The 116,424-nt window shown below is 40.7% G+C and overlaps 3 protein-coding genes across 7 annotated transcripts in view; 2 read left to right on the top strand and 1 right to left on the bottom strand.

Moving 5' to 3' along the window:
• Positions 1-938: 938 nt before the first annotated feature.
• cenpx (centromere protein X) lies at positions 939-15,006 on the bottom strand. 2 transcript variants are annotated; one of them, XM_043714993.2, is made up of 5 exons: positions 14,914-15,006; positions 9,083-9,134; positions 8,393-8,446; positions 5,456-5,544; positions 940-1,907 (listed from the first exon to the last, which is right to left on the bottom strand). In XM_043714993.2, the coding sequence occupies exons 1-5, from the start codon at positions 14,947-14,949 to the stop codon at positions 1,893-1,895; spliced, it is 246 nt and encodes an 81-aa protein (XP_043570928.1). In that variant the 5' UTR covers positions 14,950-15,006; the 3' UTR covers positions 940-1,892. The 2 variants fall into 2 exon arrangements, with proteins under 2 accessions (XP_087856840.1, XP_043570928.1); XM_088000714.1 differs by lacking the exons at positions 9,083-9,134; positions 14,914-15,006 and adding an exon at positions 8,643-8,800 and having other exon boundaries at positions 939-1,907.
• A 431-nt stretch (positions 15,007-15,437) lies between these two features.
• pcyt2 (phosphate cytidylyltransferase 2, ethanolamine) lies at positions 15,438-81,273 on the top strand. Of its 2 annotated transcripts, none has more exons than XM_043714991.2 (13): positions 15,438-15,602; positions 45,655-45,743; positions 47,404-47,565; positions 47,765-47,831; positions 48,750-48,834; positions 50,832-50,876; positions 62,412-62,550; positions 63,770-63,852; positions 64,531-64,608; positions 64,743-64,808; positions 70,409-70,474; positions 74,671-74,759; positions 79,760-81,273. In XM_043714991.2, the coding sequence occupies exons 1-13, from the start codon at positions 15,520-15,522 to the stop codon at positions 79,878-79,880; spliced, it is 1,173 nt and encodes a 390-aa protein (XP_043570926.1). In that variant the 5' UTR covers positions 15,438-15,519; the 3' UTR covers positions 79,881-81,273. The 2 variants fall into 2 exon arrangements, with proteins under 2 accessions (XP_043570926.1, XP_087856839.1); XM_088000713.1 differs by lacking the exon at positions 15,438-15,602 and adding an exon at positions 19,412-19,495.
• Positions 81,274-102,699: 21,426 nt separating this feature from the next.
• gnav1 (guanine nucleotide binding protein (G protein) alpha v1) overlaps positions 102,700-116,424 on the top strand; it is a 124,199-nt gene continuing 110,474 nt past the window's right edge. For all 3 annotated transcript variants that reach the window (XM_043714994.2, XM_088000715.1, XM_043714996.2), the window contains exons 1-2: positions 102,700-103,034; positions 107,846-107,937. In XM_043714994.2, coding sequence (XP_043570929.1) covers positions 102,905-103,034; positions 107,846-107,937 — 222 coding nt within the window. In that variant the 5' untranslated portion in view covers positions 102,700-102,904. The remainder of the gene's footprint in view (positions 103,035-107,845; positions 107,938-116,424) is intronic.

Here is a 116,424-nt window from a genome sequence, read left to right on the forward strand (position 1 = left end):
AATTTGTAATTTCTTATGTACTAGGATTAAGGGAAGTGAATTTAATTTTTAAAGTTCATGGTATTTTAGGTGTGGTATAATAGATTAAAATAATTATTCACAATAGGATGAGGTTATAGCTGTAAGCATTAAAAATCAGCTGCTTTTGTTGGAAGGTTTTGATAGCTATGGAGTTACAGCCCAATTAACGACAGAATGAGGTGAGAATAGTGTAATTAGAGGTAAACAGATTATAGCTAATGAAGCCAATACTGAGGCTGCCTTTAAGACCGTAAGTCATAGGAGCAGAAGTAAACCATTTGGCCAATTAAGTCCACACTGCCATTCAATGAGATCTTGGCCGATTTGATAATCTTCAATTATGTTCCTGCCTTTTCCCTTACTGATTAAAAATCGGAGTATTGAATATACTTAACAACCCACCATAGAAAACAATTCCAGATTCACTTGCCTCAAAGAAGAAATCGCTTCCCATCTCAATCTTAATTGGGTGACTCCAAATGGAGATGTTGCCCTCTCGGCCTACACTCTCAAGGGGAAACAACCTCTCCACATCTACCATACCTAGAGGTTCACTAAGAATCTTGTATGTTTATTGGAGCATTAGTCCACATGAGTAATGCTTGAAAGCAGAATACCTAAAAATCAGATGAGTTCATCTTTTTTTTGAGCAAGTGTTTTCCAATTTCCTACCAAAAACACAAATCTCCAGATGGTTCGATGCTAAGCTTCCATCTGGGTGAAGGAAGAACCTAACTACTACAGGGCCATATGGAGATGCAACTGGTTTTCAGCTGTTCTCAGGATTTCATTAATGTATCATTGCAAATGCTAACCAGCCCGAACACAGCCTGTAGCACCTGTTGGTGCTGTTAATGCAGACTCTTGACCTTGTCCTGGCCTGCTGAAGACAAAGTAATCCTTTAGAAAGAGTGGGAAAAAAAAAAGGAACAGTGAAATTAGTCAGTAATTTTTAATTAATATTTATTTATGTTTACAAAATAATGAAAATAGTCAACCACAAAAGCAAACAATTTTAACTGATTTCAAATGAACAATTAAGGGCGTATGTTGTAGAATGAACTTTTGAGGTGACAAAAGCAAGATACGCATCAATGTAAAGATTATTTTGTAGATCAGTTCATATTGACTTCACTGTTTATTTCTCCTTACCATTTTGTTAGGAAATATATTTTCAGCACATCAGTCCAAGTGAATTAATTGAAATAGGTTTTGTCCAGGAGTTTATCTTCTGACAGTTACTCAATATTTATATTTCACTTAGAGTGGCAATGCAAAATATAAAAAAAAGAGATATGTACAACAGCCAAAAATTATTTTTCTAAACTTCTATTTTTCATTTATTTGTACAAGAACACTGTTACAAATGGCATTCACCAGAAATACTAATATTAGAATCATTTTGTCTTTGATATTAATACCTCTCGACTGTAAACTTTGAGCCTTAACCCTTAGTTTCCAAGTAACCATGCTATTGATTTTTTTTAACGTGCATTTATAAATTGATTTTTGTTGATTTGTAATTTCAAAACTTTTAGAAATCCATCAGTGGGAAAGTCACACCATTAGGTCCACTTGGAAATCAAAGTTTAAAAGCTCATCTGCTACAAAGCATATTTTTGCGGGTCTTGTTTTGACTTTACATAAATTAAATTTTGGATTTGACAATTTATGAATGATCAGGAAAATAGGAACAATTACTTGTATTAAATAACAGTACAATATATAATTTAAATTATAAACAACTGTGAGCAAAGACCCATAACTTCTATTACAGGGGACTGATTTCAAAGAACGATGTTATCAATGTGGCGATCGAATGTTGGTGAAATATTATAGATCAGCAGTACCTCATGGAAAAAGTCCAATTCCTAGAAGTCCAAAAGCTGTAAGAACAAGATGAACATTTAAAAAAAAGACAAGCTACAATGAAGGTTCACAAATTTTAGACATCAAAATGAAATGTAATAAATTTCATTTTAACTAAAGATCAAAGTAATTGGTGCCCTACAATTAATGGAACAGATCACTTAAAGATATTGTTGTGAAGATGTGGGTGTATTGTATTTTTAGGAGAGTTAGAAGCTAGAAGAAATATGTGACAGCACAATTGTTCCCAATAAGGTAACAATGTAACACTGGGTCAAAAGCTAGATTAGCTGGGTTGCCTGGAAATGACAAAACATTCAAATTAGGCCAATCAGTTTAAATTATACCCTGAAAAAATACCAAATTCCGATCAAGCTTGAATTGTGTATATTGACAATCTTAAAAGCCCATGACACAATCCAATGCTTTGGGGGTATAATACCAGGGAAAATTGAACAGTTGGGAGGAGAACTGCCAAGCTAGCAGCATGTAATGACTGCCCATCAAATAGCTCTCTTAAAGGTATCTTTATCGATCAGTAACCTATGAAGCAGAATCCGCAAGAAGAAAAGAAGAGAGGAATTCAGAGAAAACTGAATGCTGCCTGGTTTTGAGATAAGAAGTTTTGTTTTGTATATCTTAATCGTGGGTTTTCTTGGACTAGTATTATACAGGGGAAGGTAAAAGGTAGGAGTTGTAAATAATTTTTTGTTAATTATTCTGTTATACTTTAAGAAATAAAGTTGTTAATTTTTACTTTAAATAGTTCTCGACTTCTCGAATTTTCACAGATTACTGCACAGGATAAACCTTTTCTGTGTTGCTGATTTTAAATCAGCAGGAGGGTTTGCCCTGTGTCGTAACAATATATTAGGGAATAAAAAACAGAAGTTGCTAGAAAAGTTCAGCAGGTCTGGAAGAGAAATCAGAATTAACGTTTTGGGTCTGGTGACCCTTCCTCAGAACTCGCAGCATCCAAAGTTCTGTCAGTTTTCACTTAAGGATATCTGTTGCCTTTCATACCCAGCTCTATAAATTGGTGGTCAGGGAACTTTTCTGGAGTCTGCTTTACTCTATTATACAAGTCCTCCATAAAATTTCCACCAAGTTTCTGGTAAAGGAATAACAACATCCTCTAACATCATGGGGCTATTTTCTCATTCAAGAGAGACGACTGGTTGGGGTTGAACTTGGGGTCAGATCAGGAGAGAGGTTGAGAAGGGGGTTGTTCATGGTAACCTCAATCGTGTGGGAATTGAACCCATGTTATAAGCATCAATCTGAGTCACAAACAAGTCATCCAGCCAACCAAGCTAACCGACCCTCTACACCAGCTGAGGTCACCATGACGGGACTCTCCTCAAACGTGCTCCTTACCTGAGCCATGGTAACAATGTTAAACCACTACCGGTCATATTCTCTCTCTCTCTCTCTCTCTCTCTCTCTCTCTCATTGCAGCATCCCTGTGGTTCCCGAGAACTATGGCAACTTTACTGACTTCTTTCAAAAAAAGGTCCTCTACAAGTATACACTTCCCACTTCAGATTAGTATCTGGCACCCTCTGCTGGAACTCTCACTGCTTCTCTCCTCCCTGTGCTGTGGACTGATGTTTACTTACATTAATCTCAACTGAATATTCTGTGCTGCTCAATGATCAAATCTTCTTTAAACTCAATTCATTAGATCCATGTGAGGCAAGGGACACAAACAAATAAATGTCTAGAATATTTACATTTATCATTTTCTAGTTAGATTTTAAGAGTTTAGTTTCAAGAAAAGGATTAGTATAATGTCAGGATTCATAAGCATAAATTCATAAGCTAATGGTATCACTCTGCATTGCAAACCAGCTATTCAGCCAGCTGAGCTAATTTGTTAGTTTCTATCTCTTTATATTAGCTCAGCTGGCTGGATAGCTGGTTTGCAATGCAGAGTGATACCATTAGCACAGGCTCAGTTCACACACTGGCTGAGGTCATCATGAACTGCAGTGATAGGAATGGTGGATGCCGTCAAAATAGTTTAACATTAGGGTTGGAGTTTAAGGAGGGTTTGGTGGATCAGAACAGTAGCCACTGCATTGGATTGTGGCATCATTGGTGAAGAGGAACTGCTGTGCATTAGCAGTTTTGGATGAGCTCAGAGAGCATTGAAAAAGCCAATCCTAGAGCAACAAAAACATGGATGAGTGTTTCAGTAGCATTTGTTCAGACAGGAGTGGAGACCAATGATATTGTAGAGATGCCCCTAATTTGCCATCAACGGACTATTAAATGGAAAAGAGACCCAAGGGGCAACTTTTTCCACACATAGCTCATTCCATACAGATACCACCCTGTCAGGAGAAGTGGTGGTATATGAATAGGAAGGATTTGGAGGGATATGGGCCAGATGCTGGCAGGTGGAACTAGATTGGATTGGGATATCAGATCAGCATGGACGAGTTGGACTGAAGGGTCTGTTTCCGTGCTGTACATCACTTTGACACTCTGATTCTATAAATCACTAAGAATACTGGGATAGAACACAAGGTGCTTTTATCAACTGTCTGGAAGAAGAAATAGCACTTTACCTCTAAGTGTGCTATGACTGTCTCCTGACATATGTAGCTACATCAACATTGTCTTTATATGCCTTCATTATAGCACCTTCTCAAAAAGCCACCACGTTCATTTCCATCAAAACAACATAAATAAGGTAGTAAGCCTCTTATAAGCCCCCATTACATTCAGAACATTCAGAAAATCACTCCTATCATTACAAAATGTTCAATATTTAACCAGACTGCATTTGCACTTCCAAATAATAGAACACAAAATTCAACAGTGGGAATTTTGTTACACAAGAAAGAGTTGGTTACAGCAGCAGAATGCCCTGTCTTCGTTAACATGTTGCCAGTTTGAACTCTTAAATATACAATCATGTCTTAAGAACTGCAGCAACTTGTCATGGTCTATTTAAGGAGGTAATTCAAGTGCCAACGTATTCCTTCAAATGACAGTATAACAGCAGAGTTGTAAATAGATCCTAGTTGTTTGGGTGTTGTTTACTTGTTCCAAGTAAGCAGTAATACACCCAAGTTAAAAGACTTTGAACTCCAACCATGCAAATACTTTGAACTCCCAATTGTGCAAAACTGACGTGCTTTGACAAGAGTAATTTGATTAATTTCATCTGCAAAGTGGTATCTATTGCCGTTTCTCTCCTTTCCCATTTTCTGTTTGTTTTACTACAAGGAAATCATGCTCAAAGGGAAAGATGCTTGCTGTGTGTAGAACAGATTTTGCTGACAATAGTAAGAAGAAATTCCATCATTTCTAATTTAACATTCTTAATTAAGATCCACAGTACATGTTCCTACTCAGACTGTTTAGATTCTCCTATTCAAAACGGTGAACCTACATACAAGCTACTCAATAGATATTGTGGATAAAAATGGTAGGCTGGACAAGCTAACATACAATCACATTCTTGGAAAGGAACTGCCAGCTACACTTTTTTAATTAAATCAATTTTTTTCTTTCTTTACCCTGCCAAGAAAGTTAAGAAATTGTTGTTACATACCAGCTGGGGCAAAATCTTCTCAAAATGGTCAAGGTCTGCTGTCCTAGAATCTTCATTAGATGCCTGTCTGGCAGTTCGTGCTGCTGCCTCTGAATGTGATACAAGTTTCATGTTAAATTGTGTAGTGTGTACATCATGCAAAACAAAAGACTTTGAAACTTTTATGGCAAATGTATCAGCCTATTCCTTCCAGGAAAGCCCTCTATTGTGTTGAGTAACATTTCCAATTACTGCTGACATGAAGAACATCAACATGTTGGCTGCAACACCATCAATCAACAAATGAAATTCATAGAATACCTTTAGCATAGAAAAGCATCAAGGCATTTCACATAAATCAGACTAGCATTGACAAAGTCAAAAGAAATGTGACAATTGACTGATGGTTAAAAATGTAGAATATTGGAAATAGTTTAGGGAAAGGTAATGCTGATATCCCTTAAGTGAGTTGAAAAAAAAGAGAGGTTTGGAGAATAAATTATGGGACCTAAATGAATAAAGGTAAGACAAGCAAAGAAAGTGGAGAATACATGAGGTCGTCATTGGACTGCTGTAGTTCTCAAAAGATTACAAGGCCAGAAACTACACTGAGAGAAATGGCAGATGCCATCAAATAACACTAGCGTGGGAATTTAAGGAAGGTTTGGTGGACCAGAGCAGTAGCTATTGCATTGGACTGTGGTATGATGGGTGAAGAGGACCTGCTGTGCATTAGTAATCTTGGATGAGTTCAGAAGAGCATTGGAAAAGCCAACACTTGAACAATAAAAGCATGGATGAGTGTTTCAGTAATACAAGTACAGAGACAGGAGTGGAGAGTAATGACATTACAAAGATGGAAACAGTGGTGAAGAAGATATGCAGTCAATACTGAACCAAAAGGTCAGGGCTGTGAACAGTATAGTTCCGCCTGAAACAACAGCTTGGTTTTTGCAGCCCACAGCAAAGAAACTGTAGTCAACACTTAACTAAAAAACATTTTGTTGAGATCTTTGCAATCTCAATTGATTGTGGTATCATTTACTGGGGATTCCCACTGTTGAATACCAGTGAGATCATCAAGCAGCCAATTAGGAAATAATGAGTTTTTTTTAAGCAAAGATCAGAATAATGTTTTGGACCCAGAGTCACAACAGAAGTTGAAATAACAGAACAAAAAATTTAAAAGTCTAGTGTGTATAAATCTAATATTTATTAAGAAGGGAACATTTAATGACATGCACATCTCTTTCGGAGGTAAATTGGTTGTTCAGTGGTCATAATTATTTAAATTCCCACTAAAAACCCAGTTACACTTCAATGAACAAGAAACAACTTAATTTTTCAGTTCATGCAGAAATGGTTATTTGACAACAGTGAGGCTGAAACAGCCCATTTCACGGTCTCTACCAATTGCACCATCCTAATGCAAGAGGGAATATGTTTAATTAGTTTGCTCTGTCAGTCTGCTCTGCAAGAGTGCCACTTTAACTGCTACACTAACCTCTCAAAATAGATGAAAAGGGAGTTTCACTTCTCCCTAAACACTGGGGATTAAAATGGGTGAACTTGAATACTTCAGCCCTTAACTTCTATGTTAGAAGTGATTTCCTCTCCCAAGTTGCCTTCATTGGGACTCTCCCTTCTTTCCTGCTTTGCTTTTTATTTTCTGCAATTCTCTTTTCTATTTTCTCTGTTGGAATTGCATTTCTAATCGTGGCTGTTCCAATTTTATCAGTTGCCAGTTTCTGTCTCTACATATTAGCTCAGTTAGCTGGACTCAGTCTGGCGATGCAGAGTGATGCCAACAGCACAGGTTCAGTTCAAACTGGCTGACAGTTCACCATGAATGTCCTGTCTTCTCAACCTTGGTCCTCGCCTGAGGCCTGGTGACCTTCAGATTAAACCACCACCAGCACCCCTAACCCTCTCAAAAAACCCTCTCTCTCTCTCTCTCTCTCGAATGATCGAACAGCACTAAGGTCTTCTGGGACTATGGTGACTTTACTTATATCACTGCTGATTTTTCTGTCCCTGGTTTTCTGGCTTCCAGATGGAACCTCACCTATGTGTGCCTAACTACCCCTTTTAATTCTTCCAAGAACGATGCTTTCAATTTTTTCAAAGTTGTCTTGATCTACAAAAACATTCACAAAGGTAGACATATTATAGACCCAAGAAAACTATTTTTGCATTTTTATTTTTTAAAGAAAGCTTTAGGAACAATTTAACTTTTCTCTACTTCAATTCTTTCATTCACCTGTGGGAACTACCACAATCTCAGAACCCTCCCAATTTTGTTATGACTAGGTTGGGAGGCGGGGGGTAGGGGGAGGGGGAGGGAATGAATTATGTCCTGTCTTTTAAACCCCTCATTAGCCACAAAGATTTTTAATTCCTTTACTATACAGCTAAAAAGTTATACTAATCAGAAAGAAGAACTCAATTATAAGGTTTTGAGTAGAACAGGAATTCTTATTACTTCGCAGCCCCACAAAAAAATAATAAAATGCAACATCAAATATCAACAAGTGCAGGCATAAAGTGTAAAAAGGGGAGAGTGTATTACTAAAAGCAAGGTCAGGTATAGACATCATGAAATGTCTTAAGAATCAGATGGAAGTCTAAAACTGGTAGTCTATTTTTACCACTTTCATAACACAGTGCAATCAAAGTAGGATTTCCCCTCCCCTGCATCCAATCTGTTTAATTGGCTGAACATCTCTCCTGAAATTGTATTCAAATCTTGATGAATTGTTTTTGTTTGTGTTTTACTAATTTGTAACTTATATTAACTGGTGCTAATATGTTCTAGAATGTTCCTCCATTGGAAAGAATGGTCTGTTTAATTAATCCCATCCTCATGTAATGAACACAAAGTCCAGTACATTTGATTATTTTATTGTATTGTATCACACACACACACAATCTATTAGATGACTCATCTTACATGCTTACCTACAACAAATATTTTCAGCATTTCAGACATAATGATGACAGCATCGCTGCTAACTGTAAGTAAATAGAAAATACAACATTTAGTCCTTGATTATGAACCATACAGCCATTTCAAAGCACATTACTATTTCTATCTAGGACCTATATTCACTGCAAATGGTTCATGTCTCTGACAGCAGAACAATTCTTTATCCACATTCTGACATCAAAATTCCAGGAACAGAGAAAATATTGTCCAAAAGCTGCTCACTCCCTATTCTCTCCAATTTCTGTTCAAAACATCTTTTGTTTTCCACAGCCATGGGAGGTCTGAATGAGTTCTCATCCAATGGAATACATTTTGTCAATTTTTTTTTACTGAGAACTGCACTCAAAGGACTTGAGTACAATCTAGCAGTTAATTGTTACAATGTACAACCTGCTCTAGATTTCACCATAAGAGGGAAAGTACATTACATCAAATATACAAGTATTTGTCTCTGGCATATCAACTCAGATTACACACAAACATCCTGTTGGAAGTTAGAACTTGAACTTTTCCCCTACTATGCCACACTGCATTAGTTGGGTGGACTTTAGCACTTTACCATTCATGGAAATCACCCTTTTACTACTTGTTCATTTAACAATCGGAAAAACGAAGTACTTTTATTTGCTATCCCAATTTGATGCATTCAAAAATGAACATACCTTTGGTTTTCTGATCCTTAAAATAGAAGTATAGTAGTTTACTGACCAACTCCTGGAACAGAAAATAATATGTTTTGCTGAGCAATGCTCTTAAGAATATGCGAAGCCAATAAATAAACATACACAATTCAATTTTTCTCCAGCTCAGATGTCTATTTTTCTTAAAAATAGCATTGTTGATGCATGGAAATTCATCACCAGGTGTTCTTTCATATGTTCAGTTGAGTGTGAATCTTAAAGAATGATTGAATGTGAGGATTGATTTATAATGCAAGTCCCACAGCAATGGAAAATAATTACCGTAAGGCTGACCATGACGTTTTGATTGTACTCGTGCAAGTTAACTTAGCAAATAGAACACTTTGAAAAGCTACAAAGTCTTGTTAAAATCAAGCAATCCACAACATGCCATGTAGTCAATCAAACAAAGTGAGCTAGCTGTACTTATAGCTGGCATTATGGAAATACTCAGCTCTTTTAGTCACTGACAAATTTGCAAAAAGTACACTTGTACACTAACTACAGGTAATACCTCAAGCAGCCTATGTATTCATCTTCAGTACTATAAAGCATAGTTTGCTACAAGACATAATGCAAGAAAAACTTCAACATGTTGCATTGCAAATTGACTTTAAAAGGAAGAATCTAATCCAAAGTGGTCATGCAATTCAAATTTTGATCAAAGAGATCATCCTACTACCTTGCTTCAGAACAGCTGGTCTACACATATTTTACTTGGAATTTCTCCCTATCACAAAACCTAAGTAGGGACAATGAATTATAATTAGCAATCTTCTTCAGGATGTCCTTGGGAGCAAATTCTGTAAAAATCATCTATTCTCAAACTCATCCAACTGGGGCTACTACGTATAAAACATGGAAACACCTGGAGTTTTAAAATCAAACATTTAAGTCAGTTACAATCAACCAAACTAATATTCATTCCAAAAAGGAAGCTTTAAGCACAGGAAACACCTTTTGACACTAACATGCTTTAGTACGATCCATATATGCATTTTTAAAAATATTGTAAGTAAAACTGCACATACAAAAGCAAAAAGTGAATTTGCTTATTTTAGAAAACTAAATATTACTTCATTCAAGTAGTGACAGTTCAGTGCTGATTTAGGTTGAGACTTCACAGTACAATGAAATGGATGGAACAGAAAAAGTGGGTGATTTATAAGGACGGAAATACTACAACTGTTTTGTGGACTAATGAAAGGCTACTCCTGCATGTTATTCAACACACACAGCTGCAAAATGATCAATGCAATTGGGATTTCCAAACTTAAGGGAATTTAAGAAGGTGGAATACTGGGACCATAAAAGTTTTGAGAATTTCTCATGAGTAGTCACAACGGACAGTAACTGGTCAGCTTGAGTGGACCTGAAACCTGCCTCCTTGCCCTGCTATGATGGAGATTGTGTTTTGCGCACTAAGTTTGACAATGAACTGAAGAAGAATATCTACATTGAAGTGATGTTGTTCAGTAACGTTTCAGAAGACACATAACTATCATATAGGTAAAAACAATGACTGCAGATGCTGGAAACCAGATTCTAGATTAGAGTGGTGCTGGAAAAGCACAGTAGTTCAGGCAGCATCCGAGGAGCAGTAAAATCGATGTTTTGGGCAAAACCCTTCATCAGGAATACAGTTGCAAGCAAAATGCAAAAGTTGAAAACTTTGGGAATTCAGCGGAGAGGTAGATGTGTGCGCTCCTTTTTACATGTAATACTTGTTGTGATTTATGTTACAGTTAAAAAGAAAATAACTTCATATGCCTGACTTCAACTAAATCAATAATTAGTTAAAATTCTAGATGCTACATACAAGTTGATGATATGCATGAACTAATCAATTCAACAAAACACAGATGGCAGCACAAGTGGTGTGTCACAAATGCAATATGTGGGAGTTTGTGGAGAACATTGATTCATAGATAGCCCCATCAACAATAAGTATCTACATCTTGAGGAAATTTAGCTCAGAGTTGATGAATTAGAGTCTACCCCCTTCCTCACTTTTGGCGGTCTGTATGGCCTTTAGTGGGCTTTGCATATAAATTAATCAATTGGAAAACATGAGTGATTGACTGGTGGTGGTTAATAAATTGAAAACAGACAATTTGATGATGGAGGATAAAAATAAGTAACATGAGTGATTTGGTGGTGTGTAAAAGCATCTCTGGATAAATTAAAAGAAACACTGAATAGGCAAGTTCCTTGTGGCACAGTGCCAACCTCTGAGCCAGGAGACCCAGATTCAGGGAAAAAAAAACTGGAGTCTGAGGCGCAGACATTTTGGGCAGAAGTATAGATCACAGGACATGTTAATCCAGGCAGAAATCATACATTCATAGTTAGGAAGTGTTGCAGTGGTTAACAGTCAGGTCAGGAAGATATGACTGTGAGCCAGGTGGATACGGGGACATCTGGAGATAACCTTTGCTGTTATCCAACATGTATTAGGCTCCTTTTGCTCATATGTTTGATGTGAACATTCTGTGGGTAAACTCTCCATGATTTGTAGAAGTAGGAAGAGTGAAACGAATGAGACAGGAAAAGTATAGGTAGGGGTAGTTGCTGTTCCCTATAGTACCCTGAAGAAACGGATAACGAGGGTTTTAATTAATAAAACAGGACAGAGTAGAAGGTTCAAGGAGAACTTTATAGGAAAAAAGTCAATGCCAAAGAATAACGTCATATTTGGTTCAAGATAAGCAGAGTATGAAAATAAAGGACAAAGTTGAAGCAATAGTACAAGAAAAGCTAATTCAGGAAATAAGTTAAAATCAAAAACATTTTTTCTGAGTGTACAAAACGTACATAACCAGACAGATTTTTTGTACAGTGATAAGTGAGGTTTGTTCTAATAGCCGTTAGAGTAGTTTCATGGTGAACAAGACTGGTACCTGTAGAATTCTCTCCATCCAACCTACAAATTTGTATAAACCTAGGTACAATTAACTGGAGTGCAGCTACACACTAGTCCCAGAATACGAATTACACAGGAGCCACCTCTGATGGTCTACCATTGTTCTTCTAGTTTTAGCTTGCACACTGATGCCCACAAAATCAACTAGCACCGCTCCATTAGTTCTAAGCTTTCTGTACACTGGCAGAAAACCAGCTTTTCACCACCTTTTAATATTTCCAATGCCTTTGTGTCATTTGATTGCTTATCTGACATCAAATTGTGGATTAGCCAAAAAAAGTTCCAAGAGTTAAATATCAGCACCATCGTTTCAGCCTCTCACAAACTCCATTCATCAGCTGCCAATTCCATCCCTGGTTACTACTTCAGGTTGAACCAAGTAATTTTCCAGCACAGCAACCATAAATTTATCTTTCAACTCCATCCATAAACATCGTCAACCACTCCCAAGTTTTATACCTTCATAACATTATCCAATTTTACTATGCACAAATCTCTCTCCACAGATGCTGCCAGACCTGCTGAGTTTCTCCAACACTTTTTTAAAAAATTTCAGACACAGGGTGACCTCCATATCCACAGGTTTACATGGTTTCCTGCGGGTTACTGCAGCCAGAACCAGGGACCAGCAGGCTGCCAGGATGGTAGGCTTCCCATTTAAATGAATGGGTTCGCTCCTATTTGCGGCTTCGGGCTTCTGCAGTAGGCCTTGGAATGTATCCCCCTGTGGGTATGGTGGGACGACTGTATATATTTTTTAATAGCTACGTTGTGGAAACAGGCCATTGGCCCAACACGTCCACACCGATCCTCTGAAGAGTATCCCACCCGATAATTCCCAAAGCTAATGCACTTAACCTACACATCTCTGCACATTATGGGCAATTTGGCATGGCCAATCCACCTAACCTGCACATCTTTGCACTGTGGCAGGACACCCATGCAGTCACAGGGAGAATGTGCTAACTCCACACAGTCGCTCGAGATTGGAATCGAATACAGGTCTGTGGTGCTATGAGGCAGCAGTGCTAACCACTGAGCCATTGTGCCACCCCACCCAGCAGCAAGATTGACGTGTTGGTGGAAACTTCAATGGGCCAAATGGCCTCTACCTGTAGGGAGAAGGAATCTATGATAGCACAAGAACTCGTATTAGAAAGCTGAGGGCAATTTAGTAATCAGACAAATCAGTCCAACCCCCAAAGTAGAACACAAAACTGCGGGTACTGGAGGCATGAAACAAAAATAGCAATTGATGGAGAGGTCTGGCAGCACCTGTGGGAAGAAAACAGAGTTAACTATTCAGGTCCAGTGACTCTTCATCAGAACTCCAACTCATTAGTCCATCAAGCCAAGTCTCTCCAAAGCCTTCCACACCCTGGCCCAGTTCTTTCCTCTTGTATTTAATCACAACAAAAAGAAAATGACATGGCTCTCTAGGTCTCACTTCTGCCAACCAGTAGTGTTCAACTGATTCTCATTTCAGCATTACTACACAAACGACAAACAAAGACCTGAAAAATGAATTTTTGGGTGGTAAAGGCTAGATCAGAGTGGATTTGATTAGATTTAAAAACTATGTGGTTTGATTGTTTGAAGTAAATACAAGGGACACGACAGTGAACATTTTGGGCATAAGCCCTTCATTAGGAAGGTGGGAAGCCCCGTGGGGGCTGAGAGATAAATAGGAGGGGCTGGAACAAAAGGTAGCTAGGAAGGCAATAGGTGGATGCAGATGAGGGGTGATGGTGATAAGTCAGAGTGGTAGATGGAGCGGATAGGTGGGAAAAAAGATGGACAGGTGGGGGGGGGAAAAAGTTCAAGAAGGTGGTACTGAGTTGAAGGATCTGGGATAAGGTGGGGGGAGAAGAATTGAGGAACTGGTGAAATCGACGTTGATGCTGGGTGGTTGAAGGGTCCCGAGACAGATGAGGAGACCACATCAAGAGCAACAGACATATCCAGACATCTTATTTACTGTATCTGTTGATGTGTTCTTCTCTACATTGGAGAGACAGGACGCCAACTTGCGGAACGTTTCATCACTGGGCCTCAAGCACCAAATAACCTCACCGCCCTGTGGCTGACCACTTGAACTCCCTCTCCCATTCCGCCAAGGACATGCAAGACTTGGGCCTCCTCCACTGCCAAATTCTAGCAACTCAATGACTGAGGAAGAATGCCTCATCTTCATCCCTAGGGTACCCTCCAACCACACAGCATCAATGTTGATTTCACCAGTTTCCTCTCCTCCCCTCCCCTCATCACAGACCCAACCTCTCGACACCATCCTCTTGAACTTCCCCCACTGTCCATCCGCTTTCCCACCTATCAGCTCCACCCTCCTCTCTGACCTATCACCATCACCCACCACCTGCATCTACCTATTGCTACCTTCACACCCCCCAAGCCCCACCGCCTCCTCCCATTTATCTCTCAGCCCCCACTCCTGATAAAGGATTTATTAAACATTGATTCTCCTGCTCCTTAGATGCTGCCTGACCTGCTGTGCTTTTCCAGGGCCACACTTGTTGACTGATCTCCAGCATCTGCAGTCCTCACTTTCTCCCTGAAGTGAATACAAACCGTTCAACCTGCACTTGTCTAACCTGAAGTTTCACGACCAGATTTATTGGGGGGGGGGGGGGAAGGAGAGAGAGAGAGAGGTGGGGAATCAGAAACAAAAACAGAAATTGCTGGAAAAAAACTCGACTGGCCTAGCAGCTCTGAGAAAGGGTCACTGGAATCGAAACTCTGAATTCTTTCTGCACTGATGCTGCCAGACCTGCTGGGTTTCTCCAGCAATTTATGCCTTTGCTTCAGATTCATTTGGAATTAGGGCGGCTTGATAAAGGCAGGGCAATTAGCGACACTGCCTCGACGAACTTACTTTCTTGAACTTGGCGCCCTCTGCTCCTCTCTCCATCCTCTAACACTCCTCTCCCAACCTTCCCGCTGTCAGCGACTGATCCCACCTCCTCCCGCTCACCATTGGTCCGCTCCTTTATGACGTCGGCGTCCCTCCGTCATCCCCCACTTTCATTGGACAGTTCCGCCATCAATCAATAGTTCGCCCGACCGTTAAAGGATGGGGAAGGGGGGAAATCACCTGACAACCGGTTTTAAAAAAAGCTGATAGGTGACCGCTACTTGGTAAAATCGTTGAACATTCTGATTTTATTTGAGTGTGAGTGTATATGCACTATCTTAGGTGAGACTAGCATCAAAACCCCTCCTCTTTGTTCAGCCGCTCTCCGCGATCTGCCTTTCAGCGGCTCTGCGCTTGGGACAAGAGGGCTCGCGGTGACGCCTCCCCCCCCCCCTTCCCCGCCCGCTGATTGGCCGAGCGTTGGTGGCGTGAGGCCGCGACCAACGTCACGGAGCACGAGCGGCGGCTTCCAGTAAATTCCGGCGCTCGAGCGGCTTGGCCCTCCTTTGCTGGAGAGTGGTGGCACAGGCGGTGGTGGCAGTAGCGGCAGTAGCAGTAATAGCAGTAATGATTAAAAACGGTGTGGCCTCCAGCGACAACTGCTCCCCGGAGAAGAGGAAGCGGACGGTTCGGGTCTGGTGTGATGGCTGGTGAGTGAAAGCGAGGAGTGCACTTAATTCTCGCTGTCACCCGGCACCTTTCGCTTTTAATTTTATCTTTGGAAGAGCGTGAGGCCTCCACCTTCCCAGCCCTTGTTGTTTAATTCACTCTCCTCTGTTGAGTAGCAAGAAGTCTGTGTATCTTGTTACTTAATTTTGTTTTGGGTGCGGTAACGAGAGGTCTCCTCATTCCCAGCCCTTGTTGTTTAATTGACCTTCTGTCATCTCCGTCAAATGCCATCCTCTCCTGTTCAAGTCTCCCTCGACGCTTTCTCCCCCAAACACACACAGTCGCTTTGGGAAAAAGGGGAAGGAATAAGTTTCTTTCTGTCACCCTTGGAGATTTGATTTCAAGGTTGACTCCAAATGGAGTGTGCACCAACCCTTGTATTGCCGGTATAAGGCAGGACCTGTTAGGGATCTGATCGTTTGTGATGTTTCTGTGGTAACCGAGTCCTGGCTTCCCCTGTGTTTGGATGAATTGCGTTGGCATTCGTTCACTTTCGCTCAGAAATACTATAACCCAGGCACAAACACGCCAAGTATTTGAGGCGAGTGACCGCGGGTCCATTTAAAGGGAAACTAGATACTCAGAGCAGTGAAAGGTGCAGAGGGAAGTGCTGCTGGAGTTAATATAAGTGGTGGTTGGGTTGGGGGGGGAGATAAGCCACAGCATGGAGACAAATGGCCCCAATGACCTGTTTTCATGTCCCAAAACACATACTGACGTGACTTGCTTTGCGGACACTTCTGCCCCCTCTTTTGCCCTTGACCCATGCCTGTGGCTGTGCTAAAAATTAAGCTGTCCCCGAGTCACGGTGACATTTTGGAGAGTTGGTTTTATTTTACAAGGGAGGTGGGTTTGTTTTAGTGTATTGTGTAGACAGCTTAACTGGATGCACAATGATTTGTTGAGGTGGGTGGAGGCAGTGACTGTACAAGGTAACTAATTGTGGGGTTTACCATTCCCAGGATGAGAGAATTTATTATGTGCTTCCCCCCCCCCCCCCCACCATGCCATCCTTATTTTGTCTTTGATCTTCAATTTAGTTCGTGTTTATAATTAGTAAAAACTATTCAGTCAGTGGAATCTTAAGTGAATTCAGACAACCCCAAAACAAAAACAGAAATGGTTGGAATTCTGTTTTTGTTTCTGATTTCCAGCACCTACAGTTCTCTTGATTTTTATTTAGAGATCTCTGTGCTAGCTTATAACAGTAAATTCTGTGAATATCGTCTCATGAATTTAGTTTTATATTTACTGCTTGGTTTTGCTTTTTTTACCCCTCTTGCACCTGTTTTATTCTTAGTTGTTTAGCTCACCCCAGAGTGCATCTTGTTGACATGGGATGTCCGTGAATGTCCAACATATGTACACTTAGTGATTTGCTGCATAGTGAACAGATATAGGAATTCTGATATATTGTTGTATGTACAAGATAGGCATTTAAATCAGTTTGTGTTTTGCCCTTGCCCTGCTGAGATTAGCTTCCACAAACCTAGAACTGTATATTTGAATTTTGTTGTTTGATGTGTTGAGCTGTTGACAGAACTAACATTCTAGTTTGAAATAAGGCATTATTAATTAATGTGTATGGATAAACTGACAATATTATTTCAATTTTAAGTTTAAAACATCCTCAACCAAAAGTCAGTTATCTTAGAGTTTGTTTGAGATGAGCTTCGATAAGTACTAGCTAAATTTCGTGTACACGGTGATGTGGAAATGGTTCAAAATGGGGTCACAACCTCAAAATAGGTCACCTAAGCTAGTCAGGAATGGGCACAGTACCTGTAAATGTCCAGCTAAACTCATAAGTAGAGTTCATCGGAGTTGAAAATTGTGTTGCTGGAAAAGCACATCAGGTCAAGCAGCATCTGAGGACCAGGAGATTCAACGCTTCCAGCAAAAGCCACCACCTCGCATGCTGCCTAACCTATGCTTTTCCAGCACCAGTTTTTTACTCTGATCTCCAGCATCTGCAGTCCTCTTTCTCCGAGAATTAATCAGACCTGATTCATCTTAAGCAAAGAAATATGCAGCCAAACATGTATGCGAGCTAAGCTAGCTAACTGAAACTTGCCCCAATTCAGCAATAAAACAAGAAGCTAAACCATATTCACCCTGTGCTGCAGAGGTTTGAGGTAAATGATCTAATGGTAAGTGCCACATACCCAAAGTTTAATGTGATAAGTCGGTTATGTTACCAAGGCTTGACGATCAATATGTAACTGGTTAATAAGAAGGAACCGATATGTGATTGACGTGGGTTTGTGTATAAAAATACAATTGTAAGTGCAGAAAGCCCGACTGTCCAGATAAGGGCGACTGTTGTCCCTGAAGGGTGAGTCCCTTGCATTGCAAGTAATAAAGGCACTGTGTGTGTATGTGAGAAACGAGAATACTATATCATCTGACTGACTGACTGACTGAACAAAGAGGCCTTGGAGTGCAGGTTCATAGTTCCTTGAAAGTGGAGTCGCAGGTAGAAAGGATAGTGAAAAAAGTGTTTGGCATGCTTTCCTTTATTGATCAGAGCATTGGGTAAAGGAGTTGGGAGGTATTGTTGCGGTTGTACAGGACATTGGTTAGGCCACTTTCGGAATATTGTGTGCAATTCTGGTCTCTCTCCTACTTGAAAGATATTGTGAAACTTGAAAGGGTTCAGAAAAGATTTAAAAGGATATTGCGGGGTAGAAGGATCCCAGCTATAGGGAGAGGCCGAATAAGCTGGGGCTGTTTTCCCTGGAGCGTCAGAGGCTATGGGGTAACCTTTTATACAGGTTTATAAAATCATGAGGCATGGATGGGATAAATAGACAAGGTCTTTTCCTTGGGATAGGGGTGTCAAGAACTAGAGGACATAGATTTGTCATCCCATTCCCCCCTCAGTCGAAGCCAAAATGCTCAGAAACAGTATAGTTTTACCTCCTTCGTCTTTATTCCAGGCCCTGCAGGGAGAGAGAATGATCACCCATGTGCACAGAGACATTAGTTCTCTGTCTCTCTGGAACGGCATTAATAAATTATATAGTCATTATACAGGGAGAAGCATCCAGATAAGACAACATACATTGAGTGGGTGACTGCTACAATCAGTGAGCATCAACAGTAAAGATTAAGCCATCTGCTGTTACACAATGAATGTTCTTAACTTTAACTGGCTTCGCATAATGAATACCTTTCACCTTGTTAACTGACCTTACTGGGTGCTTCCAATATTGTTAAATGGCCCTACATAATGTATGCTTTTCTACGTTGTTAACCCATTACCCTTGTGTCCAGCTCCTTATTGTTAACTGTAAGTTCTTATCTGATCTGAGTCATGCTCAGCTGAGCCTCTTGTTTAACAAAACTCAAAACTTTCCCTGCCTGCTCATACCTTAAACCCGAGAATGTATATAGGGTGAGAGGGAAAAGGTATAAAAGGGACCTAAGAGGCAACATTTTCACGCAGAGGGTGGTGCGTGTGTGGAAAAAGCTGCCAGAGGAAGTGGTGGAGGCTAGTACAATTACAGCATTTAAAAGGCATCTGGATGGGTATATGAATAGGAAGGGTTTAGAGGGATAGGAACCAAATGTTGGCAAATGGAACTAGATTAGGATATCTGATCAGCATGGATGAGTTGGAACGAAGGGTCTGCTTCCATTCTATACGTCTCTGACTGAATGTCTTTTGACTTGACAGTGATACAGATCTCCAGCTTGACATCTGCATGCATCATTGGTTTGCAGGAAACTAGAGGAATTTGATCAAATTGGAAGTAACTGCTTTTTTAATCTGATGCGGTCTCTTTAGTTCATAGAACTCATTTTAGTCATTGCAAGACTAAAGACAAGATACCGTGTCTCATCAAACAGAGAAATTCAGAAAGCATTCAAGGTGAGGAAACTAACAAGGCAAACTATATATGTTCCCCACAAGTCTTGAAATGAGTTGAAACAGATCAAGAAAGCCTGGATTGTCATTGAGTTGTTTAGATTAGATTCCCTACAGTGTGGAAACAGGTCCTTCAGCCCCACAAGTTCACGCCAACCCTCTGAAGAGTAGCCCATCTCCCTCTGACTAATGGCCAATTTAGCATGGCCAATTCACCTGACCTGCACATCTTTGGACTGTGGGAGGAAACCTACGTAGACACTGGGAGAATGTGCAAACTCCACACACAGTCGCCCGAGGATGGAATCAAACCTGGGTCCCTGGTGCTATGAGGCAGCAGTGCTAACCACTGCGCCACCGTGCCGCCCCAAAGTAACTGGTGTAATTGACATCTTTTTGGTTTTGTCTTTGTTTACGTAATCTCTTTTGGTTTGGAAAAGTTTAAAAACACAATTCCGTATTAGGTTGGCCATGCTGGGTTACAGGGAGGGCCTGGATGGGATGCTGTTCAGAGTTTGTGTGGACTTGGTGGCCAAACGGCCTGCTTCTCCACTGCAAGGATTCTGTGTTTCTGTATTTTCTTTGAAAGTGCTAGATAAAAAGCATGACTGAAAGAAGCTACTTTACAACTAAGACAATGCAAGTTTGATTGTAAAGAAATACATGTCTGGTTCATGACACACAATGCTGAAATTATGTCAGGGCAATACTGAAAATATTTTATCACATTTTATACTAATTGTAATCCATTAAGCTAATTGAGACACTAAATTCATATGTAAGGCAAATAGGGAAATGCTCTGAATGTTCTCAACTCAATCTTCATGAAGTGAGCATCTGAATTTCATGCTGTTTGCAGTTTCCACATTTGTCTGTTTGTTTTGTATCAAGCTCAAACACCTGTCTAGTGTTATATAAATTGAGTAATTTTCTGTTAAAGTTTTCCATTAAATTGCTTGTCTTCTGTGATAACTCAGCTAAGTTACAGAATCTGTAAGTAAACCATAAAGCAATCTTGAATGGTCTGTACAACAGTAACATTAAATGGATAGTATTCATTGAAGCACTGTTCTTTTGATAGTAAATAAGTGATTCTTCCAGAATGCTTCTGCATGTTAATTAGAATTGTATAAAATTGACTATCATAATTAGTCTCTACAGGCAGTGAACAGTTTCATCAAAAGCTTCCTCTTGAGATTCTCAGTTTTTAAAAATGTCACACTCTGAACACATTCTATATGCCAGTTGCTGAGAGAGTGTTGGTGAAACAGTGCCCACCCTATTTGTTTCACAGCAACTGTGCATCAACTTTGTTTTCATCAGCTGTTAGTCTGGATAAAGTAAGAGCAGCAAGTAAAAATGGACTATTGTTTAATCAAATATTCAATATATTATCAGGGAAGTCATGGCAGACATTTACGTTGTGAGCCTGTTGTGAAATGATTGTCATAATTAGACTTGTTAATATTGATCCTGGATATTACAATTATCAAAAAGAAAGATTAAATTTCCAACCAACTATTGGGCTTTATACAAATTCATAGAATCATGCTTGTTGGTATGTTCACCAAGCTGGGAAGTTGATTTGCAGATGTATCGTACCCTGTCTAGGTGATATCTTCAGTGCTTTGGAGTCTCCTGTGAAGTGTTGCTGTACTGTGCCTTCTAGAATTTGCTTGGTTCTGTTCCTGCTGCTTCCGGTTGTTCATTGTAGTGGCTGGTATATTGGGTCTAGGTCTGTGTTTGTTGATGGAGTCCATGGATGAGTGCCATGCATCTAGAAACTATTTGGCTGTCCTCTGTTTAGCTTGTCCTATGTTCATTGTGTTGTCCCAGTCGAACTTGTGGTACTTGTCATCTGTGTGTATGGCTACTAGGGACAGCTGGTCGAGGTGTTTAGTGCTAGTTAGTATTCACAGATGTGGATTGCTAGTTGTCTATCTGTATGTCCTTTATAGTGTTTCATGTAGTTTTTGTATGGAGTCTCGTAAATTATGTTTGTCTTGCATATGATGGGTGTGGGGTTATTTTGTTCTAGCGGGTTGTCTGAGCATGGTTGTCGGTTTATGGGCTGTTATGAACCCCACTAGTTGTACACGTCTGGTTGTTGGGTCTGAAATCATTTTTATTATAAGTAGCATGGCTAGTTAGGTAGTGGCATGTCCTAGAACATAGAAAAATACAGCGCAGTACAGGCCCTTTGGCCCTCGATGTTGCGCCGATCCAAGCCCACCTAACCTACACTAGCCCACTATCCTCCATATGCCTATCCAATGCACGTTTAAATGCCCATAAAGAGGGAGAGTCCACCACTGCTACTGGCAGGGCATTCCATGAACTCACAACTCGCTGAGTAAAGAATCTACCCCTAACATCTGTCCTATACCTACCACACCTTAATTTAAAGCTATGCCCCCTCGTAATAGCTGACTCCATACGTGGAAAAAGGTTCTCATGATCAACCCTATCTAAACCCCTAATCATCTTGTACACCTCTATCAAGTCACCCCTAAACCTTCTTTTCTCCAATGAAAACAGCCCCAAGTGCCTCAGCCTTTCCTCATACGATCTTCCTACCATACCAGACAACATCCTGGTAAACCTCCTCTGCACCCGTTCCAGTGCCTCCACATCCTTCCTATAGTATGGTGACCAAAACTGCACACAATACTCCAGATGCGGCCGCACCAGAGTCTTATATAACTGCAACATGACCTCAGGGCTCCGGAACTCAATTCCTCTACCAATAAAAGCCAGTACGCCATATGCTTTCTTCACCGCAGTATTTACCTGGGTGGCAACTTTCAGAGATCTGTGTACATGGACACCAAGATCCCTCTGCTCATCCACACTACCAAGTATCCGACCATTAGCCCAGTACTCTGTCTTTTTGTTACTCTTACCAAAGTGAATCACCTCACACTTAACAACATTGAACTCCATTTGCCACCTTTCTGCCCAGTTCTGCAGCTTATCTATATCCCACTGTAACCTGACACATCCTTCCTCACTGTCAACAACTCCACCGACTTTCGTATCATCCGCAAACTTGCTCACCCAACCTTCTAGCCCCTCCTCCAGGTCATTTATAAAAATGACAAACAGCAATGGTCCCAAAACAGATCCTTGCAGAACACCACTAGTAACTACACTCCAAGATGAACCTTTACCATCAACTACTACCCTCTGTCTTCTTCCAGCCAGCCAATTCCTAATCCAAACCTCCAACTCACCCTCAATGCCATACCTCCGTATTTTTTGCAATAGCTTACCATGGGGAACCTTATCAAACGTCTTACTAAAATCCATATACACCACATCTACTGCTTTACCTTCGTCTACCTCCTTAGTCACCTTCTCAAAGAATTCAATAAGGTTTGTGAGGCACGACCTGCCCTTCACAAAACCATGCTGACTATCCTTGATCACATTATTCCTATCCAGATGTTCATAAATCCTATCCCTTACAATTCTCTCTAAGACTTTGCCCACAACAGAAGTGAGACTCACCGGCCTATAGTTACTAGGGTTATCCCTACTCCCCCTTCTTGAACAAGGGAACCACATTTGCTATCCTCCAGTCTACTGGCACTATTCCTGTAGACAATGAGGACCTAAAAATCAAGGCCAATGGCTCTGCAATCTCCTCCCTTGCTTCCCAGAGAATCCTAGGATAAATGCCATCAGGCCCAGGGGACTTATCTATTTTCACCCTTCCCAGAATTTCCAACACTCTTCCCTACATACCTCAAAGCCGTCCATTCTAATTAATTGTGACTCAATATTCACATCGGCAACAATGTCCTTTTCCTGAGTGGATACTGATGAAAAGTATTCATTCAGTGTCTCCCCAATCTCTTCAGCCTCCACATGCAACTTCCCACTACTATCCTTGACTGGACCTATTCCTACCCTAGTCATTCTTTTATTCCTGACATACCTATAGAAAGCCTTAGGGTTTTCCCTAATCCTACCAACTAAGGACTTTTCATGTCCCCTCCTTGCTGCTCTTAGCTCTCTCTTCAGGTCCTTCCTGGCTACCCTATAACTCTCAATCGCCCCAATTGAACCTTCACGCCTCATCTTTACATAGGCCGCCCTCTTCCATTTAACAAGGGATTCCAATTCCTTATTAAACCACGGCTCCCTCACACGACCCTTTCCTCCCTGCCTGACAGGTACATACTTATCAAGGACACTCAATAGTTGTTCCTTGAACAAGCTCCACATATCAATTGTGCCCATGCCTTGAAGCCTACTTTTCCAAGCCATGCATCCTAGGTCATGCCTCACCGCATCATCATTTCCCTGCCCCCAGCTGTAACTCTTGCCCTGCAGTGCACACTTATCCCTCTCCATCACTAGAGTAAAAGTCACCGAATTGTGGTCACTGTCCCCAAAGTGCTCACCTACGTCCAATTCTAACACCTGGCCTGGTTCGTTACCCAGAACCAAATCCAGTATGGCCTCACCTCTTGTTGGCCTGTCTACATATTGTGTCAGGAAACCCTCCTGCACACATTGGACAAACACCGACCCATCTAACGAACTCGAGCTATAGCTTTCCCAGTCAATATCTGGAAAGTTAAAGTCCCCCAAAGTACTTGTCTCGTTGTTTCTGTTAGGCGTCTGCAGATGAGGTTGAAGGGATATCGGTTCTTGGCAAGGTGGTGTTCTTCTCTTCATAGTTCGGAAGTGCTACATTGTCTGTACCCCCTTTGAACAGGGTCCTAATGCAGCTTCTCTTGTGTATTTCAGTTGTACATCAGCATCTGGTCTGTGTGTGGCGTTTCTGTATGCTTGCGGTGCATACACTGTTCTGTATTCTTTTTATTATCACCTCTAGGAATGGAAGCTGATTGTTAGTTTCCTCCTATCTGATAAATCTGATCCCTGCGAGCATGGTATTGATAATCCAGTGTGTGTTCTCTATTTCTGTCAACAGACAGCCTTTTGTGTCTGTAGGCTGTGCTAGCCTAGGGGTTCAACTACGAGAGGGACATAAAAACAACAAACCTCTTAGCAGCAAGAGAAAGTACGCATAGAACTAATGAACTAACTAAAGAGACACAGCAAGCAGTCAGAAAAACCATTGTACCCTTGCTAACAAGGGGTACAAGCCTCAACACCGAAGAGCGAGAAGCCTTTTAAAAATGACAAGAATGTAATTGTAGTATCTACGGATAAGGGCAAAATGATGGGTATCATGGACAAGACTGAATATATTCAGAAAGTTACTTGCAGATACTGACACGTACTTACAGATGTAGTGACCCCATGCCCCATAGCACCAATAGAATAAACAACACACTACGGAACCTACAAACATAGAGGCCGATAACCAGCATTGACCTGTAAAGGATGAAGCCAGAAAGCAACAACACCCCAAGATTTTACGGATTACCCAAGGTACACAAACTTAGATGCATTGTGTGATGGAGTTCCTGGGAATGCCACAAACTGACAAAAGAACTTGAACAAAAACTGAAACATCTTAGCAGCGGATCCAAACACTTCATACAATCATCACAGGAATTCTGAGACAGCATCAAGAACATAAACGTAGACATTGGCAAAGCAATGGTCTCATTTGATCTAAGGGCACTGTTCAGTTCAGTTGACAAAACTCCATACAGAGAGACAATAGCCAATCTGGTCAGATGACATGACGAGGAACCTATCAACAAGGAAATCATACTCAAACTACTAGACTTGTGCTTGATGACACACTTCAAATATTTGGTTGTTAAATATGAACAGACCAGTGGAACACATATGATCTCCCCATCTCTGGGCTCATAACAGAAGCAGTGATGCAAAGGCTGGAACAAACAGCCCTCCAATCCAAACCCAAACTCTGGATCAGTTACGTGGACAGCACTTTCTTCATTATTAAGAGAACAGAAATTGAGAATACCCACCAGATTGTCAATACCACGCTCACAGGGATCTGATTTTTAGGAGCGGAGGAAATCAATAATCAAGTCCCAATCCTGGATGCATTGCTAGAAAGAACGCATAACTGTGAATGCACCATAAGTGTGCAGAAAAGCCACGCACAAGGACCAGATCTTGAACAACAACAGCAACTGTTGGAACACGAGAAGCTGTATTAGGAGCCTGTTCAAAAGGGCTGCAACATACTATAGCAATCTCGACCTACAAAGAGAAGGACATCACCTCTATGGAGTTTTCACCAAGAACAGATATCCCTGCAGCTTCATTCTCAGATTTCTAATAGACAAACAACCTGACAAGACATGCCACAATTTAACTCACTAGCCACACTAACTTGTATAAAAAAAGTCTCTGAACTGAAAGCTAGACTTCTCCAACCACTTTGATTCATGACAGCTCAAACCGAACAGCTATGCTCCAACAACAGCTCACCAGAACAAAAGACTGTATACCCATCACGTGCAAGACAAACATCATTTATAAGATTCCATGTAAAGACTGCATGACACACCGTATAGGACAATCTGGCAGACAACTAACAATCCACATTCGTGAACATCAACTAGCTGCTAAATGCCACGACCAGCTGCACTTAGTAGCCATACTCAGATGGCAAGAGCCACAAGTTCAAGTGGTATAACACACTGATCATAGGACAAACTAAACAGAACAGCCAGGGAATTTCTAGAAGCATGGCACTTATCCATGGATTCCATCAACACAAACACAGACCTAGAACCAATAAACCTGCCACTACAATAAACAACCAGAAGCATCAGGAATGGAATTAAATAAATTGTAGAAGACACAGTACAGCAGCGCTTCCTAGGAGGCTCCAAAGCACTGAAGATATTATCTAAGCAGGCGATGAAACGTCTGCAAATAAGCTTCCCAGCTCCACAAACGTACCCACAACTATGACAATCTACACCCGAGCTGCAAATCATAGCATCAGTTTAACTAGTGATTGTCTACCTCATATTGGCTTATCTTTCAAAGTATCCTAAATATAATTACTAAAAACATAGAAATTAAAATTTATAGATGTAGCCACAGGTTGGTATTTTTGTTCCATACTGCCAATATCAAGGATGTCCCAGACTGCAAAACGCCATGAGGTTATCTTAATCAGTAGGAACATCATAAATAGGAAGGGAGAGATATAGTTCTGCAGGCAGAGTTTTTTTTTATAGATATTTTGATTGGAAATTTAACATTTTTAAAAGTTTACAAAAATAAACAAACTCTCAAGTACAAGCATTGATATACAATTAAATCTTAAATATATAATAACCAAAATTTAACAAAAGAAAAATACCGAGAGGAAAGAACAAAACTCAACTAACTACTAATCTACAACTAACCAGAGTGTATATTTAAGTCTCTTACATTTTTCAAATAAGAGAAAGGGAAGAAAAAACAACGGATAACACAGAAATTGGATAGCGAGATACATGCTCGGAATTTGTTAACATCAAATGTAACAAAACCAGTATTCGTGTGGGATTCCTCTCCCAAGGGGCCCCGGACCAGCCAGGTTCGCAATCTCAATTAAATAAAAGCCCTTGTTAGGATAGCTGAAATATCTGTATTTATATAATTCAAGAAGGGCTGCCATATTTGTAAGGAAGTCAAGGAGAATACATAGCATAATTAATCTGTGCCAATTTGAAAGTCCAGAGGGGCCCTCAGCCATCCATTTTACCAAAATATTTTTCCTTGTACAGAAAGAGAGAATAGAAAATAATCTCTTCCCGTGCATATCCAGGGAGGGTAAGTTCGAAAAGCCCAAAAGGAGAGATACAGGGTCCACTTTAATTTCTGTTCCTAAAATTTCTGTCAGGATACTTGCTACCTTAGTCCATAGGATCTTGTGACAGGTCCATAGGCAATGTACAAGAGTGCCCACCTCTATTTTACATTTGGGACACATTGGAGATGCTCCTGCCTTAAAGTTTGCCAATCGATCCAGTGCTATATGGGCCCTATGAAGTATCTTCAGCTGGATAGCCTGAGTCCAGTTGCAGATGGTGATTCTTCTGGTGTTTTCCCAGATGTCATTCCATGTTTCTATAGAGATTTCTAGTCCCAAATCCTGATCCCATGTTTTAAGCAGATTGTCCATATCTCCCGATACTTCGTCATATAGTAAATGATAAATCGTACTGACGGAAGATACCCCCATTGGCCGTAGCACTCTACATTCTCTATCTGATTTATAAAGACTATCTAATAACGTAGTCTTCTGTATATAATCTCAAATTTGGAAGTATCGAAAGAGGTCACCATTAGGTAATCCGAATTTCTGATGCAGCTGTTCAAAAGACATCCGGATCCCTTCTTTAAATAGGTCCCCTAGACATGAGATACCCCTGGATCTCCAGAGTTTAAAAGTGGCATCTGTAAACCCCAGTTGAAATCCCCATGCTCCCACTATCTGAGCATAGGGGGATGTTTTATGTGAGTTGCCCTCATTTTGCCACATTATATTCCAAGTTTTAATTGTGTTTAGTATTATAGGGTTTTTACAGTGATCCGTAATGATTTTCCTCTTGTCTGAAAATAAAAGGTTAATAAGTGGGCATTTTACTTGAGAAGCCTCGATGTCCAGCCAGATTGATTGCGGGTCAGGCAAGACCCAATCAGCTATGTAACTTGATAGGGAACGTAACTGATATTTCCTAAAATCTGGGAAGTCCAATCCTCCCCTTGCCTGTGGAAGCTGTAGCTTCTTCAGCTTAATGAGGGGCGGTCTATGATTCCAGATAAAGGAACCTAACCAGCCATATATTTTACGTAGTGCCAGCCTCAGCAGCATCACCGGAAGCATTCTCATAGGGTATAGGAGACGGGGCAGGACATTCATTTTAATTAGTGCTATTCTACCCAGCCAGGAAATTGGAAGGTCTCCCCATCGCTGGAGTTCCTGCCTTATCCTTTCCAGTAAATGCATAAAGTTAGCCTTGTATAACTGACCAAATACTGGGGCAATAAAAATGCCTAAATATAAGAAACCCTCCAGGGACCACCAAAAGGGAAAGTGGGATCCGTCCACTAAGTGGGGTATCATAGCAAGGCCCCCCATTGGCATAGCCTCCGATTTTTGAGAAATTAATTTTATAGCCTAAGAATGCATTAAATGTATTAATAACTTGGATTAAACAAGGCACGGACATAAGAGGATTACTGAGGAATAGAAGAACATCATCTGCATAAAGGGTAATTTTATGTTTACCTGTACCAATCCTCGGGGCCGTTATATTAGGATCAGCCCGTATAGCTTCTGTTAGCGGTTCAATTATTAGCGTAAATAACAATGGCGAGAGAGGACATCCCTGACGACAGCCCCTATCCACACTGAAGCTATCTGAGCCTAAGCCATTGGTAACCACAACTGCTTTGGGATCACTATACAATGTTGAGACCCATTAGGTAAACACCTTTCCAACGTCAAACCTTTCTAATGTGTAAAACAAATATGACCATTCAACCCTATCGAATGCCTTTTCCACATCTAATGAGACTACTACTCCTGGTATTTTTCCCTGATGGCAGGCTTGAATCATATTCAAAACCTTTCTAATATTATTGGATGATCTACGGCCCTTTAAAAAACCCCGTCTGATCCTCCTTTGTGATATGTGGCAATACCCTTTCTAGTCTCATTGCTAATGTTTTAGAAAGGATTTTAAAATCTACATTTAGCAAGGATATTGGTCTATATGATGTACAATCTTCTGGATCCTTTCCTTTTTTAAGAATAAGAGAGATATTTGCCTCTTTCAACGAAGGTGGGAGACAGCCCTGACTGTATGCGTAGTTAAAAACAATGACTGCAGATGCTGGAAACCAGATTCTGGATCAATGGTGCTGGAAGAGCACAGCAATTCAGGCAGCATCGAGGAGCTTCAGCAAAATCGACGTTTCGGGCAAAAGCCCTTCATCAGGAATAAAGGCAGAGAGCCTGAAGCGTGGAGAGATAAGCTAGGGAAGAGTGGGGGTGGGGAGCGAGTAGCATAGAGTACAATGGGTGAGTGGGGGAGGAGATGAAGGTGATAGGTCAGGGAGGAGAGGGTGGAGTGGATAGGTGGAAAAGGAGCTAGGCAGGTCGGACAAGTCCGGACAAGTCAAGGGGACTGGAAGTTTGAAACTAGGATGAGGTGGGGGAAGGGGAAATGAGGAAACTGTTGAAGTCCACATTGATGCCCTGGGGTTGAAGTGTTCCGAGGAGGAAGATGAGGCGTTCTTCCTCCAGGCGTCTGGTGGTGAGGGAGCGGCGGTGAAGGAGGCCCAGGACCTCCATGTCCTCGGCGGAGGGGGAGTTGAAATGTTGGGCCACGGGGCGGTTAGGTTGATTGGTGCGGGTGTCTCGGAGATGTTCCCTAAAGTGCTCTGTTAGGAGGCGCCCAGTCTCCCCACTGTAGAGGAGACCGCATCGGGAGCAACGGATACAATAAATGATATTAGTGGATGTGCAGGTAAAACTTTGATGGATATGGAAGGCTCCTTTAGGGCCTTGGATAGAGGTGAGGGAGGAGGTGTGGGCACAGGTTTTACAGTTCCTGCGGTGGCAGGGGAAAGTGCCAGGATGTGTGAGGGTGGGTCGTAGGGGGGCGTGGACCTGACCAGGTAGTCACGGAGGGAACGGTCTTTGCGGAAGGCGGAAAGGGGTGGGGAGGGAAATATATCCCTGGTGGTGGGGTCTTTTTGGAGGTGGCGGAAATGTCGGCGGATGATTTGGTTTATGCGGAAGTTTGTAGGGTGGAAGGTGAGCACCAGGGACGTTCTGTCCTTGTTACGGTTGGAGGTGTGGGGTCTGAGGGCGGAGGTGCGGGATGTGGACGAGATGCGTTGGAGGGCACCTTTAACCATGTGGGAAGGGAAATTGCGGTCTCTAAAGAAGGAGGCCATCTGGTGTGTTCTGTGGTGGAACTGGTCCTCCTGGGAGCAGCTACAGCTGAGGCGGAGGAATTGGGAATACGGGATGGCATTTTTGCAAGAGATAGGGTGGGAAGAGGTGTATTCCAGGTAGCTGTGGGAGTCGGTGGGTTTGTAAAAAATGTCAGTGTCAAGTCGGTCTTCACTAATGGAGATGGAGAGATCCAGGAAGGGGAGGGAGGTGTCAGATGGTCCAGGTAAATTTAAGGTCAGGGTGGAATGTGTTGGTGAAGTTGATGAATTGCTCAACCTCCTCGCGGGAGCACGAGGTGGCGTCAATGCAGTCATCAATGTAGCGGAGGAAGAGGTGGGGAGTGGTGCTGGTGTAATTACGGAAGATCAACTGTTCTACGTAGCCAACAAAGAGGCATAGCTGGGGCCCATACGTGTGCCCATGGCTACCCCTTTGGTCTGGAGGAAGTGTATGCGTAGTTATACATGTCCATAAGTGGACCAGCCAATATTCCTGTAAATTCTTTATAGAATTCAGCTTGAAAGCCATCTGGGCCAGGTGCCTTACCGCTCTGAAGTTGCCTGATTGCGTCAAGTATTTCTTGGACTGTTAGGGGAGCATTTAAGACCGATACCTGTTCCAGAGTTAGGTTCAGAAAAGTCAAATTTTTTAAAAATGATTGCATCCTCCTAGTCCTGTCTTCACAATCCTGCGATTTATATAAACCAGAATAAAATTTTCTAAAGATTGCGTTATTCCTTTTATGATCATGAGTCAAAATACCCGTACTTTCCTTGATAGATGTGATAGTTTGAGGGGCCTTTTTTTCTTTGCAAGAAATGTTAAGTATCTACCCAGTTTGTCGCCAAATTCATATAACCGTTTGTTTTGCAAATAATATTTCCCTCTTAGCCGTTTGGGTAAGCCTGGTGTTTAGAGCTGTCCTAAGGGCCGTAATCCTTTGCAATTTGATAATAGAAGGTCTATCAGCGTGTGCTGTTTCAGCTGCTTTTAAGCGAGCTTCGAGCAGATGCTGTTGTTCTCCCTTTAATTTTTTCTGAGTTGCTGAGTATGAGATGATCAAACCCCGCGCGTAAGCTTTGATGGTCTCCCACATCATTGATGGGTTGCTAGCCGTACCTAAATTAATTTCTAAATAAGTTTTAAACTCTTGAGAGAAGTACTTTACAAATTTACTATCTTTCATCAGGAAGGGGTCCATACGCCAATGCCGAGGGGATGTCCCATTGTTCCTCGCCTTGATTTCCATATATACAGCAGCGTGATCGGAAATTGCTATACTACCTATTTTACAGGATGATATGGAATTTTTAAAAATAGAGAGGGTAAAAACCATATCAATTCTGGTATGACGTTTATGTGGATTGGAGTAAAGAAAAATCTCTGCCCTATGGATGAAGACATCTCCATACATCTACTAATCCTAATTCTTCAAATCCACCAATTGTCTAGATCTGGGAGATACTCCTGCAGTACTCTTGGTAATCCTATCTATTTCCGGATCTGTAAAACAATTAAAGTCTCCCCCTATAATTGTATGATGGGCACCGAGAGCCATCAATTTTGAGAAGGCTTTCGTTATAAATTTAAAAGGATATGCCGGGGGGGGGGGGGGGCAACACAAATTTAAAATCTCATATTCCTCTCCATTTATAAGGGCTTTAATCAGAATATATCGTCCAGATTCGTCTTTTATCTGATTTAGGATTTTGAAAGGGAAAGTCCAAAAATTCCTTGGCCTTTTCTGGCGATCCGAAGTTATACACAGATCCTTCATGGTTAAAACGTAGTGTCGCTGGGTAGCGTAAGGAGTACTGAATATTTAAGTCCCTTAAACACTACTTCGCCTCATCGAATGCCTTCCTCTTTCGGAGCAGAGCTGGGGAAAAGTCCTGGAATAACATGATCTTGGATCCTTTATAGATCATGGCTTGGGGATCTTTTCCAAGATTTCTAGAGGCTTCTAGGAGTATCTGCCTCTCCCTATAGCACTGCAGCCGGAACAGGACCGGGCGGGGGCGCTGGTTCGAGCTGGGCCCGCGTATTGCAACCCGGTAGGCCCATTCTACCCTTACCTGGCCTGATCCATCCTCCAGATTTAACAGCTGAGGAAGCCACCGTTCAAGGAACTTTTTAAGCTGGCCTTCCCCTTCCCGTTTGGGAAGGCCCAGCAAACAAATATTTTTTCGATGACCTCGATTCTCGAGGTCATCATTGTGGTTCTCTAAGGTCCGAACTCGCTGTTTGAGAGTCCGGACCCGATCCACGGCTGATTGCGCTGTAGTTTTGGAGGTCTCGGCCTTTAGCTCCGCCCCCCGACTCGGCGCTCAATTTCCTTAATGTCTCGGTCGTGCTTTTGCAGCGCGGCTGAGAGTGAGTCCCATCGACTTCAGGATTCTTCAATAAAAGTGTCGATCTTCGCATCCAGTTTGGAAATGATTTCCATAAGGCTCGCCATCGTAGGTAAGTCCCTCGGGGCGGCTGCGGATGCCTCTACTGCAGCTGGAGAAGGTGGGGCAGGGGTTCCTGCTTGCTGAGAGCTGCGGGCTCCCTTCCCTTTAGTCATTTTTACTGAAGATTAAATTGTTTAAATTCAATACTATATAACTAATTAAATTAAACAGCTATTTTAAATGATTTGGTGAGTGTGGTGGGGGTGGGTGACCCACTTTGCACAAGTCTTGGGAGGAGCACTGTAGACTCAGACTTGCTGAGTCACCCCCATCTTCCCACCTGCAGACAGTGTTTAGGGAGCAAGGTAGGAAATCAGTCTGTATAAAAGTAGTGATATGAAAGTTACCTCCAGTAGAAAAACCAGAGTGTTCAAATTAGAGAATTTAGCACATTAATTTGCAGCTGTACATGTGCAGGAGGACTGGAAGGTGGAGATATTTTAGAATTTTGAGAAGTTTGGAATTAGTCTTGGGGAATATGGGACCTGTATTGATTGGGTACCATCTAAGCAGAGCCAGATTTCCAGAAGGCATTTGATAAGGTGCCATAAAGGTTATTGCAGAAAATTAAAAGCTGTTGTGAATGGGGTAGCAAATTGACATTGATAAATGATTGGCTGGCTATTTGGAAGGGGGGTCATAAATAGATCACTTTCTGATTGGCAAATTTAACAAGTGGTGTGCCATGAGGATCAATGCTGAAATCCCTAACTGATCCCAGTTTACATAAATGACTTTGAAGCTATGGAAGGCATGGTTGGGGGGATAAAATATTGCTGCTATCACAAAGGTAAGAAAACAAGTTGAGACATGTGACTCCAAAAAGATAGAAATGGACATAGATTTGGAATATGGAGTATAATGCAGGAAAATGTGGTGGTGTCCATTTTGGCAGGAAATTTTATTTTTAAAAAAGCATACAGTCTAAATAGTGAGAGATCGTGGGGCACTGAGAGTCAGAGAAAACTGGATGTCCTCGTCCATGAATCACGAAGCTAGCATGCAAGTATAGCAAATAATTAGGAAAGCTGATAAAATGTTCTCCTTTACCAAGGGGGATATGAAAGTAGAGAGGTCATACTTAATTATACAAGGTACTTGTGAGACATCTCTGGAGTACTGTGCACTGTATTGGTCACCATTTTAATAAGATGCAAAAGTGTTGGAAACAGTTAAGAAAAAGTTTACTGGATTAATATGTAGAATGGACAGATTGCCTTACAAGGCAAGAGTGAACAGGCTAGACCTACCCTTTAGAATCTAGAGTTAAGAAACAACTTAATTGAAATACATCAGATCCTGTGGTAGATGCAGAGTGGTACTTGTGGGATAATCCAGAACAAGGATCACTGCTTCAAAATAAAGGATCTTCTATTTAAAACAAATGGAATTGTTTCTGAGGCACATGAGTCTTTGGAAGTCGCTCACTGAAAAGTTTTGAATAGGTCCTTTTGTAAGCAAAAACCTTTGCTATCCAAACAAAAAATATTGAATGCTGCCTTGAATGCCTCGTGAATTTGCCTCCATGAATTTCCAAGCCGTGCATTCTGTATACCCTCACAACTTGCTATGTTTTTTTAAAAAAAAAAAATTCTCATGGCACCTTGCTTCATTTGGACATCATTTTAAATCCATGTCCCCTTATTCTTGTTTCTTTTACAAACAGAAATGACTGTACCCCATCTGTCTAGCTTGATCCTGATTTTGAAAACCTTGATCACATCAGAGATGAGAACTGACGGTGCCAGTGTTGGACTGGGTGGACAAAGTCCACTTTATCTGATGAAGGAGCAGTGCTCTGAAAGCTTGTAATTTTCAAATAAACCTGTCAGACTATATTCTAGTGTTGTGTGACTTCTAACTTTGTTCCCTCCCCGCCTCCCCAAGTCAACACATCAGATGAGATCTGATCAAGGTTTTCAAAATCATGATCAGTTTGGACCGCAGAGAATGAAGCCATTTCTATTTGTAAAAGAAACAAGATTGAGGGGGCATGGATCTAAAGTGATGTCCAAATGAAACAAGGGTCAGGTTGTAAGTTTGGTAGATTTGTTCTCTGATGTTACCTTACCAGGCCTCTAGGAACTCCTGTACATGTCTCTGTTTAGCCTGTCCCAGGATGGATGTATTGTCCCAGTCGAACTGGTCTCCCTCTTCGTCTGTGTATGGATATTAGTGATAGTGTCATGTCTTTTGGTGGCTGCTTTCCTGCCCATCTGTCCAATGTAATGTTTGTTGCAGCTCTTGCAGGATATTTTGTACTTGACATTCATTCTGCTGGCTGTTGGTACGGGGTCCTTTTAAATTCATCAGGAGCTGTTTCAGTGTGGTGGTAGGCTTGTGGGCTACCATGGTGCCTAGGAGCCAGAGTAATCTGGTCATCATCTCCGATATCTTTTAATGTATGGCAGGGTGTCTAGAGTTTCTGGGTGTGTTGTCTTTTTGTGTAGGTCTGTTATGTGGGAATCTACCTATTGGGTACCTGTTCCAGAATACAGCGTACCGGTGTTTTTCCTTGGCTTCTCTTAGTGTGTTGTGGCTCGTTTTAAATATTATCCTGATGCAGCTCCTTTTTTGGGTGTTGGGATGATTTGCTCCTGTAGTTGAGTATCTGGTCAGTGTATGTGGCTTTCATGTAAACGCCTGTCTGTAGCGCTCCATTGGCTTGGTGTTCTACAGTGATGCCTATGAAAGGGAGTCTGTTGTTGTTCTCTTTTTGAAATTTGCACCAGTAAGAATGTTGCTTTTGTGATTCTTCTAATTTGTTGAGTTTCATGACGTGCCATTCACATAGTGGACTCAAACCTTGGGCTGGATTGTGGGAAGAGATGTTCGTTCTAACCTCTGCGTAACTGCTTCTGCTAAGAGTCCTGATATTGGTGATTCCATAGGTGTCCCATTGATCTTGTTTATAGGTCTTGTTATTGAAGGTGAAGTGGAGTGTGAGGCGCAGGCCTCCTAGTTTGAGGATGCTGTTCTTGCTGATGCAGTTGAAGCTGTCAGGTTTTTGTGTCCTTGGCTAATCTAGCCGTGAGGCCAGTGTTTCTTTGGCTAGGATGATGTTTATTGATGTGAGTGGTGCCATCACTTTGCAGGACACCATGGCCTAGTTGTTCTCTACCTTGGTTTCTTTGTTAAAAGAATTCCTGGGTGGAGTGGAATGGGTGGCTTGAGTCTTCTACTAGGTGTTTCAGTTTGCGTTACAGTTCCTTTTCTAGTCTGTATGTCGGTGTACTGGGAAGTGAGACAATGCGACTGAAAGTGGGGGGGGGGGGCCTTGTTTATGTACCTTTTTGGTAATCTGTAGAAACTGGGTGTTGGATTCTTCAGGTTTCATTCTTTTGGAGGCCAGTTTTGTTAATTTCATCTGTCTTGTGAAGTTTCTTCTGAATGCTGTAATATAGTTTTCTAGCTGTGGAGTTGGGTCCATCGGACATTATTTAAATGAACCACAACACACTGCAGCACCCAGGGACTAAGAGAAGCCAAGGAAAAACACCTGTACGACGTATTCAGGAACAACGGGTTCCCAATCAGCACATTTCTACATAACAGACCTAAACAAGAAGACACAACACGCCAGAAACTCTTGCCACCCTGCCATACATTAAGGCCATCCCAGAGATGACGACCAGACTACTCTGATCCCTAGGCATCATGAAGCCCGCAAACTTATCACCACATTGAAACAGCTCCTGACGAATTTAAAGGGCACCATACCAACGGCCAGCAGAATTAAAGTCCTATACAAAATACCCTGCAAGGACTGCAGCATACATTATTAGACAGACTGGCAGGAAACTAGCCACCAGGATACATGAGCACCAACTAGCCATCAAAAGACCAATTATCACTAGTGTCCATACACAGACTGAAAGGGACACCATCCTGGGATGGGCTAAACAAAGACACGCACGGTAATTCCTAAAGGCTTGGCATTCAAAGGAGGACTCCACATTAACAAACATATCAATTTGGACCATACTTACCAACCCCTCAGAAAAAGAACCAGAAGTGATATCACCCATCACAACAGACCAAGACAGATAAACAGCAAGTGGGCCAGAACACCAGTGCTTCTTCAGAAGTTCACTGATGTTACCTAGCATGGTTTTGAAACATCTGAGAACAAATCTACCAGCTCAGCAAGCAAACTTACAGCCTGAACTACAAGTCTTCAAAACTGAAACAAGGTTGACAAGAAAAAAATGTAGACTTGACCTGATAAAGCAGCGCTCAGGAAACTTGTGATTTCACACAAACCAGTTGGGCTATAACCTGGTGTTGTGTAACTTCTGACTGGATCTCATCTCAGGATTCTTTTCTCCAAGGAGAACAGTCCCAGCTACTTCAATCTAACTTCATAGCTGAAGTTTCTCATCCCAGGAACCATTCTTATAACTCTTTCTGCCCTTTCTGAATTGCATTCACATCTTTCGTATAATGTTGTGCCTGCAGTTTTATATACCATACTCCAGCTGAGTTCTAACAGTTGTCTTGTACACGTTCAGCAGTACCTCCTTGCATGTGTACTGTATGCTGTCATTAATAAAGCCAAGAGCACTGCTTTTTTTTTATTGCTCTCTGTCACCTTAAATGACTTGTGCATGTATCTACCTAGGCACCTTTGCTCAACATCCTCTTTAGAATTGTACCCCCTGTTTTGTGTTGCATTTCAGTGGTCTTTCTACCAAAGTGAATCACCTTGCGTTTTGTAGCTTTGGAGCTGATCTGCCACCCATCTGCCCACTCCAGAAACTTGGAATTACAAGCTATCCTCCTCAATTTACAATTCTTCCAATTTAGTGTCATCTACAAAATTGGAAATTGTAGTTTATCACCAAGATCCAAATTATTAATCGTATCAAACAAAGCAAGAGTGCCAATGAGCAACATCATCTTCCAGCTCAAAATATCCATTGAACAGTATTTGTCATTTTTATATCACTCTACTAACTTTGTGCCCATGCTGCCACTGTCCCTCCTTAGACTATGACCTAAAACTTTGCTAATTTGTGAGGCACTGTATCCAGTGTCTTCTAGAAATCCGTATATCATGTCATAATCCTTGTCCTCAGCAACACTTTTTTTGTTACCTCTTCAAAAAAAAAGCTTCCAAGTTGGTTGAACATGATTTCAGCTTTAAAAAATACATCCCAACGCTTTCTAATCAACCAACCTTTTTCCATGTAACTACTGATTCTATCATGAATAATTGTTTCCAGAACTATTCCTGCTACTGTGGTTAAACTAATACAGAATACTGGGATTGCAGTAGAATAAGAAAAAGTCAAGTACGTTCAGAATAAAGAGGGAAGTAACAAAACCTAACAGCGTGCAAAATCTTGGATGTTATCAATGGTGAGGGGGGGGGGGGGGGGGAGAGTTGAATTCCGAAATGGAAAAAGAACTTATGTTAATGCTAGTTTAGCAACTAACTGGAGCTTTGTGTCCAATCTGAGCACTGCATTATTGGAATAATCAGAAGCATTAGAGAGCATGCTTGTAAGATCCATGGAATGGGTCCAGAGATGTGAGACTTCAGTTGCAAAGAAAGAGATTAGTGAAGGCGAAGCTCTTCTCCTTGGAAGAGATATTTGAGAGGAGTTTTGATACGCTCTGTCATGAGGGACAGCACAAACGTGGTGAGAGGAGGGGTGAAGAACTCTTCTTTGAAGGATCAAGAACTAGAGGATGCATGATTTTAGATGAGTTGGCAAAAAAGCCAATAACATTGAGGAACAAAAACAGAAAATGCAGGAAAAGTTCAGCAGGTCTGGCACCCTCTAGAAGAGCAAGGGTCACTGGACTTGATGTTAGCGCTGCTTTCTCTCCACAGGTGATACCAGACAGTTTATCGAGCAATATCTTTCTGTTTTAGATCTTCAGCATAAAGTTCTTTGCTTTACATTATAAGGAATATATTTTACTGGCATTAAATAGCTAAAATCTGGAATGCACAGCCTGAAGGTGCAGTGGCAAAAGATTCACTTATGACTTTCAAAAGAAACTTGGGCCATTATGTGAAATGGGAAACAGATGCTGGGTGAAAGAAGCAAGCAGTTGCCTGTATGGCTAACAAGTGGTTTAGAATAACATCAATAGCATGAATCTGATTCCTATTCCAGATGACGTAGACTTGGGACTTAGTGGAAGATTACAGTGAACCCCCACTGTCCAAAACCAAACTGCATAGCAAATCATCTCAGGATAAAGCATCAATAGGAAATGAGCCAAGGATTTGTTGTCTGGCAGAGTGAACATGGAATGGAACAGGCAAAAGATGGGAGTGGCTCTGAGTGAATTACTTTTACAGAGGGCCAACACAGATCTTGCAGACAAATTTTTATTTGTGCTAACTTAGTCTGGTATAAAATGTGTTCATGTTTATAAGAATATATTATTTTGTTCATTAATACTTTTTAATCAACGAACACTGGTAAAGTTAACGCTCAAACGAAGTGGCCATCTTTCTTCATGCTTATCGGGCTGCTTTTGAAGAAATGAGCTGATTTTTGTTTTAAATAAATGTATTTAGCCTTCCACATTGAAAGCATATTATTCCACACAAAATATGATGCTACTGATGGTACAGCTGGGGCAAGTCAGATCTCAGTAAAATATGACTTGATAGTTTTTTTTTAATGTATTTCTACCAGGTCAGGTTGCTGTGACTGCTTCAGATACTGGTCATGATTTGGAGATGCCGGTGTTTGACTGGGGTGTACAAAGTTAAAAATCTCTCAACGCCAGGTTATAGTCCAACAGGTTTAATTGGAAGCACACTAGTTTCCAGTTAAACCTGTTGGACTATAACCTGGTGTTGTGATTTTTTTTAACTCTGATACTGGTAGCATATACAGTACTGACCCGTAGCCTGCCTCGTGCGCCCAGAATGTCTTGGCTGAAACCCTTCAGGTAACAGTGTTGAGGCTGCAACATCTGTTGTTCAATTTTGTCATCTGAGGTTTCTTTTGTGAGCTGGAGCAGGGAGAACCCACAGGTTCTGAGGGGCTGGGTATGTTTTTTGCTTCTGCCCCATCTGGTGTTGGTATTCCTGATGCCATTTCACACACCCTGCCCTAGATCTGGGAGGATCAGATTTAGGAGCAAATTACTGCAGATTCTAGAAAAATTGCTGGAAATCTCAGCAAGACAAGCCGCATCCATGGAGAGAAAGCGTTTCGTGTCTAGATAACACTTCAGCTTTGAAGAGTCATGTAAAGTATGCTGGGGACAACATTTTATGCAGTAGTGGAAGGGGTGGTGTTGGAGTGCTGGGAGAGAAACTATATTGATAGTTCAGATTAAGTGATTGTAATGTGAGAATGGCAGAACAACTGTGTGTCTGATTACCAGACTGGAAAGAACAGGCAGTCCTACTGAGGAGGAGGAGGGGAGAGTATGGCAGAATGTAACAAACAAAGCTAAAAGAAAGGGTAGGAATGAGAATGGGTTCACAATCTGAAGGTGTTGAGCCCACGGGCTGTAGCGTGCCTAATCTGCAGATGATAAGTTTGCACTTCTCATTAGTATTGCAGCGTGCTGAGGACAGACAGGTGAGCATGTGGGCAAGCTACTGTATTCCCCAGCTGAGGGAAAGTCAGAGTCATGCTTGCACACTGACTGGACATATTCCACAAAGCAGTCACCCGGTCTGCGTTTGGTTTCTTCAGTGTCGAGTGGGCCATATTGGGTGCAGTGAATACAATACACAAGATTGGAGGAAGTACAGGTGAAATGCTGCTTCACTTGGAAAAACTGTTTAGGCCTTTGGATGGTGAGGATGTTAAGGGATAGGTGTCGCATATTCTGCAGTTACATGGGAAGGTGTAATGGTATTGGTGGTCAAGGAATGGACTACGGGTCCCAAAGGGAAGAATCCCTGCAAATTCCGCTTTAACCTGGTGTGATGTCATTGCCCCAATAGCAACTCTGCTGGAGCTGTCCATGTAATTGTGTGAAGGGTGGTCCTATCATGTAAAATGCAACATTTTCATATGCAAGTATTTAGGTTGAGCTCTACAGGGAGAGACTTGAAAAACCAAAAAAAATTAGCTTTAGTCAAACTTTGGTTAGAGCATGCTTTTTGATTACTGACCAAAGTCCTGGCCTCAGTGTCAAAAAGATGTGGAGTAGCAAAATCCACAATGTGGCCCATGTGCATCTCTCCTGCAGCCTATTTGCATTGACGCTCTCAAATCTTTGCTCAGGAAGGATATGAGAGTAAGTGTGAGTGGGAAGTTGGGAGTGAAGCTTTGAGCAACAAAGGAGCAGCGTAGATTATTCAGACCAAGTTTGTTTCGTCATTCAGTTGGATCATGGCTGATCTGATCGCACTCAACTTCACTTTCCTGCCTTTTTCCCTTTTTAACCCTTGACTCCCTTATTGATTTTAAGACCTCTATCTCTGCCTTGAATATACTTAATGACCTGACATCAGTTCTCTGCAGTAAAGAATTCCAAAGATTCATTACCCTCCGAATTCTTTCTCCCCTTTCTTAACAGTCCCTTACTCCGAGACAAGGTTAATGATGAGGTAGTTAGTAGAAAAAGTTGTAATTTAATAACAATTTAGAATGTAAAATTACTAATATTTATCACTTTATCTCATGTACCATGATACCTTATAAACCAATCCCAATAAATCTTTCATTTGCAACTTCTCATTATCCTGCTCCTTCAAAGTTATGTTGTCCTTGTTTTTTTTTTCTCAAAAGGGGTTGTAAAAGGTGGAGGATCTGATTGTCTGGATTAGGCCACTTTGATTGCAGCTAACAGATACTATCTACAGCATCAATCAGGAAGAAGGGCTTTTAGGGTTTTTGTAAAACACTTTGTACAATGAAAGGGTTCAGGGTTTTTTTTAATTTGGTTTAGTTTTAAGCTGGGGACCTAAAGAAACAGCTGCAGTGGAAGAGGTTCCATGTTTCAGCCAATGATCCCTGGCTGATTTCCCCCCCCCCCCCCCACACACACACACACACATCTCTCCTGTGTATGAATTTACCTCTTGGCTAAGGGGGTATGTGTGAGATGTTGCAGGATTTTGAGACAGCATCATTAAATTGCCATAGAGTTGCTTGGGTTTTCAGATAGGTTAAGTTATTCTATATTCTGTTTTATTTTGCTTGTTTCATTTGGTAGTCTGTAAATAAATTTGTTTTGTTTGAAACTGTGTAGTTTGACCAGCTGCATCTCTCCTGGAATATTCATCCTATACCTGCTTAAAACAACTTGAAAAGCTAGGGTCTAAGCTACCTTCTGACATGTTTTGAGGGGGTCTGGTCTGGTTTATAACATTTTCAGGCTTGAAAACTTCTCCATGTTTTGTAAGCATTCTGTCATTGGTGTTTGCCTCATGGTTCTTAGCCTCTGAAAGTAGTTAAACTGAATATCTTCCATGTCTTAACCTGTACTGGAACAGTACCTGACGTGCTCTAAGAATATTGAAATGTGGCGTCATCTGACTTGTACTGTTTTGGCTACTTTAGCATTTTGTTAACTTTTATATACTGGTAGTTTTCCTATAGTCCAATGGTTCTTGTGCAACCCTGTAAGATACAATCATCGTGCTTAGTGTTGGCGATGTAGTCATTTCACAGCCAACATGTTTAAAAGTTTGCTCTTTAGAAAGTGTCCCCAATTCGTCAATCACATTAGTGAATTTGTTAATGGAGCACATGTTATGGCAAATCGGTCTATATGTATAGCATATACCCTGTGTATGCTTTATTGTTGGACCTGCTGGGCACTACAAAAAATCCCAAAGTCTTTGAATATCACCTCCATGTGTAACACAGAATTGAAGCAAAGTATTTTATTTGTGATTGAGTGTTTAATTATCTGCTATCAGATGCATACAGATACAAAGCTATTTTGCCTTTCTAGCACCTTCAGTCAAAATGCATTATATTTCTTCCACCTCTTCCCACATCTTGACTTCAAATTATATGGCAAAATTGAAAATTTGACTCTGCAAGATGGTGGCGATTCTGTGGACAGCTCTGCCTAACAGCCAAGGCATACTGGTGTTTTTTGCCATTCCTGGCCAGCTTATGTGGTGGAATTATTAGTTTAAAACCATACAGAACACATTTGTTAATATTTGAGAGTGGGAAGGATGCTAAAGGGAAAAGGATTGAGCAAACAGCAGTAGGGAGGACACTCCCCTGCAGCACCTACCACACCAGAGACTGCTGCAGCAGCAGCCTCTCCTGAACCCCCCGGGGACCTGACAGACTCGCAGGAATTGGCTGCAGTGATGGAGAGATTTACCTTGAATGTTGGGGCTGTGATTGAGGAGATCAGTGGGGAGATTTGTGCCAAGGTCCAACCTATCTAGTCCATGCTGCAGAAGCATGAACAGGAGATCCAGGGCATCTGGGAGAGGCTGGAGGAGGTGGAGGGTCGAACTAAGGCCTCGGAAGCTGCGAGGGAGTAATCATCTAGTCTGATCCAGGTGCTGGGGCGAGAGGTGCAGGCCTTGCGAGACCATATCGATGACCTTGAAAATCGAGGTCGGAAGATAAATCTCTGAATTGTGGGCTCCCTAAAGGTGAGCAGCCATTCAGCTTCTTTGAAAGCTGGCTGCCGAAGTTTTTAGGCCTTCACGTGGAGTCCGGCAGGCTGCAGATTGAAAGGGTTTATCGGGTTACAGTGCACAGGTCAGGGCTGGTGCAAAGCCCCCACCCAGTCCTAGTGCACTTCCACTCATAAGGACAAGCTAAAAGTGATATAAGCTTCTAGATTACTGGGAAATGATCTGCAGGCACGGCTGTACAAGGGGGTCAAAAAAAAATCTCGCTTTTCCAGGATTTCTCAGCAGCTTTAATTCGAAAGAGGAAGTCTTTCGATCAAGTTAAAAAGGCTGAGGAACCTAGACATCCGGTACTCTGAGATACCACGCAATGCTCCATTTCAGCCATGAGGACTCAGTTATACATTTGACTCAGCGGATAAAGCCAGAAACTTTGTAGACACTTTAAAATATACGGACCGGCCTGAAGAATACAGTTAATGTTTGTTCTCTTTTCCTTCCTTCTTTCCTCCTGTTTTCCCTTTTTTATTATTCCTTTCTTTCTCCCTAATAATTTCTCTTTTGGAAAGGAGGGGAAAAATATGCTTGGAATAAGTTGTTCCAGTTTTTTTTGATAACTGGATTTTCTGATGGGAAATTTTGTGGATGTTCTTTGTACCCCCTTTTGTTCTGTTTCTCTTTTAATCATGTAGGGGTGACATGAAGCCAGAGATGGGTGGAGTGCTCATTTTGACTTTGTCTTTTTTCTGTTGATTTAAGGATCATCTCCTTGTTTTTTATTCTGGCCTAAGGCTGGGGCACAGGCCGGGTTTGAAGGAGATATGAAGGGGGGGGGATGGGGGAAATGAGTAGGATGAGTGCCCCCTATGGGCAGGGGAAGAGTCTTCCATTCAAGGTCTTATGAATGGTTTTCTATGTAGCTTTTTGGTAGTAATAGTTGTTTATAGTTATGATAGAGTAGTTTTTGTATATATAGTTCTTTCAACTCTGAGTCTTTATTTACTTGTGCTCAGCGCTTTGAAAGCAGGGTTCTCCCTCCCAGGGGTTCAAGGGTCTCTGAAAGGAGATATGACTAAGTGTCTTATAAAGTGGTGCACCTGGAACATCAGGAGAAGTCATTCGTCTGTTAAAAGGAAAAAAGTGCTTTCTGGCCTTGAGGGAAAGGGGTTGATATTGCTTTGTTGCAGGAAACCCATCTTGATGCAGAACACCTGAAATTACATTGGGGGGTTATGACTGGGTATTCTTTTCATCCTTTACTACTAAAAGTAGGGGAGTGGTGGTACTTATCCAGAAAAAACTTCCATTCACATTATTAGAACAGGTGAAAGATGAGCAGCGGAGCATAGATGTTCTGCATTGTGTTTTTTTTTGTTTTTTAATCTTAGTTATTTATTTATTGGTGTTGCTTTGCACAGTTAGGGTTTGTTTTGTATTATAGGGTAGGTTAGTAGTTAGTAGACTGTAGTTGTATTTTAATTTGTTTTTTCTTTTTATTATACTGATATTTGTTTGTATTTTTCAATAATTTTGTAAAGTTAAAAATTTGCTAATAAAAATATATTTACAAAAAAATTAACATTTGCTTCCATTTGCCCTGAGTAACGCATGGCTGTGTGCATGACATGAATTCAACATTTTTTTACCCGTTTTCTTCTGTGTATCCTTGTTCTTGTGTTGTGGCATAGCTTGAAGTTCAATTATGGAATAATTAAATTAATTTGAAGTCCTTTCGATGAGAAGCATCCCAGTTGCAATCATTCAAATGTTGTAAGTTCTGGAATGAGTATCTTGGACAAATTAAATAACAGGCAGTTTCTGAGCTTGGACATTGAACTGAACTTCCCCAAGTAGTAATTTTTGCCATTCTGTAATAGTGGGGTGAGGATTGTTGGAAATGTCACTTTGCTTTACTGATATAAATCCTTATCCTTAGAAAGCTTAGTATCTAATATTTCCTGCAAACTAGATTAAATATAAATATTTGTAAATTTGAACAATTAATCGCAATTAGTAAATTGTAACATTGTGAATACTTGAAGAGACAAAGAACCAGTTATTGCGTATTTTGTCTTTGTGCCAAAGATTCCAGAAATATTTGAGTACATGATGCAAATAACACTAGAATGATCAAGATCAAATAAAATGGTTTTATTTTTAAAGGCAGAGGAAAAACAAGCCACTATATTTTCCAGTGATTTTAATTTTAGCTAAGATTTTGGACAGTATATATAATGCTTTGTGAATTATTATTCACAAATGTTGGAACGTGTACTATGTTTGTTTGTCTGTCTTTCAGCTATGATATGGTGCATTATGGTCACTCCAACCAGCTGAGGCAGGCACGTTCTATGGGTGATTACCTCATTGTGGGAGTGCATACAGATGGTAAGTTGCAAAGTCACTATTTCACACTGCTTTAGTTGTAATCATCCAGAGCACATTGCTTCCTTAGTTATGGTATTAGTTGAATACTTTCAGTTGTTTAAATCAATGATCTCCACTGTAGTTTTCCTTGTTTTGTAGAAAAGTTGAATTTTATTTCCACAAGTGCAAAGCTGTGATTTAATGTTTTTAAAATACTTTATTTAAATGTGCCTGCAATAATGTGACTCAAAAACAGTTGTTTTGTTATGTAAGCTGCATGTTTAGTTTCAAGATTAAAAGTATAAAATGTCGTAAGCAGTACATATCTGTAATCTGCCAGAAGAGAATCAACTGTCTTCAAGCTTTCTTTATTCGAATGTGATGTGGAGGTGCCAGTGTTGATCTGGGGTGAAAAAGTTAAAAATCTCACAACACCAGGTTATAGTCCAACAGGTTTATTTGGAAGTACAAGCTTTTGGAGCACTGCTCCTTTGACAGGTAGTGGACCAGGATTATAGGACACAAAATTTATAGCAAAAGATAATAGTGTGGAGGCAAGCAAGAAAGCCTCCATGAAAGAAGTAAACCAGAAGAGTGGTCAGTAGGATCAGGATAATGAAAATAACATTAGTGCAAAGTACAGTAAGGATAAAAGCATGATTTAAGGAAAGAGTAGGGTGCTTAAGGATCATTATATATGCAGCCAGAAGACTCTGGTAGGGCTCTAAATGAATACTTTGTGTTTAAAATTTAGCAAAGGCAGAGAGGAGATTCTGAATGGTCTGACAAGCTTAAAAGTAGAAGCGGAAATTAGGTGAGAGAATGATGAAGTTGATCATTCTGCTTTTCTTGATGTTGTCTTGGTAGGGATCAGCTAAAATCAAGGATCAAACCTGAAACGTCCCAGTTTGTTTGACTGAGGTACTGTTATGTTTTGGCCACCAGAAGTATTAGGGAAGCTCTTGCAAAAGTAACTGACCTTTGCAATGTGTCTTTGTCGATAGTTATAGGTTCAATGCTTGCAATCCATATCATCCATGCTCCACAGATGCAGTGCTGAATTTCTATTGTATGAAATTCATTCTGAAAGAATAATTAATAGATTGGAAATTTTTAATTTAAAATTCTTACAAGGTACTTTTTTTTGTAATCCTATTATGGTAACAAGTTCTGTATTGGTCTGTTTAGGGGTAAACATTAACTTCAGAGTCTCATGTATATTAAACTGTTCCCCAGTTCTTGTACTAAAATTAATCCTGAGCACTTCTTGAAAGTTTGACTCCTGTGTCCATTGAGTTGATGTTTTCTGGAGGTTTTAGTTAGGTTTTTTCCTCTTCCCTTTTAATTGTCTGTCTGTCTCTGTCTTGCAATTGGATATTCAGTGAAATTTGAGGATATCTCTCACCTGTAGACTGCATTGATCACTTTATGATCAATCAATATTTTGTATGTTGTACCAAATGTAAAAAGTACTAAATGTATCCTGCCAATGACCCAATTGTTAAATTTAAGAACAGTATGTTAGCACAGTGTTACATATTACTTTAAATAATGACCTATCAAGCATATTTAATGTGCTTGATGTGACTAGGGTTGGAATACACCTGGTAATCATTCCATTCATTTTTCCCTTTTTAATTAAAAAGAAGCTAATAATTAAACATTTCCTTTTTTATTTCAGAGGAAGTTGCCAAGCACAAAGGTCCGCCTGTATTTACACAGGATGAACGTTACAAGATGGTCCGTGCAATTAAGTGGGTTGATGAAGTAATTGAAGGAGCACCGTATGTAACAACACTTGAAACGCTGGATAAATATAATGCTGATTTTTGTGTACATGGAGGTATGCTGTGTTCAATGATGTAATCAGCTTCTTTTGTCATTCAAGACTATAAAATTAAGATTTTAAATATCTATGCTTGAACCTTTTTTGAGACTTAGAATGAAATATATATTTCAGACACTTCTGTAGATGTGTTATTCCATTATTGCCTTATAGATTAGTATTGATTTTAATTTTTTTGCTCAACCGTGTTTTGTAGATGATATCACTTTGACTGCTGACGGAAAAGATACTTATGAAGAAGTGAAGAGAATGGGCAGATATAGGTAACCATGCTACTTAAAAGCCAAGTTCTGGTATTTTTATACTTGTCAAAGGAATTATTATAATAAAAACATTTAGAAACATAGAGTTGGAGGAGGCTCTTTGAGCCTGTTCCACCATTCATCGCGATCATGGTTGATTGTCCAATTCAATAGCCTAATCCTGCTTTCTCCCCAAAATCAGTTCAGAGGGCATAAATAGAAACAAAAAGTTTGTATTCTTTATTTTCATGTTAGTGAAGAACGTAGTGCTACCTATAATGAAATTTCTACTCTTGCTCTACCTCAGCAATGCCTTGAATTTATATCGTGCATTTAACATGGTAAAATGTCAGGCACTTCAGAATAGCAGTATCTAACTAAGTTGAATACTGAGCCGCACAAGGTTAGCTTAAGATAGAGCTAAAACCTTGATTTAAAGAGAGGCTTTCTACATATCTGAAAGAGAGTAGATGAAAGGGTTTAAGGATCAAATTCCAAATCAAAAGGCCGTGGCATTTGAAGACTCGGCCATCAGTAATGAAGCAGTTTAACCAGTAATGTACAAGAACAGGAGAAGCATAGAGATTGAGTGGGTTGAGGTCATGGAGAAATTTAGAGATATGGATGTGGATTTTACACTTGAAGTGTTAACAGCCTGGGAGCCAATGTTGGTCAGTGAGCATAGTGGTGATTGTGACTTGGCTGAGTTAGGATATGAATAATTGTCTTTTTAATAAGTTCAATTTTACAACTGGAAAACTAAGGCCAACCAGGAAAATACTGGCTTAATTAGGCCAAAGTATGAAAAGGACTGGCTGAAGGTTTCTTCTAGCAGTAAAGGAACTAGTGCAGGAGCAAAGTCTTTTATAGATCAATTAAGTGAGAAATGTGACGACCAATACTCGAGCCTTTCTGATTTTCTTTTAAAACAATTTTCAGAGAGTGTAAACGCACACAGGGCGTTTCTACTACAGATCTGGTTGGCCGAATGCTGCTCATGACTAAAGCTCATCACAGTAACATTGTGAGTAAAATGTGTAAATATAGTTTTATAAGGAAGCGATTTTTGAGCCCATGTGTGCCAGATGTTACTAATGTTGGCATTGTGTATTTAATTTGTAAGAGCCAAGTAAATTTGTACTTGAGTGCTTTAATCCCCTATGCTAAAACCAGTTTTAAAGAACAGATTCTATCTAATTTTAATGTCAGCAGATATTACAGATGTGAGTTATTTGCTTTGAAAATTGATTATGCTGTGTTAATGTCAAGGAGAATTATAAGCTATGATACAAATAACTAGATGTTAGACTATAACGTAAACTGAGTTGGTACAAGTGTAGAGAGTCGAACAGTGTAGTGCTGGAAAAGCATAGCTAGTTAGGCATCTGAGGAGCAGGAGATTCAACGTTTCGAGCACGAGTTCTTCATTCCCGATGAAGAGTTTACGCTCTAAACATCAACTCTTCTGCTCTTCGGGTGCTGTCTGACCGGCTGTGCAATTCCAGCACCACACTTTTCGACTCTAATCTCCAGCATCTACAGTCCTCACTTTCCCAAGTGTAGAGAGGAAAACTAGGATTGAAATAACATGTACCAAATTAAAATTCTACAGTTTTAGTAAAAGTGACTTGTCTAGTTCTGATTTGATTTGTAATTCAGCAATACCACTTAATCATATTGCTGAGCATTTTAAAAGGTGCTAATCTCAAAAGTATAATTGTGGCATGTTTTAATATTACAAAATATAGCTTAATTGACTAAAATCCTCAAGCAAGATACTAAGCATCAATGCTTTATTACATAGTATAATAGAATAACTATAAAGCTGAAAGCTTTATTTTGCCATATTTTGTCCACTTTCTGAATCAGATCAAAACAAGAAACTATTCATATTTCAGAGGAAGATGTGACTTGGAGATTATTTGATAATTATAGATGAGGAAGGCTATCTTGCAGATCTTAACGTTTCTTGGATTCATGAATTAAATATCCACTTTTGTAATCTGCAATTTTTTGGGAAGGATAAGAAGGCTAGAATGTGCAAAAGAATAGGTGGCATCACAAAAAACTTGTGTTTTTGCAGCATAAGGTTATAATCTGGAATGCACTAACTGAAAGGGTGATGGAGACATTTATGTTGTGGCTATCAAAAAGGAATTGGATGAACATCTAAAAGAAAAATATTTGCTAGGTAGAAAAGTGGATTCACCTCAAGTTTCATTTTGCAGAGAACTGTTGTAGGTTTGGTAGGCGGAATAGCTTTATTTTTCTCTATTTCTGTGGTTCTGTTTCTTCTGATACTGGACTATTGCTTCCTCTAGAGTATGTGGATGTTGTATGACTCTATTATCATGAAGAAAGATGGGAGGGGATGAGGAGCAATTGTCATGCTGATTAAAACTGAAACATTTTTGTTACAAAGTAGCACTGCTTTGTTGGAATTAGCATGATTTAGGATCTTGATCTTATTATGCCCTGAATTCTTGACCTGTGCAGTATGGTAAATTTAATTGTTATAAATTTGACCCATACTGTTGATTTGGACATTTTTATTGCAATGGGAGGTGATTTACAATTTGTGTCTCACTCAATAACTTTTTAAATGTTAAATTTTTTAAACATCCTAAATATCAGTGTTTAAATTATAAACTTCATTGAGCAAGAGGTTTGCTATTTAAACAGTCTCTTCCTTTTTATTTTTGTGCCTAGTGAAGCATTTTTGTCTGTTTTTCAACTTATTTCATTTATTACTTAATGTGGGAGTTTAGACTTTCCTGCTTGGAACCAAAGAGGCATCTTCTATCTTAAATTGCTGTGATACAGATTAATTCAGTGATTTTTGTGAAATTAGTTTCATATCTTGAAGGAAAACTAACTTTCAGAAATTGGCCTCCTATCTTGAGGTTCTTTACCAAGATCTAAGGAGAAATGGTATACAAATAAAATGTTAATTTTAATAGAATGAAGTTTACTAATTAACTTTGTACAATTATTTAAATATATAATACCCAATTTCTACAGGAAAAAAATTCAGACTACCAGGAGCACACTGACAACTTTGGCAAGGTATTGATTGTTGTTTGTTCTGTATTCGTTTGCATGCTTTCCTTTTGTTTTACATAATTTTAGGTCTCCTTTCTCGACCTGTCTTTAATTTCTTTTGAATTAGCATAATTGTGTTCCTATACTTGAACCAGTGTTATGATTTCTGCACAATATAACTGCTTGCAAGAAAATCAGAATTTTTTTCCATGGAAAGCAAAATGTTCAAGCTCAAATGAAGCAGTCCAAATCTGATATCCTGTTCTGTTCACATCAGTTGCGACTGTAAAGCCTAAATGGAGTAAGGATTTATCTAGGCAGCATCCAAGGAGCAGGAGAATCGACATTTCGGGCATAAGCCCTTCTTCAGGAATGAGGAGGGTGTGCCAAGCAGGCTAAGATAAAAGGTAGGGAGGAGGGACTTGGGGGAGGGGCATTGGGAATGCATTCCCAACGCCCCTCCCCCAAGTCCCTCCTCCCTACCTTTTATCTTAGCCTGCTTGGCACACCCTCCTCATTCCTGAAGAAGGGCTTCTCCCGAAATGTCGATTCTTCTGCTCCTTGGATGCTGCCTGACCTGTGCTTTTCCAGCAACACATTTTTTCAGCTCTGATCTCCAGCATCTGCAATCCTCACTTTCTCCTAAGGATTTATCTATCAAATGTAATTTTAGAAACTAACTGGATGGCAATGAAAATTTGCATTGCCCCGACTTCAAGATGCTGGATTGCAAGAACTTTCATAGTTGTGTATATTGCTGCTAGAGGGAATAGCATATCAGCAAAAATCATCTTGCAAATAGAAAAATGGAATGGTAAACTAAAAGTTCAAGATACTTTATGCTGTAGAAAGTTCATGTTTATTCAGCAGTCTCTGGAATTTTGGAACAAGCAATGTTTTTCTGTACCTTGCTGCTCTGAACAAAAGTTTTAACATTTTATAATTAACTGGTTATAAATTGGCCCTATAGTTTTCTTTACCCCATGAGGTTACTCTCCAATAACTGGTATTGACTTAAACCCCCTTAGGAAGTATGATAATATGCTTAAAGTTTTACTTTTTCATAAATTATTCATGGGTTTCTTGTGTTGATGTAATATGTTTTGAATTTTCAGAATGTGATTTGAGGTACCACATATTAGGCGACTTGATGACCTAAGAATCCATAGTGTTAAAGGTAGTATATTAGCATGGGTAGAGGACTGGCTAATTAATAGACAGAGTTAGGATAAGGAGGGAGATTTTTGGAATAACTAATTCTACTTGGGGCCACAATTATTAACAGTAAATATGAATTGGGTGAGGAAAGTGAATGTGTACTGTAGCCACGTTTGCAAATGACACATAAGTGAGAAAGAAGGTGCTAAGGATGATAGTCTACAGAGGGGTACAGACATATTAAGCAAATGAGCAAAATACTTAGCAAATGTGGGAAAATAAGGTTATGCACTTCAGTAAGAAGAATAGAGGAGCTGAATATTATTTGAATGAAGAAAAAGTGCACAAAGCTACAGAACCGAAGGATTTTTGAGTTCTTGTGTATGAATCACCAAGCTAAAATCCAAGCTCAATAAGTAACAGGGAAGGCAAGTGGAATGTTATTTTTTTATTTCAAACGAAATGGCGTATGAAAGTAGGGAACCTTTTGATAAAGGCACGAGTCAGACCAAAGCTGGAACACGGTGAATAGTTTAGGGCCCTTTTGCCTACAGAAAGATGTTCTGACATTGGAGGCACTCTGGAGAGCGTTTGCTACAAGAAAGGGCAGGTGTGGCTGTGTCACAGAATGATGATGTCTAATAAAGTAATCATACTTCTGAAATAAGTTTACATATAGATCTATATTCGGTGTTCAAGAAGTCATCTTTCTCATTAGTAGAAGTTAATTTTGGTTATTCTAAAAGTTAGGAAATTAGATGAATTGAGTTTGAGTTTCTTTGGTTCAGTTAGGTAACCATATTGATTTCTCTTTCTATTCTCTTTATGATAGCCACAAAGCTATCTTTTTAGCATGTGTGATCTTAGAAGCAATATGTGTGTATGTTCCAACTGCAGAAAATGTTCAGCTAAAGTAAGATGTTTGACTAAATATTTCCACTAGATGGCAGTTTGTGTTACTTGTTCTAACTGTCTTGCTCTGCAATGCCCTTGTGGTATTACAGTACTTGACAAATTTTTCTTCCGTTTCTGGAAGACTAAAGCTCAGAATACATCTGACAACATGTCTAGAAGTGAATCATTATCCAGCATTTTTCAAATCAGCATTCATTCCACACCAAGTTTCTCACTTCCAAAAAAAACTAATCTCAAACCTGTATTAGTTGATTAACAAAACACTGGTTTATTCTTTGAACAAGTACGCTCTTCTAACAAAAAAAAGGATAAACTGCTTAATACACAGTCTGTATGACACAGTAGGAATGTGTGACCTAGCAAGGAAAGAAATTAAACAATTAAATCTGAGACAGTCAAAATCTCTGAATTTTTAAAGAAACATTTGGCCGTGCTTTCAGAAATGGTTCAAGGCAAATATGGCTATGGACTTGGAGCCTTCATGAGAGAATTGTTTTTAGATATTTTTTAAAAATTGTGTCCTGAAAACCAAACTATAATTGGGTAATATCAGTGAATTCAAAAGAACGAGATGATAGCTCAGTTTGTACTACTTATCCTAAATCATCTGTACAGGCAAAGCATAAACTCTAACGATTACTGGAATTTGAGCATCACTAAAGCAAGTATAGTACAAGCTTGAAAGGCTGAACACATCACACTAACACAACTAAGAATGCCTACAGTTAGGATTCAAATCCTGTGTGTAGTCCTCATGGGAATGAAGGATAAAGAGTGAAATTCAAACCACACTGCCAGTTATAATGATTCACAACTATCCACATTTTGTCCTGAAACAACAGGTTAATAAGAAGGCACTAACCATATCGACGCAGAGTCCTCACAGGCCCAATCACACTCAAAAGATAGAAGGGAGCTCAATTGATAACTTCTGCCGCCTAGGAGATCCACTCATCCCAACCCCTGGGGCATTTGCAATTTTGCAGGTTTGATAAGGGACTGCTTATGGCGCCAAATAAAAGAACTAAACCAACTATTTAGTTTCTGAAATGTTTATCGAGGAAAAAGCAACACTAGCATCCACAGAGGGTACAATAAGTGAGGAAGAACATTCATTTTAATAAGAGCAACTTGACTTAACCATGATATTGGAAGGGCCCCCTGTCTTTGAAGGTCTTGTTTATTCTTGTTAAACAAATGGTCAAAATTAACCTTGAATAGCTGATCAAAACTAGGGGCAACCGAGGCTCAAGTAAAGAAAGCCTCCCTGTGCCCATTTAAAGAGGGATCCACCTTCTTCATTCGGTATCCCCCAAGACCCCCATAGGCATAGCTTCCAATTTTGAAAAATTGATCTCATAACCTGAGAAAAAGCCAAATGAATGAATACATCATACAAATATGGCACTTAAACTGCTGGGTTCGAAAGAAAATTGAGAACATCATCCATGTGTAATGTGATCTAATGCATCTTTGACCCTACCTTTTGGGCCAGCTATGTTAGGGTCCCCACGAATGGCCTCTGCCAGTGGCTCAATCACCAATGTGAACAGCAAAGGTGAGAGGGGGCAGCCTTGCCAACTGCCTCTACCAATGTTTAAAATGATCAGACCGTATAACTTTACTGAGAATTGTCGCAAGAGAATTACTGCAAAAGACCCTTTCCCATCTAGTAAACGCTTCACCCAGGCCGAACTGCTCCAGGGTATGAAAAAGATACAGCCATTCTACCCAGGCAAATGCCTTTTCCGCGTCCAAGGGAACCACCAACTGACCATTGCTGGCACACTTGAATCATGTTAAGCAGTCTCTTAACATTATTAAAAAATATGCTACCCTTTTATAAAGCTAGTCTGATCCTCCTTAACAATAGAGGGCAACAGCCTTTTCAACCTCCATGCCAGAGTTTTCAATAAAATTTGATTATCAGTTTAAGAGAGAGAAGGGTCTGGAAGAAGCACAGTCTTCCAGGTCATCCCCTCCTTGAGGATAAGGGAGATATTAGCGTGTCTCTAAGATGGTGGGAGGCAATCTGACTATGAATAGTTATACATGTCTAGCATTGGTCCTGACAGTATGTTTACAAGTTCTTTATAAAACTCTCACTGGACAAGCCATCAGGGCTGGGTGCCTTACCACTTTGAAATTGCCTCACCGCCTTCTGTTTCTCTTGGGCTGTTAACACAGCACTAAGGAGAGATGCCTGTTCAGCAGATACACCAGAAAGATCCAAATTCCTAAAAAGAGACTCCATCTTATCCCATCTGTCCTCACAGCATTCAGAGTGGTAGAGTTCAGAGGAAAACCTCCTGAAATGCTGCATTGATCTTTTTTTAGTATTGTAGGTAAGAGTCTCATTCCTTTCCATAATAGAAGCAATAGACTGCGAGGCATTCAAATATGCCAAGTATTTACCTGGACTATCACCATGCTCAAACAGCCTCTGCTTTGCAACAGACAGTTCCTTCCTTGCTGTATGCATTAACTTGGAGTTTAAGGTGGATTGGAGAGCTGTGATCTGCTGCAGCTTAGTCACCAATGGTCTATTGTAATAAGGCATCTCAGCTGCTCTCCCTTCTATCGCTTCTGGCTGCCAGAGTGTGAGATAATTATCCCTCTAGCATAGGCCTTAGCAGTCTTCTCAAGAATGGACTGATTACTAGCTGCACCTGAGTTGGTGACCAAAAAAGCTTCCCCAGAGAAGTATTCTGCAAACTTGCTGGATGAAAGGATCCATTTACCAGTACCGTGAGCCCTTTAATCTTAACCATTAACTGCGCTGCTGCATATCTTTTAAGATGGCAATATTCCCAATTGAACAGGATACCACCAAATCTAAAAAAGCCATGGGACTTAGGAAATAATCAATTCTTGTGTGGCATTTGAGTATTGGAAAAGAATGTAAAATCTCTGTCCATGGGGTTTAAACGTCTCCCAATCCCAGTTCCACACACCGTTCACCCAATTGCTTAGATTATGAAGAAAGCTTTGGGGGGACCTTTGGGCATTCTATCTAGCACAGGATCCATAAGGCAATTAAAGTCCCCCCCATAATATTATGTCGCAGTGCCAAGGCCATCAGCTGATTGAATCAGTCAGAAATTTGAGGGTGGGCCAGAGGACAGTAGACATTCAAAATACCATATTCCTCACCTTAAGAATAACAAACTGATCATACTTATTAACATAATCTATTAAATTAAATGGGAGACCCTTCAGGATGAGTATTGCCACTCCCCTGCTTCTACTACTAAGATAAGAAAAACACCTGATCAAACCCACCCTGCTGCAATTTCATGTTCCTTGTCATTAACATTACCTTGTCATTCTCCTGCAACAGGGCAAATCCACCCACTCCTTTCTAAGGCTCGCTAACACCTTTTTTCTTAACTGGTGAATGAATGCCTCTGATATTCCAGGTGCACCATTTAAGAATGCTGCTAACCATGATCCTTTACAATCACCTTTGACCTGCTGAGAGGAAGAATTCATTTTGTAACATGCTGAGCATGCTCAAAAGGAAACTGAGTCTATTTACAAAAAAAAATCTATAAAACACAAAAGGCACTTTAATGGGGGCTCTACCCCCTGTCCACCGAGGGCGCTTACATTTCTCTCGCACATCTTCCAGCTTGGCTGCACCCCAAATCTAAGCAATAGAAGAAGCCAAACAAAGGACATTGTAAACACAAAGGTATAACAAAAACAGTGAGCACTCTGCCCATTCCCCACAATATGTCAATACCACTGCGCATTGGAGAGAAGAAAAACTCATCAACAACAGCTTCTTTGGAAAAGAGTGAAAAGTGTCCAAGAGTTTTTGGCTTGCTTCAAGGAATCCAATGACTGCAATCTCCTCGTAAGTAATGTGAAGCACTGCTGGGCATTTCATCGAATATTGAATACCGAAGTCCTTTAACCTTCTCTTAACTCATCAAGCGATTTCCTCATATGAATCACTGCTGCAGAAAAGGCTTGGCAAAACATTATCCTAGTCCCCTGTTAGGTCAGGGCCTGCAGATCTCTGCCCAACCTTCTACAAGTTTCCATGACTCTCTGCTTGTCCCTATAAACATTGAAATCATATCAGAACTGGGTAGGGGCATTGATCCTGACTGGATCTGCGCGCCACAACCCGATGAGCTCTGTCAACCTTCATCCGGTCTGCCAGATTCCAGCCAAGAAATTGTGGCAACCAGGCTTCAAAAGAACTTGCTGGCTGCCTACTTTCTACTCCCAATGACCTGGATATTCACCTACCTCTACTTTCCAGGTCATCGACTTGCTCAGTCAGGTCCGAACCAGTTTCTCAAGGGCCTGGATCCGCCCTGCCGAGGACTCTACCTCAGTCTCCAGCGAGCCGCTGCTCAACCTCTTCAACTTGCTTCCGGAGCCCTTCCAACTCCTTTACATGCTTTTGCAGCATGGCTGAGATGGGCTCCAGTTGATTACGAGTCTCTTCCCACATCTCCTGGATCAGCTGTCTGACAGCTCAGAGTTCTTTCATAATGTTCTGCTGCACAGGCACTTAGAGTCATCGAGATGTACAGCATGGAAACAGATCCTTCAGTCCAACCCGTCCATGCAGACCAGATATCCCAACCCAATCTAGTCCCACCTGCCAGCACCTGGCCCATATCCCTCCAACCCCATCCAAATGCCTCTTAAATGTTGCAATTGTACCAGCCTCCTCCACATCCTCTGGCAGCTCATTCCATACACGTACCACCCTCTGCGTGAAAACGTTGCCCCTTAGGTCTCTCTTATCTTTCGCCTCTCTCCCTAAACCTAGGCCCTCCAGTTCTGGACTCCCTGACCCCAGGGAAAAGACTTTGTCTATTTATCCTATCCATGCCCTTCATAATTTTGTAAACCTCTATAAGGTCACCTCTCAGCCTCCGACACTCCAGGAAAAACAGCCCCAGCCTGTTCAGCCTCTCCCTGTAGCTCAGATCCTCCAACCCTAGCAACATCCTTGTTAATCTTTTCTGAACCGTTTCAAGTTTCACAACACCTTTCCGATAGGAAGGAGACCAGAATTGCATGCAATGTTCCAACAGTGGCCTAACCAATGTTCTGTACAGCTGCAACATGACCTCCCAACTCCAGTACTCAATACTCTGACCAATAATGGAAAGCATACCAAACGCTGCCTTCACTATCCTATCTACCTGCGACTCCACTTTCAAGGAGCTATGAATCTGCACTCCAAGATCTCTTTGTTCAGCCACACTCCCTTGGACCTTACCATTAAGTGTATAAATCCTGCTAAGATTTGCTTTCCCAAAATGCAGCACTTCGCATTTATCTGAATTAAACTCCATCTGCCTCCTCAGCCCATTGGCCCATCTGATCAAGATCCTGTTGTAATCTGAGGTAACCTCCTTCGCTGTCCACTACACCTCCAATTTTGGTGACATCTGCAAACTTACTAACTGTACCTCTTGTGCTCACATCCAAATCATTTCTATAAATGACAACAAGTAGAGGACCCAGCACTGATCCTTGTGGCACTGCACTGGTTACAGGCATCCAGTCTGAAAAACAACCCTCCACCACCACCACCCTCTACCTTTGAGCCAGTTCTGTATCCTAATGGCTAGTTCTCCCTGTATTCTGAGATCTAACCTTGCTAATCAGTCTCCCATGGGGAACCTTGTCGAATGCCTTACTGAAGTCCTTATAGATCACATCTACTGCTCTGCCCTCATCAATCTTCTTTGTTACTTCAAAAAACTCAATCAAGTTTGTGAGACATGATTTCCCACGCACAAAGCCATGTTGACTCTCCCGAATCAATCCTTGCCTTTCCAAATACATGTACATCCTGTCCCTCAGGATTCCCTCCAACAACTTGCCCACCACTGAGGTCAGGTTCACCAGTCTATAGTTCCCTGGCTTGTCTTTACCGCCCTTCTTAAACAGTGGCACCACGTTTGCCACCCTCCAGTCTTCCGGCACCTCACCTGTGACTATCGATGATACAAATATTTCAGCAAAAGGCCCAGCAATCACTTCTCTAGCTTCCCACAGAGTTCTCGGGTACACCTGATCAGGTCCTGGGGAATTATCCACCTTTAACCGTTTCAAGACATTCAGCACTTTCTCCTCTGTAATCTGGACATTTTGCAAGATGTCACCATCTATTTCCCTACAGTCTATATCTTCCATATCCTTTTCCACAGTAAACACTGATGCAAAATATTCACTTAGTACTTCCCCTGTTTTCTGTGACTCCGCACAAAGGCCGCCTTGTTGATCTTTGAGGGGCCCTATTCTCTCCCTAGTTACCCTTTTTTGTCCTTAATATATTTGTAAAATCCCTTTGGATTCTCCTTAATTCTATTTGCCTAAGCTATCTCATGTCCCCTTTTTGCCCTCCTGATTTCTCTCTCGTATACTCCTATGCCTTTATACTCTTCTAAGAATTCACTCGATCTATCCTGTCTATACCTGACATATGCTTCCTTCTTTTTCTTAACCAAACCCTCAATTTCTTTAGTCATCCACTTGGCTTTAAATTGAATCAATAATTCAAGGGGGAACCTGTATTTTCTTGGGTTCAGAAAAAAATGAGGATCTTCTTGAAACGCAAAATTCTAATTGGGCTGGACAGACTAATGTAAGGACGATTTCTTTTTATTCCCCCTCTGCCCTGGGGTCCAGAATAAGAGGTCACCATCTCCGTTCCAAATGACCTACTACTTAGCCTAAGGGGAGCAGCAATGTATCACTCAGTTGGTGGTAAACCTGTAGAATACTCTACCACAGAAAGCTGTGGAGGGCAAGTCAGAATGCATTTGAGGAAGAAATGGATCTCTAGAAACTAAAAAATATTGAGGAAAATAGTGAGAGCAGGAGCAGATTTTGGACTGAGTTGAGGAGGAACTTAATCACACAAAGGGCTATGAACCCTTAGGAATTCCCTGCCTAGTGAAGCAGTTGAGGCTACCCTGGTAAGTTTTAAGGCAAAGATAGATTTTTAAACAGTAAAGGAATTGAGAGTTATGAGTAGAAGGGTAAGTGGAGCTGAGTCCACCAAAAGAATAGCTCAAGGGACCTACTTTTGCTTCGTTTCCAGAAGTGTGGTGTAATGTCTCTTCTAACCTGAAAAGTCATCTGATAAGGAAGTTTCTGTATGTGCTTAGTATAACTCGTTCCCCATCTCCATCTGTTTGTACAGTTTCAAAAAATAAAATTGAATTCAGGCTGAACTCACTCCTTAAGCCACAGAAAGCCATCTACCACATTTTGATAATCACTCCTCTTAGGAGATGGGATCCATTTTACAGAACATGTGTTGCAAAAAGCATCACTTTACAAATATTATTAGTTTATAAATACAAAGGTCGTGATAACCATAGGGCCATCTCAATCATTGGCATCACTGGTATGGGTTTCTTTTGGGTTATGTTTAAGGGTGGTGCATGAATGGAACAAGCTGCCAGGGGAGATGGTGTAGATGGGTAAAGTTACAACACTTATAAGGCATCTGAACCAGTGCACGAACAGGAAAGGTTTAAAGCCATGTAGGCCAAACACTGTTAAATGGGACTAGATCACCTTAGGATATTTGGCACTGACATGTTGGACCAAAAGGTGTGTTTCTATGCTGTACAAGTCTATGACTCCAACTTCCAGATTGTGCTTCTGACTATACTGTCATTTCTATGCTGCTTGATCTATAGCAAACATGATCACCTTCAGCTACAAGAGGAATATAAGAAATAGGATATACCTCCATGTATCATCTTTTCGTACACTTCAGTAAATTATTCTTCAATCAGTGGTCTAGGAGTCTTCCCACAAAAACATGCACTGCACTGTATGTATCGAGGACATCAGTTCTGACTGTTTTGGTGATCAGAATGGAGTGAAACAGTGCTGTGTCTTAGCCCCACTGATATCATCGTATTTATGTTCTTGAAATTTTCCTTCCCTGCAGATTTGGAAGGCATTTATCTATTTGGTAGCATGGTGATCTCTACAATCAATCTAGACAGCAAACCAGGATAAAAATATAATGTATTTTTGATAAAGACACCACCTCCATATTAATGTCGCACACAAACCAGTTGCAAACACTTTTTTCCCCATGCCTGTAACTTGTTTTCCCTGACTACAAGTATCAGTGAACTGTGGTCATTTAGCCAGGCTGTGCTGGTTTCACTCAATAACTCATTGATGGAAGGAGTTAACATTCTGCTACTTTGGCTTTCACCAAAAACCCATCTGTCTGTTAGCACAGAACTTTTTACTTTAGTAAACAAAGCAGATATCAGGCTTCCTGATTCCTAAAAAGTGCAATGAGCAACATTTTAAACTAAATCCTGGGATGCATATGTTGGGTTGAGGCCTATGTTTTTAATATGATGAACATTATGAAACGTGACAACTTGTGACTATGGTGAAGCAACTGGATTCCGATGCCCAAAAATATGCATAAAGGGTACTTGTAAGCAAGGTACGAAGTCCTTAAACATTGTTTCTAGCATTTGGCCATACTGGTGGAAGACTGAAGATACACCACCATGATCATCTGCTTGGTAATGGGTGACAATAACAGAACCAACTTGTACCAATGTCTGATAGCCGCCTTTCATCTGGCAATTTAAAGCAAAACCTGCCTGTCACAAATTGCTCTCACCAGCAAGAAGGATGACAAATGAATTGCAAACTACTTTAATTTGCTGCACAACCATCATGTTGCATAGATAGGATGCTAAGAAAACCCTAAACAAATTAGAGGAACTTTAAGATGTAGATTTTGATCAATAATTTCCTTTGTTTGAAATAGAACTGATTGTAAACATTCCCTAAGGTAAGTGCTAAATTAAAGCTTAGTTGGAAAGAAAAAACTACTCTGGAAGTTGTCTTGCAGTCACGTAAGCTTTTTAGCCTTTCAGAGAATAAATCGCGCAGAGGCTTGGAAGTATTCTATCCCAAAATGTCAGAGGCATTTAACAGAAGACTTTTAGCTTAAATAAAGAGTGGGAGTTTGTGCTATAAATGTGATCCGTAAAACCTGTTTATTTTTGAATGATTGTTCATAAATCTTGGCAAGGTGTGAACAAATTAGATGTGGTACTGAATATACACCAAGAATGAAGAATTGTTTGATCTTTTTAGTACATTTGTCAATATTTTGTTAACTCATTTGTTTTTAATGTAATGTTGATCAAATGTTTTGTGCTAAATGACACTTCATTCCAAAATTTAACTATTTAAAATGACTCCCTAATAAAATCAAATGAGAAAGGTTGTATCTTTGTTGAATGCAAGGATCCATAGCCCCTTTGGTTCATTGAGATTTACACTAAGTAATTATCCCAATATAGCCTAATAAAGGTTAACTTTGCTTGCAAGGTCTAGAGCTAAAGTATATGATGTATCATTTTGTTTTCTGATTTAACAAAAAGCTATATAAATACAATATAAAGTCATTGCACGCATCTTAAAATGTTTTTTTTCCTCTTTGTTTGAAAGGGGCCGAAAGGTCACAGCCCCTGGACTGGAGTATCTCAATTTTTGCAGACTTCCCAAAAAATTATTCAATTTGCTTCTGGAAAAGAGCCTGAACCAAATGACTCTATAATTTACGTGGCAGGAGCATTTGACTTGTTCCGTATCCTTATTAAGTTAATTTTTGTTGATGTTAAAGCTTCTCTGTTCTGTAGTATATAAAGTGTATTAATTTTAAAAATCTTGTAACATCAGGTTATAGTCCAACAGGTTTATTTGGAAGTACAAGCTTTCAGAGCACTGTTCCTTCGTCAGGTAGCTAGTTGAGTAGGATCGTAGGACACAATTTATTGCAAAAGATCATAGTGTCATACACTGATGCAATATATTGAACAAACCTAGATTGCTGTTAAGTCTTTCATCTTTTAGAATGGGCTGGAGGTTTCCATTCATTAATATGTAAATCCCAGACTTCTTTCAAGTCACATTCCCAAGATAACTTAAGGTTTTACATAAAAGTGATATCTCTGCTCAGACCATGCATTAAACGTGAGAGGTTAGGTTAAATTAGATTCCCTACAGTATGATCTTTATCAGTTTGAAGATATTCTAGTCTTGAAGCAGACTGGTTCTATTTCCAAAGTAGGAATTTATAAAATATCACATGGATTATAAAATTTGCATTTGCAGATGCATTGTGTGCTTTTTAAAGGAATGACAATCCATGTGACATTTTATAAATTCCTACTTTAGAAATAGAACCAGTCTGACTCAAAATTGGAATACATGCAGATTCTAACCTTACACCTTTCAAAGCATTGTCTGAGCTGAGATGTCACTTTTTTTTTTAAAAAAACCTTAAGTTATCTTGGGAATGTGACTTTAAGTCAGATGTGCAGCACTGAAACAGACCCTTTGGTCCAACTTGTTCATGCTAACCAGATATCTTAAATTAATCTAGTCCCATTTGCCAGCACTTTGCCAATATTCCTCTAAACCATTTTCATTCATGTACCCATCCAGATGCCTTCTAAATGCTATAATTGTACCAGCCTCCACCACTTTCTCTAGCAGCTGATAAAACTTAAAGATGTTCTGGGATTTACATATTAATGAATCAAAACCTGCAGCTAATTTTAAAAGATACCAGACTTAACAGCAGTCCAAGTTTGTTCAATTTATTGCATCAGTGTATGACGTTATGATCTTGTGCTATAAATTGTCCTATGATCCTACTCCGCTAGCTACCTGACAAAGGAGCAGCATTCCGAAAGCTAGTACTTCCAAACTGGTGGTGTGATTTTTAACTTGGTCCACTCCAGTCCAATACCAGCACCTCCAAATCATGTCTATTGATTGTCATTCCTTTACAATTTGAAAAGATATTGGTCATGTAGACTTCCTAGAAAATGTCTACAAGTTGGCAGAAAGACCTTATATTATTGTTGGTCTGCATTTTGACCAGGTAGGTTGTAACTTACTCAATTTTATCATCTTTACCTGTTTAAAGTTGTGATTAATTTCTAGAAAGAGGTGGTGAAAACTTTATGCATGTATGGTTTTCATTTGTTTTGTAATCACTATGTTCATTGTTTGGAATACTAGGACATCTGCTTGAGCCTAGGTAGTGTGAGTACTTCAACACAATTCTGTTACAGGTTTAAATCTGCCATTTTCATGTAGCTTGACTCTGGTACAGAAAGGAAGTATATTATGTAAGCTCAAGTTGCAACATCACAATTATTTTCTACAAGCATATTGATACTTGCACAATTAAACAATGGAAGATTATTTGTGGAATAGTAACTTCCACTAACATGGTTTTTGCCCTTCTGTCAGGTGTAAAAATCAAACTGCATGATTTAAACAAGTTTTAATGTAGGTTAAGTCAAGTTAGGTATATGTATACTCATTTGTAATTTACAATTGGGCTGTGTTTTCCTTGTCTTCCTTTTGAGTGGTGTGTCTAGCTGTCATTTTATCGTCAGTGTTCATGTTTTTTGTTTTCCATTTTTGCTTTGTTAGTCCAGCATGACTGAAGTACTTGTAGGATTAACCATTTAACTATAGGTGTATGTTTTATGTTCAGTGAAAGCTTGAAATTGAGCATTGATTATTTTTATTCAACATCCTTCTTTTGTAGGAAGTGAATCAATACAAAGGAAAGAATTACCCAATAATGAATGTGCATGAAAGGACACTAAGTGTACTGGCCTGCAGAGTAAGTGAAGTGGGATGGATTAGACTTTGTGTATATTGACTTTTTAAAGTTATTCTGTAGTTTTCCAATGTGTGAACTACTTTCAATATTCATTTATTATGTATTGGTGTAATGAGTTTTTTTTTTCTTTTTAGTATGTATCAGAAGTAGTAATAGGAGCGCCTTATTCTGTGACTGCTGATTTACTGGATCACTTCAAGGTATGATTATTCAAGCTAAAAAATGGGCATTAGGTAAGGAAATAACTTTCAGTTTAACTGTGTAATCATTTCCCCTCAAACCTATGATGGCTCATCTTTTGAGATATTTGAAATCAGAAACGTGTAAATCCTGTTCAAACACAACTTGTGTTCCTACAAAACAAACGCAAGTATATATTTTAAAATTCCTGCCCAAATACTTGACTCGCCTTCTCGCACTTCTTAAGATATTGTTGTTCATAACATTAGCAAACACTAATGGTATGAAATTGTTCTGAAGGTGTAGAGAAATACTGTAGCTTTTTGAGAGTTGAAAAGCCAGCAAAACTACCTGACACAGCACAGTGTTCTGAACAAGGTAACAATGTAACATTTCGTCGAACAGCCAGCAGTAACTTAGTTGCTGTGAGACAAAAACAAATTTCAAATTCGGCAAGTTTAAATTATGTCCTATGGTACCAAACTCCAATCAGATTTGAACTTAATATTTTGATAAAATTAAAACAAATGAAACGCTCTGATGTTTAGGGGTATAAATATCAGACATTTTGATCAGTTAGTCAGAGTGGCAAAGAGAACTGCCAAAAGACCAAGACGTTGGCTTCCAGTAAGACCTTTCTGAGAGGCACCTGTCTGGAGAAGGGGTGTGCACAGATAAAAACATTGGAACCAACCTGGAGAAAGATTCTCATAAGAAAATCTAAAGAAGAAACTCAGCAAAGCTGACTGGTTTTGAAACGTGACTTTTTTTTTAAATCGTAATTCTGATTTTTTTTTTATGGGACCAGTATTTTGGAGGGGGGAGGTAATAGGTTTAAAGAGAAGGGAGTTGTAAATAGTTGTTAATATTCTGCTAGACTTAAAATTTAAAGTTCATAAATTTTTACTTTAAATAGTGACTTTGGGGTAGTTCTTTTGCCTCTTGAATTGTAACAGATTACAGCATGGGGGAATCTTTTCTGTGTGGCTGCTTTAAATTAGCAGACGAATTTACCCTGTGTCGTAATAATATCACAGAGCAATGGTGGCAGGGGTGTTGAGAGAGTGAAAGGAGAACAAATGAAAATCTGTTTTCACAAATCTGCATCTATTTAAAATTGTTGTAAAGCCAGCTTTTGCTCATTTGTAACGAAATAGCCTGACAAAATGATTTAAGGTTTCACAAACAAATTATTAAGCGAAAGAAGTTAAGTAGAATCAACCAAACTATTTACATATCGCAGGAGCTTAAAGATCTGAAACATGGTAAAATACAATTGCATTAAACTCTTAAACAACACTTTACAGTGCTCACATCAAAGATTCCTTTCCCTTTCACAACAATAGGGCTTAACTTTAACTGCGACTTCAATTTTGAGAATCTGATGAGCTGTTCCTGGACCTTCCATACAACTGAGATTAGACTTTCACAAGTCACAATAACTTCAGGTTTGCATCCAAACCGGTTCTGTTCTAGAACATTTAATTAAACTCCTTTACACTGACCTACACCACTTGCCCTTCTCAGGAGAAACTCCTGTCATATACATCCAGTTTCAGCCAGGACTTAATGAGAACATTACAGCGCAGGACAGGCCCTTTGACCTTCGATGTTGCACCGCCCTGTAAAACCAATCTGAAGCCCATCTAACTGAGCTCCAGGATGAACATTTCCCATCAACCACCACCCTCTGTCTTTTTTCAACTAGCCAATTTCTGATCCAAACTGCTAAATCACCCTCAATCCCACATCTCCGTATTTTGTGCAGTAGTCTATCATGGGGAACTTTATCAAACGCCTTACTGAAATCCATATACACCACATCAACCGCTTTATCCTCATCCACCTGTTTGATCACCTTCTCAAAGACCTCATGAAGGTTTGTGAAACCTTTTACAGCCATGTTGACTATCCCTAATCAACTTATTTCTGTCAAGATGATTAGAAATCATATCTCTTATAACCTTTTCCAACACTTTATCCACAACTGAAGTAAGGCTAACTGGTCTATAATTACCAGGGTTGTCTCTACTCACCTTGAGCAAGGGAATAATATTTGCTATCCTCCAGTCTTCTGGTACTATTTCTGTAGACAATGACAACATAAATATCAAAGCCAAAAGTTTAACAATCTCCTCTCTAGCATCCCAGAGAATCCTCAGATAGGATTCGGCTCATGGGATTTATTTATTTTCACACTTTCCAAAATTTCTAATACCACCTCATTGCTCAATCCCATCTAGTCTAGTAGCCTGTTTCTCAGTATTCTCCTCGACAACATTGTCTTTTTCCACTGTGAATACTGACGAAAAATATTCATTTAGCGCTTCCCCTATCCCCCTGACTCCACGCATGACTTCTCACGATTGCCCTTGATTGGCCCTAATCTTTCTCTAGTCATTCTTTTATCCATTATGTACCTATAAAAGCTTTAGGGTTTTCCCTGATCCTATCTGCCAACAACTTCTCATGTCCCTTCACTCATCTTAGCTCTGTTTAGGTCTTTCCTGGCTACTTTGTAACTCTCAATTGCCCAAACTGAGCCTTCACAACTCATCCTAACATAAACCGCCACCTCCCTTTTTGACAAGAGATTCAACTTCCTTAGTAAATCACAGGTCCTGCACTTGACAACTTCCTGCCTGTCTGACAGGTACATATTTATCAAGAACACGCAGTAGCTATTCCTTGAATAAGCTCCACATTTCCATTGTGCCCATCATCTGCAGTAGCCTTCCCCCATCCTACGCATCCTAAATCATGTCTAATCATATCATAATTGCCTCCCCCCTATCAAGCTGCACTCTTGCCCTCCGGTTTATACCTATCCCTTTACATAGCTTAAGTAAACATAACTGAATTGTGGTCACTATCACCAAAGTGCTCACCTACCTTCAAATCTAACAACTGGCCAGGTTCATTATCCAGTACTAAATCTAATGCGGCCTTGCCCCTTGTTGGCCTTTCTACATACTGTGTCAGAAAACCCTCTTGCACATAACAGACAAAAACTGACCCATCTAAAGTACTTGAACTATAATATTCCCAGTCAACATTTGGGAAGTTAAAGTCCCCCATAAGAACTACCCTGTCACTCTTGCTCCTGTTGAGAATCATCTTTGCTATTCTTCCCTTTAAATCTCTGGAACTGTTCCGAGGCCTATAGAAAACTCTCCAAACGGTGACCCCTGCTTTCCTGTATCTCATGTCAGACTTATGCAAGCTTCCTAAAGTGAAACTGAAGACACCACCCCACCCCCCAGAAGCTATGTGTATTTTCCCCTAGCCAAAATAAATCAATACTGACCTAATCCACTGCTGTTTGTTGTTCATTTCTCTTTCTTAAAAAAAACCTGAATGTAAACAAATCTCTAAACTGTTTCTCATGATTTTTAAAAGCAATTCATCATGCCTACAGAAATACCTGCAATTTGATCATTAAAACCCAAAAATCATTAGTTCAAAACCAATATGAATCATATTCTTTCTATCACAGTCCATGCTGACTGGTCAGTGCATTGAGTAGAGCAGTTGAGATGTCATTTTGAGGCTCCACAGGTCATTGATTAGGCAACTTTTGGAATACTGTTTGCATTTCTGATCTCCCTGCTTATAAGAAGGATGTTGTGAAACTTGAAAGGGTTCAGAAAAGATTTACAGGTATTGTCACCAGGGTTGGAGGGTTTGAGCTATAGGGAGAAGCTGAAGAGGCTGAGGCTGTTTTCCTTGGCGTAGTGTAGGTTGAGGGGTGACCTTATAGAAGTTTATAAAATCATGAGAAGCATGGATAGGATGAATAGCCAAGGTCTTTTCCCCGAGGTAGGGGAGTCCAAAACTAAAGGATATAGGTTTAGGGTGAGGGGAGGGAAGATTTAAAAGGGACCTGAGCAGCAACTCTTTCAGAGGGTGGTGTGTGCATGGAATGAGCTGCTAGAGGAAGTGGAGGAGGCATCTAGATGGGCTTATGAATAGGAAGGGTTTAGGGGGATCAGGGCCAAATGCTGGCAAATGGGACTAGATTGATTTTAGGATATCTGGTTGGTATGGATGAGTTGAACCAAAGGATATGTTTCTATGCTGTACAGCTCTACAACTCTGAACAACTCCTCTCCCAATTGTCTTTGCCATGTGGTCCTGCAATGTTTTTTTTATTTAGGTCATACTATTCTCTTTTGGAAGCCTTAATTGAATTTATCTCAAGACTCTCCTGACTATTCCAGATATTAGTTAAATCAGCCTTTTCTGAACTACAACCCAACACATTTTACATCCTTTTCTTGAATAAGGAGACCAGTGATGTACACAGTACTCCTGATATGATATTGCTGTTATCCTGTCAAGCTGAAGCATGACCACCTCAAACTGGTACTTGATTCCCTTTTCAATAAATTATGCCATTATGTTAGCTTTTCGAATTACTTGATGCAGTTACGTATTGACTTTAATGATTCACATTGCTTTTTTTCTGCTAATTTACCCAAGCGGGACCATTGGTTTTTACTTGATCACTTGTAACCACTTGTTTAAATTGTGAATGAAAGTCAGAATAAATAGAATATTTCTAATGCTTCAGTACCAAAAAGATAAATTATATCAATGAATTCAAATTGGGCAATTATCTCATTGTATTGATAAACCTTAATATTGTACTTTGAGATACAACACTGTATAGTGGTAGTTTTCTGATACCCCTGAACATTTACTATGGTGGGTGGGCATATGTTTGAGAGAAAGGGAGGGTAGAAAGTAAAATCAGTTTTCATTAAATTTAACTCTAGGTTTATTTTAATAATTCTCCCTGTTAAAAATGTACCTTGTCTGTAATATGAATGACAGCGTGGGTGTTTGATAGTTGGTCAGGAAATGATTCAGTTTATTGTGTAGAGAATCCTGGTCCTATTAAATTCAAATTGCTTTAAAATTAAACCTTAAAATTCCACTGAAAATCATGGAAATATTCAACAGGTCAAACAGATGGAAGAATAAGATTTTAATATTTCAGATCAATGGCCCTTCTAACAGAATTAACCTTTTTTTTTCTAATCAACTTGTTCTGGAGTGTACTTAAGTATCTCTGGACCCATTGGGACTGAGTCCATGGTTAAGGGCACTATACTGTACCACAGGAGGGCCCTTACTCAGAATTAAGTTCTCTGCTATGTTGTTTTCAGCTGAGCCATTGTGCCATCAGTTTGTGGAGATCATCCTGCACCTGGCCATTATTAAATAACATTTATTGTCCACATCTGTTCAATGTGCAGATTAAGATGCTTTTTTGATATTGAGGTGCTTAGCTGGCCAACAGTTCCTATGATCAAATGATCATCAATTGGTAATATGAGGTCAACCAGTACCCTTGCACAAGGGTTAAAATCTTCAGGAAAGAGGCTGAAATGGAATGTTAAAAATCCCATTTTAAATGTACAGCCACTTCAATAATCTGAAAATATTTTGTTCTGTTTCTGATGTTTAAGGGGGAATGAAATGATTACTGACATCAAAGAACTTGAACCTTGAAGCTAAGCCATATCCAAACTGTTTTTTGTTACTCATTAATCTATTCAGTATGAAGTGATGAATGAGCTTTGTGAACTGTTTGCTAATGGTATTTTTTTTCCAGGTTGATTTAGTTTGTCACGGAAAGACAGAAGTTATCGCTGATAAGGATGGTTCAGACCCATATGCTGTAAGTTAAGTTTTGCATCTGAACTCTTTATAAAGATAATACTTATTACAAGCGCTGCATGAATGAGAAATTCCTTGTTTGAAGAATATCTGCTTGTCACCCTAGAAATCAGATAAATTAAATAATGTTCAGACCTTAAGGGCTCATCTAATGTACAATGCTTAAAACAAGCCTCAACTCTATCAATTAGTGAGAATGAGAACTGACTGGAACAATGATTGGAGAAGTTAGCATGGGAGAGACTGAGCTGCTACTCCAGTCAGATTATTTCTCCCATGCCCACTGTTCCAACTCCTCAAATCACACTTGTGCTGCTCCTCATGAGATGAATCTGAGTGGGCATTGAGGTGCAGTCATTGTAGCTAGCCTGCTATCACCAAACAGGAAACTGTTGTCTTCACTGTTGGCATTTTGACCAGCTGCTGGTTGAGGATTCTGACCTGTTTAAAAATCATCTTTGAGGGGCAGAGGGCAGTGGTGGAGTAGAGTGCTAGAAAGCCTGGAATATCTTTATCAGTAATTGACAGGAACCAGCAGCCAGCTTTGCACCAGCCCACAGTGGGTTGTCAACCAAGCAGATGGAGCCAGGGTTCTTGGCTGACTTTGTAACAACTCAGATGAGTTGCAGGATGTAATTTTGAATGGAGGTGAGAAATGGAGAAAATTTGCAGATTCATCAGTTAGTGAAAGGATTAAGAGGACTGGTAGTATAACATAGCTTGCCAGTTAATGATGGAGATCTGGGCCTTCCGTGAAGAAGCCTCGGTCTGTAAACTGTTTCATCTGGAGGTGAAAGAACTCTTGACAGCTCCATGAATTTCTTTATCATCTAGGCTATTGCTGGTTGTAACTGGTACATTGACAATTGCTGCCTGCATTTTGGGTATTTAATGTTAGCTTGCTTTACATTTTCATGTCTGATGCTTTGCATATACTTTTGACCCTATTAATGATTTTGGTTGAGTTTTTTTTCGAAGCATCAAATCTGCTTGATCCCTTTAGATAAAATCTGTGATTGTGCCTAATTGCATATTGGGCAAGTCTGTTCTTTCCAAGATCAGTACCATATTTCTTTAAAGCATCTGATATTGTTTAACCTGTTCTTTCATTCGGCATTTTTGACCTTTTAAGTGAAAGCATTAGCAGCATATTTATGTGCTATTTATCATCATTGTAGTAATCTAGGGATATCTTGAGTGCTAATTTGACCTGCTCATAGATACACATAAATTTGACCAATATTAGTAAGAACATTAAATCCACCATAATATTTGAGCTGCTTAAATTTTGTGCTAGTTTCTAAGGGTAATTGTGAATCTAATATAAACACCATTTATTAACAATGATCATCTGCATTCCACCACTGTATGCATCATGCACATAAGACATGAATGATCAAATACTGGGTATTGACAAACTGTCTGTAAAATTGATCAGAAAGATTTATTGGCATAGCATCTAGTATGTTAAGAGAAGGTAGTTGCTAATTTTGTAGTTAGCTTTGCTGTTGCAACTTTTTGATATACTAATTAGCCATGATCCACAGAGAGCTATATGTATATTAGGTAAAAACAATGACTGCAGATGCTGGAAACCAGATTCTGGATTAGAGGTGCTGGAAAAGCACAGCAGTTCAGGCAGCATCCGAGGGAGCAGTAAAATCGACATTTCAGGCAAAAGTCCTTCATCAGAAATACATTGTCAACACCTTTTTCATGATTTTTTAAAGATTAAGTTGTCGAGACTTTTTTGTAATAAAAATGCAAGTTTACTTGTTTACAGCAATAGTATGCTGATGTTGCAGCTGTTAAGAACAAATACAGGATAAAGGAAAAAGCTGCACATCGCTAAGCCTTTTTTTTTACTTTAAAGGCATGGATTCAAGTTCTTGTGAATTTGAGATGCTCCCTTTTTATGCCCAGGAGCTGCTAAAAGGCAAATCAAGTTTGTACACTGAAGGATACATTCAGTTTGTACCAAGAGATGACCTTGAAATATTACCCATGTGTTGCATTTATGAATTGCATTGAATCCTGAAATGTTGAAATGAATTTTGTGATGTTATGCAAATGCACTAGAACACAAGTAGGGGAGGTGATGGCTTTGTGCTATTATCACTGCACTGCTAATCCATAAACTCAGCTGATGTTCTCGTGGCCTGGATTCAAATTTGAATTCAGTTTTTTAAATCTGGAATGGTTACTATGGAAAAAACCCATCTGGCTCACTCAGTCCTTCAGAGAGGGAAGTTGCCATACTTACCTGGTCTGGCCTGCCTGTGATTCCTGGCCTGCAGCAATGAGGTTGACACTCCACTACTGTATGAAATGGCCCAGCTAGCTACTTAATTGTATCAGTCACTATGATGTCCATCTAAAGGACGTGGACTGCTGTGGTTCAAGAAGGCAGCTCACCAGCACCTTCTCATGGGCACCTGTGGATGGGCAACAAATGATGGCCAAGTAGCAATGTCTAAGTCCCAGGAGTGACTATTTTCCTTAAAAATTCAACCCATCAGGTCTTCAGTATTCAATCTGATCATGACTTGATTAATGACTTTTACCTACACAACCTTCGCCAACAGTCTTGGGTGATAATAGAAGATAAAAGGAAAACAAATGACTTCGATATTACAAGAGGAAGTATTTTGTTTGCTTCACTCTGGCAAGGTTGGGGGACTTCATAATTGGGAGGTCTGCTGAGTGTCTGAAGTTCTGTTAGGTAGCTGTGCAGAAGCTAGAGTAGATTTTTAATTCTCAAACCTTGTCCAGGGTAACTATTAAGCTTAGGTGAGTTGGAACCCCGATGTCTCTGACTTGAAGTTAATTTCTTTCTGTGGAAGATTTGTAGAGCCTTAGGAGAATTGCTTATCAGCAGTTATAGTTTCCTGGGCAGTTCCCTTTAGAGTCATGTGTCAAGAATACCACATGGTCTTGAGATGCAACTCCAGTCCAAGGTGGTCCAACAGCTGTCTGTCCACTGGAGTGTCCAAACCATTATTTCTAATTTCATTCACTTGAAGTTGCATTTTTAAAAAAAAACTAACATTCATGACCAATTAATTCCTTGTCACAAAAAAAGTTTCAGCTCTTATTCCTCGTTCTGCCTTTATTCTTCCCTGAGATAGAGAAAGGGAAAGAAATTGCAGGGATATGGCAAGTGTGATTAGCTGAGTTGCTTTTGCAATCACTAGGCCATGTGGCGCCACTTAGTGGTACATCAAGAGTAGAGAATGGAAGAAAGTAAGTGTCTTACTGGGGATAAGGACCTCATTGGCACCAAGGAGTGATTGAGGAATCGACAGCTTCAGCAGTATTGTAGACAATCGCAGTATCACATTCAGGAGTTTGAAACTTTTTGACTTTGGAATGAGCTTTCTAAGGTGGTCTCTGAACACTTATTTTTAAGCCCTTTAAATCCATGCGGAGCATATTTGAACAAACGTTTGCTCTTGCATCCTTCATTACTCATTCCAACTCAAAGCCAAGCATTTTGCCCTTTTTTTAAAAAGCAAAATCACCAGATATGGCTAGACTTTATTAAGCACTTCTTTGCACTCTGCATTCCTATGGAAGGACCACTTCAACATCGTACATATGTTAAGAACACGTATTGGTTATTTATACACCTTAAGCAATTGGCGAAATCTAGTATTAAGAGTACTGCTAATTTTGGCAGTCACAAAGGCAGCTTCCCTTGCATATCTATCAAAATCTGGGATAAACTGTCAGTAATGTCTTCACTGGGCTAAATATGAGCTAAATATGTAATGTGGCTTTTACTACTGATGTTCCATTTATGTAGGCAAGAATCTGTATCTTAAGTAATTTTATTCTTTTCAAATTCCTGGACCATGTTCCACATTTTGACTGGATGTGCAAAGAAGTGCTTATACAGGCTGACCTTCTACTTTATTGCATATTCCTTCATTCAAGTTCACACAATCAAATCAGTGATTCACTTTTAAACCTAAACATCTTGATCCAGGCCACGTTTCTTTAATATTGCTGCAGACATTTTTTGCCACCTGAGAAAATTGCAAGAGGTTTTGAGTGCTTGATATTCTAAAGGGAGTGAAGATGTCAAGTGGTAGTTTTAACAAACATAAGCAAAAATTTCATTATTTTTAAATTCTTAATTGTTTTACCTATTTCTTGAGTGTTCAAGTTGTTCATCACGTTTTACTTTTCTTGCAGGAGCCTAAACGGCGCAACATCTTCAAATCCATCAATAGTGGGAATGATCTCACTACGGACCACATTGTTCAAAGAATAATCAAGAACAGGTGGGAAAACTATTTTGTTTTGAGTGGACCATACTCCCTGCAAATATATCAAGATGATAGCCTCGACCCAAGTGTTTATTTTGAAAGCAAATGTAAGGTGCTATGTTCCAGATGTAATTCAGTTAGTCACACGATTCTTCTTTAAGGAAAACACACTTTAATCCAGTTAAAATACAAGCAAAGGAAAGAAGAATTGATATAACTTTAACTCTTAGAAAACCAAACAGAATAATAGATTATTTAACTACTAAATAGCACTATTGTAATGTCCCATAAACACACAATTGACAAAGACAAAATCAATAAAACTGATTTTCTGCTGTCAGAATTGCATGTGAGACAGAACCCAAGCTTTTAGCTGTATCAGAAAGATATAGCTGCTTCCGCAACCAGCTTCAAAACCCAGCAACTAGTGAAAGTTCAACTAAAACCCTAGTTCTTTGGGAGTCTGACTCCAACCATTCATGCTGCTTCTATAGTTTCAACCTTTTTAAATAAAAAAACTCAAAAGCCTCCCAAGATGTTTACTTTATTAACTTGAAAGATCCAGCTCAGCCCCACGGCTCAAAATCTCTCCCTGGTTTTGCTTAACCAGGCTAGGTGTTAGAATTAGAGGTAGATGAGCACTTTGGGGACAGTGACCACAATTCGGTGACTTTTACTCTAGTGATGGAGAGGGATAAGTGTGCACTACAGGGCAAGAGTTATAGCTGGGGGCAGGGAAATTATGAAGCGGTGAGGCATGACTTAGGATGTGTGGCTTGGAAAAGTAAGCTTCAAGGCAAGGGCGTAATTGATATGTGGAGCTTGTTCAAGGAGCAACTATTGAGTGTCCTTGATAAGTATGTACCCGTCAGGCAGGGAGGAAAGGGTCGTGTGAGGGAGCCGTGGTTTAATAAGGAATTGGAATCCCTTGTTAAATGGAAGAGGGTGGCCTATGTAAAGATGAGGCGTGAAGGTTCAATTGGGGCTATTGAGAGTTATAAGGTAGCCAGGAAGGACCTGAAGAGAGAGTTAAGAGCAGCAAGGAGGGGACATGAAAAGTCCTTAGTTGGTAGGATTAGGGAAAACCCTAAGGCCTTCTATACGTATGCCAGGAATAAAAGAATGACTAGGGTAGGAATAGGTCCAGTCAAGGATAGTAGTGGGAAGTTGCGTGTGGAGGCTGAAGAGATTGGGGAGACACTGAATGAATACTTTTCGTCAGTATTCAATCAGGAACAGGACATTGTTGCCGATGTGAATACTGAGTCACAATTAAGTAGAATGGATGGCTTTGAGGTATGTAGAGAAGAGGTTTTGGAAATTCGGGGAAGGGTGAAAATAGATAAGTCCCCTGGGCCTGATGGCATTTATCCTAGGATTCTCTGGGAAGCAAGGGAGGAGATTGCAGAGCCATTGGCCTTGATTTTTATGTCCTCGTTGTCTACAGGAGTAGTGCCAGAAGATTGAAGACTAGCAAATGTGGTTCCCTTGTTCAAGAAGGGGAGTAGGGATAACCCTAGTAACTATAGGCCGGTGAGTCTCACTTCTGTTGTGGGCAAAATCTTAGACAGAATTGTAAGGGATAGGATTTATGAACATCTGGATAGGAATAATGTGATCAAGGATAGTCAGCATGGTTTTGTGAAGGGCAGGTCGTGCCTCACAAACCTTATTGAATTCTTTGAGAAGGTGACTAAGGAGGTAGACGAAGGTAAAGCAGTAGATGTGGTGTATATGGATTTTAGTAAGGCGTTTGATAAGGTTCCCCATGGTAGACTACTGCAAAAAATATGGAGGTATGGCATTGAGGGTGAGTTGGAGGTTTGGATTAGGAGTTGGCTGGCCGGAAGAAGACAGAGGGTAGTAGTTGATGGCAAAGTTTCATCTTGGAGTGCCGTCACTAGTGGTGTTCCGCAAGGATCTGTTTTGGGACCATTGCTGTTTGTCATTTTTATAAATGACTTGGAGGAGGGGTTAGAAGGTTGGGTGAGCAAGTTTGCAGATGATACGAAAGTCGGAGGAGTTGTAGACAGTGAGGAAGGATGTGGCAGGTTACAGCGGGATATAGATAAGCTGCAGAACTGGGCAGAAAGGTGGCAAATGGAGTTCAATGTCGCTAAGTGTGAGGTGATTCACTTTGGTAAGAGTAACAAAAAGATGGGGTACTGGGCTAATGGTCGGATACTTGGTAGTGTGGATGAGCAGAGGGATCTTGGTGTCCATGTACACAGATCTTTGAAAGTTGCCACCCAGGTAAATAGTGTGGTGAAGAAGGCATATGGCGTACTGGCTTTTATTGGTAGAGGAATTGAGTTCAGGAGTACTGAGGTCATGTTGCAGTTGTATAAGACTCTGGTGCGGCCGCATCTGGAGTATTGTGTGCAGTTTTGGTCGCCATACTATAGGAAGGATGTGGAGGCACTGGAACGGGTGCAGAGGAGGTTTACCAGGATGTTGCCTGATATGGTAGAAAGATCGTATGAGGAAAGGCTGAGGCACTTGGGGCTGTTTTCATTGGAGAAAAGAAGGTTGAGGGGTGACTTGATAGAGGTGTACAAGATAATTAGGGGTTTAGATAGGGTCGACAGTGAGAATCTTTTTCCACGTACGGAGTCAGCTATTACAAGGGGGCATAGCTTTAAATTAAGCGGGGGTAGGTATAGGACAGATGTTAGGGGTAGGTTCTTTACTCAGCGAGTCGTGAGTTCATGGAATGCCCTGCCAGTAGCAGTGGTGGACTCTCCCTCATTATGGGCATTTAAGCGGGCATTGGATAGGCATATGGAGGATAGTGGGCTAGTATAGGTTAGGTGGGCTTGGATCGGCGCAACATCGAGGGCCGAAGGGCCTGTACTGCGCTGTATTCTTCTATGTTCTATTAAAAAAACCAGGACAAAATGCACCTCTAAAAGCCATAGTATTATCTCGTTACCCTTTTCTCAATCTCATTGATTACCTACCCCTTTCATCCTATTCATTCTGTCTCAAGTCTTCCGCCCGCTCACTCTAACTGTCTCTCTGTCTTGACTCAACATTAACTCTGCTTTTGTCTGACAGACTTGCTGAGTTTCTGCTGCAATTTATTTTTTAGATGTCCAGCATCCACACTTCCTTGTTTTATGTTAGGATAGTGGGGAGGAAGCGGGGAGGTTGCATGACAACTTGAACAGGCTAGGAGAATGAAGTGGCAGATGGAATACAGTGTGGGAAAGTGTGAGGTTATAACTTTGGTAGGAAGAACACCAACATAGACTATTTTATAAATGTGGGAAGGCTTGGAAAAACTAAAGCACAAAAGGACTTGGGAGTCCTAATTCAGGATTCTCTTAAGGTTAACATGCATGTTCACTTGGCAGTTAGGAAGGAAAATGCAATCTTAACATTTACTTCAAGAGGACCAGAATACAAGAGCAGAGATGTACTGCTGAGGCTGTATAAGGCTCTGGTCAGTTCACATTTCGAACATAGGGCCCCCAAAATGGCTCACAATCTGAAGAAGAGTGTGTTGGCCTTGGAAAAGTTCCAGATGAGATTTACAAGAATGATCTCTGGGATAAATGGCTTGTCATATGAGGAGCGATTGATGGTCTGTACTAGTTGGAGTTTAGAAGGATGGGGATGGGGGGGGGTCTGATTTGAAACTTACAGGATGCTCTGAGGCCTGGATAAAGTGGATGTGGGGAAGATATTTCCACTAGTATGAGAGACTAGGCCTGAGGGCAAAGCCTCTGCGTGAAGAGACAACATTTTAGAGCTGACGTGAAGTGGAATTTCTTCAACTTGAGAGTAGTTAATGTGTGGAACTCATTGCCACAGAGGGCTGCAGAGGCCAAGTCATTGACTGTATTTAAGACCAAGGTTCTTGTTTGGCAAGGGGATCAAATGTTACAGGGAGAAGGCAGGAGAAGGGGCTTCAGAAATGTATCAGCCATGATTGAATGGTGGATCAGGCACGATGGACCTATCTATGGCCTAATTCTTCTTCTTTTATCTTATGGAGGTTGAAACTGCAGTACATTGTTGGGGAGCGTTAAGGGAATATTGAGCTTAACTAATCCATAGTGTACATGTCCTTGGGGGGAAAACATTGATAGAAACTTTGTATTAGATTAGATTAAGATTAAGATTTAGATTTAGATTAGATTAGATTACCTACAGTGTGGAAACAAGTCCACACCGACCCTCCGAAGAGTAACCGCCCCCCTCTGACTAAGAAACCTAACACTGGACAATTTTAGCATGGCCAATTCACCTGATCTGCAGATCTTTGGATTGTGAAGGAAACTGAAGCATCCAAAGGAAACCCACGCAGACAGTCACCCAAGGCTGGAATCAAACCTGGGACCCTGGCGCTGCGAGGCAGCAGTGCTAACCATTGAGCCACCATGCTGCCCCAATTTACTTTACAAATGCATTGTATACCTGATTTGTAATTGTTTGATGAATTTAAAATGGGGGGAAAAAGGGTATAAAATCCAACTTTCTAAATGTTTGGCAATTTCAAAACTACTGTAATTACTTGGCATTTTTGCAACTGTTGTAATGTTTGACTAGAAAACATGGCTTAATATATTGTTCTTTTACTCTGTTTTAGGTTCAATAGTTTTTTTGTTAGATTCAGATTTGCTTCATTCTTTTCCAGCTTTGTGCACAAATCTGGATAATTGTCATAAAGTGGACGGGAAGAATGTTTCACTTAGTCCAAATATCTCTCGTTTGGGCATAAATTTGTGTATCTAACCAAAAAGCATTCCAGCAAAAATGGCAATTAATAGGCCAAATGTCAGGAGTATATTTTCTTTTGCATCTGTGTAGCCTTAACTTTTGGTGGGGAGGAGCGAATAGCTTCATGATGGTGCCTTTTTCTCAAAAGACATTGAATCCTTTGAGGAAAAATAAACTAAAATTTTGTAGGTGTCACCTTGAAATACATTTTGAATTTCATACCTGCAGCAAGAGCTTACTTATTGAATATCTTCCTCTCCTAAACATTTTTTTTTTACTGCCACTGACAGGTTACACTTTGAAGCAAGAAACCAAAAGAAGGAAGCTAAAGAGTTGGCAGCAATAGAAGCCATCAAGAAGAGATGTGATGAACGAACAAAAGGAATCCTCGACACACAATCTAGTGGATAATTCTAACCATGCATAACTGCTGACTTACACCAGTACACTTCATTTAATGAATGGTTTTTCTTCAGCACTATTTGTTTTATGTTTACTAGATTTTTGCATTTTAGGTTTGCAGTGGGTTTAATTGGTGAACCTTTCAATATTTTTAGTAATTTAATTTAAAATAATGGGATACACTAAGGGGTAGTCTGTACTTTGTGGGCATACTAAACCGGCTGCTTGTAAATATACAGATAGTATTTACAGTGCAGAGCTGTAAAAATGTAAGTATATAATTTTAAAATTATATATTCTATTTGCATATAATTGACCTGTAAAAGGTCTTATAACGTAGACTTTACAAATATCTATTATACTTTTTTGGTGATTTTGATTTTATGTAACATGCTGCTTTTCTATTTATGAAGAGATTTTAAGATGCAATTAAAACTGGAGCAGTTTTGATGTTTACTAATGTCAGGAAAATTTTGCTTTGAATTTGAAATAGTCATGGTTTATTTTTTAACTTCCTCTTCCTCTTCATCACGGAAGATGAGACCATTTTAATGTCTCCCTTCGCCCCCTTCGCCCCCAACCCCCTTCAAAGAAAAACACTCCTGCCACCTTCAGTCAAACCTCAATGCTTCCTTTATTAAATGTTTTCCTTAGCATGTCTGGTAGTTCTAATTATGGGCACAATGCATTCTGCCAGCAGTTTTATTTCTTGGGACCATACAATATTATAATAAATGTCTGCAGTATATATTTATTACAATTGTTCATGCACAATTATTGAGATCGAACAATTGAAATTTAAATTTTAATTCTGCTTATCAGCGGTTTAAAAGAAGAAGTTCAAAGTTAATTTTTTTCCAACATGTTCTGCACTAATACTATATTAAATTTCTAGCTCTTGAGTTTTTATGCTTGAAACTATGAAAAGAAATTCTTACATTTTACACAGCACCCTCCGTCTTTATCTCATTGCAATTACCAAAGGCAGAATTGTAAAATTGAGAGCCAGTGGCCTTTGAAACTGAACCAATTGTGTCATAATGGTCAGCATTCTGTCCAACGTATACTAGTAAGTAATATTACTGTTGTATTTGTCTTCATACTTCTAGGAAGTAATTTTGCCTGAGAGGTTAAGTTTATTGTTTAAATTTTTAATGGTTGCTTACCGTTATTTTTAACCTGTTGAGTTTCCTTCGGAATTATTTTGTGCTATATGTAAATACCCTACCTTGTGTTAACCTTGAACTTGTTGCAGTTTTAATGAATGTACAGTGTGGCAAATGTCTGTAGAACTTTTTGAATTCAATGTCTGCTTTTCTCCAATGGTGCATTAAAACATGGCTGAGTATTGTGTGCTGATGTAACAAATAAATCAATGCACAGGTTGTGTGTGGGACAGCTATGAACTAGCAATGTGCTGACTTCAGAAAAATTGGAATTATTTTAACTTTATTTTCTCATGTCCTTTTGTTACTTCTCCTTTTCAAGTACTTTATTTCAGTTTTTAATTTCACTTTTACACCATATTTGTCTTAAATTGCAATCACTTAGTGAGGACTTCAATGCTATTATACTGCCAGTCAGTGAATTAAAGATCTTGGTATCTGGGGAAATGGCACAGATGGAAAATGCTGACATAAGGTGTTGTGCTAACACTCAAACATGGCTACAATAGATTGCATTATAAAATATGTACTTGTTGGGACACTTCTATGATTTAGCTACAAATTTTTCAACCTTTTGAAACATGAAATTTCTGATGTGTGGAATGTCTTAATTGAAAATGACTTTTGTTCTCTGTCACAAAGATGATCTTTTGCCAATGATCAAGAAGCTCATGAAAAGATGCATCTGTTTGCACTAAGTTTCTAAGTACTTGCTTGAACTTCAATCAACATCAGAAGTGATTGCAATGGATCTTGTAGTGCAGGCTGACCTTGACATTTTAAGTACAATGTTGAAAACTGGAGAGAAAGTGGAGACAAAACTGGATTAGAGATGAATCTGTTGTAAAACTATTCCTCTTTTCACTCATTGGAATGCAAGAGACATCAGAGCTGGTCACTATTTTGATCTAACATATCCCTCACTCCACCATACCATCAATGGAGAGTGAATGATGTGTCAACCTGGTGAAGCTGCCAACCAGAAGTAAAAATGATATAGCTTAGCAATCTTGCCATATCTAGTCGGGAATAGTGGTGGACAATTAAACAACTCACTGGTGGAGGTGGCTCCACAAATGGCCCCATCCTCAATGATGGAAGAGCTCAACACATTAGTGCAGAAGATAAACTGAAGTGTTCATAACAATCTTCAGCCAGAAGTGCCAAGTGGATTATCCACTTTTGCCTCTTCCAATGCTCCCGACATTAGCTTTTAGCCACTTCGATTCACTCCCCATAATATGTCGGTCCTTCAACATACTGTGTCAGGAAACCCTCCAGCACACATTGGACAAAGACTGATCCATCCGACATCATAATTGACTGGAAATACTATAACTCTATGTTGGGGAAGTTAAAGTCCCCCATAATGACCACCCTGTTCCTTTCACTCCTGCCCAGAATCATTTTGTCAATCCTCTCCTCCACGTCCCTGGAACTTTGTGGAGGCCTATATTAAAAACTCGCAGCCGTGTGACCTCTCCTCTCTTGTTTCTAACCCAGCCCATACCACCTCAGTAGATGAGTCCGCATCAAAAGTTCTTTCAGCCACTGTTCTACTGTCCTTGAGTAACAAAGCCACACCTCCCCTTCTTTTACCACCTTCCCTGATCCTAATGAAAGATCTAAACCCTCGAACCAGCAACATCCATTCCTGACCCTTCTCTATCTCTATCTCCGAAATGGCCACAACATCGAAGTCCTAGGTACATATCCATGCTGCAAGCTTGGATACGTCTGGCGTTGAAGTAGACACACTTCAAACCAGCTTGCTGTATACCAGCACACTCCTGTGGCCATGAAATCCTGTCCATGTCCTCCCTACTCTATCCTCCTGTGCACTGGCACGACACCACAGGTTCCCATCCCCCTGCTGAGCAAGTTTAAACCCACCTGAATAGCACTAGCAAATTTCCCACCCAGGATATTAGTATCCTTCTGGTTCAAGTGAAGTCCTGTTTGTATAAGTCCCACCTTCCCCAGAATGAGCCCTAATTATCCATTTACCTGAAACCCTCCCCCTGCACCATCCCTGCAGCCATGTGTTCAGCTGATAGCAAGGCGAAGAACAGGGAGAAATATCACGTGGCACAGGGAACAAACCAGAGATAACAACTTCTTCTATCTCTTGGCTTCCACCCTAGCTCCCTGAAATCCTGCCTTACATCCCTATCCCTCTTTCTACCTTTGTTGTTAGTACCAATGTGGACCATGTCTTGGGCCTGGTCATCCTCTCCCTTCCGGACTGCAAAGACAAGATCTGAGATATCACGGACCCTGGTGCTCGGAACGCAACACACCAACAATGCATATTTCCTTCTCAACAAACCTATCTGATCGTCCATTGAGTCCCCAGTGGCTAATATTCTCCTTTTTCCCCCTCCCCTTCTGTGCAACAGGGACAGACTCTGTGCCAGAGACCTGCACCCCAATGCATGCTCCTGATAAGTTATTCCAACCCCCAAACAGTATCCAAAACGGTATACTTGTTTTGCAGGGGAACAACCACAGGGGATTCCTGCACTAACTGCTTTTTCTCTCCCCTTCAAGCAGTTATCCAGCTTTCTTCGAGCCTAGGAGTAACGGTGTTTCCCTGTAACTCTTACATATCACAGACTCTGCCTCCTGAATGATTTGAAATTCATCCAGCTCCTGCTCCAGTTCCCTAACACAGTCTTGGAGGAGCAAGAGGTACATACCGAGCAGGACAAATCCAATTCGGCCAATTACTGCTCCATCAGTCACTCTTGATCATGAGTAAAGTGATGTAGGGTATTATCCACGGTGCTATCAAGCAGAACCTGCTCAGTGATACTACCCAGGGCTGGTTCCTGAGGAGCAAAAAAGTCAACATTTCAGTTGAAACCCTTTTCCTCAGGACTCATTTTGGCCTGAACTGTTGATATTCCTGCTCAATTGCTCCCTGACTTGTCTTCTTCCAGCTTCACGTCTATTGACTCTGGCTTCCTGCATCTGCAGTCCTCACTGTCTTCAACTCAGCTCCTGATTTCATTATAGCTTTGGTTTAAACGTGGACAGAAGAGCTGAATTCCAGAGGTTAGGTACTGAAGCAGTCAATGTGGTCTTTTAAATCATTTGTGGGATATGGGTGTTGCTGGCTGGTTAGTAATTATTGCCCATCTCTTATTTCCCTTGAAAAGGTGGTGGTGAACTGCCTTGCACCAGTCCAGTCTGCCTGTTGAGTTGTCACAATGCTTTTAGAGAGGGTATTCCAGAAAGTGGTTGTGGGTTTGAAAGGTGCTAACGAAGATTCTTTGGTAAATTTCTGCAGTGCATCCTGTAGATATTACACACTGGAGCTACTCCATGTCAGTGATGGAGGGTGTGGATGTTTGTACATGTGTCAATTACACAGGCTGCTTTGTCCTAGGTAATGTCAAGCTTCTTCTGTTGATAGAATTGCACTAGTCCTGACCATTAGGGAGCATTCCATCACTTCTGAGTGTACCTTGTAGATGATGGACAGGCTTGAGTCAGGATAAAAGCAAATTACTGCAGACACTGGAATCTGAAACCAAAAGAGAAAATGCTGGAAAATCTCAGCAGGTCTGGCAGCATCTGTAAGGAGAGAAAAGAGCTGATGTTTCGAGTCTAACTGACCCTTTGTCTTTTTAATTCACTCTGTCAAAGCTCAGCTTTGACAAAGAGTCAGTTAGACTCGAAACTTCAGCTCTTTTTTTTCTCCTTACAGATGCTGCCAAACCTGCTGAGATTTTCTGGCATTTTCTCTTTAGGCTTGAGTCAGGAGCTGGGTTACTTTTCCTTTACTGTAGCTTGGTCAAAATCTTGGAATTCCATCCCTGAGAGCATTAGGGGTCAACCTACAGCATATGGACCACAGTTTGAGGCAACTGACCACTACTGGGGATGGGCAACAAATACTGGCTAGCCAATGCTCACCATGCTGCAAGAGTGAATTAAAAAGACATAAGGGATGAATATCTCTTTAATTTCTGGTGCTTTTAGTACAGTCATTTTCACCCACTCGTAAGCCTATCATCACATTACATGTTTGTTTTTAGCACAGACACTGCTAACCTCCATTCTCATTAACACTTATTCAGCTTCTCTCTTGGCTTGCAATCCCTACTCTCCTTGTTCACCTACTAAATTCATATCTCTCTCTGGACTTCATCTCCATATATCTGCTCCCACCACCCCAACCTTGTCTTCATAAAGATCAGTTTTTCCTACCTGCTAACTGTTCTTCCCACAGATGCTGCCAGACTTGCTGAGTTTTGCCAGCAATTTCCACTTTTGCTTCTGGTTACCTACTCAAGTTGATTAAATTCAGTCAAATCCTCCTTTTTAACAAAGCTATGCTGACAATCCATGATTTAAAACTTTGTCCACCCCAGTCCAACACCGCCACCTCCAATTCATGAAAAAACAAAGTTAAAAATCACACAACACCAGGTTATAGTTCAATAGGTGTATTTGGAAACACAAGCTTTCGAAGCGCTGCTTCATCAGATGGTTGTGGAGCAGAATCATAAGACACAGAATTTATAGCAACAGGATTACAGTGTCATGGAATGTAATGTTAAACAAATTTGTTTATGAAGAAGCAGCATTTTGAAAGCTAGTGCTTCTAAATCAACTTGTTGGACTATAATCTAGTGTTGTGTGATTTTTTTTTAACCTTGTTTTTCCAAGCACTGAAGAAGTTGGACTCTGATTTGTAGTTTCCAAGTCTAGCCCTTTTTAATAATCGGTTAATGTTAGTAGTACATCAGTTATCTGGTACCTCACCTGCACGAGAGAGGATTTGAAAATTAAGACATGGGAGTGGAAGCAAGGCCATTCGGCCCACTTAATCATGGCTGATGGTGTTTCAATTTCACTTACCCGCACTCTTCCCTTGATGTCTTCTCCTTTTGCTCAACTGCCTGGACATACCTCATTTGTGCCTGTAGGTTTATCTAGTTGTGCTGCTGCTTAACCCTCTTCAGTATATGACTGTTAATTTCCAATATTTTAAAAGTTTTTTTAGAATTGACAGCAATGATATGTACGAAACGGGACCAACTGTTTCATTGCTATAGAAGAAGCATTGTTGAATTTATCAGAACATTTGGACCAGTACATCACTACTGGTAGTCAGTTCAGCCTTCATCTGAGAGCTTCCCTCTGTACAATGTCAATGAGCTCTTCTAATAATTACCACCCTGTACCACTAAAACTAATCTAAATATTCTCACTGAAAGGCTTTGTAATCACCGCATATGTAACAGATTGCTCCGTGATTCAATCATTTTCTTTGTCAGATATTTGAATCTTGCATAATGTGGAAAATTGCCCAGGAATGCAATAAAATCCAACCCGGCCCATTACTATTCCATCAGTGTACTTTTGATTATCAGTAATGTGATGGAAGGTATCAGAAACATCACTATCAAGCAGCACCTCTTCAGCAGTAACCTGCTCAGTGATGGCCAGTTTGAGTTCCACTCGGGCTACTCATCTCCTGACCTCATTACAGCTTTGGTTCAAGCATGGACAGAAGAGCTGAATTCCAGAGATGATGTGACATCAAGGCTGCATTTGACTGAATAGGGCAGTACGGAGCCCTAGCAAAATTGGAATCAATGGGTATCAGGGGCTAACTCTAGAGCCATACCTGACACATAAGAAGATGGGCTGAAAAATGTGTTGCTGGAAAAACGCAGCAGGTCAGGCAGCATCCAAGGAGCAGGAGAATTGACATTTTAGGCATAAGCCCTTCTTCAATGAAACGTCGATTCTCCTGCTCCTTGGACGCTGCCTGACCTGCTGCGCTTTTCCAGCAACACATTTTTCAGCTCTGATCTCCAGCATCTGCAGTCCTCACTTTTTCCACATAAGATGCTGATGGCCGTTGGAGATCAGTCATCTCAGCTCCCAGGTCCTCTCTGTCAGAGTTCCTCAGGGACTGTCTTGGACTGAACCACCCTCATCTGTTTCATCAATGGCCTTCCCTCCATCAGCAAACTTCCCCACTTCTGACCATATGATGATTGCATAATGTTCAGTACCATTCACGATGCAGTCCACGTTCAAATGCATCAAGATCTGAACAATATCCAGGCCTGGACTGAAAAGTAGCAAGTAACATTCGTGTGACACAAATGCCAGACTATGACCATCAATAAGAGACTACCTAACCACCACACATTGATGTTGAATGGTGTTACAATATCTGAATCCCAGACTATTAACATCCTGACCAGAAACTCAGCTGTAGTCACCAAAAAAACACAAGGGCTACAAGAGCAGGACAGAGCCTAGCAATACTACAGTGAGTAACTCACCTTGTGATTCCCTAAAGCCTGTCCACCATACAAGGCACAGGTCATAGAAAATAGAACAATATAGCGCCGACCTGTGAACTAATCTAAGCCCATCCCCCTACACTATCCCATTATCATCCATGTGCTTATCCAAGGATTGTTTAAATCCCCATAATGTGGCTGAGCTAACTACATTGGCAGGCAGGGATTCCATGCCCTTACCACTCTCTGAGTAAAGAACCTACCTCTGACATCTGTCTTATATCTATCACCCCTCAATTTGTAGCTATACCCTGTCGTACAAGCTAATGTCATCATCCTAGGAAAAAGACTTCCATTCTCTACCCTATCTAATCCTCTGATTATCTTGTATGTCTCAATCAAATCCTCTCTTAGCATTCTTTCTAATGAAAACAGACCCAAGTTTCTCACCCTTTCCACATAAGACCTTCCCTCCAGACCAGGCAACATCCTGGTAAATATCCTCTGCTACTTTTCCAACGCTTTCACATCTTTCCTGTAATGGGGGGGACCAGAACTATACAAAATATTCAAAGAGATATGTTATGGAATACTCCCCACTTGCTGGATGAGTGCACCTCTGTCAACACTCAAGAAGCTTGACACCATCCAGGAAAAAGTAGCCCCTTAATTTGCACTGCATCCACTCGTTCCACCACCATTGCTGAGTATCAGTATGTACTATCTACGAGATACACTGCTGAAATTCAAATATCCTCAGACAGCACCTTCCAAACACATGACCACTTCCATTTAGAAAGACAAGGGGAGCAGATATGTAGGAACATCACTAAGTTCCCCTCCAAGCCACTCACCATCCTGACTTGGAAATATATCACCTTTACTCATTGTCTCTGGGTCAAAATCATGGAATTTCCTCATTAATTGCATTGTGGGTTGGCCCACAACAGGTGGACTGCAGCAGTTCAAGAAGGCAGCTCACCCCCATCTTCTCCAGGGCAACGAGGAACAGGGAATAAATATTGGCCAGCCAGCAATACCCACATCCCATAAATGAATACTTTTTTTTTAAAGTGTTTTGCCTACAGACTTGCTGTTTTCTTTTGAATGTACCAATTAGACCATAAGACATAGGAGCAGAAATTAGGCCATTCAGCTCATTGCATCTGCTGTGCCATTCAATCATGGCTGATAAGTTTCTCAACCCCATTTTCCTTTCTCCCTGTAACCCTTGATCCCTTTGATACCTATCTATCAAAGGTAGATAGATACCTTTGATATCTATCTCAGGTATCAAAGAACCTATCTATCTCAGTCTTAAATATACTCAATAACCTGACCTCCACAGTCTTCTGTGGCAATGGAATCCATAGATTCACCACTCTCTCGCTGAAGACTTTTCTCCCTATCTCCATTCTAAAAGGTCTTCCCTTTATTCTAAATCTATGCCCTTGGTCCTAGTCTCTCTTATCACTTGAAGCATCTTCCCAACATCAACTCTGACTAAGCCATTCAGTATTCTGTATGTTTCAATTAGATTCCCCCTCATCCTTCTAAACTCCATCAAGTATAAACCCAGAGTCCTCAAACATTCTTCATATAGAGTCACAGACTGATAGGGATGTACAGCATGGAAACAGACCCTTTGGTCCAACTCATCCATGCCGACCAAATATCCCAAACCAGTGTAGTCCCACCTGGTCCATATCCCTTCAAGCCCTTCCTATTCTTATACCCATCCAGATGCCTTTTAAATGTTCAATTGGACTAGCCTCCACCCCTTCTTTTGGCAGCTCATTCCATAATGTACCACCCTCTGCGTGAAAACAATGCTCCTTAGGTCTCTTTTATATCTTTCCCGTCTCACCCTAAACCTATGCCCTCCAGTTCTGGACTCCCCCAACCCATGGAAAGACTTTGTCTATTTATCATATCCATGCCCCTCATGATTTTATAAATCTCTATAAGGTCACCCCTCAGCCTCCAACACTCCAGGGAAAACAGCCCAAGCCTATTCGACCTCTCCCTATATCTCAAATCCTCCAATCCTGGCAAAATCCTTGTAAATCTTTTCGAACCCTTTCAAGTTTCACAACATCTTTCCAATAGGAAGGAGACCAGAATTGCATGCAATATTCCAAAAATGGCTTAACCAATGTCCCATACAGCCGCAACATGACCTCCCAACTCCTGTACTCAATACTCTGACCAATAAAGGAAAGCATACCAAATGCCTTCTTCACTATCCTATCTACCTGCGCCTCCACTTTAATGAGCTTTGAACCTGCACTCCAAGGTCTCTTTGTTCATCAACACTGCCGAGAACCTTACCATTAAGTGTATAAGTCCTGCTAAGACTTGCTTTCCCAAAATACAGCACTCCACATTTATTTAAATTAAACTCCATTTGCCAATTCTCAGCCCATTGGTCCATCTGATCAACATCCCGTTGTAATCTGAGGTAACCTTCTTCACAGTCCACTACACCTCCAATTTTGGTGTCATCTGCAAACTTACTGACTATACCTCTTATGCTCACATCCAAATCATTTATATAAATGACAAAAAGTAGACGACCCAGCACCGATCCTTGTGGCACACCATTGGTCACAGGCTTCCAGTCTGAAAAACAACCCTCCACCAATACCCTCTGTCTTCTACCTTTGAGCCAGTTCTGTATCCAAATGACTAGTTCTCCCTGTATTCCATGAAATCTAGCCAGTCTCCCTTGGGGAACCTTGTCGATCGTCTTACTGTAGTCCATGTAGATAACATCTACCATCTCTGCCCTCATCAATCCTTTTTCTTACTTCTTCAAAAATCTAAATCAAGTTTGTGAGACATGATTGCCCACGCACAAAGCCATGTTGACTTTGCCTAATCAGTCCTTGCCTTTCCAAATACACGTACTTCCTGTCCCCTCTGGATTCCCTTGAACAACTTGCCCACCACCGATGTCAGGCTCACTGGTCTATAGTTCCCTGGCTTGTCCTTACCACCTTTCTTAAACAGTGGCACCACGTTAGCCAACCTCCACTCTTCCGACACCTCACCTATCACTATTGATGATACAAATATCTCAGTAAGGGGCCCAGTAATCACTTCCCTAGCTTCCCACAGAGTTCTAGGGTACACCTGATCAGGTCCTGGGGATTTATCCATGTTTATGTGTTTCAAGACATCCAGCACTTCCTCCTCTATAATATGGACATTTTTTAAGGATGGACAGGCCTAGGGGCTTAATGTTCCAGGATACAAATGCCATAGGAAGGGCAGAAAGGGAGGCAAGAGAGGAGGGGGAATGGCGTTTTAGATAAGGGATAGCATTACAGCTGTATTGAGGGAGGATATTCCCAGAATTACATTCAGGGAAGTTATTTGGTTGGAACTGAGAAATAAGAAAGGGATGATCACCTTATTGGGATTGTATGATAGATCCCTTAATAGACAGAAGGAAATTGAGAAACAAATTTGTAAAGAGATCTCAGTTATTTGTAAGAATAACAGGGTGGTTATGATAGGGGACTTTAACTTTCCAAACATAGACTGGAACTCCCATAATGTTAAGGGTTTAGATGGAGAGGAATTTGTTAAGTGTGTACAAGAAAATGTTCTGATTCAGTATGTGGATGTACCTACCACAGAAGGTGCGAAACGTGACCCACTCTTGGGAAATAAGCAAGGGCAGGTGACTGAGGTTTTAGATTAGATTACTTACAGTATGGAAACAGGCCCTTCGGCCCAACAAGTCCACACCGACCCGCCGAAGTGCAACCCACCCATACCCCTACATTTACCCCTTACCTAACACTATGGACAATTTAGCATGGCCAATTCACCTAACCTGCACATCTCTGGACTGTGGGAGGAAACCGGAGCACCCGGAGGAAACCCACGCAGACACGGGGAGAATGTGCAAACTCCACACAGTCAGTCGCCTGAGGCGGGAATTGAACCCGGGTCTCTGGCGCTGTGAGGCAGCAGTGCTAACCACTGTGCCACCGTGTTAGTGGGGGAGCACTTTGGGGCCAGTGACCATAATTCTATTAGATTTAAGATAGTGATGGAAAAGGATAGACCAGATCTAAATTGGAGAAAGGCTAATTTTGATGGTATTAGGCAAAAACTTTCAAAAGCTGATTGGGGGCAGATGTTCGCAGGTAAAGGGACAGCTGGAAAATGGGAAGCGTTCAGAAATGAGATAACAAGAGTCCAGAGAAAGTATTCCTGTTAGGTTGAAAGTAAAGGCTAGTTGGTGTAGTGAATGCTGGATGACTAAATAAATTGAGGGTTTGTTTAAGAAAAAGAAGGAAACATATGTCAGGTATAGACAGGATAGATCGAGTGAATCCTTAGAAATGTATAAAGGTAGTAGGAGTATACTTAAGAGAGAAAACAGGAGGGCAAAAAGGGGACATGAGATAACTTTGGTAAATAGAGTTAAGGAGAATCCAAAGGATTTTTACAAATACATTAAGGACAAAAGGGTAACTTGGGAGAGAATTGGGCCCCTCAAAGATCAGCAAAGCGGCCTTTGTGTGAAGCCGCAAGAGATGGGGGAAAGATACTATATGAGTATTTTGCATCAGTATTTACTGAGGAAAAGGACATGGAAGATATAGAATCTAGGTAAATATACCAGGTTTCTGGTATTGAGTCTGGCCCTAATGCAATGAGGGGTACGTCAGGTTCCAAGAGATCGATTGTGTTAGGGGACTGTCTAGTCTGAGGTACAGACAGATGTTTCTGTGGGCAGCAGCGAAAAATCAGAATGGTGTGTTGCTTCACTGGTGCCGGGATCAAGGATGTCTCTTGAGAGAATGTTCTCAAGGGGAAGAGGGGCCAGCAGGAGGTCATTGTACACATTGACCTCACCATGTGCTTCCTTTTAAAAGTGCTGTTGTTTTGACTTTTTTTCCTCCAAAGTTCCAAATAATGCAATAGCATATAAAACAGTAATTGCTGCTCCTGGAATTCGAGGAAATCACCTCCAGCACCTAAAATACCTCAAAAAAGGAGCAGCTGTTACAGCCAGAAATTTTTCCCATGGGACCATTCTTGCGAACCTTCTCTGAACAGGCTTCAGGCCAGTACATCCATCATGAGATATTGGGACCAAAACTGCGTACAATACTCCAAATGTGGTCTGACCAGAGCCTTACATAGTCTCAGAAGTACATCCCTGCATTTATATTCAAGTACTCACAAAACAACTGCCATCATTGTATTGCCTTCCTAACTACTGACTCAACCTGCAAATTTACTTTGAGAGAATCCTGGACTAGAATTCCTAAGTCTCTTTGCACTTCAGACTTCTGAATTTTCTCCCCATTTAGAAAATAGTCCATGCCTTTATTCTTCCTTCCTTACACTGTTCCACGTTGTACTCCATCTGCCACTTCTTTGCCCACTCTCCTCACCTGTCCAAGTCCTTCTGCAGCTTCCCCACCTCAATGCTACCCATTCCTTCTACCTATCTTTGTATTGTCTGCAAACGTAGCCAAAATGCCCTCAATTCCTTCATCTCGATCATTAATGTATCAAGCGAAAAGTTGTGGTCCCATCAGTGAGCCTTGCAGAACACTACTTGTCACTGGCTGTCATTCTGAGAAGGACTCTTTTATTACCACTCTGCTTCTTTCCATGCTAGCTCCTTGCTTCTGACACCATGGACCCTTATTTTATTCAGTAGCCTCCTGTGTGGCACCTTATCAAAGGCCTTCTTGAAGTCCAGGTAGATAACATCTATTGGCTCTCTTTGGTCTAATCTGCTCATTACTTTGTCAAAGAATTCTAGCAGATTTGTCAGGCATGACCTCCCCTTGATGAAACCATGCTGACTTTGCCCTATTTTACCACATACCTCCAAGTATTCAGAAATCTCATCCTTCACAATGGATTCCAGGATCTGACCCACGACCGAGGTTAGGCTAATCAGTCTGTAATTTTCCATCTTTTGCCTTACTCCATTTTTAAACAGGGGTGTCATGTTAGCAATTTTCCAGTCCTCTGGGACTCTCCCTGATTCTAGCAATTCCTGAAAGATCACGACTAACACCTCCACTATCTCTTCAGCTATCTCCCTTAGAAATCCACCTTCAGGCCATTTAGTTTTTCTATCACCTTCTCTTTGGTGATGGCTGCCATACTCAGCTCCAATCGCTCACTCTTGAATTTTTGGAATATTACTCGTGTCTTCCACTGTGATGACTGGTGCAAAGTCATTGTTCAGTTCCTCAGCTATTTCCTTGTTCCCCACTACTATTTCTCCAGTGTCATTTTTCCAGCAGTCCAATGTCCACTTTTTGCGTCTCTTTTGCCCGTTATATATCTAATACTTTCATGGTGTGTAAAAAATAAATTCTCACATTTTTGTACAGTTTTATTCATTTATTTCACTGGTCATGTCTGCAAGGTAATCTAGTTTAGCCAGACACAAATTATCATGTTTTACTTCAAGTTCAGACTTCTTATCAGGGAAGAAAATGGGTACTCTTTCCTTGAGGTTCAGTACGTAGGTACCTGCTTCAGCTGTTCTTAATGCAAAACAGTATTAGTATTAAATGAGGATGGATCAATTTGATTTTGATACCTTTTGCAATGTCTTGATTGCTTGCTCTTTTAATTGTTTCCTTATGATTTCAATGGCACACAACATTCTCAAATCAGCAATGACGCATAATTTTTAGATTAGATTAGATTAGATTACAGTGTGGAAACAGGCCCTTCGGCCCAACAAGTCCACACCGACCCGCCGAAGCGAAACCCACCCATACCCCTACATTTACCCCTTACCTAACACTACGGGCAATTTAGTATGGCCAATTCACCTAACCTGCACATCTTTGGACTGTGGGAGGAAACCGGAGCACCCGGAGGAAACCCACGCAGACACGGGGAGAACGTGCAAACTCCACACAGTCAGTCGCCTGAGTCGGGAATTGAACCCGGGTCTCTGGCGCTGCGAGGCTTTTCTCATGCTTTTGCAATTTTGTGCACTACTCAATAGCATGAGCCTATAACTTTTTTTTTCAACGAAATGTAGTTGTGAAGTCCGTTACTGATTGAGCACAAGAAGCTTCTCAAAAAATGCACATTACTTGTCTTTACTGCATGCTTGATATTTCTATAAAATTGAGGTGGTTTTAAAGATTCATCATACAATGTGTTCAAATTATGCACTGCAGAGAAGGTATATCTCCACTTTTAACTTACACGCAGCTAAAATTGAAATAGCTACCATCATATTTCCTTAGTTGAGCATTAACGCAGTGTTTGTAAATACTTCAACCTATTGAATGTTCTTCAACCTTCCGTTTTAAACCTGAAGCTCTGTTGTTTCTCTGCTTGTTTTGAAGCTATAATGAATTAAATATCTAGATCTGTTTCTTGTGCTTTCAGGATTTTTTTCTGCTATTTGTATGTTATCTTAGAGAACCTTTCGAAGACAATGTTCATCATTTAGGAATTTAAGCTGATTATGGAAAAGGAAAGTTAAATGTTGGTAAGGATGAATCTGGGCCAAATTGGAATAAATGGTTATACCATAAGAAGTAGAAGCATAAGTGGGTCACTTGGCCCATCAGGTCTGTTCTTCCTTTCAGTGGGATCATAGCTGATCTGATTATCCTCACTTCCAACTCCACCTTCCTACCTTAACCCTATAATCTGTCTACCTTGACTCTGAAAGAAGGCATGGTTAGTAAATTTGTGGACCAAAATTGATGGCATAGTAGACAATGAAGAAGGTTTTCTGAGATTACGAAGGGATCTTGATCAAATGGGTCAATGGGCTGAAAACTGGCAGATAGTGTTCAGTTTGGATAAATGCGAGATATTGCATTTTGGTACAACAAACAGGGGCAGGTCTTATACAATTAATGGTAGGACCTTGGGTAGTGTTGTAGAAGAGGGATTTGGGGGTTCAGGTACATAATTCTTTGAAGTTGTGTCAGGGTGGTTTAAAAGATGTTTAGCATGTTTGCCTTCATTGCTCAGTCCTTCTGAGTATAAGAATTGGGAAATTATGTTGAGGTTATATAGGTCATTGGTTCTGGAGTACTTTTTACAGTTTTTCCAGTGCAAGGTAGGTTGGGACTTTGTTTCACTGGAGTATAGGAGGTTGAGAAGTGACCTTACAGAGGTTTATAAAATCATGAAAAGTATGGATAGGGTTAATGGTAGGTGTCTTTTCCCTAGGATGGGGATTTCAAGGGTGGGTATTTTTTAAGGTAAAAAGAGAGATTTAAAAAAGACATGATGGGCAAATCTTTTACACGGAGGGTGGTTTGCATATGGAGTGAACTTCTTGAGGAAGTGGTGGATGCGGGTACAGTTATAATGTTTAAAATACACTTCTGATAAGTGCAAGAATAGGAAATGGTTGGATATGGGCCAAGAGCAGGCAGGTGCAACTAGTTTAGTTTGGGATTATGTTTGGTATGGACTGGTTGGATCAAAGGGTCTGTTTCTATGCTGTATTAGTCTGACTCTATGTATGTAATTTAAAGTCCTGACATATGAACATTTCCTGTACTTATCAACAGCTGCAAACAAATCGACTCGTGAACAGACTCCAGAACAGGACCCATTCACAGCCTGTGGACTGTCTGTAGCACATTCATTTCCCTGATCCAAGACATTAATATATATTGTAAATAATTGTCAATTATTGATCCATGCAGTCCTCCACTAGTCACAAGCAATGTCCCTTCTAAACCATACCTGCATTACTGTTCTGACATTGTGCAAATGTGCCAGAAAAGATCGCATTATTGACTTCTGATTGTCGCTATACATTTTTCCTTTCAATTTGATACAGTCCTTAACTTTGGTAAATTATTGTTGGTGTATTCTGTTACTATAATCTTTCTTCCTCACTGGGATATATCTTTGCTGTGAATCCTGAGCTATTTTCTTAAATATTTGCCATTTCTTCTGGTAAACTCTAGTAAACTGGTAGGATTAGACATTAACTAAGTAATTGGTATATTCCCTTGCAAGAGAAAGGTAGGACTAACATGTTCAGATCCCCCGGACGTCTAATGAATCACATTTATGATAAATTCAAATGTGATTGAGACCCAGGCTGAACATAGAAGTTTCAGAGGGAAGGTGACAAAGCAAATAAGAGAAACAAAGTTGAAGTTTGAGAAAAGACTGGCATCTAGCATAAAAAGGAAATTCCAAAGCTTTCTATAGACAAAATTAGCAACAGTAAGGCCCATTAGGGATCAAAAAGTGTACTTATTCTGGTGAAGGCAAGGGCCATGGTATTTTTTTGTGCATGAGGTCTAACCAGCTTTAGTCTCCCACGTACTGATTCTTGAGTCCAAGATGCTTTCCTTATTAGAGTCCTTTTTATTAAAATTCTCTTTTATGAACAGAATAGTGGATATATGCATTCTCTTAGACTCTGCTTCCTTCCAGCTCTCTTTACATAATCATATGGCACTGACATAATTATATCACGAGACATGAACAGAACTTGTAATGATGTATAATTACATATAGCTGAGGTATTCAATTCAGCATCTGGCTTTACCAAGTAAAAGGCTGCCACCCAAGCCATGATGAAACAGGAGTTAATTCAAAGCTAAAAGGGTTTACAATTCAGAGGTGGTTTTGGACAGGTTATCTGTGCTTAACATCAACAACATGCCAGGAGCAATTGAGATAAACATCTAAGCATACTGAGTCATGATTTGAAGATGCCGGTGTTGGACTGGGGTGTTCAAAATTAAAAATCACACAACACCAGGTTATAGTCCAACAGGTTTAATTGGAAGCACACTAGCTTTTGGAGCATCACTCCTTCATTAGGTGCTATCACTTGATGAAGGAGCGACGCTCCGAAAGCTAGTGTGCTTTCAATTAAACCTGTTGGACCAGAACCTGGTGTTGTGTGATTTTTAACTAAGCATACTGAGGAAAGTAAGTGGAAATTTTGGAGGTACTGGTCATTATTTTTCAATCTTCTTTCAACCTTCCTTCGATCGCCAAAGACTGGAGAATTGCAAACGTTATACACTTGTTGAAGGAAGTGTGTTAAGATAAGTCCAGCAATTCTAACCAATCGTTTTAGCTTCAATAGTGGAAAACTTCCCAAAACAATCATTCAGAACAAAATTAATAGTCACTTGGACAAATGTGATTTAATTAAGGACAGCCAGCATGGATTTGTTGAAGGAGAATCATGTTTAACCTGGAATGTTTGGAGAAATGATAAGCTGATGAAGGCAATGCTGTTGGTGTAGTGTGCATGAACTTCCAAGACATATTTGGATTGCCAAGCAACAGATTCGTGAGCAAAATTATAGCTTGTGGAATAAAAATAGAGACAGTAACATGGAAATGAAATTGGTTGAATAACAGGAACTGATGTAGTGATTCATGGATATTTTCATGCTTGGGGAAAGTTTGTTGTGGAGTTCCCTATGAGTCACTGTTGGGACCCTTTTATTTTCCTGACATACATTAATGACATAGACGTTGGTGAACAGGGCACAAAATCAACATTCACAGCTGATGTAAGACTTGGCACCATTGCAAGCTTAAATAGGATATTGTATAACTTCAAAAGAACATATTGTATAACTTCAAAAGACAAGTTGATAGAATGGATGAATTGGTGACAGATGAATTTGAATGCAACGAAATGTGAGGTGATACTTTCAGTAATAAGGACATGGAGAGACATTACAATGATAAGGAGTACCGCAGTAAAAGAGGTGCAGGAGCAGAGGGATGTCATTGTATATTTACATTTGTCATTCAAGGTGGCAGTACAGATTGAGAAAGTGGCTAGAGTATGTAGTGTTCTAGGTTTTATTAGTGGGGTATAGAGTAACTTATATAAGACATTTGTTTAATGTTAACAGAAGTATTGTATTTAAGAAGAATGGAGGTCTTGGAGAGAGTGCAGATAAGCTCCACAACACTGATTCCAGAGAGAGGAACTTCAGTTATGGAAATAGATTGGAGGTATTGAGAATGCGAGGGTACAAATTTAAAGTAATTTACAAAACAAAAGTGATAGGAGGAATGAACCACTTGAGTGTGACCGGAATTATAACTCACTTTATGAAATTGTAGTGCTTTATGAAATGTACTGCAGTTCAGTTCCTTAATTATTACATGGCACAGTCAACACAAGGTGAATGGGATAGGCAACTCCAGCACCGGCTACATTCAGGTTCTCCCTTCCATTCTCAGCAGAATGGTGTGGGAAGGAAAGTGAGATGGAAGTTACCATGTATGTACCATACACACACCAAATAAAAGAAAACCAAAGAAATGCAGATTCTGGAAATTAAAAAGAAAAACAGAAATTGTTGGAAAAACTCAACAGGTCTGGCAGCATCTATGGAGAGAAAGCAAAGTTAACATTTCAGGTCCAGTGACCTTTCTTCACTTCCAGCCATTTCTATTTTAGTTTCCCACTCACTCTACATTTGTCCTGTGTTTCTGTCTGTCAAACAGAGTGTGAGCAGTAAAAGTGAAAATACTGCTTAACCCTCTATGTTCTGGGTCGGTAGGGGTTTTGTTGCAAGAAAGTGTCAGAAAATATTTTTTAATATATATAAATATTGGCCTAGAGTATTGGCAAATCTGGTAGCACAAGTTCCTGGAGACCTTATGATGAAATATCTGATTGTGAGATTATGTAGCCAGGTGACACTAGCAAATGAATTGTGAAGGTTAGTTTTGTTATCCTTGAGTGCTCATTATTTTGGTTATGTTTCCACATCCACTTGAACACTGCTGGCTGTTGCTTGGACATAGTGAGCAGCTTTATGGAGCTTTTCTTCTAAAGAGTCAAATATTCTGCGAGAAAAAGGCTGAAAGGAGAGCCATTGTGAGTTGGGAGACCAGAGTGCTCACACGTCCTTTGTTTGTCTTTCTCTCCCCCTTTCTCATTGACTCAGGCATGCAAAGATTATAAAAAAAAAACAGAATATGCTGGAAAAACTCAGCAGATTTGGCAGCATCTGTGGAGAGAGAAACAGCGTTAGTGTTCCGAGTCCAGTCAGGACAAACATTAACTCTATTTTTCTCTCTACGGATGCTGCCAGACCTGCTGAGTTTCTGCAGCACATTCTGTTTAAATTTGTAAGATGTGAACCAGTTGCTTGGTGCCTCCTGCAAGCAAGTGAAATACCTGGGGAGAGAGATTGACGAATAGCAAGTACTGACAAGCAAAAGAATTACTTCAGCAAATCCTATGGACATGGGCCATTAAATTTCTCTCCAACCATAACACCAATGTTATGTGTCTGTCTGCATATGTGTAGGGAAGAGTTTTATAAAGAGGTTAGAATTTTAACTAGTAGAGTTACATGGTGATAGTTCATAGTTGTTGATCTATAGCTAGAATCAGTTTATTTTTAATCAATTGTAATTCTCATTAAATACAGAAACCTGGTCCATGCTTTTCGTTAACCTGGATGTAACTAGACAGATACATTTGGGATTTTGTGTGCTTTAATAAAGTCTTTATCTTTTGTGCAAACTCCAGGAATAGTGGGGCTTGATTTACATTGCACCATCCCAGTAAGGAATGACAGGCATTATGGAGAAAGTGAGGTCTGCAGATGCTGGAGATCAGAGCTGGAAATGTGTTGCTGGAAAAGCGCAGCAGGTCAGGCAGCATCCAGGGAACAGGAGAATCGACGTTTCGGGCATAAGCCCTTCTTCAGGCATTATGGAAGCCCTCTGGCATTGGCTAAACCTTTCGACCTAATTTTCAAATTCCCATATCTGTTCACTCCTTTAAACCAGAATATTGCTATTTTTTTCATTTCTTCGGCTTCAACTTCACTCCTTTGGGCAGCACAGTAGGTCACTGCTGCCTCACAGCGCCAGGGACTCTGGTTCTATTCTACCCTGAGTGACTGTGTGTGTGGTGTTTGCATGTTATCCCCGTGTCTGCATGGGTTTCCACCGGGTGATCTGGTTTCTTCCCACAGTCTAAATATGTGTGGGCTAGGTGGATTGGCAATGGTAAATGTGGGATTATGGTGTTGAGTAGGGGGATGGATTTGGGTGGGATGCAGACGTGATGGGCTGAATGGTCTCTTTCCGCACTGAAAGATTCTAGCTCTAATACCTCATCATTTAATCACTACAGTTATATACCTTTTGTATTCAGTTCTCTTCACAATCTCTGCTTTTTAAAAACTCCAGGTAACAATTTTCTTCTGTTGCACCTTTCATTTCCCAACCTGCTCTTTGTTTTTTAAACTTCCTGTCACCTGATTATTATTCTGCACTCTTTAATGTAAGGAAATTTGAACTGTGAGCCCACATTAGGAGTTCTGTAGAACAGTAGGTTGTTGATTAATTGTTTTAACAGAACAACACAACAAAACAACTACAGCAAAACTAAACTACAGCAGATGCTGGAAATCTGAAATAAAATGAAAAAATGCTGGAAATACTCAGCAACAGACCAAGCAATATCTTTAGAGAGAGAAAAAAAGTTATCTTTTCAGGTCTGTAACCTTTTGCTTATGAACCTATCGATATTGATTTGTGTTTGAAAGAAATAACAATTAAGTCTTGATGTTTATACCAAAAGGGTTTTGAGAACATTTGTAGCTCAGATTGAGGTTCTGGATGTAGGTTTGCTCACTGAGCCGTCTGGAGGCTCATTGAAGCAAACCTACATCCAGTTTATATCAAACCTCTTCATTTTGAGAATTTGTACCTGGTCTGAGATCTGGCAACAATGAATGGCCTTCTCAGATTATCTCCCAAGATGAAAACACTCGATACCTAAGGTATCTGAAGAAAGGAACAGATACTTCCATTCCTTCTGAAGGAATCTCCATGTAGTTGTTAACTGACCAATGTAGAGGCTGTTGCAGTCACTCACCTTTTATTACCTTCCTAAAGGATACAAAGGAAGGTTTGCTCAGATCCTGCAGCACATACATTTCCAGTTCCTGCGGTTTCAGATAAACCTGTTTGGACTATAACCCAGTGTCGTCTGATTTTTGGTTTTGTCCACCCCAGTCCAACACTGGCACCTTGACGTCATGGTTCCCAGTTCTGGGAAGGCTGCTGTGGGATGAGCTGCTGGGCCTGACCTCCTGCCTCACAGGTTAAAGCAGCTGCCTACAGTGGCAAGTCAGTCAGTGGCTGCCTCAGCAGAATCAGGTACAGAGGAAGGTGGAGCCCTGACAGTCTGTGGTTGAGGCTGCATCCATGGTAGCATCTATCAACATCACCCTCCCCCTAGGGCCTGGGACTTACCGAGAAGTTTTGGTTTCACTTACTCCAGCTGAGCTGCTGTGACCAACCCCACCCCAGTGTCCGGGGACATCCTTCACCTTTCTGTGCTGCCTCTTACCGCTCACTGTCTTTAAATCTCTGCATTGCTGCTGATGGTTTCTGATCACATCCACTCTCCAGCAGCCTCACCATAATACTGTGTGCACCGAGGCTGTGTTCCCTTGGGAATGGCTGCTACCACATCTCATTGAGACATGTTATTGGTGGTGATGTGTCTCAGTCCCCTCAGGGAGCTCAGGTCGTCCCACATTACAGTCTGGAGCTACAGAGAGTGATGGCAGAAGCTCTGTCATTTCTTCCATCACTCAGTTGACAGGAATATCTCCTGCAGTTGACGGGTATTGCAAGCATTTACTCAATCTGTTTGGCCACTTGACAATTGCACCATGCTTGACTGTCAAGTGGGTTTATTGGAGTATAAGGGCCTTCAGAGCATGGAACAACTTTTCAATAATATCCTAGAGTGGGTAAGGTTTGAAATCTGTCCTGTAAAGCACTCTTTAGTATTAATGCATAACAAATACTTTGGAATCTAAGACTGGCTTTGCCATCTTCACAGTGTGACTTGAACCCAACCTTGTAGTGTTGCATCAAACTACACAATAAAAGTGGTAATCCGATTTTTTTTAAAAAGTACTTTTACCTAAATAGTGATATGCTTAGGATTAGCGTCTCCCAGATGCCAATGGGATTGGTATGCCCCTTCATTGACAGTCCCATTTTTGGAATTTGGGGGAAGTGGGTATTGGAATTTACCCTTGGGATTTTATCAATAAACCACGTTGTGGAACGGTTAGGCACCCATTGATGAAACTCAAAGTGCCAGTGGGAAGGAGGAAGAATGTCTGAGAATATTTTATGTTCTGATTTCCAGAGAGCACTGATATCCTTAAAGTACAGTAGGGAGACAATCAATATAAAAAGAAAACAAATTGATTCGTTAGGCTTGCACTAAGTTCTCACCAAAAATGTTAAAATGACGAATATTAGTTTGCAAACCAGTTGGTCCAAACTGAGAAACTGCCTTATAAGCAGACGTCATTTCCTTTGCCATGTGCGAGAGATTTCCCTGTCTGTCTATCTCTCTCTGTAACTATAGAGTCAGCGCTTTAAACTTTCTGCAGGGAGGAGAAAGTTTGTTCTGGGACACGTGTGAGTGAGAGGGAAGCTGGAGTGATGTTCCCCGGCTTGGCTGATTCCCCTTCATTCTGAGTCTGCCTCAGCTTCCCCCCACTTCTATCTATCTCTCTCTCACACACACACACACACTCTCCCACCTTGAAAGAAATGGTCGGCGGAGATGGGATTGTGCCTGGGATCCGAGAGTACAGCCGAGGAGCGACAGGCGCGGCTCCGCAGTGAGAAGATTGACCGTGTACTCTGTGAATGTGCCAAGCAGGAGCAGAACCTGGTGAAGATCCTGCTGCTGGGTCAGTAACACATTTTACTCTTTTCCCTTCTACGCGAGTTGTGACTGAAGGAGAAATTCACCTGAGCCGGTTACCCGGCTGTTTCTTAATTATCAAGTTACACGTTTTGTTTTGCTCCTCACAGATAAATGATTAGAATTGCCTAAAATGTTTAATGAACTTTTCTCCCCTTCAAAACAAAACTGGAAGTCCTGTTGTCAGCTGCATGTTCGGATTGATTTTTTTGCATCCAGTGTGTAAATGCGAACTATCTCCCTGTGTTTAAGTAACAGTGCGTGCTCCTTTTGAGCTAGTTACTAGGTGGAGGACTTTCAGTAGCACCAATGGACATGTTCCAGTGGAGTGTCCCTGTGAGTTCCTTTTCTTGATATTTGATAAATATCCACATTGTTTTAAACAAAAAGTCGCTAACCGTCTCTTTCGATTTGGGTCCAAATTGTATCTCTTTTGAAAAACAGATTGTGTAGACTTGTGTATTTTTTTAAATACAAAAAACAGTAAATAATGAGACCCTTTGTCTGGCCCATTAAACAGTCAGCAAACAGCCGGGCTCTACTGAGCGTGACTGACTCCTCGCACCGTGAGGCTGAAGTGAAAAAATTGTGTCCTCCTCTAACCACTGCACATAACTACTTATTACGCAGGACTATTTTAATCCCACTGGTTGTATGTGGTGATAAAGAGCATAGACAATTAAGTGTATATCCAAAATGCTCAAAGTGGCCAGAATGAAACTGAGTGGGAAAAATTACAGTGGCTTTGTCTGTTAAATTCTGTCTGATCTTCTACTTTGTTTGAAGACATTTACTGCCTAATAGCAAATAAACCACTGAAATTAAATACAAACCAATGAGGTTGCAGGAAAAGCCAAGAGTACCTGAATAAGTTGTAAGGATTTTTAATGTTTGCAACAGTCTTGTGTGTATTACAGTATTGTCCTCTGATTGACAGAGACTATGATTTAGGTGAAAGTGAGGACTGCAGATGCTGGAGATCAGAGTCAAGATTAGAGTGGTGCTGGAAAAGCACAGCAGGTCAGGCAGCATCCGAGGAGCAGGAAAATCGACGTTTCGGGCAAAAGCCTTTCATCAGGAATGCGGCAGGGAGCATCCAGGATGCCTGAAACATTGATTTACTGTTCCTTGGATGCTGCCTGACCTGCTGTGCTTTTCCAGCACCACTCTAATCTAGACAGAGATCAGGATTTTCCTAATCCTGACAAAAACAGAAATTGCTGGAGAAACTCAGCAGGTCTGGCAACATCTGCAGAAGGAAGAGAAAAGAGTTAACATTCTGAGTCCAATGACCCTTCATCAGAACATTCTGACTTGAATTGACTCAGTCAAAACATTAATTCTGTTTCCCTCTCCACAAATGCTGCTAGACATGCTGAGTTTCTCCAACAATTTCTGTTTTGGTTTTGCATCTCCAGAATCTGCAGATCTTTGCATTTATTTTCCTAATCCTATCTCCTGAGCAGCTTCTACAGCTGTCTCCTTCACCTTGCGAGTCCCTTTTGGGTGAACATCATTTATGACATGTTGGCAATTGTCTGAGGGGCCATCACTTCTGCATATTCAGTAGGTTGCAGTTGTGCTGGAAGAGTCAACCGAATTGTTCACTAATTACAAACAAGCAACATCTTAGATTTGTTCCCCATTCTGTGCTGATTCAGGCCATCTCAGATGAGCCATTGGATCTGGAAAAGTTGTCATGTTGGGGAGCTTTCATCTTTTGAATATGACCCCTCACACAAAATCGACAATATCAGATGTGGGCACAACGATCCTGTGCTGTGGTGGCCAAATAGCCAGTGGCTAGGCTAGTTCCTGAGGAGTGGGCACATTGGTTGAGTTGCTAGAAGGTTTCAAGAACACATGGAACCTGACATTGAATGCTTCCCACACTAAGAATTCATTGCAACCTCTGTCTCTGTCTGTCTCTCAGAATCTTGCAGACTGACCCTGTCTGAGGTTCAGTGGTGTCATCGAGTCATAGAGATAGACAGTACAGACAAAGACCCTTCAGTCCAACTTGTCCATGCAGACCAGATATCTTAATCTAATCTACTCCCATTTGCTAGTACTTGGCCAATATCCCTCTTAAACCCTTCCTATTCATATACCTGTCCATATGCCTTTTAACTGTTGTAATTGTACCAGCCTCCTCCACTTCCTGTGGCAGCTCATTCCATGCACACACTACCCTCTGTGTCGAAAGGTTGCCCCTTAGATCCCTTTTAAATTTTTTACCCTCTCACCCTTAACCTATGCCCTCTAGTTCTGGACTCTCCCACCCCAGAGAAAAGACTTTGCCTATTTACCCTATCCATGCCCCTCATGATTTTATAAACCCTTTAAGAAAACCTGAGATCTAATGGCTTCTTATGTTCTCTTCCCCACTGAGCCTGTATCCATGGCATCATCAATCACATGGGCCTCGTTTCCTGGTAGAAATGTTTATTCCAACTCCATTCTACCTTGAAATTAAGTGGACAGTTTAAAGTGTAACTATTCACAAAACTTGACATTCCTAGCATCTCTGTAGCTCTTGCACAGCTGCTCAGACTGTTCCTTACAGGTGAGAGTATCTTGTACTTTGTTCCCAATCAGACATCCTGCCCCTCTGCCATCAACTTTAATTGTTACAAACCAAACCACCAGGCTCATTGTCAGCAGAATTCAGAAAATGTCAACAACTCCTTTATTCCTCAATTTTTAGTCTTAAAGATGTTTTACAAATGAGAGATTTTTGAAACTAAAATGTTGAAAACTGCCATGATCTTTAAAAATGAATCTGTTGTGGAATCTTAGAGCTGTCTTTTCCAAATGAACTATTAACTTGGAGCTTTGCGTTTTAAGGAAACTAGGGATATTGTAACAAACAGAAGCAGGAGAAACTCAGTTGATCTAGCAGCATCTGTGAAGGGGAAAAAAAAGCTAATATTTCAAATCCAGAACTGAAAGCAACTAGATGAGGGGGAAAATATGCTGATGATGGGGAGGCTGGGGGTGTGAAATGAGTGGTAATAAATGGGGGGGAGAGAGAGAGAGAGAGCGAGAGAGCGAGAGCGAGAGACAGGATGTACATGTATTTGGAAAGGCAAGGACTGATTCGGGATAGTCAACATGGCCTTGTGGATGGGAAATCATGTCTCAGAAACTTGATTGAGTTTTTTGAGGAAGTAACAAAGAGGATTGATGAGGGCAGAGCTATAGATGTGATCTATTTCGACTTCAGTAAGGCGTTCGACAAGGTTCCCCATGGGAAACTGATTAGCAAGGTTAGATTTCACGGAATACAGGGAGAACTAGTATTTGGATACAGAACTGGCTCAAAGGTAGAAGACAGAGGGTAGTGGTGGAGGGTTGCTTTTCAGACTGGAGGCCTGTGACCAGTGGAGTGCCACAAGGATCGGTGCTAGGTTCTCTATTTTTTGTCATTTACGTAAATGATTTGGATGCGAGTATAAGAGGTACAGTTAGTAAGCTTGCAGATGACACCAAAATTGGAGGTATAGTGACCGCGAAGAGGGTTACCTCAGATTACAACAGGATCTTGAAAAGATGGGCCAATGAGCTGAGAAGTGGCAGATGGAGTTTAATTTAGTTAAATGCGGGGTGCTGCATTTTGGGAAAGCAAATCTTAGCAGGACTTATACACTTAATGGTAAGGTCCTAGGGAGTGTTGCTGAACAAAGAGACCTTGGAGTGCAGGTTCATAGCTCCTTAAAAGGGGAGTCACAGGTAGATAGGATAGTGAAGGAGGCGTTTGGTATGCTTTCCTTTATTGGTCAGAGTATTGAGTACAGGAGTTGGGAGGTCATGTTGCGGCTCTACAGGACATTGGTTAGGCCAGTGTCGGAATATTGCATGCAATTCTGGTCTCCTTCCTATCGGAAAGATGTTGTGAAACTTGAAAGGGTTCAGAAAGGATTTACAAGGATGTTGCCAGAGTTGGAGGATTTGAGCTATTGGGAGAGGCTGAACAGGTTGGGGCTGTTTTCCCTGGAGCGTCGGAAGCTGAGGGGTGACCTTATAGAGGTTTACAAAATTATGAGGGGCATGGATAGGGTAAATAGGCAAAGTCTTTCCCCTGGTGTCAGGGAGTCCAGAACTAGAGGGCATAGGTTTATGGTGAGAGGGAAAAGATATAAAAGAGACCTAAGGGGCAACTTTTTCACACGGAGAGTGATACGTGTATGGAATGAGCTGCCAGAGGAAGTGGTGGAGGCTGGTATGATTGCAACATTTAAGAGGCATTTGGATGGGTATATGAATAGGAAGGGTTTGGAGGGATATGGCCCGGGTGCTGGCAGGTGGGACTATATTGGGTTGGGATATCTGGTTGGCATGGACGGGTTGGACCGAAGGACCTGTTTCCATGCTGTACATCTCTATGACTCTACGAGGGAGATAAAGAGGATAGGCAGACAAAGGGATTGTTGATAGTAAGCCAGGGAAGAAAAAAAAGCTGGAGAGCTAATAATGGGGACTGTGAGTTCTTGTAAATGGGTTGGCTGTACTGAAAGCCACCCATTGCATGACAGGACCTGGAGTGTATGGTAGGTAATAGACATGGAAAGAGGTGTTTATGCTGTAAACTTGATAAACCTGATGTTGAGTCCTAAAGTCTTAAATGTCCCAAGGTGTTGTTTGTCTGTCTTGTATTGAGCCTCACTGGAGCCCTGCAGCTGACCTGAGACAGATATTGTGCTGGACTGTTGCAGTTGAATATCTTGTTTGTGACTGATCAGGATTGAGGGCTGACTTCTCTTCCTATTTGTGACGATCTTGTGTTCCATGTTCCAGGTGCAGCAGAGAGTGGGAAGAGTACATTGGTAAAACAAATGAAGATTATTCACAGTCATGGTTTCACTGAAGAAGAACTTATAAGTTTCAAGGTAATTTTCAAAAAGTTTAATTGTTAAAAGTTTAATTGACCAAAGAGAAGGAGTAGAGATGGAAATGTGCTGCTGGAAAAGCGCAGCAGGTCAGGCAGCATCTAGGGAACAGGAGAATCGACGCTTCGGGCATTAGCCCTTCTTCAGTTTCCTGAAGAAGGGCTAATGCCCGAAACGTCGATTCTCCTGTTCCCTAGATGCTGCCTGGCCTGCTGCGCTTTTCCAGCAACACATTTCCATCTCTGATCTCCAGCATCTGCAGACCTCACTTTCTCCTCAAAGAGAAGGAGTAGGCCATTCAGCCCCTTGATTGCTCTGCCATTCAATCAGATAATGTCTAATCTAATTGTAGCCACAATTCACATTCCCAACTACCCTATAACCTTTTACCCCTTGCTTATCCACTTTTGCTTTGAAAATATTCAAAGACTGCTTCCATCACCTTTTTTGGAAAAAAGGTCCAAAGCTGTTTGTGTAAATCAGCAAGATTAAAGGGATATTGTCTCAAATATATTGTTATTCCCTGTCTTTCTTCAGTGCTCCCTTTTCATTTTGGAGCCAGTTCACCAAACGTTAAAACCTGGGCTGGTTATCACACTGGTGTAATAATTAATGCTTTTACAGTTAGTTATGTCTGATTAAAACAATAAGTTACTCCTCTTAGATAATAAAATTTAAATGAAATGTACGCACTAGGTTTAATGCTAATTATTAGTTCCACAATTCACTATACAGGTTTGCAATGAGATGGAAAAAATACTTGTCAGCTGTTTACTGTGAATGAAATTGGATGTTGCTGACAAGTATCTTAAAGTTCTCATTATCTTTCAAAGGAAGGGTGTTGGGAATTTAATATATCAATAATGTCTGTGATTAGTTTGTTCAAAATTTCCATTTCCAAATAGAAGCTTATCCAATGGACAGACCAGGGGAGAGTCCCTAGTTTATTGCATTGTGTGAACTTTCTTGTCTGTCTGCAGGATCGAGGGGAATGAATCATCGTTCACTGGGGAGTGGAACAAGGTTGTGGCTTGTCCTCTGTATTGTGAAGCAGAGACTTAATAGTTTTGTTGATTTTCATCAGAAGTGGTTCTCTAAGCCTGTTTTTACATCATTGACATTGTTTCTTCATGCCTTTTATTTGAAAACTGACAAATGTTTTTTGGTGTTGAATAAATTGGAATATTGTTGTCCCTATAAAGCTTGGAGCTGCATCAATGAATTTCCCCCAATTTAGTTGGTGTGTCTCCTATGAGCTGCTTCATCTCCTCAGCAATTGCTCATAGTCAGGATGTTGTGCAACTTCCTACTGTTGTTGGAATGTTATGGGGGTCTATGGTGACTGCAGTTTCCTCTCATTTTTAAATTGTGCACTCCTTTACTCTCTACCTCCTCAATGTCCCTATTTGAGGGAGTAGACAAAGAGCATATGTTATGTTTATTTATTATTTTGAAGCGTGTGTCACTCATTTACTTTTTTATATATAGAAAAGTTTCTTCTGTGTCCTCAAGCATTTGAGTGAGCTCTTGGGCTACCACCACCACCACATCTATATATTTATGACTTGGCTCAAGGAATGGAATTGTATATCCAAATTTCCAAATGACACTGAGTTAAAGCCACAGTAAGTTATTGAGAGATGTAGAATAAGTGAATGGACCCAGCTACAGATGGGTATAATATTCAATGTGGTGAATTGTAATGTCTTCATTATGGATCTGGCGATGCCAAACTGGAATATTTACTTCATGCTATGACACTAGGAGGTGTATAGGGGTAAAGAGATTTGGGTACTCATGTATGCAAACAAAAAAGTAAACTGTACAAAAATGCTAATAGAATATTGGTCTTTATTTGGTGATGATTGGAATACAATAAAAAGGAGATGATGCTTCCAATTCTATAGATCCTGGTCAGAATCCAGTTCAGGTCTTATAATCATAGAGATGTACAGCATGGAAACAGACCCTTCAGTCCAACTTGTCCATGCCAACCAGATATCCTAACCTAATCTAGTTGCATTTGCCAGCACTTGGCCCATATTCCTCTAAATCCTTCCTATTCATATATCCACCCAGATGCCTTTTAAATGTTGTAATTGTACCACCATTTCCTCTGGCTGCTTATTCCATACATGTACCACCCTCTGTGTGAAAAGGTTGCCCCTTAGATTTTTTAAAAGTCTTTTCCCTTTCACCCTAAACCTATGCTCTCTAGTAATGGACTCCCCCACCCCAGGGAAAAGACGTTGTCTATTTATCCTATCCACACCCCTTATGATTTATAAACCTCTATAAGGTCACCCCTCAGCCTCCAATGCTCCAGGGAAAACAACCCCAGCCTGTTCAGCCTCTCCCTAAAGCTCAAATCCTCCAACTCTGGCAATATCCTTGTAAATCTTTTCTGAATCCTTTCAAGTTTCACAACATCCTTCCAATAGGAGGGAGACCAGAATTGCATGCAATATTCCAAAAGTGGCCTAACCAATGTCCTGTATAGCCGCAACATGACCTCCCAACTCCTGTACTCAATACTCTGACCAATAATGGAAAGCATACCAAATGCTGCCTTCGCTATCCTGTCCTATCCTATCTGTGACTCCACTTTCAAGGAATGTTACATTAAAATTCTAGATCTTGGCCCTCTGAGGGTTTACATGCAGAATCCCCATGATGATACCAGTCCTCCAGGTTTTACATTATGAAAGAACAGAGTTTTGTGTCTATGTTTGCAAATGGCACTGAGTTAGGAGGCACAATGGATTCCTGTTGCAAATAGACAGAGTAAGTGAGTGGGTAAAAGAATGACAGGTAGATGGGTTTGCATAAAGCTAATTGGCATTCCCTGAGGTGAGAAGAATGGGGAATTCTGCAAGTCAGGCCCTTTAAAATTGAACATATCTAAGGGGAAGTGCAGTAAATGGAATAGAGGTACCATCTAATTGAAGGGGTGAATAATTTGTTTTTTTTAATATATATGTAACCTATTGACAGCTCTCAGCAAATCAGATGTGGTTCTGAAGCATATGAGAGTCCAAATCTGTATGGGTTGGGGGTGGTGGAGTGGGGTGGGGGGGGAGTGGTGGCAGGCCTGGAGGAAATGCTAACTTGGTTTGTTTATAATTGATTTGATTTTTTTTTGTTCTTTTCAAGACCTCATTCCAAATCCCTGACTCTCAGCAGGTGTGTGTGTGTATCTGTGTGTGTGTGTCTGTGTGTGTGTGTCTGTGTGTGTGTGTGTGTGTCTGTCTGTCTTATCTGAACAGTGCAAGAACTGGAGTGAGGCACATGGAGGGTTTGCTGTAACTACTATATCTTTGTAAGGAATATGTATATGGCAATACCTGGCTTTGTAACAAACAAACTATTTTACATTCCAAAACATTGCATTCAAAATAACTTTTTTATTTAAAATCAAAAATGTAATCGTTTCAGAAGAATCATTTTCTTTTCAAATTGTGCAGTTGGAAATAATGCAGAGAGCACTAGCAGAGATCTTTTCATGATTTGGTGTAAGGCGTGATCCCAAAGAAATATGTGTAGGTTAACAACCTGTGCTGCAGTAGGTTCAGTACATGTACAGCTTGCTCTGCTGTGCTTCACAGATCTCAGCTGTGCCTGCTAACTGTCTTGACATTTATCTGTCTCCTTGTTGCAAAAGTAAATATCTGTCAGGATTTTGTTTGAAAAGCTGTTTTTAAAAAAAATCTGTAAGGAAAATCTTGCAGCAACAAAAGTTCAGTTTCTGATTAACTTCAGGAGTCAATGTTTGAAACCGAGAAATTGCGAACAGCCATTCTGACCTTTTCTAATTGACTTGGATGTCTGCCCGAGATCAAAAGTGGATAATTTCCCCCTGGGAAGATATAGCAATTATAGCATGTAGCCTTAAAGGACATTGAAAGCAGAATACTGCACCCCTTGGATATCTTAATTCTCTTGTCTACTGTGAGCAATCCTGGCCACTGCCCAGATTACCTGGTCATTATTTACCCACTGCCCAGATTACCTGGTCATTATCTCAACTACTGTATGGGAGATCTTGCTGTGCCTATTTGGGCTGCTGCACTTTGTTAGAATTAGAATTCCTACAGTGTAGAAACAAGGCCCTTCGGCCCAACAAGTTCATACCAACCCTCCAAAGAGTAACCCAACCAGACCCATTCCCCTACCCTACATTTACCCCTGACTAATGGACCTAACACTATGGACAATTTAGCATGGCCAATTCACCTGACCTGCACATCTTTGGATTGTGGAAGGAAACCCACGTAGACACTGAGAGAATGTACAAACTCCACACAGACAGTCGCCCGAGGGTGGAATCGAACCCAGGTCCCTGGTGCTGTGCTGTGAGGCAGCAGTGCTAACCACTAAGCCACTGTGCCATCCCATTTTCTCCATTCTGTCCCTAAGCTTTTCTTTTTTAAAAAAATAATGCTCTTAGTTTCTTTTTAATGAGTAATGGGCTAAAAGATTATGGAGAGTGGGCAGGGAAGTGGATTTGAGGCAGAGATGAGATCAGCTGTGATCGTTTTGAATGACACAGTAGAGTCAAGGGGCTGAATGGCCTGCTCCCTGGCCTTCTCGTGTTCTGACTCCCCACTGCTGCCGTGGGCAAAGCTGGCTTCCTCTGGCTGCATTTGTCCAGTCATGGGAATGCAAATCAGCAAACCAGAAACACAATCCTTTTTAATCCCTGGCCTGCTGTAGCAGGTTTATGAATTGCTAGTGATGAATAGGTAGGGGGAGAACGAGCTGGGGGAGTGGGGGGAGCGGTAGTTATTTCAGTGGCTAATCTGCTGCTTTGAAATGTTTTGTGAGCTTCTAAAGGGAAGTGATTCGATCATCAATGATGGAGCTGGCTCTTGAATGTAGTTCCATGGAATTTTCGGGACAGGCAGACAGATTGTTTGATGTAACCAGCCTCTGTCATTGTTGATACTGTCCAGCAGGTTTCTCTACTCTGCTTCACCTTCCCTTTATTAGCTTCTCTGCTTTCCGTTTACCCAGCTTTAAATGTATTTACTGTATACTTTTCACTTCACCTGCCCACTATGTAATGGCATCCACATTCTTGCCAGTTTCTGGGTGAAGATTTTCCTCTTGAATTCTTTACTCCCATGCCTTTACATTGCTCTTCTGGGATAAAAAGAGGGAAATGGCTTTTCACTATCGTTCCTCCTCCCTCTCTTCACACTCTCCCACCTGCATGTCCCAACTCAAGTCCTTCACCAATGACACCACCACCCTCCCTCCCCAAACCCCCACACACCCCACTTTAATCTGTGAGGGATTAGATCTTTCAACTGAGACTGAATAATTTGTTTTTGTTTTTTTCCACCAGGATTAGTCACCTTTCCCTACAGTGTGGAAGTTGGGCCATACGGCACTGATACTGCCATAAATGGTCTACATCAATGGAAATGGATTTCTAATGGGAGTAGTCCCAAACTGTGTATGGAAGAGCTGACAGTCAGGGATTTGGGAGGATTAAGGATCATAACTTGGTAGCTACACCTGTCAGCTGCTCATAGATTGAACAAAAAATTCACATCATCTTCTGACTCTATTTTTCTCCGTGTATGTGTGTGTCTCTGTCTCTGTCTCTATTGTGTGTGTGTGTGTGTGTGTGTGGTGTGTGTATGTCGGACTGCCTGTACCTCCAACTGTACGTACTCAACACCCTATCCCACTATACCTGTTTTTCTTGACTGACTGACTGATTCCTACCACATTTCCCACACACCCCCAACAATCCCCCCACAACCACACAGAAAAACAAGAGGCTCTGTAACTGTGCTAAGTATTAGTCAGAATGTGCTGGTGTATTTGTGGAATTGAGGAACTTGTTCAACAGCATTCCAAGTCATATTAACCTTCTAACTTCCATCTGTTTACACTCCTCCTGCCTTGCACAGAGCTGTGTCAATTGAATTATTTCAGCCAATTTGAACTGGTAACTTTGTTTGAAAAGTGATATACATACAGTAAATCATGCCTGGACTTCGCTGAGGAACAATTACCGGAAACTAAATTTGAAACTGAGCTGCAAATAGAGATATAAGAATACATAGCTCTAAGCTTGGTTTAAGAGCTAGGGTGAAAGTGGGAGGAGGGGGGGAGGGGGGTTGTGGGAAGAGAGAGAGAGAGAGAGAGGGAGAGGGAGAGATGTCATGAGGTGGAGAAGTTTAGGGGGATATTTGGAAGAGAGGTAATGGGAGTGTGGACCAGACTCCTGAAAGCACAGCCTTTGTGATGTTAATGCATTGGAAGCAGTTCAGAGGAGATTTACTAGACTAATATCTAGAATGAGCCTTAAGAGGAAGGGCTAGACAGGTTAAGACTGTATCCCCTGGAGTTTAGAATGGTCAGAAGTGACTTAATTGAAACATATAAAATCGTGAGGGGATTTGACCAATTGGATGCTTCCTCTTGTGGGAGAATGTAGAAATTGGGGGTCAGAGTTTAAAAATAAGGAGTCGCCTATATAAGACAGATGAGGAAATGTTTTTTCTCTGAGGGTTGGGAGTCTTTGGAATTCCCTTCCTCGAAAGGCAGCAGATGCAGAACCTTTCAATATCTCCAAGACAGAGGTAGACAGCTTCTTGATTACAAAGTGGGTGAATGGGAGATGCACAAGTGTAGAGTTATGGCTAAAATCAGATCAGTGGGCTCAAAGGTGGCCTACCTTTATTCCTTGTCCATTTAATGGAGCAGCTAAAGCTGTGGATTTGTCAAAATGCATCCTACAGTGCAACATATAAGATTCTTAATGGGGTTGACAGACAAATGCTGGGAGGATATTTCCCCTCATTGGAGAGTCTAGGACCAGAGGGCATAGTCTCAGAATAAAGGGGTGCCAATTTAAGGCTGAGATGAGGAACAATTTCTTCTGAGGGTTGAGTCTTCGGAACCCCTTGCCACAGAGGGCTGTGGGGTCAGAGTACTTGTGTATATTTAAGGCTGAGATAGATAGGTAGATTCTTGATCAGTCGGGGAATGGAGGGTTGGGGGAACATGCAGGAAAGTGGATGTGAGGAATGTCAGATAAACCATGATCCTACTGAATGGTGGAGCAGGCTTCAGGGCCTGGATGGCCTATTCCAGTTGAAGGAATGCACAGGTATCAGAGCATTGTAAAGAAACTGATCAATGGACAGGACCTTTTTTTAATAACAGGTGAAATGTGGTTGAAGCTAGCTCTCTTGATGGTTCACTTGGTGAATGGACTAACAAGCATGGAGCTAAGTTATATGGACAGAAGAGTGAGTCTGGGATGATCCTATACTGATGAGGAATATCAGCATTAGCTTCATATTCCTGGTTCTCAGACCCATGTCCCTTGGCGTATGTCTATGTTGTAGCAGCTCACAATGTATGATAACTTCTTAATTGGAAGGCCATTCGGTCCATCACCTTCACTCAGATGGTCCTAAAGTAGCCCTATTCGGTACCCAACCATTTGCTGAAAGAGGATTCGCAGGAGTTTCTTCAAGGGCTCATGCCTGAAACGTCGATTCTCCTGCTCCTTGGATGCTGCCTGACCTGCTGCGCTCTTCCAGCAACACATTTTCAGCATTTGCTGGAAGACTCCAGATTCCTGTTCATTTGTCCCAAGGAAATCCATTCCATACTTTGGGCAACTCTGTATCCAAGGAGTTTCCGAAGTGTGACCTTTTTTACTAGTTTGATCCTGTTTCCCTTATTCAAATCGGACAACTGAATATTGAGAGTTTGCCTGATCTATGTTCCATCTTTTATACATTCCTTGTAACAGCTGCTTTAATCAGCTTGATTACTGCTTTTTGCAAGGTTCATGAGCTTGGTGATGAGTGAGGGAGGATCGAGTTGGTGTGTGGCGTCTTCCACTATTAAGCTAAATTTTTAACTTCACAGATGTTTCAACAACATTTTCTTGTTTAAAATCAAGTGGAAACTGTGAGCACCCTGCATTGTTAGTGGGGGAAAACACCAATGGGAAGTCTACAAGAGTGAAAATGTATAGCTGCAGTTTTTATACCAGGACAAAAAGCCAAAAGAAAGTGTCCTTTCACTGTTTTTGGTCCTCACCCCTCAAAAAGTGGTCACATTGAGACACCATACACCTCCGCTGCACTGATTCATTGCATTTTTGCAGCACCTCTATTCCTTACCCCCAACCCTTCCCCTTGCCCCTCCCAAAACTCCCTCACCCGAACTCTTTCTTTCTCTCTCTCTCTCTCTCGTCTCTCTCTCTCTCTCGCTCTCTCTCTCTCTCCTCTCTCTCTCTCTCTCTCTCTCTCTCTCTCTCTCTCTTCCCCCCACCCCGTCCCCCAACTCTCTCTCTCCCCCCCCATCCCCAACTCTTTTTCTCTCTCTCTCTTCACCCCCCCAACCCCAACTCTATCTCTCCCCCCCCCCCCCCCAGTCCCCCAACTCTTTCTCTCCTCTCTTCCTCCCCCATATCCCGAACACGTCTCTCGTCACTCTTTTTTCTCGACTCTC

The sequence above is a fragment of the Chiloscyllium plagiosum genome, unplaced genomic scaffold (genome assembly GCF_037043375.1).
Source record: "Chiloscyllium plagiosum isolate Xiang-an unplaced genomic scaffold, Cpla_swu_hap1 HiC_scaffold_25, whole genome shotgun sequence".
Lineage (NCBI taxonomy): Eukaryota > Metazoa > Chordata > Chondrichthyes > Orectolobiformes > Hemiscylliidae > Chiloscyllium > Chiloscyllium plagiosum.

Coding starts and splice junctions, on each gene's coding strand:
- cenpx (XM_043714993.2), bottom strand. CDS start 14,949: ATGGAGAGAGGAGCAGAGGGCGCCAAGTTCAAGAAA. Junction 9,135..14,913: donor AGGGCGCCAAGTTCAAGAAA/GTAAGTTCGTCG, acceptor TTTCTGTTCCAG/GAGTTGGTCAGTAAACTACT. Junction 8,447..9,082: donor TAAGGATCAGAAAACCAAAG/GTATGTTCATTT, acceptor ATTTACTTACAG/TTAGCAGCGATGCTGTCATC.
- pcyt2 (XM_043714991.2), top strand. CDS start 15,520: ATGATTAAAAACGGTGTGGCCTCCAGCGACAACTGCTCCCCGGAGAAG. Junction 15,603..45,654: donor CGGGTCTGGTGTGATGGCTG/GTGAGTGAAAGC, acceptor TCTGTCTTTCAG/CTATGATATGGTGCATTATG. Junction 47,832..48,749: donor AAGAGAATGGGCAGATATAG/GTAACCATGCTA, acceptor AACAATTTTCAG/AGAGTGTAAACGCACACAGG.